Source organism: Mustela putorius, unplaced genomic scaffold (genome assembly GCF_011764305.1).
Source record: "Mustela putorius furo isolate JIRA1106 unplaced genomic scaffold, ASM1176430v1.1 tig00000743_pilon_pilon_pilon, whole genome shotgun sequence".
Classification (NCBI taxonomy): domain Eukaryota; kingdom Metazoa; phylum Chordata; class Mammalia; order Carnivora; family Mustelidae; genus Mustela; species Mustela putorius.
The window spans coordinates 3,590,137-3,712,032 of NW_025421464.1; the positions used below are offsets into that span (position 1 = coordinate 3,590,137).

Consider the following 121,896-nt stretch of genomic DNA (forward strand, 5'->3'; position numbering starts at 1 on the left):
TTGACCTTTCTTGCACCTTATAAATTCTTTTTTCTCTTTATTCCATTCGAATGTGCTATCTCTTTCCTAATGCAACCTTGAATTGAGAGCTAGCTAGGTTAAAAGCATTCATTTATAGTTGCCCCTTTAGGTGCCCAGACTCAGAAACCCGCACTTGTACCTGGAGAATTCCCCACCGTATGAGTCTTCGTGGGAAGCAGAACTCACTTTCCAGTATAGAGTGTGCAAATGCTAGCTCTTTCCTTTCCAGTCTCCCTTGCAACTAGGGTTTGGGCATGGAACCTAGGCTTGGGTAGTCAGAGGCGTACACATTAGATTTTGAATGAGAAGCCAGTGATTCAAAGACATGGGGACAGTGGAGAGGCCTAATGTGGTGACGGTGGCCATGGAATGCAACAATATTCTGTCTCTGGGGCAGCCCAGGCAGTAGGACCAGCAGCAGTCCACAGCGGCAGGTGTGGAGTTTGAGCAGAGTCTGATGGGCAAGCCGAAAGGTCTGGTACCCTGGTGGGGGCAGCAGGGTCCGCACCAGACTAGCCTGAGCCTCTCCCACGGTGGTAGCCAGGTCTGCTTCTCTCGCCTTCCCCAAGATGCTGAAAGCTTCCCAGTATCCTTTCCACTGATTCCTTTTCTGCCTAAATCCTCGAGAATCAGTTTCTGTGGCTTGCATTTATGAATCCCAACTGGTGGAAGTTTCCTCAGAACCCAAGTGTGGCGCTCCCTCCAGGCCTCATAAGGAGCCAGAAAGCAGCCAGGCACCTCTGCAGCCCCTCCTTGCCTCGGGAGATGGTGCTTCCGTTCTCACGGCGCGCTCTCTGTGCCCCTGCATTTTTCTGCAGCTGTGGCTTGGTCTTAATTCAAGAGAAGGCAGCATAGTCTGTAGATTAAGAAGCACCCACTCGGATGTCTGAATGCTTGGATTTGAATCCCAGATTATAACTACTGTGAGGCTTCTGTCTAGTTACGGTACCTCGTTCCTCATCTGTACAATAATCATGGTACGGTCTCTTGTTTTATTTTGTTTTAAGATTTCATTTATTATTTACTTGTCAGAGCGAGAGAGCAAGTGAGCACACAAGCAGGGGGAGCTCCAGGCAGAGGGAGAAGGAGGCTCCCTGCCCAGCAGAGAACCCGATGCAGGACTCTATTCAGGAGCTCTGGGATCAGGACCTGAGCCAAGGGCAGACGCTGAACCGACTGAGCCACCCAGGCGTGCCAGGTCTTCTTGTTTCGAGGACTAAATAAGATACTGTGTGTAAAGTCCTCACTGTGCTGCTTGGCTCAGAGTAACCGTCTTCAGCGGCCGCATTTCTTCATCATCAGGAATCAGGGCCTTAAGGAGTCTAATTAAATCTGACTTGTTCAACTCAAGTAGCCCAGCAGGCAACGGGAAGAAGTGAGGAGGCGCATGCGTAAGAACCTTGGGAGGAGGTGGGGCCTCTGGGGAATGAGAGAGGGCAGGGCTGCCTAGAGGGTGTGCCTGCTTCTCAGCATAGCCTTCATGGCCACATGGCCCAGTGATGCCAGACTTTCCATGATTTCAAGAGAAGCCAGAAATCTAGATTTTTATGGGGAGCTGGATGTTTTCTAATATCAATCATCTAAAAAAAATGCTGTACAGGCCAAACAAAGCCTCCGGTGGCCCTGATGGGCTGCAGATGCCAATATGTGTGTTCTGAATGCAAATCTCTGGGTCCAGTTGAAATTCTCAGGGAGAGAATCCAGTTGAGTCAGATTTATTCCACAGACTCAATTAGCTATGGCCATGGTCTGTTGCCCACCCAGCAGGAAACGTGGTGAGAACGCTCTGAGAAGTGAGCGTGGGCAGGAATGTGGTGAGGACCACACCTCAGGGAAGAAAGGCAGGGACTGAAGAGGTTCCCCAAGAGTTGCTTCTCTGTGGATGACAGGGGCCCTGAAGGCAAATACATCAGCCATATGATAAGCTCTAGTAACCACAAACCAAAGATGGGGGATTATTGGGGCACCTGGGTGGCTCAGTGGGTTAAGCCTCTGCCTTTGGTTCAGGTCATGATCTCAGGGTTCTGTGATCGAGTCCCGCATCGGGCTCTCTGCTTGGCAGGGAGCCTGCTTCCACCTCTCTCTCTCTGCCTGCCTCTCTGCCTACTTGTGATTTCTCTCTGTCAAATAAATAAATAAAATCTTTAAAAAAAAACAAAAAAGATGGGGGATTATTTGCCTTAGAGAAAAATGTGTCTGGAGGGATGCCTGGGTGACTCAGTTGGTAAAGCATCTGCCTTTGGTTGAGGTCATGATCCCAGCGTCCTAGGATTGAGTCCCACATCTGGGTTCCTGCTCATCAGGGAAGCTGCTTTTTTCTGCCCTTCCCCACCAGTCATTCTATCTCTCTCTAATAAACACATAAATAAATCTTTTTAAAATTAAAAAAAAAAAAAGAACGTGACTGGAAAAAAAAAAGTGTCTGGAGAAGACAAAATAGGGCTGGTACAAAGGCTCAGATATATCCACATGATTCCAGACTCCATCTTTTCACACCTCCACCTCAGTAAGCACGTAGACTTTTGCTTTTATGCTTGCAACCTCACAGTGCCAAGATGGCTGCAGCTGTAACCATCATGACTCTGTTCCCGGCAGGGAGGAAAAGAATCAAGAAGGGATGGTCCTTATGTAAGGATTTCTTGAGAATCCGCAGCATATTTCCCCTTCCATCTTAGTGGCTAGAACTGACTCACATACCATACTTAGCTACAAGAAAATTGGGAAGGTGAATGCTTTTAGCTTATTCCATTGCAGCACCAAACAGTATCAGGGTTCTATTCACTGGAAACAAGGAGAGAATAGATCTTTGGTAGGCAGTCAGCAGCCTCTGCCATCTCTTCTGAATATGTACTATGTAGCAGACTCTGGCTAAGCACTGGGGACCGAAAACCATAGCCAGAAGGGCTGAAAGATACGGAAGTGGTTGAGAAACCTGGTGCAGCCGGGCCTGGTTTCTAAGTGAGAAAATCAGGGCGCCTGGGTGGCTCAGTGGGTTAAGCCACTGCCTTCCGCTTGGGTCATGATCTCGGGGTCCTGGGATCGAGCCCCACATCGGGCTCTCTGCTCAGCAGGGAGACTGCTTCTCCCTCTTTCTCTGCCTGCCTCTCTGCCTACTTGTGATCTCTCTCTGTCAAATAAATAAATAAATACAATCTTAAAAAAAAATAAAAACAAAAAATAAAGTGAGAAAATCGGGTTCTGGTTCCCTCCAGTTCCGCCTGGCCTCCCATCCTTCCTGACCCCATCCTGGCCCTCCTGCCATCTGGGGACCCCGACAGGGCCCAATCATGGTGGCAAGAATGTGTGATTAACACCAGTAGCAGTTTCAGGAGGCACCCAAGAAATGTTCCAGAGAGAAATATGTAACTGGCACATCTGGTTTACAATGTATATTAATCCCTGACACGTAATTTGAGTAATATATGTAAAGCAAAAAGTCCAAGTGCTGATTTAGGAGCCTTATTATTACCCTGTCAGCAGAATTCATGTTGTATTTGCACAGCGCTCGGGGTCTAGCATCTCATCTAGGGCAGCAGGAAGGAGAAGGCTTTCTGACGGATGCCAGCCCATGGTGGAGACCCCTGCCGATGGAGATGGGGCATCAGTCAAGTGCTCAGAGCCCCTGGTAGGATTGGCAGGAGCTCATCTGGGCGAAGAGGACCGTGGAGCTAAAACAAGTTCCATCTGGGGCTAGGGGCGTATCTGTCCCCCCCCCTCAAAGGAGGAAGCCTAGAAAACTGTGGGCTTTGGGGTTCAAAGTCAGCTCTGCCAATCTCTCACCATGTGACATTGGACAAGTTCCTTCTGTCTTCTGAGCCTCAGTTTCACCATCTGTAAATGGGAATCATGATGGCGCCCACCTAAGAGGACTGCTGTGAGATTTAAAGAAAACATTTAAACATTTTCAGAACCAAACAAATCAGGAACTGAGCCTCTACTGTGGGCCAGGGTAGTGATTCCCAAGTGTTTTACTGTGTTAGCTCATGGAGCCCTCACAACAACCTACTATGAAGTAGATACTACTGTGATGCACTCCCAATTTATAGTTGAAGAAAATGAGGCACAGAGAGGTGAAGAAACTTGTTCAAGGTCACACAGCTAGTGACTGCAGAGCTGGCATTCAAACCCAGGCAGTCTGATCCCAGAGCCCACTCTCAGATGCTTTTGAAGACTGGTGCTTTATAGGAGACCCTCAGTAAACGTTAACTCTCTACATCTCAGTGATGTCCCATAAATAGATATGCCTGTGATGATGGAAATGGTTTATAATTCCATGTTGTCTCATACAGTAGCCACTAGCCACAGATAGCTAACATTTGAAATGTGCTAGCTTAACCAAGGACCTTAATTTATTTTTAAGATTTTACTTATTTGAGAGAGAGAGAGAGAGAGAGTGAGAACAGGAGAATGAGTGGGAGGAAGGGCAGAGGGAGCAGGGAGCCCACTGAGCAGGGAGCCCAATATGGGGCTCAATGCCCAGGACCCTGAGATCATGATCTGAGCCCAAGTCAGATACTCAACTAGCTGAGTCCCCCAGGTGTCCCCTAAGGACCTCAATTTTTAATTTAATTTTCACAAATTTAAGTCTATTTTTATTTTTTTAAAGATTAAAAAATATATATATTTTGTTTATTTGTCAGAGAGAGAGAGCACAGGCAGGGGGAGCGGAGGGCAGAAGGAGAAGCAGTCTCCCCATTGAGGAAGTAGCCCGACTGGGGGCTCGATCCTAGGATTCTGGGATCGGGATGGGGCTCGATCCTAGGATTCTGGGATCATGACCGGAGAAGAAGGCAGATGTTCAACCAACTGAGCCACCCAGGCGTCTCAACAAATTTAAATTTAAATAGTCATTTGTGGTTGGTAGCTACTGTGTTGGATATGCAGCTCTAGGCTCCCTGCCCCCAATCCCTGCTGGCAGGGTTTAACCCCTTTCTTCTGGTGGGCTGGAACCTCAGGGAGACTGGTGCCCTGCCAGGTAGGGCTCCAATAATAGAGTTGCATAAACTGAACAAGGAGAATCATAGTTCAGTCTCTTCAGTGCCAGTTAGTTCATGCTCCGGGCATGCTCCTTGAAGGTGAATGGGGGCTCAAGAGCCAAAACTTTTTAGAGAATCCCTTAGCAGTAAGCTCCAGGATCCTAGACACTGCGCTGGTCAATGAAATTCTATGACAGACATGACCCTTACCTTCCTGAAGTTGGCAGTCTACTGGGGGAAAAGGATATCAAATGGCCCCTCAATTAATTATTTAGTAACAATTAATTAAAGTCACTCCTGAGTGTATGCCAGTGTCATGAGTGATAAAATAGCAGTTAGAGAAAGTGCCTTGGGAACTCTCAACAGAGAGCAATTAATTGTGCATGGGGAGATGGATTGGTCAGAAAAGCATCCAGAAAAAAGGAGAACCTGGTGTTTGGTCTTAAGGAGTTGGAGATTGTAAGGGTGAAGTGTGCAGGAAGGGCATTCCAGGCAGAAGGAACAATATGGGCGAAGGCACAGAGGTGTGACAATACTTCAAGTGTTCTGATAAAAAAAAGAATATCGTGATTAAAGCGGTAGGGAGAGAGGATGAGCCTGGAAATAGTGGCGTTAAGACCACATTGTGAAAATGTCTTGAATGCCATGCTGAGTTGCTGGCCTTTATCCTAAGGGTAGAAAGGTTTCCTCAGCAGAGGAGAGCAGTTAATTTGTTTTCAAAGGTAGATTAGGGCCACCTGGCTGGCTCAGATGGTTAAGCAACTGCCTTCAGTTCAGGTCATGATCCTAAGGTCCTGGGATTGAGCCCCTGGTCAGGTTCCCCCTGCTGCACAGGGAGCATGCTTCTCCCTCTCCCTCTGCCCGAGGCTCCCCCTGCTAGTGCTCTCTTTCTCTCTGTCATAAATAAATAAAATCTTTAACAATAAATAAATAAAAGGTAGATAGGGCTGCATTGAAGAATGTGGAGCTCAATTATTCTCTAGCTGGGAAAAGTCTTTTTTCTGGGCTTTCCAGTTCCGCCTTTGGCCCCTCCAAGCCACTCTCTTTCCAGAAGCTACCAGGTTAGTTGATTAAGTATCTGCCTTTGGCTCAGGTCATGATCCTGGTACTAGGATTGAGTGGGGCTCCCCGCTGAGCGGGGAGTCTGCTTTTCCCTCTGACCCTCGCCCCTCTCATGCTCTCTCTCTCTCAAATAAATAAAATCTTTAAAAAATTAAAATTAGGGGCACTTGGGTGGCTCAGTGGGTTAAGCCTTTACCTTCGGCTCAGGTCATGATCCTGGGGTCCTGGGATCCAGCCCTGCATCGGGCTCTCTGCCAAGCAGGGAGCCTGCTTTCTCCTTTCTCTCTGCCTGCCTCTCTGCCTACTTGTGATCTCTGTCAAATATATAAATGATATCTTTTAAAAAAATTAAAATTAAAAAAAATTTTTTACAGATGTATTTATTTATGAGAGAGAGCATGGTGGGGAGGGGCAGAGGGAGAGAGCATGGAGCTCAGTCCCATAGCCCCAAGATCATGACCTTGCTGAAACTGTGTGGGCTCAACCAAATGGGCCACCCGGGACGCCCTTAACATAACACTTTTGTAGATTCACATGCAGTTGTAAGAAATAATACTAAGACATCCTGTGTACCAATTATTTATCTAGTTTCCCCCAACAGTGACATCTTGCAAAAGCTATGGCACAATACAACCAGCATATTGACATTATTACGTCAACGTACAGGATAGTTCCATTCCCACAAAGATCCTATGTATTGCCCTTTTATCGCCACACATAGCTTCCTCCCCATCACTTCCTCCTCATTTTTTCTAACCCCTGACGACCATTAATCTGTTCTGCATGTCTATAATTTTGTCATTTGAAGACTGTGACATGAATGAATCATACGTGTAGCCTTTTGGGATTGATTAAAAAAAAAAAGATTTTAATTATTTATTTAACAGAGAGAAAGAGAGAGCACACAAGCAGGGGGAGTGGCAGGCAAAAGGAGAGGGAGGAGCAGGCTCCCCACCAAGCAGGGAATCTGATGCAGGGATGAAAGGTCTCAATCCCAGGACCCTGGGATCATGATCTGAGCCAAATGTATATGCTTAACTGACTGAGCCACCAAGGTGCCTCATTGAATTAACTTTTTTTTAACTTAGCATAATTCCCTGGAAATTCTTCCAGGTATTACATGTTTCAATGGCCTGTTCCTTTTCACTGCTGACCAGTATGCCATGTATGGACATACCATAGCTTGCTTGACCATTCACCCACTGAAAGACATCTGGGCTGTTACCAGTTTGGGGCCATTACAAATAAAACTGCTCTGAACATTTGTGTACAGATTTTTATGTGAAGATAAATTTTCATCTCTCCAGGTTTACAGAGTGCAATTGCTGAGTTATTTCAAGTTTCTCTGCATCTTTACCAGCATTTGGCATTGTCACCATTTTTCATTTTAGCCATGTAGTGATACCTCATTATAACTTTGATTTATAGTTCCCTAATGGCTAATGATATTGAACATATTTTCATGGGCTTATTTGCCTTCTATCTATCTTCGTTGGTGAAATGTCTGTTCATGTCTCTTGTCCATTTTCTAATTGAATTATTTTTGAATTTTTTACTATTGAGTATTGAGAAAGTTATTTTATATTCTAGATACTAGTCCCTTATCAGATATGTGAATTGCAACAGTTTTCTCCCAGTCTATAGCTTGTCCTTTTATCTTAACAGAGTCTTTCCACAGAGGAAAAGTTTTTAATTTTAATGAAGTCTGTTTTATCAATTTTCCTTTTTATGGATCATGCTTTTAATGTCAAGTCTAAGAACTCATTGTCAAGCTCTAGACTGCTTTATTATTTTGTTAGGGCTGCCATAACTAAGTACCGCAGACTGGGTGGCCTAAACAACAGAAATTTATACTCTCACAATTCTGGAGGCTGGAAGTCTAAGATCAAAATGTCAGCAAGATTGGTTTCTTCTGAGGATTTTTTACTTGGCTTATAGGTGGCCAACTTCTCCTTCACATGATTTCTCCTATGTGTGAGTCTGTGTCCTAATTTCCTCTTCTTCTTCATCTTCTTTTTTAAAAAAGATTTTATTTATTTATTTGACAGGCAGAGGTCACAGGTAGGCAGAGAGGCAGGCAGAGAGAAAGGGGAGGAAGCAGGCTCCCTGACGAGCAGAGAGCCCGATATGGGGCTCGATCCCAAGACCCTGGGACCATGACCTGAGCTGAAGGCAGAGGCTTTAACCCACTGAGCCACCCAGGCGCCCCCTAATTTCCTCTTCTTCTAAGGACACCATTCATATTGGATTAAGACTGATGCTAATGACCCCATTTAACCTTAATATTTTTTTAAAGACCTATGTCCAAAACAGTCACACTGTGAGGTACTGAAGATTAGGATTTCAACGTGAATTTTGAGGAGGACACAAGCCCACAAAAATCCTAAAGATTTTTTCCATTTTTTTTCTGAAAGTTTCATAGTTTTACGTTTTACATATGAGTCCATAATCTATTTTAAGTTCATTTTCGTACAAGGTGTGAGGTTTAGGTCAAGGTTTTTTGGGGTTTTGTTTTGTTTTTTGTTTATGGATGTCCAATTGCTGCAGTCCCATTTGTGGAGAAGGTTATCTTCCTCCATTGAATTGTTTTGTTTTGGGCATATATGTATGGGTCTATTTATGGATTCTCTATTCAGTTCTATTGATCTATGTTTGCTATTAGTTTATAGGAATGTGATTGATACATCTTCCAATATTGAATATTGGAATATTCCTCTTCCAATATTGAATTGCTTTATTATTTTCATATAATAGGCTTTAATATCAGATGGAGTAATTCTTTTCACTTTTTTTCAAGATGACTTAACCAATCCTTTAAAAAAATATATGTATATATCTAAATAATCTCTACACCCAATATGGGGCTTGAACTCTCAACCCAAGATTGAGAGTTGAATGCTCCTCTGACTGAACCAGTCAGGCACCCAAGTTTAACCAATCTAAACTTGTTTATATCTATTTAAACAACAACAACAACAACACCTTGCTGGAATTTTGTTAGGAATTTCATAAAACTTATAGATCAATGTGAAGAGAATTGCCATCTTTACTCCATTGAGACTTTCAATCCACGGATATAAAACTTCCCTACAATTATTTAAATATTTGATTTATTTCCTCAGCATTTTGTAATTTTCATTGCGTATGTTTTAAGTTTTAACCTAATTCTTTAGTTTTATTTAGAATTATAGTAAATGGTATTTTGTTTTTAATTTCAGTTTCTACATGTTTGCTATTAGTTTATAGGAATGTGATTGATACATCGTATATCCTATGACCTTGTTTTTTTAAAGGTTTATTTATTCATAGGGGCAGAGGGAGAGGGAGCCCAATGCCTAGCACCCTGAGATTCTAACCTGAGCCAAAGACAGATGCTTAGCTGACTGAGCCCACCAGGTACCCCTCCTATAACCTTGCTGAACTTGCTTATTAGTTCTAGGAGGTTTTGTTGTATTGTTTTTTGTTCTGCTTTATATTTTTTAGATTTCTTGGAATAGTCTATGTACATAATCATGTCATCTGCAAATAGAGGCAATTTTTTCCCTATCTTTTATTTATTTTTTCTTGCTTTCTTGCACGGACTATAACTTCTAGTAGCAGGAACAGATATCCTTGACTTGTTCCTATCATAGAGAGAAATATTCAGTCTGTCATTGTTAGGTATGATGTTAGCTATAGGTTTTTTGATAGATGTTCTCTTTTTAAAGAAAAAGATTTTATTTATTCATTTAAGAGAGAGAGAAAGAGAGAGCACAAGCAGGAAAAGAAGCAGAGGGAGGGGGAGAAGCAGACTCCCTCCTAAGCTGGGAGCCCGATGTGGGGCTTGGTCCCAGGACCTGGAGATCATGACTTGAGCTGAGGGCAGATGCTTAACTATCTGAGCCACACAGGTGCCCCTTGATGGATATTCTTTATAAAGTTTAAGTAGTTTCCCTCTATTTGTAGTTTGCTGAGGTGTGTGCATGTGTATGTTTTAAAGATTTTATCATTTATTTGACAGAGAGAGAGCACAAGCAGGGGGAGAGCAGAGGGAGAAGCAGGCTTCCTGCTCAGCAGGGAGTCTGATGCGGGGCTCAGTTCCAGGACATGAGGATCATGACCTCACCCAAAGGCAGACACTTAACCAACTGAGCCATCCACGCATCCCATATGTATATTTAATTTTGGTAATTCCAAATTGCCCACCATAGCGGTTGCACCAATTTGTATTGTTCATTCTTTTCACCAGAGATAAGTAAGACCATTATGGGCTCCCTCACAGAGTGTAATGTTGGGGATTTTGCCAATCTGATGGTGAAAAACAGCAGATCAGTGTGTTTTAATTTGCATTTTTCTTATTCTAAATTAATTCGAATATCTCTTCATACATTTCCTTTTTTTGGTGAATTATCCATTTTTATCCTTACCCATTTAAATATTGCTTTGTTCTTCTTTTTCTTTTTAATAAAGATTTTATTTATTTATTTGACACAGAGAGAAAGCATAAGCCGGGGGAGCAGCTTTTATTGGGAAAAATTTTTTTCCCAATATATTGCTTATCTTTTAAATTTGATTCTGGTATTTTTGCCATGTAGACTGTCTTTCTTTCTTCTTTCCTTCCTTCCTTCTTTCTTTCTTTCTCTTTGCTTTTTAAGTCTCTCTCTGTGTCAAATTTATTTGGAATTTGAGTCACGATTAGACAGGCCTTTTCCATGCCAACAAGATAAAGGAATTTCCTCATGTTTTCTCCTAATATCTTTATTTTTTAACCTAAATCTTTCATTCTTGTAGAAATTATCTTGGTGAAGAGAGTGAGGAATTGATCTAACTTTTCCCCCCATATAGGCTACCCAGCTGTCTGAGCCACACTCTTCCATCAACTCTCTTGAAATAGTCTCTCTTTTCTCCTCTAGTGTGAGATGCCACTGTGATCATATACTGCATTCCTGTATTTTGGGTATATTCTGGACTTTCACTTCTGTGCAAGTAGTTATTCCCTGACTATTCATGTGATATGGCTGCATTGTTTTGTTCTGGTTATGCAATAAGTTTGAACAGCTGATGGAGCTGGTTTCTCTCATTCTTCTTTTTTTTTTTTTTAAGATTTTATTTATTTATTTGACAGAGAGAGATCACAAGTAGGCAGAGAGGCAGGCAGATAGAGAGAGGAGGAAGCAGGCTCCCTGCTGAGCAGAGAGCTCGATGCGGGACTCGATCCCAGGACCCTGAGATCATGACCTGAGCTGAAGGCAGCAGCTTAACCCATTGAGCCACCCAGGCGCCCTCCCTCATTCTTCTTTTCAGAGTTTTCTCAGGCATTCTTGTTTGTTTATTTTTCTTATGGAATTTAGAATCAGCTTGTTTATTTTCAAAAATAACTGTTGGCATTTATGTTGGCATTAGGATAAATGTATGTATAAACATAGTGAAAATGATATCTTTCGGTTATTAAGTCATTTTATCCAAGTACATGTTTTCCTATTTGTTCAAATCTTTGATGTTCTTTGGTAATATTCTAAAGTTTTCTGCATACAGTTATTGTACCTTTATTCCTAGGTGTTTTGTAAAGAAATCATTTCCTTACAACTTGAATCCTTTTGGTTGCTATTGTAAATGAGATATTTTCTTCCATTAAGTCTTCTATCAGGTTAATGTTTGCATATATGAAAGCAGTTGATGTTTATTAATTCTTTTTTAAAAGATTTATTTATTTATTTGACACACAGAGATCACAAGTAGGCAGAGAGGCAGGCAGAGAGAGACAGGGAAGCAGGCTCCCCTCTGAGCAGAGAGCCCGATGTGGGGCTCGATCCCAGGACCCTGAGATCATGACCTGAGCCTAAGGCAGAGGCTTAACTCACTGAACCACCCAGGTGCCCTTAATGTTTATTAATTCTTTACCCTATTATTCTACAGAATTCTTTCATTGTTTGCAATATTTTCTCTTTTGATTCTCTTGGTGTTTTCAGTTACATATACCTTTTCTCCAAATAATGATAGGTTTCTTTCCTCTTTTCCAAAATTATGCCTAATAGGATGACCTAATAAAAAGATACCTCAGTTCTCTACCCTTGTAATTCAGCTAGGAAAGAGGTGTCTCAAAAGTTTAACCGTAATAAAGCATACAAAATTCAGAGTCAAGATAAGGAACTCATGTTTAGATTCTCAGTCCAAGTTCATTTACAGTTTACTGTGCAGCCTCCCAAGTGAAGGCCCTGTCTGCCTCTATCTCACCATAACCACTGCTCCTCAAATAGCCAACTCAGAAATGCCTCTCAAAACCCAGCCAAAATTTGTACACATTGAACTGAACCAATTTAAGTAAAAATCTACCTTATTGGGGAGGGGAGGAGAGGAAGGGTTGAAATGCTGGCTTTTTTGGCTTTTGTATGGAGGCTTCTGCCTAAAGTCTTCACACTGGAACTTGCCCCACCTTTCCAGGGTCTCAAAATGGGGAGAGTGCAGTAGAAAGCTCTAGAACCTTTGGTGCAATGACTATACAGCCAAGGTATATTGCTAAATAAAACATTTCTGTTATACAACAATGTACCAAATGTGTCTGTTTTAATTTTTTTTAAGTATTGAAATATGCTCGTGTGTGCATTGAAAAAGAGATCTAGGGATGCCTGGGTGGCTCAGTTGGTTAAGCATCTGCCTTGGCTTAGGTCATGATCTCATGGTCCTGGGATCGAGTCCCACATTGGGCTCCTTGCTCAGGGGGAGTCTGCTTCTCCCTCTGTTTGCTGTTCCCCCTGCTGGTGCACTCCCCCTGCCTCTCTCTCTCTCTCTCTCTGACAGATAAATAAAATCTTAAAAAAGAAAAAGAAAAAAAAGATCTAAAGGAATAGCCACTAAGTATGTTAAGAGCAGTTATTTCTAGAAGTTGAGGCTATGAGGAATATTTATTTTCCTTTTTATTTGTGCATAATGTTGGGCTTCTTTATAACAACCAGGTATTGATTTTGTCATTTTTAAAGAAGATTATTTATTTATTTATTTGACAGACAGGAATCACAAGTAGGCAGAGAGGTAGGCAGGGTGGGGGGGGAAGCAGGCTCCCCCAACCTGGCTAAGCAGAGAAGTTTGATCCCAGGACTGTGAGATCATTACCTGAGCTGAAGGGCGATGACCCCCTTGATTTTGTCATGTAAAAAAAAGAATAGCTCGGGACACCTGGGTGGTTCAGTCGGTTAAGTGTCTGCGTTCTGTTTAGGTCATGATCCCAGGGTCTTGGGATCAAGTTCCACAGCTGGCTTTTTGCTCAGTGGGGAGCCTGCTTCTCCCTCTGCCTGCCACTCCCCCTGCTTGTGCTCTCTCTCTCTCTCTGACAAGTAAATAAACAAAATCTTAAAAAAAAAAAAAAAAAAAGAAGAAGAAGAAGAAGAAAGGAATAGTTCTCGGGTGCCTGAGTGGCTCAGTTGACTAAGCACCCAACTCTTGGTTTTGGCTCAGGTTATGATCTCCGGGTCATGAGATCGGCCCCACATCAGGCTCCACGCTCAGCAGGGAGTCTGCTTGAGATTCTCTCCCTCTTCCTCTGCCCCTCCCCCTGCTCTTCTCTCTCTCTCTCTCAAATGGTTAAATAATTCTTTTTTTTATTTTTTGAGGGATAACTCTAATACATAGTGAAGTGTTTGCTAACGGAATGATATGATGTCTTAGTTTCCTTCAAAATAATATGAGAGGAAAGGAGGTGGGTGTTGGCAGAAATGAAACTAAACTGTCCATAAGTTGATAATTATTGGATTTGGGTGATGGGCACATGGGATTTGTTATAAGATTGCTTCTACTTTTGTATATGTTTGAAATTTTCCACGACAGAAAGTTTTTCAAAAGAAATCATTTCATAGACACAGACATGAAACGATATCTACATTATAGTTTTTTAAACTTAGAGTATGTGTGTATACTGTTTTATTTGTGTGCCATGATACTTACATGTTTACATATATTGGTGTATGTGGGGAAAAATCTGAAAGAATCTAGTAATAATAAGTAAAATTACTGTAACACTTTAGAGTATGTCAGGTAGCATCTTAAGTATAGACATGTCCAAAAAAAAGAAAGAATAGACACCTCTAATTTCTTTAAAAAATAATATATTTAGGGGTGCCTGGATGGCTCAGTCAGTTAAGCTTCTGACTCTTCATTTCAGCTCAGGTCATAATCTCAGGGTTGTGAGATGGAGCCCTGCATCAGGCTCCACGATAAGCATGGAGTCTGCTTGAGATTCTCTTTCTCCCTCTGTGCGCCACCCCCTCACCCCGCTTGTGCTTTCTCTCTTGAAATAAATAATCTTTAACAAAAATAAAAAATAGGGGTACCTGTATGGCTCAGTCGGTTGAGCAACTGCTTTTGACTCTGGTCATGATCCCAGGATCCTAGGATCAAGGCCCACATTGGGCTCCCTGCTCCGGGGGGAGCCAGCTTCTCCCTCTCCATCTGCTGCTCCCCTAGCTTGTGTTCTCTCTCTCTCTCTCTCTGTTAAATGGATAAAATTAAAAAAAAAAAAAAGAACAAAAATAAAAAGTAAAATAAAAGTGATATATTTAAAGCCACCAGCTGCAGGTCTTTTGGAATTTAAATGTTTGCTAACTCTGTAAATTCTTTGACATACCCTCCATTAAGAGGTCATGTCTATGTCTTTCCCTTTCGAGTCTGATGGGCTTGTGACTATTTTAAGTGTACAGCAGAGGGGTGCCTGGGTGGCTCAGTCTGTTGGGCATCTGACTGTTGAATCAGTTCAGATCTTGGTCTCAGGGTCATGGGATCGAGCCCTGTGACAGGCTCTGTTGAGCTCGGGGTCTATTTAGGATTCTCTCTCTCCATCTGCCCCTTCCTCTGCTCTCTCTCTCTTTCTAAATAGGTAAATAAAATCTTAAAAAAAAAAAAAAAGGACAGCAGAAGTGACTCAATATGATTTCAGAGTCTAGATCACAAAGGACCATGTAGCTACTGCCTTGTTCCCTAGAACACTTGCTTTTGACACCCTGAGCCACTACCTGAGTCACTACCCTGAGTCAGCCATGCTGTAAGGAAGCCCAAGCCACACACAGGAGCCAGGTATAGATTCTGTGTTCAACAGCCCCTATTGGGCTGTTGAGTTCAGCCTTTGAGTCATGCCAGCCTAGGTTCCAAACATGTGAGGAGAAAAGTCTTCAGATCATTCCACCCTTTGCCAGGTGAGTCACCTCCAGCAGTTAGTCTTCCTTGATAAAGCCCTAAACATTGGGCTCACTCTTTCTCTCTGAAAGAAATATTATACCCTCTGTGACCTGCCTGGATTCCTGAGCCTCAGAATCTGTGAACACACGTCACTAGGTGGGAAGCTTTGTTCTATAGCAGTAGAAAACTGGAACATCCAGACTTTCCATTGTGTGAGATCATTAAATTTGGTTTTTAGGGTTTAAGTCATTATAAAGATTTTTTAAATGTATATATACATATATAATGTCTATACATATAAAATATGTGTATATATGTGTGTGTATATATTTAAGTTAGCCTATTCTTTTTCTTTAAATATGTCTTTAAAGAGGACTACCTTCTTTTTCTAACACATATTAGAAATAATTGCCACCAAAATTTAAAATCATGCCCATGTTCTAGGAATTACTGCACTAAGCTTCTGATCACAAGGGTTCCTTCTAATCTTTACATTTCAGAATTTATGAAGTTCCCTTTCCTAGGTTGGTGCCTCATGTTGCCCCTGGGAGCCCCTACTCTGGAGGAGTTCACAGATTTCAGTCCTGCGCAGTACATGGGACGGTTAACATTCATAGAAGGTGACCCATGGCAGGAGCTGGGAAGGGACAGAGACTTTCCCCTACTTACAAGCTGAGAAGCTCCGCTGCTTCATTGCTGCTGGCAGAAGTCCGGTTCCTGGGGCAGAGACAGGGACGAGGTGAAGCCAATAAAGGTCAAGCTTCTACTGATTCCCCATGGAGGTGATACAGGGGGGCCTGCACACACAGTGAATTGTGTTTATAGGACAACACTGAGCTTGGAGAATTTATGGCTTTTCCACCAAGCAGTAACAGGCCCCTTTATTGGACAGAAAACACTATTTCATCCTTCAAGGCTGTTTGTCTTAAACACAACCCTGAGAATGACCTGGATAAAGGGTAACCAGGGCCTATATTCTTGGCATATCCAGTAGGAACGTGCATGAGTGCTCAGGGTCATGGTGGAGATTGTCTCTTCCAACAAATCACACCTATGGATATCCCAATTACAAGCCTAGGAAGTATTGTGAGGTCCCAGAGCTGAAACCACACCATTCTTTCTCCAAGTTCTGAAACCACAGCATAAGGTCAGCAGGTAGTGGGGGCAGGGGAGGGTAATTATATTATAGTGTTCACCTTGACTCCTGATCAGTAATAATAAAATCAGTTATAATACAATGTGAACGATTCACTCACTTTAGGATTTTCTTTTATTAGTAAAATAACCCAAATGTTACCTGGATTCACCAGGTTGCATGGTCAATGGAAATCACACTAATGTCTGGTGGTAATGTCACACAATAGTCAACCTCCAGCACTCAGTGGCGTATGACCATTTTGTTAGTTTTGAGAGTCCTGGTCAGCCGAATGGCTCTCTTTCACTCAACAAGTCCTGTTTGGGTGACTCTACTCCCATGTGTCTCTCATCCTTCCCCTAAATCCCGGGGGCTAACCAGAACATATTTCCTTCCTTCTGAATTGTAAGAGAGCATGCCCAACGACACAAGTATATTTTAAGCCCATTGGCCAAACGAAGTCTAATAAGGAAGTGAGGAAGTACATACTGCACCCACGGATGTGGAGGTGAAGGGGCAGATATTCCCGACAACAATCTTATCTATCATCTATCAAAAGCCTATGGCTCCAGGGTGCCTGGGTGGCTTAGTGGGTTAAGCCTCTGCCTTCAGCTCAGGTCATGATCTCAGGGTCCTGGGATGGTGCCCCACATGGAGCCCCACATTGGGCTCTCTGCTCAGCAGGGAGCCTGCTTCCCACCCGCCCCCACCTGTCTCTCTGCCTACTTGTGATCTCACTCTCTGTCAAATAAATTATAAAAATCTTAAAAAAAACACATTTTAAAAAAAGCCTATGGTTCCTCTTGTAATATTTCACTCACGTAGGACCTAAGCCCCCTTTGCAAAGCCTTCCCCATTTTTTCCCTTTAATCCCAAAGCATCAACATACAATCAAGCCTCAGACAATAAACATTCACACAGTGGATTCCTCCCCCACCTTCCGGAATAGGGCTTTAAAAACACTACATTTGGGACGCCTGGGTGGCTCAGTTGGTTAAGCAGCTGCCTTGGGCTCGGGTCGTGATCCCAGCGTCCTGGGATCGAGTCCCACATCGGGCTCCGCAGGGAGCCTGCTTCTCCCTCTGACTCTGCCTTCCACTCTGTCTGCCTGTGCTCGCTCTCGCTCGCTCTCTCTGACAAATAAATAAAATCTTAAAGAAAAAAAACCCCACTACATTCACTTTTCTCAATTAACCAACATTTCTATCCAGTAAAAAAAATAATAATAATAAAAATAAATAAATAAAACATTGGTGTCAAGTTTATGCTTCTAAGCTCCCTTTCCTGACCATCAGGCTGGGGCCTGCGCTTTATGTTCGAGCTTTCACATGCACTCGAGGCCTTCTGTTTGAGAGGAGGTAACACACATATTGAGCAATTCTTCATAAAGAATGGATCTGTTCTCATTTTTATGGCTGTTTAAAGTTATAAAAGGTAATACATTAATTTAGAAATGATTCATAAAAGAAAGAGAGAATAAGAATCAGAACAATAGCTAATGTGTCTAGTTTTTCTGCTGCCTGATATAGTTAGAGCGTACCTAGGGGCTGGGCTTTACCAGGGGGTAAAATGAGCACCTGACTCAGAGTGTTCTGATCTGACAGTACCTGTTCCTTAAAGCTCTTTCCCCCCTTTATCCCTGGTGTGTGTGCGCATGTGTGTGAAAAGAATTATGTGTATTTCCTAGAATGTATTTCCTATATGCTTAAAGACTAGCTATTGGCAGTCATCTCTATATGGCCCCTCCTCTATTGTCCCAGCCCCTGACTGTGATCTTCTGTCGCCAGGGAGGCCACTTGAAGGCTCCTCATCTTTTCCATTGCTAGGATGTTTGTATTAGTCAAAGATTCTTCGCTGGAAGTGGTAGAAACCCAACTCTAACTGGTTTGAGCACAAAAGGGGATTTATTGGCTCACATAGCCAAACCGTGGATAGCACAGGACAGAACTGATCTAGTGGTGAGCGTATTCCAATATCCAAATGCTGTCAAGATCTTCTCTCCCTCACTTTTATCGACTGCTCTGTGCTTGTTGGAGCCATTCTTGCTTATCGCAGATGGCCTTTGCCCCTCGGGAGGGGAACGTGGCCTCTAGCAACTCTAGAATCATAGCCTTTTGGTTTCAGCAACTCTTGGAGGGTAGAGAAAGTCCCTTAGCTCCGGTGTAAGAAATTCCAGGAGACGTCTCTAATCGGCCTGGTGTGTGTGTGTGTGTGTGTGTGTGTTAAAGATTTATTTCTTTTACGGTGCCTGGGTGGCTCAGTGGGTTAAGCCGCTGCCTTCGGCTCAGGTCATGATCCCAGGGTCCTGGGATCGAGTCCCACATTGGGCTCTCTGCTCAGCAGGGAGCCTGCTTCCCTTCCTCTCTCTCTGCCTGCCTCTCTGCTTACTTGTGATCTCTCTCTGTGAAATAAATAAATAAAATCTTAAAAAAAAAGAGAGATTTATTTATTTTACAAAGAGAGAGGGGCACCTGGATGGCTCAGATCAAGCCCTGCATCGGGCTCGACGCTCAGCGGGGAGGCTGCTTCTTTCTTTCCCTCTGCCCCCTGCCTCTGCTGGTACTCTCTTCCTCTCTCTCTCAAATAAATAAATAAAAATCTTAAAAAAAAAAAAAAAGAAAGAAAGAATGAGAGAGAGAGAGTGTGTACTCATAAGCAGGAGGGGCAGGGAGAGGGAGAGAGAATCTCAAGCAGATTCTGTGCTAAGTGTGGGGCTCAACACAGGGCTTGATCTCAAGACCCTGAAATTACGGCCTCCGTGAAGCCAAGAGTCCAGGGCCCAATGGACAGCACCACCCAGGTGGCCCCTAATTGGCCTGCTCTGAGTCACATGCTCATGGCCTGGATTAACCACCAGGACTCAATTTCCAGAATAAAGGTGGGGAGCACTGGCATGGCCACTGGGGAAACCATTGGGAACCGTGAAACCACTTTATTTTATTTTAAAAAATTTTTAAAAAGATTTTTATTTATTTGAAGAGACAGACACAGTGAGAGAGGGAATACAAGCAAGGGGGGTGGGAGAGGGGGAAGCAGGCTTCCTGCTGAGCAGGGAGCTAGATTCGGGGGACTCATCCCAGGACCCTGGGATCATGACCTGAGCCGAAGGCAGATACTTAATGACTGAGCCACCCAGGCACCTCCCCCGCCCCTTTCCCCCACCCCCGCCCCGGGAAACCACTTTATTTTTATTTTTATATTTTATTTATTTATTTGACAGAGGGAGATCACAAGTAGGCAGAAAGGCAGGTGGAGAGAGAGGAGGAAGCAGGCTCCCTGCTGAGCAGAGAGCCCGATGTGGGGCTCGATCCCAGGACCCTGAGATCATGACCTGAGCCAAAGGCAGAGGCTTTAACCCACTGAGCCACCCAGGTGCCCCGGAAAACCACTTTAGTTTGCATGAACTATAGTGCTCCTTATGAGAGCTAAAAAGTTGGTAACAAGCTCTTTCCTTAATCTGTACCTTAGTAGTCCATCTATACACTGGCAAGGGTGGGGTGATCTGGAATACTTCCCATGTGGATGTCCTGTGACCCTGTTATAAAATAACACACCATTCTGGGACACAGTTCCCTCTCACACTCTCTTTGAGGGCCCTCTGTGTTTGGTTTCTGTGGGCTACTTGGCGGGGGAGGGGGGGACAGGTTAGATGCCACCGGGGTAGCTGTCCTGGGATGTGAAACTGGGCTTGACAGCAGTTACCCTTATCTTTGGGGCAGTGGTGTTGGGAAATATGGTTGCCCACTGTCCCTGGACTCCTGGGAGGGCTGGTTTCTGGCCAACTTCACTGTAATTGTGACTGCTTAAAGCTTGGAGGCATTTCGACCTTAACATGAGGGTTGGAACTCACAGCCTTGAGTTAGTTAATTCCCAGTTAATTCCCTTCTGTCATTCCTTTGCCTCTTCAAGTTCTCTCCAAGTATATCTCTGCTTATCTAAGAGCCTTTGTGAGTAATGTTGAATTTTCTGAAGATTGGTCCTCTGTCAGAAGATTGGCATCTGACTATACGTTGGTTTATTTTAGACTAAATGAAAATGTTTGAGGTGTATATATATATAATATGTTATAATTATTCCACATTTGGACTAATATTTTTGATGCACTGATCAAATATCTGTCTTGATAACATGAAATAAAGGGGCTTCTGTCTATTGGCTTATTGTCAGAAATCACCTAATATGACCTAAAGCTATTAAATGGTTGGTACCTTAGGGTTTGCTCATTGTAGACCTTGGGACAAGAATTTGAGACCAGGTGATTAATTTGGGGGATGATCTCAAGAAATACTGTTAGTAGGGTGGGGAGCAAGGCAGCGAAGGAAAGGCTATTAATGAATTACGTGTGATCATGTAATTTACCACTGTTGGCAACTGGAGCTGTTCCCACTGGGGAACTCTGGGAGTTAAGAACACCCTTCTGAGTTATCCCATATGATGGCTGAGGATGCTGGGTAGCCATCACTTCCCATCTGTAATTGGTCGAAGGCTATTTCTGTGGGCATGATCACCAGTAATGCTGAATTGTCTGGTACACGGGCCAAGCGTGCCCCTGTGGTTGAGTCTTTTGGGTCATAGCTGTAGTAATCATCTTGGAGCATGGAGGTGAGTGCTGAGGAGACATGGGAGGGCTCTGGCTTTTGGCTACAGATGGATCATCCTTCCCCTAAGCCATGGTATCCTGGGGTTTCCCACCCTCCCACTGAATCAGTGGGGAGGAAGGGGTGGTCCACATCTGGGTCCACATACTGTCTTCCGACCTCTTAGGTGACTGCCCCAGAGGATAACTAGCACAAGGATTCATGTGTGGACTGGCTGACACCCACCAACCACCTTGAGTTGAGGAAGTGGTAGAGATCCAAGAAAAATGAACCTTTAATTCAAAAGATACCAAATACCTACACGAGACCGTTTTCAACTGGCAGAGACTAAGGTACTGTTGATTATAAATTTCTATTTTTCTCTGTTAATGATATATAGAGGAAACATAAGAAAAAAAAGGTCATCTATAAAAAGTAACCTATACTTTTTTTTTTTTTTTGGTGCCTATGAGTTATAGAGGGTAGATTTCAATCCTCCTAGAGATATAATCTCCATGAAGGCAAGGCTTTTACCTGCTTTGGCCTTTGCCATATTTATAGTTCATGGCACTGTGACTGGCACATAAAAATGCTAATTAAATATTTGTTGAGTGAAAAGATACTCTGTGTTTCCCAGTGTCCCCTTGCCTTCTGAGATCTGAGCCATTTAATTTCAATTAGTTTGTTGCAGCTTTGCCCAGAGCTGGACAGGACTCCTGGTATTTTCTCTCGGACAATTAAGCTCTTTAGTAGAGAGCCAGTGTGAGGGGCAGCTCTCTGCACCCCACGTAAGCATGGTTGGACTTACAGAGAACAGTGAGGCTGTCAGAGCATTGGCTGGTAACTGAAGAGCTACATATGTCCCTTCAATTTAATGCCCTCTATTAATATAAATAATGGCTGGGTTGTCACTTGCGGCCACTACATTTCTGTCTTCGAGGCTCATTATAATCAGGGATGAACAGCCCTCCTCCAGCCTCTATGTCCTCTATGTCCAGCCTCTATGTCTATATTGGGCAAATCTCTTAACCTCTTTGCTCTCAGTTTCCTCATCTGTTAGGTGGGAATAATAATAGCATTTTCCTCCAGGGATGCTGTGAGGAGTAAGTGAGTTGATACTTGTGAAGCACTTAGAACTGTGCCAGGAACATAGCAAATGCTGATAAATGCTTGTTTTTCTTATGGCTACCCATTTCATTGAAACTTTATAATGCACTTTGGGGAGAGGTCTGGCTTTCTCCTTTCTAAATTGAGGGTAATAATACTCACAGCACAGGGGTAACTGGATGTGCTCAGTCAATTGAACATCCCGACTGCTGGTTTCGGCTCAGGTCCTGATCTCAGGGTCATGAGATTGAGCCCTGAATCTGGCTCTGTGCTCAGGGTGAGTCTGATTTCAATTCGCTGTCCCTCCCACTAGCTTTCTCTCTCTCAAGTAAATAAGGAAGTAAATTTTTAAAAAAGATTTTATTTATTTATTTGAGATATTTATTTGAGATTTTATTTATTTATTTGAGATGACAAGTAGACAGAGAGGCAGAGAGAGAGGGGGAAGCAGACTCCCCGCTGAGCAGAGAGCCCAATGTGGGGCTCGATCCCAGGACCCCGAGATCATGACCTGAGCTGAAGGCTGAGGCTTAACCCACTGAGCCACCCAGGTGCCTCAAATAAATAAAATCTTAAAAAACAGTACAGCATAGGTGTACTTATGAAAAGTGACATAGGCAAAATAACAAAGGTAGTATTTATTGAAAACTACAATGAACCAGATATTATTCTGTCTGAGTCAGAAACGTGCTTGGTGGCAAGGAGCAAAAATCAGAAGTAACAGTGGCATGAATCTATAGGGCTTCACTGATCTCATGTATGAAGTCTGGAGGAACCTAGGCTCTTTCTGTTTTTTCTGCTTTTATCATTCTTATAAGTTAATCTTTGTTCTCAAGATTTCAGGATGGCTGCTGTGCCTCTCTGTGCATCATATCTGTGTTCTACGCAGAGCACAGGGTAAGTGCGAGAGGCTGAACAGTTGCCAGTTGTCTGTCTCTAACATACACACACACACACACACCTTTTCTGGAAGTACACTTATTATGATCAGCACTGAGTAATGTATAGAACTGTTGAATCATATTGTACACCTGAAACTGATATAACACTGTATATTAATTACACTTAAGTTAAAAAAATACTTATCAGGTAAGTAACACCAAGCAACTTTCACTTATATATCACTAGCCTGAACTCTGTCACCTAGGTTGTAAGAGCAACCCTACCTGCTAGGGAACCTAGGAAATCAAGACAGCCTTTGTGGCAAGGGAAACTATAAAGGAGTTGGGGATAGCCAGCTCACAGCATCTGCTACATTTACATTTTTTAATTCTCACCAAAGCCTTGAGAGACTGGAAACATTAAGATTTCTGTTTTTTTTTTTTAAAGATTTTATTTATTTATTTGACAGAGAGAAATCACAAGTAGATGGAGAGGCAGGCAGAGAGAGAGAGAGGGAAGCAGGCTCCCTGCTGAGCAGAGAGCCCGATGCAGGACTCGATCCCAGGACTCCGAGATCATGACCTGAGCCGAAGGCAGCGGCTTAACCCACTGAGCCACCAGGCACCCAAGATTTCTGTTTTTTAAAAAATGAGTTAACTGAGGCCAGGAGAGGCATAGGACAAGCCAAAAGACACATAATTCACAAGTGGCAGAGTCAGGATTCAGACCCAGGTGTGTTAGGCTAGAAGGTCTGGTCTTGTCGCCACTATGCGATGCTGCCAAGAGTCTACTGTACGCCTGCCTGCACACAGTAAGTACTGGGGAGATGTCATTTCCCTTCTGCTCCTAGCCCTCTCGAAAGTTCTACCCACTTTAGGTGTTGGAGGCTAGGCCTTTGCATCTCTTTCTCTGTGGTAGAAGTGCTGGCCACACCCAAGGCTTTCTTGCTCTTCAGGCTCTATGACACAAGCAGGAGAGATGGAAATGTTATGTGTGTGCAGGGCAGAGGTAGGACAGGTAAGCATTTTTATTTGATGATAGTGTAAACTCTGGCAGGGCATTTTTTTTTAAAAGATGTTATTTATTTATTTGAGAGAGAGCTAGAGAGAGAAAGAGCGTATGAGTGGGGGAGAGGAGGAGAGGGAGAGGGAGAAAGACTCTCTGCTGAGCAGGGAGCCTGATGTGGGACTCATCCAAAGGCCCTGGGGGATAATGACCTGAGCTGAAGGCAGACCCTTAACCGACTGAGCTACCCAGGTGCCCCTGGCAGGGCATTTTGAAATAACATGATCAAAAATGTTTAAAAGAGCAGCCCAATGATTAAATGGATATAATTTTCTTTGGTCCCACATAGTATTTCTAAAATTCAAATGAATTTGTAATATTTTAACATTGGGAAGCTTCACATTATAACCTGTATTTCCTCTTTCTCCAAGGGAAAAAAAATTTGGCAATCGGGCCACACTGGGCCCAGATTGCACCTGGTAAGACTACTGGAGCTGGTTAACACCCCCTTAGATGGGTTTGAGCTCACCTGCCACCACAGCGTCCACCTGGCCTGTTTACCTTGTCTGTTATTTGCCTGGTTCCTGTGAGCTTCTGAGTGTTCCCCTTCACTGAAACACGTTGGAAAGACAGGACCTTGGAGAGGGAAGTGGTTTGAGTTGTCTAAGCTCACACGGCCAAGCAAGAGCCAACTTCAGACTAGGCCACTGTGACTCCCAGTCTAGTGCTCTTTCTTTATGACACCGTCTTCTTCTGCTGTTTATAAATTTATTCATCTGGATAGAAGTTATTGCAGTGGGAAATGCAGTGGAAGGAGCTAACTCAGAAGTGTATGAGTGGGGCAGCTCACTTTCTGCTTGGCTGGGGATATTATTTGGGCCTTTTTTAGGGCCTCAGTTTTCCCATCTGTAAAATGAGGTTATTAACAGTCCCACTCTCTTAGGTGTGGGAAGGCTTTGAGAATTTTGTGGAGCTAGGAAATGTTATTGAACATTATTGATGATTTGTCTATTGCTATGTTAAAAAATTCCCAACTTAATAGTTTAAAACAATAGTTTAAAACATTTTAGTTGTTCATGATTGTGCAGTTTGGGCTGGGCTCAGGTAGGTGGTTTTTCCACTGATCCTGCTGATGGTCACTCCGTGGTTGCATCCAGCGTGCAGGTTGGTTAATGGCTAGGATTCTGACTCTCCTCATTCGGTCTCTAGTCATTCTTACATGATTGTTCAAGGTGCAAAGGAATGGGCATTCCAAGTGGATAAGCCAGTGCGAAAGCATTTATTTATTATTCATTATTTATTTATTATTTATCTCTGCTTGCATCATGCTTACTAATGTCCCATTGGCTAAAGTCTGTTACATGGCCAAGCCCACTGTCAATGTGGGAAAAGACTATATATAAGAGTGACTATTGGGCCTGACGAGTCACAGACCTGTACCCCTGGGGCTAATAATACATCATATGTTAGTAAAAAAAAAAAAGCATCACTATTGGGAAGTGTGGTTCATTGCGGCCACCAAATTAATGGCCTAGGATAATTATTTCATGCTGGCTGACCCATGGCTAAATAGGGAGAGTGTGTTTTTACATATAGCATGAGATTTGATGGTCTATGAACTTCACATGGCCCCCACTCTGAATTCTTTCTCATGATAAATTGGCCTAGAGTTCTTTTGTTTTCTATTCTTAATAAATCTTTACTTTAAAAAGAAATATTCAAAACCAAAATCTTTTTGGTTGCCAACTTTAAAAAAAATTTATTTATTTATTTGACACAGAGAGAGAGATCACAAGTAGGCAGAGAGAGAGGGGGGGAAGCAGGATCCCTGCTGAGCAGAGAGCCCAATGCGGGGGCCGATCCCAGGACCCTGAGATCATGACCTGAGCTGAAGGCAGAGGCTTAACCCACTGAGCCACCCAGGCACCCTGATTACTGACTTTTTTACATTGTCTTAGAGCATGACTGGTTTTTTGTTTTGGGGATTTTTTAAATTTAAATTGAATTATTTGTTCCAGGGGTACAAGTCTGTGATTCATCAGTCTTATATAATACCCAGTGCTCATTACAACATATAGACTCCCCAATGTCTATAACCCATTTACCCTACCTTCTTACCCTCTCTGCTCCACCCCTCCCCCAGGTTGTTTCCTCAGATTAAGTCTCTTATGGTTTGTCTCCCTCTCTGGTTTCATCTTGTTTCATTTTTTCTTCTCTTCCCCTAGGATCCTCTGCCTTGTTTCTTAACTTCCATGTATTAGTGACATCATATGTTGATTGCCTTTTTCTGATTGATTTATTTTGCTTAGCAGAATACCCTCTAGTTCCAGCCATGTTGTTGCAAATGGGAAGATTTCATTTTTTTCTGATGGCTGAATAATATACCAGTGTGTGTGTGTGTGTGTGTGTGTGTGTACCACATCTTCTTTATCCATTAATCAGTTGATGGACATCTGGGCTCTTTCCATAATTTGGCTACTGTGGACATTGCTGCTATAAACATTGGGGTGCAGGTGCCCCTTTGGATCACTACATTTGTATCTTTGGGGTACATACCCAGTAGTACAATTGGTGGGTTGTGGGGTACCTCTCTTTCTTTGTTTCTCTCTCTCTCTCTCTCTTTTTTTTTTTTTTTTGGGTGGGCAGCAAAGTAAGGTTTATTGAGCAATAGTAAAGTGATAGTACAAAGCTGATGATGATGTGGGAGAGCAAGGTTCTCATCTCACAGTGTTGAAGAATGACTCCTGTGGGCAAAGGAGAGTGAATAAAGTGATAGAAGTTTATTAAGCAAGGCTATAGAAAAAGCTCTCGTGGGTGAGAGGGGTCCCGACAGGGTTGCCCAGGTAGCCCTATTTTCAACTTTTTGAGGAACTTCCATACTGTTTTCCAGAGTGGCTGCACCAGCTTACATCCCCACCAACAGTGTAGGAGGGTTCCACTTTCTCCATATCCTCACCAACATCTGTTGTTTCCTGACTTGTTAATTTTAGCCATTCTGATTGGTGTGAGGTAGTATCTCATTGTGGTTTTATTTATTTATTTATTTACTTATTTATTTGAGAGAGAATGAGTGAGAGAGAGCATGAGAGAGGAGAAGGTCAGAGGGAGAAGCAGACTCCCCAAGGAGCTGGGAGCCCGATGCAGGACTCGATCCTGGAAGTCCAGGTTCACGACCTGAGCCCAAAGCAGTTGCTCAACCAACTGAGCTACCCAGGCGCCCCCCTCATTGTGGTTTTAATTTGTATTTCCTTGTTACTGAGTGATGTTGAGCACTTTTTCATGTGCCTGTTGGCCATTTGGAGGTCTTCTTTGGAGAAATGTCTGTTCATATCTTCCACCCGTTTCTTGATTGGATTATTTTTTCTTTGGGTGTTGAGTTTGATAAATTTTTTGTAGATTTTGGATACTAGCCCTTTATCTGATGAGACATTTGCAAATATCTTCTCCCATTCTGTTGGCTTTTGGTTTTGTTGACTGTTTCCTTTGCTGTGCAAAAGATTTTTTATCTTGATGGAGGCCCAATAGTTCATTTTTGCCCTTGCTTCCCTGGCCTTTGGAGATGTGTCTAGACAGAAGTTGCTGCAGCTGAGGTCACAGAGGTTGCTGCCTGTGTTCTTCTCTAGGATTTTGATGGATTCCTGTCTTACATTTAGTTCTTTCATCCATTTTGAGACCATTTTTGTGTATGGTGTAAGAAAATGGTCCAGTTTCATTTTTCTGCATGTGACTGTCCAATGTTCCCAACACCATTTGTTGAAGAGACTGTCTTTTTTCCATTGGATATTCTTTCCTGCTTCATTGAAGATTAGTTGACCATTGAATTGAGGTTCCATCTCTGGGTTCTCTATTCTGTTCCATTGATCTATGTTTCTATTTTTGTGCCAGTATCATACTGCATAGATGATTACAGCTTTGTAGTAGAGCTTGAGGTCCAGAATTGTGATGCCAGCAGCTTTGCTTTTCTTTTTAAACATTCCTTTGGTGGTTCAGGGTCTTTTCTGGTTCCATACAAATTTTAGGATTATTTGTCCCAATTTATTTGAAAAAAGTTGATGGCATTTTGATAGGGATTGCATTAAATGTGTAGATTGCTTTAGGTAGCATAGACATTTTCACAATATTTGTTCTTCCAGTCCATGCGCATGGAATGTGTTTCCATTTCTTTGGGTCTTCTTCAACTTCTTTCATGAGTATTCTATAGTTTTCTGAGTACAGATTCTTTGCCTCTTTGATTAGGTTTATTCCTAGGTATTTTATGGTTTTGGGTGCAATTGTGAACAAGATCAACTCTTTATTTTCTCTTTCCTCTCTCTGTCTCATTGTTGGTGTATAGAAATGCAACTGATTTATGTGCATTGATTTTATATCTTGCCACTTTACTGAATTCCTGTATGAGTTCTAGCAATTTTGGGGTGGAGTCTTTTGGGTTTTCCGCATAGAGTATCATATCATCTTCAAAGAGTGAGAGATTGACTTCTTCTTTGCTGATTTGGATGCCTTTTATTTATTTTTGTTGTCTGATTGCTGAGGCTAGATCTTCTAGTACTATGTTGAACAGCAGTGGTAATAGTGGACATCCCTGCCATGTTCCTGACCTTAGGGGAAAAATTCTCAGTTTTTCCCCATTGAGAATGATAATCGCTGTGGGTTTTTCATAGATGGCTTTTATGATATTGAGGTATGTACCCTCTATCCTACACTGTTAAGAGTTTTAATCAAGGGACGCCTGGGTGGCTCAGTTGGTTGGACGACTGCCTTCGGCTCAGGTCATGATCCTGGAGTCCCGGGGTCGAGTCCCGCATCAGACTCCCAGCTCCATGGGGAGTCTGCTTCTCTCTCTGACCTTCTTCTCGTTCATGCTCTCTCTCAAGTGGATAAATAAAATCTTTAAAAAAAAAAAAGAGTTTTAATCAAGAGAGGATGTGCTGTATTTTGTCAAGTGCTTTTTCTGCATATATCGAGAGGATCATATAGTTCTTGTCCTTTCTTTTGTTTATGTAGAGTATCACACTGATTGATTTGTGGATGTTGAACCAACCTTGCAGCCCAGGAATAAATCCCACTTGGTTGTGGTGAATAATCCTTTTAATGTACTGTTGGATCCTATTGGCTAGTATTTTGGTGAGAATTTTTGCATTCATGTTAATCAGGGAAATTGGTCTGTAATTCTCTTTTTTGGTGAGGTTTTTGTCTGGTTTTGGGTTCAAGGTAATGCTGGCCTCATAAAAAGAGTTTGGAAGTTTTTATTCTATTTCTTTTTTTTTTTTAATAGCTTCAGAAGAATAGATATTAATTCTTCTTTAAATGTTTGGTAGAATTCCCCCTTGGAAGCCATCTGGCTGTAGGCTCTTGTTTGTTGGGAGATTTTCTTTTTTTTTAATTTTAAGATTATTTATTTATTTATTTGTCAGTGATAGAGGGAGAGAGAGTGAGCAAGCACAGGTAGACAGAGAGGCAGGCAGAGGCAGAGGGAGAAGCAGGCTCCCTGCTGAGCAAGGAGCCCGATGTGGGACTCGATCCCAGGATGCTGGGATCATGACCTGAGCCGAAGGCAGCCGCTTAACCAACTAAGCCACCCAGACATCCCTGTTGGGAGATTTTTGATTACTGCTTCAATTTCCTTGCTGATTACGGGTCTGTTCAGGTTTTCTATTTCTTCCTGGTTCAGTTTTGGTCATTTATATGTCTCTAGGAATTATCCATTTCTTCCAGATTGTCTAATTTCTTAGCATATAGTTGCTCATAATATGTTCTTATAATTGTTTCTGTTTCTTTGGTGTTGGATATTCATTCATGATTTTATTTATTTGGGTCCTTTCTCTTTTCTTTTTGATAGTCTGGCTAGGGGTTAATCTATCTTATCAATTCTTTCAAGGAACCATCTCCTAGTTTTGTTGATCGTGTTCTATTGTTCTTTTGGTTTCTATTTCATTGATTTCTGCTCTGATATTTATTATTTCTCTTCTCCTGTTGGGAGAAGGCTAACCTATTGGGTTTAGCCTTATTTGCTGTTCTTTCTCCAGCTCCTTTAGGTGTAGGGTTAAGTTGTGTATTTGAAAACTTTCTTGAGAAAGGCTTGTAGTCTATATACTTCCCTTTTAGGACTAAAATTGGCCTAGAATCTGATGTTACCTTTGCTTTGCAGCTTTGGCCTAGCAAGACTAGGCTTTCAGAAACCAAATTAGGTTTCAACCCATGGTACCAATTCAAATAATTGATAAGACTGCCCACATGTGGGGGAAGGATTCCATAGTGGACAGAATGTCCTGATTGTTCAGGCTGGGGTCAGTTGCCATCACCAAAGCCAGGGGAAGTGGGCTAGTCCATTCTGAAGTAATAATAGCAATATATATATATTTTTAAGATTTATTTATTTGACACACACAGGAGAGAGAGATCACAAGTAGGCAGAGAGGCAGGCAGAGAGAAGAGGGAAGCAGGCTCCCTGCTGAGCAGAGAGCCTGATGTGGGGCTCGATCCCAGGACCCTGAGATCATGACCTGAGCTGAAGGCAGAGGCATTAACCCACTGAGCTACCCAGGCGCCCCTAATAATAGCAATATTAATAAGAGATGACATTTAGTGAGTGTTTACTGTGCATTAAGTACTCTTCTAAATACTTTAACTCATAGAATCCTCCCAAGAACTCTGTGAAGTAGATGTTATTCTCTGTATTTCTTGTGTGAGGCACAGAGACATTAAGGAACTTGCCCAGGTTTCACATAGCTAGTAAAGGGCAGAGCCAGAATTCAAACCCAGGTGGTCAGACTTTAATATCCACAGTTTATGGCCTGGATCAATAATGAGAGTGGAGGTTCACAGGAAAGTCGGGTGCTGATATCAAGCAAAGGGGAAATGAGAGTGTGCAGGCAAAAACAGTATCTATGGGGTGCCTGGGTGGCTCAGTCATTGTCTTTGGCTCTGATCGTCATCCCAGGGTGCTGGGATCGAGCCCCACATTGGGTTCCTTGCTCAGTGAGGGGTCTGCTGTCCTCCCTGCTTGTGCACACTCTCTCTCAAAATAAATAAGTAAAATCGTAGAAAAAAATAGTAGCTATAACCTACAACCACCCATTAATACCCATAAAAAGACAATATACCACTTACAGCCCAATTTAAAGAATATTTTATGTTCTTTTTGTAGATATCTGAGTACTTGTGTATCTTCATATCTATTCCAGTTGTGAATCTTTAAGTCTCTGGGTCCCCTGGTTGGATCCAAGCTAAATTCTTGGGCCACCTGAGCAAGAATTCCTGAGGTATAACAGCAAATAAGAACATCTGATCACGGCATGCTTGGGTGGTTCAGTCATTAAGCGTCTGCCTTTGGCTCAGGTCTTGATCCCGGGGTCCTGGGATTGAGCCCTGTATCAGGCTCCCTACTTGGTGGGAAACCTGCTTCTCCCTCTCCCACTTCCCCTGCTTGTGTTCCTTTCTCGCTGTTCTCTCTCTGTCAAATAAATAAATAAAACCTTTAAAAATAAGAACATCTGATCATCAACTCATAAATGAATGTGGAAAAGTGGATTTGGAGAAGTAGATGGAGAACATTAAGGAGAATGTGGTGGACAGCTCTTATAGAAATCTACCTGGGAGGCAAGGACTGAAGCAAGGTTGCTGGGAAAGTCTCAGGAAGTTGAGCAACTCTTCTGAATATTGGAGGTGGGGAGGGTGTGGCGGGCCTCATCTATCTTTTATTTCCTGGGCACTCAATCTTTTGAATAAGATTCTCTAGTCATGGTTTTTCTCATTAGAACAAACTCCACAGACACAAAATCTTCCTTGTTTATATTTCTTCTAATGTGCTTCTGCTTTAGTAAGTGAACCCTTAATGTCAGTTTCGATTAATGTTGCTATATCTGATCTTGGTGTTGTGGCTCATGGATACAGTGGTGGGGAGTAGGGGGAGAAGGTCATGGGAAGTGGGAGGAAGTGTCCCCTCTTGTTAGGAGGCTGAAAGTCCCCAGTGAAGGAGGCTCTGGAAGGGAATGTATGGAATGATTTGTTCCCTAGTTAATGAAGATCATACTTTAAAGATGCCACCTGTCTACTGTTTGATAAATTTGGAGACCTCCTAGTAAGGCAGAGAGTAGAGATAGGCTCTAGGGCTGAGCCAGTGAGGAATGAGAGATGAACAACCTTCCATTAACCTATATTAGAGCTTCCCCCATAACCTTGAGCCACCAATATCAGGGGTGGGGACCATAAGCTCCAGTCTTGCTATCTGCTGTCATGGGTGGCCTTCTGATTTTGCCACATGCACTTCCTTCCTCCTAGCTAGGATGGCTCAAAGGTGGTCTCAGCACTGCAGTGGGATGGAGCAGACTTTGGGGTAGAGAAGGCACAGTAATGTTCAGGGGAGGGTAGAGACTGTCACAGCTTGCCCACTTTCCCTCCTTCTCTTCCTTTCCTTTGCTCAGGAAAGGTATGGATTTATGTTCTCTAAGAGAAGAGCTTCAGGAACAATTCTCTTTCCTTTGAGAAGTTAGAGCTCTTGTTTTTTCATCTTCTTTATCATCAACAACAATCATTAGAAGAGCTTACTATTTCTTGAGGAGCTTCTATGTGTCAGGGACACTATACACATTATTGCTAGTCTTCCCAACCTTCAAGGTAAATGTAATTTATGCACATTTTACAGAGAAAATTGGAGGCTTAGAGAGCCTGAGAAACCTGTTAGTAAGAGGCAATGTTGGGGTTGAAACCAAGGCCTGTTCATTTGATATCTGGCTCTGATGTCATCAATTGCTGAACACTAGGGAGGTTTGGGCTCCTGGCTAAAATTTGCCAATGGGTGCATCCAAAATGAGATATGTGTTCTATTTTTTTCAGATGTCCCTACTGGCAAGGATTAAACACAGAGTTTAATCTGCCCTGGTCTAGAGTCAAGATGAGAAGTCTCTAGCCCTGGTTCTGTAACTCTTCTGATGGACAGCCTTCAGTGTTCAAGACATGTGAGTTACCCTCTCTTGGTCTCATTTCTCTATTTGTAAAATGGGTGAGTTGGACTAAATACTTCCAAGGATTAGTTCAATACAATCCAGTCTGATACACTTAGGGGGCTTCTTATTTGACTGTGCTGGAAGGATAAAAAAATTGACAAATATGCCTCCATTCTCTAGGTAAGCTGGATGTGTGTTCTCTAATAGTCATAAATAAAGGGCGACAAAGCTTGGAGAGTAGAACCTTTCATTTAAACTTAGCTAGTGGCAGGTATGCATGGCAGGAGAGATGAAGTAAGCTCACTGAGGAGAGAAAGGCTCCTCTCCTTCTCTGACCATGTGGTTCCAATGGGGGCTGCCATCTTTTTCTCTGTTCCCACATCTGTATTGACAATGATTGATTATAGAGTGAGCACCTGGCTCAAGTTGAGTCAGTCACAGTACTTGACCCCACCAACAGTGGATAATTGGTCTCAGAATGAGCCCCTAGTCATGCTGGGCCAATCAAAGTCCTTACTTAAGATTCTGTCATTAAGACTGGAAGCAGAAGGCTTCAGGTTGTCTGGTGGAGCCTCTGAGAGTTGTGAGAGCTCAGAGTTGTGGTGGCTGTGTCCAGCCTTGAGCAGAAAAGCTTACATGCAGAGAGAAGGAAAGACAAGGACTGGAGAGGAGTTCTAGTAACATCTGTGTCTCTGGTCCCGGCACCTCAGCTCTCTGGGCTCCCAGTACCTTCCAGATAAATTCCTTTTCTACTTTTGTAAGCCTGAGTTCATTCCCCATCCAACTAGTTGGCTACCATGAACCTGGCTATATCCTGGGGCTTTGGGTCAGTGCTGGGGGGGCTACTCCTTACCCAATCAGGGAAGCACTGAGAAAGATTTTATTCTCAACCTAGTGGACAGGAAGGAGGGAGCGCCATTCCCAATCAAAAGTGCACTAGCATGGAAGGCAGGAATCCCTTCCTGTCACTGAAACTTAGGCAAATTTCTATGCCCTTCTGAGCCTCAGTTTCCATATTTGTAAAATGGGATCTGGAATATAATGGTGATTCTCAAACTGTGTTCTGCAACACCCTGGAATTTTGTGGAGGAACTACAGCTTAAGGAGGGTGGTTTGTAGCTGGGAGCGGTAGGAAGGCCTAGTAGGCCATAGTTTGGGTTCCCCTCCCCTATTCAAAGCCTCATCCCCCAACTGTTTTTGTTTTTGTTTTCACTGTCTCTCTGTGAAAGGTCTGGCTTAAAAGAGGGTTCTATAGCTTAACTGGTTTGAAACCCCTTGGATGAGATGTCTTTGAAGACCTTTCTATTTTTTCTAGTTCATGATTTCATGGGTTACAGAAAACAGAATAACCTTCACACTGATGATAAAACTATTTTGAGTGTTTGCTAGCTCTAGGTCAGGCACTGTGCTAAGTGATTTACATACATTTATTTCTAGAAATTCTTACAGCAACCCTCTAATGTGGGGAATTAATTATCCCCATTTTACAGATAAGAACCTGGGAATTCAGGGGGCACTGGGGTGATTCAGTTGGTCTGTCTTTGGCTCAGGTCATGATCCTGGGGTCCTAAGATTGAGCCCCATGTTGGGCTTCCTGCTCAGCAGAGAGTCTGCTTCTCCCTCTTCCTCTTCCCACCCTCCCCAAGCCCCTGGCTTGTGCATGCATGCTCTCTGTCTCAAATAAATAAATAAATAAAATCTCTCTGAAGATAAAAATAAAAAAGAACCTAGGACTTTGGAGGTATAGTAATTTGCTCAAGAGCACACAGCTGGTAAATAGTGCAGGGAGGTTTGGACCAAAATTGATTAGCAGGCACGAACTAGCAGCTCACAAGCCAAACTCAGCCCTAAGGTGTGAGTTTTTTGGCCAGGACGGTGCTCTTTTAATTTGAATTAGTTGCCAGCACTTAAAAACCAATTTAATTTAAAAACCTGGTCTTAGAGGTTGTTTTTGTTTCTTTTAAGACCTGGTAACTGGCAATAATACTGGGCATCTCTATCCCACATTAGTAGCTGCCTCTTCTAGAAGGAGCATGAACTCCCAGCTTACTACAGACTCCATTACTCTTTTTTATCTTACACGTAACCCACTTTGCTCATTTATGAGACCTGCCTGGCCCTGATTTTTAATTTATTATTATTGTGCTAACAACAACAACAACAACAACAACAACAAATTATTATATATTATTTTATATACAAAATATATTATAACATATAAAATTATATAAATATATAATTTATATATTTTACTTACATAAGTTTATATAAATAAAATATAATATATTACATATAATATAATAATATATTATTATCTGATTTTTCAAAGCCTGTTCTAATGGCAAGACTGGGTCTTCCTCAGTGACTCCTTATATCCTTCCATTTGCTTCTTCTCCAGGTCCGGCTGATTTGCCCTTACCACCTCTCCCTCACCTATCCCTTTCTCCTAATTCACCTGTCTTCCTCATCTGCCTTCATTCCTTGTCTCCAGTGAAGATACCCAGTGGGTCCTTCTACTCTCCCCTCTTTCACATCCATCTTCCTCATCCTAGCTCCGGTAGCTCTACAAACCTCATGGTCAAATGTTTGAAGAGAGATCCACCCATTCAGGGTGAGGTCACAGAGCAGAATTAGTGGCAGGGAGAGGAAGAGGTTGAATGTATGTCTTGGGGTTCAGCTGGCTCTGGGTTTAAATACTGGTTCCTTTACCTACCACCATCTGTGAGACATTGGCAGTGTCACATTTTTTCATCTGTGAAATGAAAACAAAAGAACTCACAGTTGAACCAGATTACTTCTAAAGTTAGTTCTGACCTTGACACATTATCATATTAAAGCAACCTCAGCTCAAAACTTTTCAGTGATTCCCGCTATGTACCAAGTTGAATGTAGAAACCAGAACTATCCTCTAGATACTAGTTCTAGCCTATCTTTTATATCTCATCTTTCCCAGCTCAGCTCATTCCTTGTGCTAGCTCTTACATTCCTGCCTTTATACTTACTATGCCCCTTATTTGGAATACCCTCCAGTATCCTGTAAACAAACTCCTTATAAAAACGTAAGGCATTGTACCCCCCCCTGTTGAACCCTACTCATCTGTTAGGAAATTTGTTTTCCCTGCAAGTTACAACAACCCCAACTAAAACTACTCAAACCATAAAGACATATTGGTTCATGGAAAAGTCCAAAGGGGGGTCAAGCTTCTGGTATGGTTATATCAGGTCTCTGGCTCATTTTTTCAACAATGTTTTCTTAGTGCTGCCCTCTTTCTTGTGATGGCTTTATTTCTCTGGCTGGCTTTTCCTCGTGGTGGTTGTGATGGTCAATTTTATGTGTCAACTTGATTGAGCTAAGGCCTGCCCAATAGGTGGTAAAACATTTCTGGGTGTGTCTGTGAGGGTGTTTTGGGGAGAGAAGAGCATTTGAACTGCTACACTATGATCACCCTCACCAATGGAGGTGGGTGTCATCCAATCTGTTGAAGACTGGATAGAATAAAAAGGCAAATTTGCTCTTTGCTTGAACTGACATCCATCTTCTCTTGCCCAGGACATTGGACATCCCTGCTCCTGCTTCTTGGGCTTTTGGACTTGGACTGAATTATACTACTGGCATTGCTGGAGCTCTAGCTTGCAGATGGCAGATGATGGGACTTCTTGGCCTCTATAACCATGTGAGACAATTCCTATCATCAGTCTATTCTTTTTTTTTTTTTTTTTTTTAAAGATTTTATTTATTTATTTGACAGACAGAGATCACAAGTAGGCAGAGAGGCAGGCAGAGAGAGAGGAAGGGAAGCAGGCTCCCTGCTGAGCAGAGAGCCCGACGCGGGGCTCGATCTCAGGACCCTGAGATCATGACCTGAGCCGAAGGCAGAGGCCTTAACCCTCTGAGCCACCCAGGCGCCCCTCATCAGTCTATTCTTTATTTTTTAAAAAACTTTTTAAATTTTTATTTATTTGAGAGAGAGAGAAAAAAAAAGGAGGTGGGGGAGAGAGAGAGAGAGAGAGAGAGACAATGTGCACACAAGTTAGAGGGGCAGGGAGAGGGAAAGAGAATCCCAAGCAGACTCCAACCTGAGCATGAAGCCTGATGTGGGGCTTGATCTCAAGACCTCAGGTCATTTCCCTTCATGCTCTAATCTTCACGGATTCTTCTGGACAGCAGAGTATTCCTAACACATCTCTATTTAATGCATAGTTATTCATTCAACAAATATTCATTCTAGAGACTGAGGAATGAGCAAAACAGATAAAACCCTGTCCTTGTAAAGATCACAAAAAAATGTAGTAGAAGGTGGGGACAGAAAAGAGACAACAAACAAATGAACACATATTTCAGGTGGTAGTAAGTTCTATGGAGAAAAATCCAGCAGGAAAGGGTACAGAGAAGTAGGGTGATGCTATTTTATTTTTTTAAGACTTATTTATTTCGGGGAGAGTGAGTGAGCTAGCAGCAGGGGGGCAGCAGAGGGAGAGGGAGAGAAAGAATCTCAAACAGACTCTGCCCTGCGCTTAGAGTGTGATATGGGGCTCAATCTCACGAACCTGAGATCACGACCTAAGCTAAAACCAAGAGTCAGATGCTCAACCAACTAAGCCACCCAGGCACTCCAGGGTGCTGCTAATTTATTTATTTATTTTTAATAAAAAATTATTTATTTATTTGGCAGACAGAAAGCATAAGCAGGAGGAGCAGTGGGCCAGGGGAGAGGGAGAAGCAGCCTCTCCGCTGAGCAAGGAGCTTAACACAGGGCTCAATCTCTAGATCATGACCTGAGCTGAAGGTAGAAGTTTAACCAACTTAGCCACCCAGGTGCACCATGCTGTCGCTATTTTAAATGTGGGCCATGGGAGGCCTCTCTGAGGAAGTGACATTTGAGTGGAAACCTGAAGGAGTGAGCCATGCCCATTCAAGGAGGAGAGCATTTGAGGCAGACACAAGTGCAAAGGCCCTGAAGTTAGCAGTATGCTTGGCATGTCAGAAGAATAGCAAGGCCAGTGTGGCTGGAGGAGAGTAAGAGGAGGCAAAAGCAATTAAGGAGGGGATAAGGTCAGAATGGTAGCAGAGGGCAGGTCAGGACCTATGAAGCTGTGAATATAATCCTCAGTGCCAGCAGGAAGAGGATTATCACCTGCACAGGCAAGTTTTATAATAGAGGCTATGAACAGGGAGGGGTAAACAGCTGGTGGTGGGGCTGATGGGAGGTCAGAGAAAGCCTTTCAGAGGAGGTGGTTCCGGCGCTGAGTTTTGTTTTTTAAAGATTTTATTTATTTATTTAATATAGAGAGAGAGATCACAAGTAGGCAGAGAGGCAGGCAGAGAGAGAGGAGGAAGCAGGCTCCTTGCTGAGCAAAGAACCTGATGCGGGGCTCCATCTCAGGCCCCTGAGATCATGACCTGAGCCGAAGGTAGAGACTTAATCCACTGAGCCACCCAGCACCCCCCACGTGCCCCCCCTGCACTGAGTTTTGAAGGATGAACAGGAGACATCTAGGCAGAAGGGTAAGAGCAGTCCAAGGAGAGAATTATGCTATAGCAGAGGCTGCTGAAAGACTGTGGTGTATTCAAGTACACATGGTAAGGCCTGTACAAAGGGAGGGATGCCAGTGGCTAGGAGTGGCCAGAAGCAGAGCAGAGGAGACTGGCAGGGACCAATTTCTTAATGGGTTGATTGATTCATTTACTGAAGTGTTTACTGAACATTAGGTCTATAGCAGCCATTGCACCAGGTCTGGTAACAGTGATGTACTCAACCAAAGATTTTTTGTCTTAAGGAATTTACCTTCTAGTGGGGAGATAGACAAAAACATACAAACACACCAATAAATGACAAGACTAAGAAATGCCATGAAGGAAATGAATGAGTCCAAATTAAGAGAACATCTTTAGGTCGGGTGTTCAGGAAAGTACTCTCTGAGGAGGTGATATTTAAATGGAGTTAGAAGGGGCAGGGGAAGAATGTTCTTGGCCTTGGTCTCAGGGTTACCATCTCTCTAATTTGATTTCTTCCTCTGAAGGGAGACTTGGAGGTCATCAAACAACATAGCAGAGTTGTAATTGTTGGTGTGGCAGGGCCAGGATTCCATTCAAACTCTGCTGTTTTTAGGACTTGGCAGGTTCTGGGGGTAGCAATGTGACAAATACGATCATGAAATCACAGGTGGGCCACATGGAGACTTTCGACAGCCTTCAAGAAGTCTATATAGCTGAAGACTGAAGGGCAATGGTCTTCGTGTGCACTAGGAAGACCCCTCCGATTGTTCCGTGGAGGCTGGAACACTGATTTGGGTCAGAGTTTCCGGCAGGAGAAATTTTCAGGAGAGAGGACCACGACCCAGATCGGGTTATAAAACATTTCCGGCACACTAGAAGGGTAAAGGTACTTGAAACCTCCTTTGTAGGTGGGAGTGGCACGTCCTCCCCAAACCCAACCCAATCGCGGCCTCTCCGCCCAGCCCTACAGTAAGCAGCGAGGCGCTACCCTCCTCTACTCCCACCCGGTTCCCTGAAAGTGAGAGGACCTGGAGCTCCTTCCTACTGCGTCCCTTACGCACTCCTCCCGCACCGCCCCCCGCCAACGTGTTTGGGTCCCATCTCCAGGCCCCGCCTACCTCCAGCTTCAGCCTCGCGACCCGCCTTTGGTCACGCCTCCTTCCGGCTCATCCCCATAGCGGCCACCTTTGGGCCCCCTCCTCCCTCTTCTCTTTCCGGGCCCGCCTTCTTCTGTCCCGCTTCAGTTTTTCCTCCCTTCTGGATCTCCCTTCCGCACCGTCTCCCGCCCCCTCTTCTAAGGGCTCCGCTTCCCCTCCAGCCTCGCCTCAGTCTCCCTCCACCCTTGACTCCTCCTATGGGCACGGCCTCCCTTTAGCCCCACCCGCAACCCCTCCTTCCAAGTGCAGCCCTGCTCCTGGCTCCGCGTGGCCTCCACCGTCTTCCATACCTGCTTTACGCTTCTCTCTTTTCCGGCATCACCACCCTCTCAACCCTGCCCCCCTTCGGCTCGCTTATTGGTGTAGGAGAGTTTCTGTCTCTCCCACCCCAACCCTTCCAGTCCTTAGCCCCGCCTCTCCAGGCTCCTTCCTCAGTCCCTCCTCCCCGGCAGGCCCCGCCCTGGCCCCGCCTTCCTCTTCTCCCCGCCGAAGCTCTGGACCTTTCCAAAGCGAGGCTGAGGGGGTGGGGAGAGCTCGTGCTCTCGGGAAGCCGGGCTGTGTCAGGGTGGGGCTGCGGACTCCTAGCGCTCGTGTCCTCGTGTCCTCCTCCGGAGACAGAGGCGGGGGTGGGGAGGGAGGGACCAGGACCAGGGCCGGAGCGGCGGGCGGGGCCAAGCTGAGGAAAGCCGTTCGGGGCGCCCCCACCCCCGCGCGCTTCAGTGGTGTCGGCCGAGGGAAGGACTCGCGGCTGCGGGGCTCGCGCCGCTGTCAGTGCGGCGGGGCGCGCGAGCGGCGCGGGTGTAAGGCGGGCGCAGCCGGGAGAAGCTGAGGGGGCGGCAGCGGGGGCGACTCCCGCGCGTGTGCTCAGCTCCTCACGCCGCGGCCGGAGCAGCCTTCTTCCTCCTCTCCCTCCCTTCCGCCCCCGAGTGCGGCGGCACCGCCTCCTTCCGCGCCGCGCGGCTTCCTCCAGACCTCTCGGCGCGGGTGAGTGGGGGCCACGGGCGCCTCCTTAGGGGTGCGGGGGACTGTTCCTTGTTCCTTTTCGGCCACCAGCCTCTTCGCGCGGGTTGCTGCCTATTTTTAGAAACTCTTTTTTTCGGCCATTCTGGGCGTCCCAAGAGCGGGAGTAACTCCCGTCCCCCTCCCCACCCCCGCACCTCCCCCAGCAAACCCCGTGTCGCTGGCCCGGCCCTTCAGCGCCTGCCCCCGGCCGCCTGGCGTTCCTTGGCCGCTTCCTCCTCGCGGGCCGGGCCTGGGCTAGGAGTTGGCGGGGTGGGCCCGCGCCCGCTCGGAAGTTGAAGTCTTTGTGCTCGCGCCCCGCCCCGCCCGGCGAGGGGAGGAGGGAGAGGAGCGGCGGCCGCGCAGGGGAGGCCTGGGCGGGCCGGGCCCGGGCTCTGGTCCCGGCCCGGGCTTCTTCCGGCTCCCCCTCCCGGGCTCGGTCTGCCGGCCCCCCTAGGCGCGCACAGCTGGCCCTGCCTCGCTCCCCACGGGCCTCAGCGCCGCCTTGGCCCCCACCGCTGCCGTTGCTGGGCTCGTTGCACACCTTGGGGCTCGGAGAGGAGCAACAACGCGCCCTCGAGCTGGGGCGGTGTTCCGCACTTCACGCAAGCCCCACCGTGCAGCCGAGCTTCAGTTTGCCCCTCCTTAAAATGGGGAAAAGAAAGTCGCTTCGCAGGATGTTTGTGGATTTAGGGAGCTAGTATGTGAGAGACGCGTTTAATACCAACAGGTAACATTTAATGGACTTGACTAGGAACTTAGTAAACCTTATTTCTCAGGACGGCCTTTGGGGTATTCCCCTTTACAAAAGCAGAAAGCAAGGCACAGAGAGGTAAAATAATTTGCTCCCAATCACAGTTAGTAGCTACAGAAGTGTAAAGCCGTGGTACTAGAAGTACCTGTTATTTATTTCTTAGTGTGAGCTTGTGTAATCCTTTAGTGCAGAGAGGATTTTGACTTACCCTTGGGTCACTCCGTTTTCCCTGACTCCTAGGGTAGTGTCCGTTGTACTACGGATGAAATCCCGTTCTGGGGATACGGGAGGTCCGAGGGGAAAGAAATTACTGTGAATTTCTTGCTAGTATTGCCCCGTAGAATTTGATGAATGTAGGGGACTCCAGATCTCAAGCTCAGCTGACTTTCTCTGGGTTTTTGGCTCAAGGAAGGCTTAAGTCCTAATAGTGAGGTCTATCCTTTATTTGTGGGATGTTCCTGCCCGCCACCGTCCCCCCCTCCCCCTTCCCAACAGCCAGACCTTTTGTGTTCTCTATAGTGTTTAGATTTCCAGCTCCTACTTGGGGAAGGAGAAGCAGGAAATGGCTAAAGTCAACTGCTTCATCTCCCTTCTTGAAATAGGGTTTTATTTTTCCTTTTTTCAGATGAGACCAAGAGTGGGTAAAAGTGAACTAAAATTAACTTTGGCAAGTTTCTAGTTTTCCAGTGTGTTTGATCTCTATTATGGGGAATGTTTTAAAATACGAGTTCCTGGGTGGCATCTTGAAGGAGTCTTCTAATGTTTTGTATTTGTTCTTTGCAGTCTGCAGGTCTGTTGTGCTCTCCTCTTTCCAAAATTCTGCATTTAGAGTTGCGGTATGTAGTACCTGGAAGGGTCTTTACCATCTAGTCTTTTTTAGCTGCCTTGTTCCTTCTACCCTGTTAACACTGGAAAGGGGAAGTAAGTTGTCTAAATTTACAGACTGCGTTAGTGACAGAATCAGATTTATAATTCCCAGTCTTTTGGTTTGCAGACCAGTAATGGTTTTATTTCTGCCATCCCTTGACACCTTTGGAAGGGGCACTAAATTACTTACTCAGGCCTTAACAGACCAGGAATCCTGAGTAAATTTAGATCTTGAGAAAGTTCGTTAGTTCCAACCTCTCTCCATGCCTCAGGTTTAGCATTAAAAGGAGTTCAGGTTCGGTGCACAGGTGTGCCAGTTCTCATTAGTCATTACTCTTATCATTTGGTACTTTGTTTATGGTGTATAGTACTCTTCTGGAATCATCCGATTTCTAACCCAGTTCTGTGAGAGGTCTTGAGAGTTTGCTTTAAGTCTCCTTTTTACAGCTGTAATTGAGAATTGAGACACAGCAAGATTGGGGCACTTGCCTTGGTAAGGTCACCAAATTAACAAGTGGTGAGGACAGGACACCTTTCATGGGCAGAGGATTTGATGAAGCATCATTAACTGAGCCACTCATTGTGGCTCTGTGACGCTGTTTGTGTGGAGACTGAGAAATGACTGTGAAAGTCTATTGTAGTAGTAGGAGGAGGAGAAATAATACCTAACATTTATTAAATACTTACCGGGTACCAGTTCCTGGACTAAGGTCTTGCTGTGGGGTATCTCGTTTATTCCTCAGAGTGGAGTGTTTGAATTAGGTATCATTATCCCTGTTTTACAGAGGTAGAAACAGGCTTAGAGAGGTTACATGACTTGCTCAGGATCATGTAATTGATAACCTGAAACAAAATAACTTTGAAGCCAGTGTGGGTTCTGTTCTGTTCTTTTTCTCTTTCTTTGGTAAAAACATATATGAGGTAAAATTTGCCATTGTAACCACTTTTAAATGGATAGTTGTCTGGCATTAAGTAATGCACCCATCACCACTAACTGTCGTTGTCTAGAACTTTTTTATCTTCCCCAACTGAAAATCTGTACCCATTAAACACCAACTCCCTTATTCCCCTCTTCCCGAAGCTCCTGACAACCACCATTATATTTTGTCTCTGAATTTCATTACTTTAAGAACCCCATATAAGTGGAATCCTACCTTTTTTTTTTTTTTCCTTGGTCCTTTAGTGACTGGCAAAGTTGGCACTTTTAATGCCTCCCTTTACCTCAGGGTGCTTTGTAAATGCAAAATGATTAGTCCTTATCTGCAGTAGGGTGTGGCATGCGGCCCCAGAGCTGGAACTGAGCCCTATTGTACCTCTGGCTAAGCTCTTTTCCCGCCTTTTTTTTGCTGTAGATTGGAGTTCTTTATCACAGAAGCCTTTTCTGGAAATCTCTGCCCCTTTTGTATCTTTCAAGGAGACCTCCTACCCTTGAAATAGAACACAGAGGACTCTCCACCCTGGCCTTGTTTGCACCTGCCTTTCCGACTATCCAGGGTTTGGGCATATCAGGCTGCAGTGATCAAGAATAGCAGTGCTGTGACAGCAGCTCAGATCAAAACTACTCAGAGGACGATTAAATGGATTACCTTTATGAAATGCACTCTCTCTGCTCTCCTCTTTCCATAAAGTCACACAAAAAGGATTAGCTTTGGGTTCCTAGAGGGTGTTCATGAATACTCACTGCTTGCAGGTGGTTAAGATGGAGTTAAATGCCTTACAAAAGTCCATTAGGTTTGACTGTTTCTCTGTGTTTGGGACATTGTGGAATATGGTGTTTTTGAAAGGTAGTTGGAATTTTGTGCTGATACCAATGGGGTGGGGTGGGAGGTTTTCCAGAGATGGATAATAGGGCAGCAAACAGATCTGAGCATGTTGCACTTTGCTTAAAGATCTGATGGCCTAACATTACCTATGTATTAAGTTCAAACCCCTGAGTGCGATAATGAGGTCTGAATGTGTTGAATTGTTTATTGGATAGGATCTTGTAGTTGAAGGGCTTTTAAAGTCCTGTCCACCAGCCAGCCATCTGGCCAACGTTTGAATTGGCTACTTGCTGGGATTCGGTTCCATTGGACACTTCATTATTAGAAAGTTTTTCATTTACAGAAAAATTATTAAGCATCTGCCATGCACAATCCTAAGCTTGGGATCTGAGTCTATACAGCCTTGTGGGGAAGGCAGGCAAGGAAACAGGCAATGTGAGAGGTGTTGTGAATAGGGATAAACACTATTAGACCATAGATGAGTGGTAACTAACCCAGCCTTGGAGGCTTCTTCAAAGAAGTTGGCTGAGCTCAGATCTCAAGAAAAATAGAGACATAAGGCAGGAGGAAAAGATACTTGGAGAGTTGAGGAGGAGACAAAGATAAGACTAGGCAGAAGGAATAGCAAGTCTCGAGATGGTGGTGGTAATAGTTGACACTTTTTTGGCTATTTCCGGTATCAGGTGCTACTCTAAGCATGTAACATGTGTTAATTTTTCCTATAACCACCCGAGTACATACTGTTACTCCTGTAGGTGAGGAACAGACCCAGAGGGGTTAAATACATCTCTCACGTTGCTCAAGATTCCTGGGTGGAGCATAAAGCAAAAGATGGGTGAATATGACAAGAGAGGAGATGAGACTGGTAAGGTAGGTAGAGCAGAAGCCAAGTCATGAAAGGGCCTTGTTGTCCCAGTTGAGGAATTTGGACTTCATTGCAGGGTGAGGGGGGGGCCATGCTCCTGTGGGCATTTTAGAAGGATATCTCTGGCTACCTGTTTGGGGAGTGGTTTGGAGGACTAGAGCACCATAGGCAAAAAGACCAGTTAGGAGGAGGCTGTTGTGGTAAAACAAGTAGGAGATGATGGTGTTTCAAATGAAGAATGTGTATATGTAGAAGGAATTGAGCACTGAGACAGAACAGTTATTGGTGTGGAGAGTCATCAGGGATGACTTCTTAGATTTCTACCTGGTGCAGTTCTGTAGATGGGGATGCTGTTTACTGAGGTGAAGGCATAAGAGAGGAGGTGTATTTCTCATGCAGGATCGTCTTATATCTGCTTTCCTTTACCTTCTAGTTGTTGATCTAGTTCTCCATATGGAGGGTTGGGGGTGGGGCATGCATGAGGGACAGTATTGCGCAACACATTTGGTAACTGTTCTGGCAAAACTAGATGATGTAAACACTAGTTTAGAAACGGAGGACATACTAGATTCCAGACATTTAGGCCATGCATAACCCTGAATACTGCTTACATTAAGCCAAGGAATGCTTACGTTTTTCCTAGACAATGCCCTTTGGTACTGAGATTCTTTCCATCTGCTAATATGGCCCTCTCTAAGTCATCTATGTTTACTACCTGCTAGGCACAGGGGGAAAACAAGGTAAATAAAATGTAGCTTCAGGAGCTTGTATTAAAAAAGGCAGCAGTTCTCAGTAGCTTAGATAACAGTGGTAGAGGTAGAGGGTAGGGTGGGGCAGATCAGGAAGGGACAGAATGGAGAAGGACCACAGGGGACTTTTGTTGGGGCAAGTCAGGAGACCCTGCTTTTTACTCTAGTCTTTTCATCAGGTGGCAAAGGTCCAGGTTTATTCATCTATGATATTCTATCAGTAATGATAGAAAATAATGATGAGATGACTACAGGGGTCCCTTCTAGCAATAACATTTTATGATTCTAGATGATGGTTTAGATAGTGTATCTCTTGGAGAGACATTTTCTTTCCTCCTTTCTCTCTCTCTCTCTCTTTTTTTTTTTTTTTTGCCCCAGGCAATGGTAGGGGAAGGCGTAGAGATAGGATTTTTCACATGAATGTCTATAGAAACCTAGTTTTTTTTCAGTTTTAGCTTCATGTATAAAATGTGTAACTGGAAGGGGGAGAAGATGACTAGTAATGTTAGCCTGCTGATCTACAACTACCCAATAGTTTCAGACCTGAGGTGTAGTACAGCTTTTTTTATTTTTAATTTTTATTTGTTTGTTTATTTTAAAGATTTTATTTATTCATTTGACAGATAGAGATCACAAGTAGGCATAGAGGCAGGCAGAGAGAGGAGGAAGCAGGCTCCCGGCCGAGCAGAGAGCTGGATGCCGGGCTTGATCCCAGGACCCTGGGATCATGACCTGAGCCGAAGGCAGAGGCTTTAACCCACCGAGCCACCCAGGCACCCCTGGAGTACAGCTTTTAGACTCAGAGAGAAGGGGGCAGTGGGATAAACTAGCAACGTAGTCGTGAGCCTGAGAACCATTCAGTCTGATTCCTGCTACTAACTCAGTTTGTATACTTGGCTAACTCCTTTCCTTCTTTGGCTGGCCTCATTTCATCATAAAATCATCTCAGACCTCCCTGAAGTTTTGTAAAAGACCAAAAGGGTCGGAGCCGGAGAAGTTTGGAGGTCCTTCTCTACTCAGTTTCATCTCCCTGCTTAAGTGAGTATCTAATAGAGATAGGCATCTACCCAAGTATCATCATTAGTTATCTTTTCTGTTTCTAAAACCCACTCTTTTTCCTTCGTTTTAGTGTATTTTACTTCATAATGTTCTTGGTGTGAATAAATGGGCTGTACCTCATGGAGGAGGGAGGAAGGGTGGAATATCACTGGATTCCAGTTTATATTCCTAAAAAGGCATTCAGGCTGTCCACTGTCCTTTGCTCTACATGAAGGGGTAAGGGGAGGGAGGTTGTGGTTGAATACTTAGATTTTTCTGAGACACTTGTATTTGGAGTGCTCCTCTGACTAAAGTGCAAGTCTGGCCATTCTCCCCAGCATGCTCAGTGTGGTTCCATTGGGGGAAATAGCAGGCATTTGATGCTTGGTAAAGACATATAAATTGTAATTACCTAATATTCTCTGGGATCTCAGTCTTACTGTCTAAAACAACAGGGATGGACTGGATAATTTTGAATGATTTTTTCCCCCCTTAATTGTATGAATTTCTAGTTTTACATAAGTGGCTTTGCTAGAGCATTGAGAGTATGTCAGAGGGCTAAATTCTGGGTTCACAGATAACTTTTTGTATATAAACAGATGGATATTGCTTTTTAGAGTGGACAGATTGCTGAAAAATTGCTTGTGGAGTGAATTTATCAAATTGTCTGCTGATTTCCATTATAAACTTGGAGCTGTGGTTCCATGGACAAACTTGGAGTATAAGACTATAAAAAAATTACATTTAAATATGTAGCAAACTGTTTAAAATCACAGAATAAAGAGAAAATTAAACACACACACACATATACACAGTATAATATGCCCAAACAGTACTAGGACTGGAAAAACACTAGACTAAAAATTTGCATTTCCTTAGAGCTTCAGGTTTATGAGATAGATACCTCTGCTGAGGTTACCTGGCCCTTGAAATGCCATCTGTGGAGAGTGAATAGTTCTGTTTATTTGTCAAGGTAAGAATCATTGCTTTATTCCAAGTAAATATTCTCTTTAGAAGGCCAGGCTTATAAGCTTAATATTATTGGCCAGGTTTTCTTCATTCTAGAGACATTTATCTGGTATTTAGCAGTTCTCCTTTTTGTTTTATTAAGGATTTTACTAAGCCTAGTTAAAGGTATTGTTTGCGTGGTGTCTGTTGATCTGTTTTTCTAGTTTCCTTTGTAATTTTTTGTGCCAGTGAAAGCAAGCTCAGCAGTAGACTTAAAAGAATCATTTTCATAACTCATTATTTCTCTAGGTCTGGGTTTCCTTTCTCGAAGTATGATCATGTTGCATTGAGACATCAAATGTTGTTCCGTGCTTACACAGACCACTTTAAGGCTTTGGGACTTTGTTCTTCCAGATAGCTGTAATCTGGCACTGAGTGACAGTGTTGTCAATATAGTAATGATAGCTATGCCTGAATCAGTTGAACATAAGAACATCTTTTCTTCAAACCTTAAAAGACTCACTCTAAATTGATTTTCACACCAATTAAAATCAGCTCTTACTAAAATTAGGGGCTTGGTAGAGTTACCATGCCAAATAGGTTACCTAGCTGCTGTAGTGTGATTATGCTTGTGTAGCTGCTTTCCATCTCAAAGTTCAGTTATTCATTTCTAGGAATTTGGAGTACCTGTTGTGTTCTCTCTATGGAGAACATAAATACCTAGCAGGACATAATTCCTGCCCTCAATTACTTTCAGTTTTGAGAGGGAGACAGAGAGGTACAATAGATCCTAGCTCTTTCTTACTCCTGAAATTTGGGGTGAGGGTTCAGACTGGAAATAGCAGAATTGATGGATGTATCACTAGGCAAGGAGACCTGTTTGAATATGACTTCCAGTGTTTAGAAAGATTTATTTTTTAGAGGGAGAGAGAAAGAGCTTGCACTCAAGCAGGTGGAGGGACAGAGGGAGAGAAAAAGTCTAGAAGCAGACTCCCCACTGAGCACAGCCCAACATGGGGCTCAATCTCAGGACCCTGAGATCATGATCTGAGCCAAAATCAAGAGCTGGCTGCTTAAACAACTGAGCCTCCCCACCTTTATTTTGCCTCTCTTTATCCTTTGTTGCTGAGGTGTCCCACATGCAGTGTATAGAGTGAAGAATATTAGGGTAGGAGACAAGACTGTCCTTCAGGTTTGGGTGTCTAGACATCTGCCTAGTGCTTTTCCCTTTTCTCCTCACATCAATTCTCTGGATGGCTTCCAGAAAGATTTGATATTGTCTAGGTTCTTATTTAGGAAGGAAGAAAATTAAGTTTCATATTGAATTATTTTAAGTTTTATTATACTCAGTTTTGAAGTAAAATAGTTTTCTATTTTGCGTGTAAGTAAATTATTTGAGGTGTGGCTTCTGGTATTTGCCCAATTTGTGACTTATGAGTTGTGATTAAATTGTGGTTCTTGAAGCCCACTGCCACTGTCTGTGTCAGCCAACTTTGACATTTTGCAGCACAGAGCCTTTGGGAAATGGAGGGACTGTTGAATTTACCCTGATCTTGAAGGGTAAGATCTTCCTCTTTCCTGGTCCCTATACTCAAAAAAGTTTGTTGGGATGCTGTGTTGTGTTCATAATTTCTCCCAACAATTTAGCATTGCCTATGAGGTCTAGAAGAGGAAATATGTCTGTGCCTGTTCTTGAAGTATTGCGGACAATACTGAGATCAGCCATCCAAATGGGAGCACACCTAGTGCCTTCTTGGGGCTGTGAGGGATGACATGTATAGCATATTCTTGCTTTCAGGGAACCTATGGTCTCTTTGGGGAGATAAGATTATCATGAATATGTATCTAACAGTAAGGCAGTTTGGTATAGATAGCTTGGTTTGGAAGACCAAGGTCTACCCTTATTTCTTGGTACTAATTTGGCCAGGTAAATGGAAATAAGTCATTTTTCCTCTTGGAACCTCCATTTTGTCATCTATAAAAATGGGGTTAATATTTCATATCTTAACTTCCTCACAATGTTACTGTGAGGAGCAAGTTAGATAATGTTACTAAACGTAAAAAAGAACATTATAAAACAAGATGATGCAATTTATATGTGAATACATGAGTCATTTGTCATAGTTAATGGGTAAATGGCAGAGTTTCCCATAGAAGGGGAGATCTCGGGGCACCTGGGTGGCTCAGTGGGTTAAAGCCTCTGCCTTCGGCTCGGGTCTGATCCCAGGATCCTGGGATCGAGTTCCACATCGGGCTCTCGGCTCAGCAGGGAGCCTGCTTCCTCCGCTCTCTCTGCCTGACTCTGCCTACTTGTGATCTCTGTCAAATAAATAAATAGAATCTTAAAAAAAAAAAAAAAAAAAAGAAGGGGAGATCTCTTTGGGTTGGAGTGATCAGGAAGAGTGGTCTGAATCAACCTTTAGGATTGGAGAAAAGAATGGTGGAAGCATTTAGACAGGAGTAGTGATGAGGCAAAAGGGTAGGAAAAATTTCAGGGGGAGCATTTAGTGTTTTGCAACCTGAAGTCACAGAGTGGGCATATGTTCAGCTTTCGTAGTTACTGCTGAACAGTTTTCAGAGGCATACCAGATTACACTCTCATCACTGGTATGTGAGAGAATTCCTGTTGCTCCATGTCCATGTCAGCACTTAGCATTGTCTGTATTTTTCATTTTAAGTCCTGCTGGTTGGTGCGTAGTTACAAAAATGAGTTTTAAGAACCATGTTAGGAATTCTCAGGTACCATAAAGAGTTAAAGGGATTGGGATTACAGAGGAGGGAGAGATTGCTTCATTTGTGGGGGTGTGATACCAGGGAATATTTATGGAGGTGTGAGCATTTTGCTGGGTTTTATAGGAAAAAGATAGTGACCATATGTTATCTGGGACCACTTAGATTCTAATATTCTGTCTGGTTATGTTTATAAATTGTGAACCATTATTTCTGTGTCTGGACTCTACTTCCAGATTATCCAGAAGCAGCATCCAGATATCCCTTCTCAGTTGCTGTGCCCTTCTCCTTTCTCCTCCCATTTTTTCCCCAGAAAGTTTGGTCACAGGAGATTTTAGGCTGTAGAGATGGAGAGAGGACATTCTGTATGACGGGAACATCTTGAATAGAAACACATGAATGACTAAATTGAGTGGCATCCCTATTCCTGCTTATGAGCTGGGGGTGGGGAGGATGTGTCTAATACTTTTAAGGGTGGGTGATGCCTTCTCATAGCCTTCTGGAGCAGGTGGAAAAGGTCTGCTGTTCCCAAGCCGATTTGTATTTAAGCTGGATAGAAGGTAAGAATGACTCTTTGCCCATAATTACATCATTTCAGGGAATAAATTAATCCAGTGAACAGTCATACTTGAATTATGTTGAGAGTTTGTCTTCTCTTAAAAGAAGGGGGAGGGGGCGAGAGGGGAATGCCAAAACCTCAAGAGCTTAGTCTCTCAGAGCTCATCTATTACTTGTATATTTGCTCAGGGAAAAATTGCCATTTCTTTGTCAGCTTTTATCTTGCCGGTTGGACCCTAGCTGGGTGTGTTTTTTCCGTACTTTTACCAAATCACTTTGAAGGCTGGCTTGAACATTGATCATTTCTTAGAGCCTTTCCTCTTTGTTCTGTCAGTAAATATTAGAAAATGGACCTTAAATTACCTGGTTGGTGGTAATAGGTGGCCCTGCCTGCTCCCAGAGAGCAGTACTTCTATGTTAAACATTAGTCTGGTCCCGATCCTATGTCACATCCTGGGGTATTTGTCTGGAGAGACTGGGGATGTTAGAGCTGCCACTGGGGACATTTACCAGAGGGTATTTTGGCTTTCTGTCAAGGAGACTAGTTGAGTACCTAAAAATCTGAACCTAGGTTCTACACCCAAGTCTGTGTTTCATATTAATAATTGCTGCCATGTGTTGGGTACCCACTGTGTTGAGAATACTATGCTTTGTACCATGTGTTCATACTAACAGGGCTGATGTTTATTGAAAGTTTCTATATGCTAAACTCTGTGTGTTTGTATATATACAGATGTTTATAAATGATGTATTATAAAACTGAAGTTTAAATTTCTGTCATTTACATGTTACATAAATTTTATATGTCATATATAAATCTGTCTATATACATATATATAAAAACATTTATTCTCACCTCATCCCTAAGAAGTGGGTTCTGTTGATCGTCATCATATAGTTGGGAAACTGAGACATTCTGAGGTTAAGACATATGCCTATAATCACACTACCAGTAAGTGGAGTTGCCAGGATTTAAACCTAACCAGTTCTTTTTAATATGGAAAATTTTAAACATACACAAAGTAGACAGAATAGGTTAATGTAGCATGATACATCCATTGCTCAGCTTCAGTTCACAATCATATTTTGTTTATACTCCTACCTGCTTCTCTTCCTGTGCTTTGAAGGAAATCTCAGCTATTCTATTTTGCCCTTAAATATTTCACAGTATATTTCTAAAGGATGACTTGTTTTTGTTTTTAAAGATTTTATTTATTTACTGGATGGAGGGAGACAGCGAGAGAGAGAACAGAAGCAGGGGAAGTGGGAAAGGGAGAAGCAGGCTCCCTGCTGAGCAGGGAACTCAATGCAGGGATTGATACCAGGACTCTGGGATCATGACCTGAACCGAAGACAGACACTTAGTGACTGAGCCACCCAGACACCCCTAAAGGATGACTTTAAAACAACCACAGGGGCATCTGGCTGGCACAGTCAGGAGAGCATGTGACTCTTGATCTCAGGGTCGTGAGTTCCAACCCCAGGTTGGGGGTAAAGTTTATTTACAAAACAGAAAACATGAAACACAACCACAATGCCATTTTCATACCTTATAAAATTAACAGTTCCTTAATACCATCAAAATCCAGATTGTGTTCAAATTTTCAATTATCTCATAAATGTCACAATCTTATTTTTAGTTTGACTTAGGGTTCATGTAAGATCCACATATTTTAAATGGTTGTTACATATCTTAAGTTTTTTAATTCATAATTTCACTTCTGTTTTTGTGGTTGTTACCTTTATCTGTTGAAGTAACTGGGTTTTTCTTGTAGAGTTTTCTGTGTTCTGAATTTCCTGTAAATTGATGGTTGTATCTAGGGGGCAGTATGTCTTAATCTTCATGGTAACCCTACAAAAAAATAGGTATTCTTATTTTGCAGATGAGAAAACAGACTGAGAAAGATTGAGTTGGGTGACTTGCCCATGGCCTCACAGCTACCTTGGATGTGAACACAGACCTTCTTGCCTCCAAAGCCTGTGTTCTTTGTTTCTTTACCACTCACCCAATCTTTGAGCTTGGGCAAATCACTTTAAGTTCTCTGGGCCTTAATTTCTTTGATATGTATACTGAGAGCTTCCACAGCACTGGTGGTTTATATATCTGTGACCATTTGAGTGCCTACCATGTGATGATGGCATGGTACTAGATGCTGAGGGTGATGCTCAGATGAATAAGACTGTCTTGAGTGAGCAGATAGCTAGGGACTGTAGGACCATACCCTGTTTCAGACATGGAGCCTGTTTTGGCCATGGTGAGGCTATAGGAGCTTCCTAACTAGCCTCCCCGCATCCTTTCTTGCCCTTTCCCATGCCATGCTCTCCTCCCTGCTGCCAGGTGCCTTTTTCTAAAAACCATTTTTGTTGTGTTCTCCCCTGTTCATAAATCAAGTTTGAGAAGTTGGTAAATAAGAAACAAAGTTTTTCCAGCAATAAACCTTCCCTCCTTGGATTGAGTTACTGTTTCAAGGGCAGCTAGTCTTTTTTTTTCTTTTCTGTTTGGCATAGGTGTTACTGCTTTTATGGGAATGCTGAGGAAATCTGGAGATGATAGAATAATGCTGGAGTAAAGCACGGGAATGCCGTCTTTCAGGGGAGAGCATACATTTAGATTTAGCATTGTACTCTTCACACCAAGGATGTTTGACCCTAATGGGGCAGTTGTGCTCTTTTCCAAAGAAAAGGAACTTGGAGTTGTGGAAATCAGGGACAAGAGTTTTTTTGTTTTGTTTTGTTTTTTGTTTTTTTTAAGATTTTATTTATGTATCAGAGAGAGAGAGGGAGAGAGAGTGAGCACAGGCAGACAGAATGGCAGGCAGAGGGAGAAGCAGGCTCCCTGCCGAGCAAGGAGCCTGATGTGGGACTCGATCCCAGAACGCTGGGATCATGACCTGAGCTGAAGGCAGCTGCTTAACCAACTGAGCCACCCAGGCGTCCCAGGGACAAGAGTTTTTAAAGATATTTCTTTGAGGGGAACTAAGCTGCTGAGCCTTCATTTTACTGGCTAGCCAAGCCATTGAAGTGAATGTAGTATATAGGAGTGAATGTGGTATAGAGCAGTGGTTTGAGTCTGTAGTAATTTGGGTGGCAGACAGTTGGCGCTGGGTCCAGACTGACATAACAGCTGTAAGTAGTAAAGTCAAAAGTCCAGAGAAGTAAGGTTCAGGGTGTTTGTATCCTTAGAGTGCCTTGCATGTAATAGGTACCTAATATCTTTAAATCTTTATTTTAAAAATAATTTTGGCAGTTGATTAAGCCAAAGGCTGTGGAATCATGGGTTCTAAAGCTCAGAAGCCAAGTGGTCTAGGACCCTGGATAGCTCCTTGGAAAAGCAGTGTTCCTCTGACAAATGTTAGGCATCCTTAGGGGACTCCTAAATCTTTCCTGTTCAGAACTAGTCAGAGGATCTTTTTTAAAAAACATTTTATTTATTTATTTAACCGAGATCACAGGCATAGAGGCAGGCAGAGAGAGAGGGGGAAGTAGGCTCCCCTCTGAGCAGAGAATCCAATGCAGGGTTCGATCCCAAGACCCTGAGATGACGACCCAAGCCAAAGGCAGAGACTTAACCCACTGAGCCACTGAGGTGCCCCTAGTCAGAGAATCTTATCCTCTAGATCAGGGTTGCAAACTGACAGCCCCTTGGGGTGTTTCTGGCCTGCATATATATTTTGTTTGACTTGACCAGTGTTTTTATGTTTTGTTTTGAATTGGACCCCAGCCTGGGGATATTCGGGCTGCCTTTCAGTAGAGATAACTTGTATGAGATCAGAGATCCTGGTGTGGGCTATGAGGGTGACTGATTCCTCCTGAAGAGGGAGGAGGATTTTTTGAGGAAGTATCGGGCTGGAACAGTTTTCCTATTCACAGAAGTGGGAATAGCACCCTGCTATTTTATGGAAGAGTTCACTCCTTGAGCCCAGAGCCCACTGCCAGGGACTCATTGTATTGTGACTCCTTGTGCACTGTCTTGTCCATATTTAAGAAGCTTGTAGCTTGGCTTTTTCTGTTTTTTTTTTGGCTCAAAGATGTGATTTCTCATCTTTGGGTAAGTCTGCATTACCAGCTTAGTTTGGCAAAAATGCTTTTGCTAAAGAGTTACATTCTTTCTGTTTATTTCACATTCTATCTTCTTATTGGCTGGCATATTATTTTTATTTAAAGATTTTATTTATTTATTTGACAAACAGAGATCACAGGTAGGCAGAGCAGCAAGCAGAGAGAGAGGGGGAAGCAGGCTCCCTGCTGAGCAGAGAGCCTGATGCAGGGCTCACCCCTAGGACCCTGAGATCATGACCTGAGTTGAAGGCAGAGGCTTAATCCACTGAGCCATCCAGGCGCCCCTTGGCTTGGCTTCTTTAGATAGGGCATATTTGTTCTCAAGTTTGTCAAAGCCCTCACCATTTCCTTTTGTTTCTGCGATACCCAAGTCCAGTGCCAATTGCCATTTACCACCAGACTAGAACTTTTTTCTTCAAAACTCTTGGGTTTTGCTACCTTCTTGGTCCTTTTGGGCCAACCCCACTCTAAATGGAACTCTGTAATATTGGAGGGACTTTGCCCAGTTACCATGCTTCTTAGTCCCCTGGGACTTAGATGAATTATCTTCATTTTATTAGAAACTTTGGTATCCCTACTGGCTAGTAAGTCTGTCTCTTGGCTTGGCTTAGGATTTCACAAGGACAACAAACTAGTCAAGGCTCAGTGAACCGTGTCCTTGTAAAATTAGCATTTTTTTTGCAGTCTCTAAAACTCACAAGTTTGTGTGGCAAGGGTGGCGGGGGTATGGAAGCTGGGTCCCAGTGCCTCATGAAAGAAACCATGACCTCTAATACAGAATTGGTTTTACTTAGGAATTAGCCCCTGGTCTTTTACCCACCTAGCTGTAATGAGCAGCAGCTCCTGTGTGTTGAAAGTAGGTGACTTTTTCTGAGTTACATCTCGTTGCCTGTTCCCTTTGGCTTCTTGCAATTACTGTAACATCATCTTGTATGTGGAGCACCATGGTAATTTCCATGACAACTGGTCATGATTTCCCAGATAAAGGGAGGAAGCTAATATGTGTTAGGGATTCAAAAAGGATATTGGGCTAAGTTCTTGTGATGCTAGTAGAATTTTGAGCTGGAAAGGACTTTTCAGCAGCAAAGTCTTAATTAAAACTTTTCCTTTTTATAGACAGGTCCCTGTTTGAGATCCTTAGCTTAGTGTTCCTTTGTGCTCCCTACTTTATGGCTTTTTTCCATTATATCCTACTGGACCATGAGCTCCACAAATACGAGAATCATACCTGTCTTGTTAATTACTGTTTTCCTGATCCCTACCATAGGACCTAAGTATGTTTTGAGTGAGTAGATAAACTATGTTGGAGTTTCTCAAAATGGGACACATGGGTGCATATTGGGTGATACATGAAATCATGGGATAAAACATATCTTCTTGAAGTATCAATGTACTCAAATTTTTTGAAGGTGAATTAGTATAAATATAATTGGTAATTGAAAAGTTTACTCATTAAATCATGTTGGTATGGATTTTTTTTTTTTAAGATGAGAAGGCCTTAGATAAATTATAGGATTACAGTAGGCTCTTTGACTTTTACCCCACGGGGTCTAGGGTTGCCACAACTCTGTTTTTTTTTTTAAATTTATTAATTTATTTTAGAGAAAGAGCACACACAACGTGGGGAGGGACGGACAGAGGACAAGAAATCTCCAGCAGACTCCTTGCTGATCGAGGAGCCTGATGCTGGGAGCCCAATATCACAACCTGAGCCGAGACCCAGAGTCAGATGCTCAACCGACTGAAACACCCAGGTGCCCTAAGAACTCTGATATTGTTGAGAAGCAAGAAAACTAACTTTTTAAAAACATGAGATCTGGGGTGCCTGGGTGGCTCAGTGGGTTAAAGCCTCTGCCTTTGGCTCAGGTCATGATCCCAGGGTCCTGGGATCAAGCCCCGCATCGGGCTCCTTGCTCAGCAGCAAGGCTGCTTCCCCCTTTTCTCTCTCTGCCTGCCTCTGCCTAGTTGTGATCTCTGTCTGTCATATAAATAAAATCTTAACAAAAAAAACCCCCAAAAACACGAGATCTGATTGGAATGTTAGCAATTAATTGAAAGGTTTTTTAAACAAATTTATGTGGGTCAGACAAAACACATCTTGGGCCTGAGCATCTGTTTGTGACCTAGAAGATAAACAGGTCTGAGCAAGGAACTAGACTTTGGACAGGGCCAAATGGATGATAGTGTCAGGGACAGCTGCCATTCTGAGTTTGACTTCTCCTTGGCTTCATACTCATCATAGCTCAGAGTGGAAAGAATGAAGTTATGACTTGGTAGGTTAGGAAAATCCCATATTGCATATCACCCTCTGTGGGAAACACATTCTGTAAATTCATAGGCTCTCTTAACCCCTAAGAGAGCTTCACCTTTTTACCCTTGTTTTTCGGATGAAATTGAGGTCCAGGGAAGGAAGCAGAACTTTCCTGAGGTCTTGGGCAGGCCCTGTGTCGAACTCTAGACCTTTATTTGGTGTTTCTGCCTCACACACTTTCAGGGCATGCAAGGTGTTTTGGCTACTTTTAGGGTGATTAGTAGAGCTGGGGCAAACTCTGTTTCTTGGCATAACTCTGTCATTTTGTGCAAAGGGAGGGTTGAGGTGGCGGTTAGTAATGTGCTCAGTCTTAGCGCAAAGGGTCTATTTCTGTCACTAGCATCGGATTGACCTTATTTTTTCTACCTAGAAAGATATACAGGACAGCTCAGCAACAAGAAACCTCAGTGCCAAGATCTTTCTCTCCTCGTGCTTTCCTGCTTCTTCTGTTTCCTCTCTTCCAGCTGCTTTCTCCTTGACCCTACTGCCCTACTTTGTGCATCACTTCCCCCCCACCCCAACTCCTAATCCCCACCCTTTTATTCCTTGTTTTTCTGACTGTTGCCTGCCCTTCTCCTCCATGGGAAATTCTTATAATGCCTCTGTAATAGGCAGAGCCTGGGATTGGACCTGTTTGCAGGGTTTTTGAGGGGACTTGCTCTAAAGTAGGGCAACTAAATAAAGGAGAGTAAACATTTTAAAACTGTCCCCATTCTCCACCTCACCCCAGGTTGGCAAGGATAAAATCTCAACTCTGGGTTTGGCTGCAAGGCTCATACAGTCTCATGCCACCTTACTTTGCTGCCTTTTGTCAGCAGCATGGTAACACCCACTGTTCCCCGTCTTCCTGCTCAGTTCAGAATGACTTTGTTGTTTGACTGTTCTCTGAGTAGAAAGCTCGCAGCTCCCTGCCCCCTTAACCAGACAAGCTGCTGTTCATCTTTTCAAAGCATTTCAAATGCCATCTTCTCAATGAAGCTTTCCATGGTCATTCCACTTTGCTTCTACTTTTGTAGTTGTACTCTGCTGTTGTATCACACCCAAATCTGCTCTCATTCATGAAATTAAGATATTATGGGCCAGGGAACAGTATACTACTTATCTTTTTCCTTTGTGTCTTTGTAATAGTCCTGGCATAAATAGTACTTGGAGAATGAATAACAGAAACGTATGTGTACTGATACCTTGGTGTAAAGTTGAACGTTAAATGCTTAGGTCAAATATGACAAAGTGCTGTGGAAGTTTATGGGACTTCTTGAGAGCTAACTTCTAACTGGGAGAAATCTTGGAAGCTTCTAAAAGCTGGTAGCCTTTGAAAATGTCCTTGAAGATTTAGAAGTTGAAAAGCTTGGCAAAGATGGTGGGAAGAACATTCCAGATGGAGGCAGTGGTTGGACTAAAAACAATGAGGAAGTGTAGAGATGAGGCCTCACCACCTACACCACCCATCCCTTTAGCCAGAATTCCTGCTAGAGTGTGTGCTGTTTCTTGGCCAGCCTATAGGAAATTGTCTTTTCCTGTCTTTTCTACCTTTTTTTCTTTCTTCTTTCCTTCTCTTCTTCCTATCTCTTACAACCTGCTTGGCTTTTAATTTTTTTTTCCCCCAACCTTTCCCCTTTCTTTCATCTTCTCATTTCTCCAGTACTTCTTCATTTAAAAAAATTTCTTTTTCTTTACTTTTTTACTTTTCTCTACCTACTTCATTCTTTCTTGCCTTCTTTCCCAAGTTACCCAGGAAATCCAGTCCTTTGGGTTGAGATGTGAATCAGCTATACAATATTTAACTTCAAATAAACACCTCCCCTTGTGAAGCTGAAAAATAATCGTGGCATAATTGTTTCTTATGTGTCTGTTGTGTTTTATTGGCATTGACTTTATTTAACCTCCCACGATGCTGGGGGTGTTGTTATCATTTTTCTTTTTTTTTTAGTAGCTGTCATAATGTCATTTTTAATGAGAAATTTCTGCAGACAGGCCTGCCCTTGAGTGGTATGAGCCTTCAGGCAAAGCTGGGGCTGGATGAGTCAGAGAGGCTCATGGATCTGTTTTCTCATGCATCAAGTGTCTAGGCCACACATACTCCCTCTCCTATCCTTCCAAGTTCATATGCTTTGCAATACATAGACACAAAATTGAGTCACAAAGGTGCAGACATTGCTTCTCTCCCTTACATTTTCAAGTTACCTACTCCCTCCTCTTGCCATGTACCCACACATTTATCCTCCAATACCCCCATCCCACTGTTTCCTAACTATTCAGAATCGTATGTGTTATGGAGGTATCTGCAAGCTTCACAGACACCACACTGTTTTCTTACATACCCACACAAGTCCTTCCCTATACACAGACACATCTCCCGATGCTCTGTGTCTCACACTCAATACCGCACCATCTCCTGCTATTCTTTACATAGCCCCTCCTTGGGTATTTCTAATCATCATAAGAGACATTTTAGTTTTGAAAGGAAATGTCTTTGCTGACAGCCACACTAGTGGACTGTTAGAAGTCTGAACCATTTATGACATAATTCTGAAGCCCTTAGAATAACCTTGTTATGTTTGGGGTGACGGAAGGCTGGGACAGACAATAGAGGGTTACTTCTAAATGGCACTATTATGACCCAAGGTAGATTTGAACCTAGGTGCAAACTGGTCCTGTGATTTCAGGGTTCACTTTTATTGGAACATGATCATATAACTTAGGAAAAGAGAGCCACTGCATATGTTCCATATCACATTCTCTGGGGCAGGACGCAGATAACTATATTTTTCACAAGTTCCCAGAGTCTTTTGTTGTGTAGCCAGGTTGGGAAGCAGTTATCAAGAAGAAAGAAATGAGTAACATGTGCATTATCTTTTTTGTACCGCTTTGGACAAATTATCTTTTCTGGACTTCTGCCTTCTCCCCTGTAATGTAACAAAGCTCATGCTCATAAAGGACTGACTCACTCTTCTTCCTTTCTTTCTTTAAGTAAATCCTAAATGTGGCTTTTTTTTTTTTTTTTTTTTTTTTAAGATTTATTTGACAGTACACAAGCAGGGGGAGAGGCAGATGGAGGGGAAGGGAGAAGCAGGCTCCCCACTGAGCGGGGAGCCTGATGTGGGGCTCAATCCCAGGACCCTGGGATCAGGACCTGAACTGAAGGCAATCACTTAGCCAACCGAGCCATCCACGTGTCCCAGTGACACTTTCATCTCTTAAAATTTTATGCTGCTTTTTGATGAATTCAGTCTGGTATCCTTTTCTACCAAAGAAGTGGTGGCTCTCTGGGTCTACCCTGGGCAGAGCATTTCAGGCTTTGGCCAGAGACCAGCAGAGACAGCCTAGGCCCTGACCTTCTGTCAGAAGTAGTGACACAGGTCCTGATTAGAAATGGATCAATAATGGGCCTGCAGCCAGGCCAGGGGAATCCTGGGAGGAGGTTAGAGTGCTCCTAGCTAGGGAGAATCTGATTACCATGAAGTGGCTTTGGTTACACTTGTCAGCACAATTCTGGTGTAGCCTTCTTCCCTGGGACCAGCAGGCAGGGCTGCCCCAGCAGAGAAATGGTTAACTTGTATCCCCCTTTGATATGTTTTCCCCACCTCTGTAAACTTAAACACAATATGCTACATAGTATAGCTGCCCTCTATTGAATACCTACTGAGTGTTAAATACTGGTTTAAAGCCCATTTGTATGTTTATTTCTCCTACTGTAACAACCTACAGGGATAGGTTTGAAAAGGAATCTGCAGCTCAGAGAAGTGAAATGACTTGGCTCTCCTATGTCACATAGCGTGTTCTGTATTGTACTACATTAGATTTCTGAGCATTTGCATCACTGATTCCAAGCTGATGAAGTGTTTTCTACTAGGACGATCCCTTACTTTTCTCCAGATTGAACTGGAGCTCAGGCTCTCTCCCTGGAGCCCTTCAAAGACTGGAGGAAATTCTTTAAAATCATTGATGAAGAGGGTGGGGGGAGATGCTCTGCTTGGTTTTGCTTTCTCATCTCCTTTCCAAGGTCCCTAAGGAATGAACAGGTTGTAATGGGAGAGATCAATCATCATTTGGGATCAATGGGAGGACTTCTCCTCCTGCATGGATTGTAGAGTCAGGTTTCTGAACTGGCCCTGTGCAAGGAGGGGGAAGGGACTCATGACTGGGTATTTATTTGTAGGGATTGTAGTACCTGAGGGCATAACATGCTCAGCTACCAGTTTTGGTCAGACCAAATTGCCCCTGTAGTTGGTCATTCAACAAGTATTTATTGAGAGGTACCTGAGTAGCTCAGTGGATTAAGCCTCTGCATTTGGCTCAGGTCATGATCCCAGGGTTCTGGGATCGAGTCCCGCATCAGGCTCTCTGCTCAGCAGGAAGCCTGCTCACCACCCCCCTTTTGCCTCTTGCCTACTTGTGATCTCTGTCTGTCAAATAAAATCTTCAAAACAAAATAAGTACTTATGGAGGCTCTCTGCTCAGCAGGAAGCCTGCTCACCCCCCCCCCTTCTGCTTCTCTTGCCTACTTGTGATCTCTGTCTGTCAAATAAATAAAATCTTCAAAACAAAATAAGTACTTATGGAGTATTTCAAATGTGTCAGGGCTTGTGCTAGTGCTAAGAATTCCCATATGAAGACCCAGTTCCTGCCATGAAAAGACCTTATGATCTAGCATCAGAGTCAAACAGGAAACAACCACAGTATTCTTTGTATGCCTTAATGGACGCATGTGCAAGGGATCCTGGGTATACAGGCGTGAAGGTGGGCTTTCCTGGGGAAGAGAAGTTTGATTTGTGCTTTGAAGGAAGAGGGAGAGTTGAGGCAGGCAAGGCAAGGAGGGTCACTCTAGACTAGGGAATTAGTACAGAGAAACCCATTAAAAATCTGACCAGGAGCTCCTGACACAGGGATTGTCATTAATGCCCTCCTTAACATGTAGCAAATCAGATTGTCAATCCTAAGCTCTTGCTCCTTGCCAGATTTGGGGCTGTAATAGGAGCTACTGAGTGGCAGTAATACAGGAACAGGAGGTGGGGAGAGGGAGGTAGATTTATTAGCAGATACTGACTGAGACTTAGTTTCAGGGAGAGAACTAAGGAAGAAGACTAAAGAGCAGCAGTCCTCTATCCTCTGGGCCAAGCATACAGAGGTGTGTGCTGGGGTTCTAGGCAGTGGTTTGAAAGCTCATCTGGCCCAGGCACATGGCTTTGCTTCTCCCATGGCAATATCCTTTGCTCCGCTCAGCCTGCCCCTCCTTTCTATGTTCTTTCAAAAAAGGAAATTAATGGAATCTGTTCAAAATACCCCTGAAATGAAATTACATTTTTAACTCTAATTACCCTAATTAAAATTTGACAGCCGTAATCCTGGAATGGCAGATATGCTAAGTACCCCATGCCTGTGACAAGCCCACTTACCCAGATGGAATGTTGTTGTGTTCTGGGCTTAGGAGAAAAATTCTTCTGTGTGTTTGTTTCATTTTTTTCCCCATCAGCAGTTTAGTGTTTGGCCTCATAGCTTTCCCGGGCTAGGATAGCCATATTCATGGGCTATAGGCTTGCCCAGGACCTTTAACACTCCATAGAGATCCCTTTGCAGAGGTGATGCTCCTGATGATTCTTAGCACATACTTTTGAGTTTCCTCTTCATTTGAGGTTGGACTGCATGCCCTGAGCCTTTCCCTGGGTGAAATCCACGCCTTCAGGGACCAGAGATCTGTGCTTGTTAGAAGGCTGTCTGCTGATCTAGGGCTAAATATGGGTCTGGGATCAGTTTATGGCTGATATTAAGAATACAGTTTGAAGTCAGGGATAGAGGTTTGAAAATAAGATCCCTCTTTCACATATTTCAGCAAAGGCTAGAACCACCTAGCAAAATGCTTGGTCTTAACCAATTACTTGGCCAGTCCCAAGGAACACAAAAGGAGCGGGGGCAGCTCTTGAAGGCTCTGTTGATGCTGTGAGTCATTTCATTTTGTTCTGTTAGAAACAAAGTTCCCCATGTTCTAGTGATCTCCTTTTAGCTTACAAGCCAAACCAGTTCAGTCAGTGGACACTGGTTGCTATGTTAGGTACTACAAGGAATACAGAGTTGAATAAGACACAGTGCTTGCCCCTGTGAAGCTGGTAGTTGTGGGGGAATGGAGAGGCAGTGGTGGGTGAGGGACAGCCATATACAGATGAGTAATTATGTAAGGCCAACAAGGACTTTTCACATGTGTTGCCATTTGAACCTGTCCCTGAATAGACATTATTGGGAGAGGAATGAAGGGCATTGCAGGTGTTAGGGAATAAAAAGTGAGAGGTAGGAAGTTGCCAGGTGATAGCCTGCTGTGATTGGAGAATAGTGTGCAGGGGAAGGATATGGTAGAGGGTGGGGGTAGAGTTTAAACTTTTATCTTGTTGACAAAGGGGATCCATGAGGGTATGGGGCTTCTCATTTGAGTGTGTATGATGGATTGGGAGATGGGGTGATTAGAGACAGTAGATTAGTTAGAGCAGGTGTCCGTCCGCAAACTGTGGCTGAGTCCGAACTGCTGCTTGTTTTCATAAAATTGTACTGGGGTTCAGTCATACATGTTTGTTCTCCTATGAGTGTTTTCATATTACAGTGGTAAAGTTGAATACTACAGAGACTGCTATAGCCCATAAAACCTAAAATATTTACTGTCTGGCCCTATACAGAAAAAGTTTGCTGGCCTCTGAGTTAGAAGGCAGTTATCGAAGTTCCGTTAAGAGACTGGACCTGAAATGAATCCGAAGTACCAAATGAGACTTTCCAGAAGCGACAGCATGATTTAGCAGAAGACACTAGCCCTGCCTACCTCTCAAAACTTTATAAAGGTCAAATTTGCTGAAAATTATCATGGTCACAAAAGGACACAGGATTCCAAGTCCGATTTACTTATTAGCTTATTGCTTATTTTTAGCTTATTACTTATTCCTTATTAGCTATGTAACCTTGGACAAATCACCTAACTTGTCGAAAGTTCCGGTGACTATGATAAATAGGACGAAGAAAAGACTCATTCAGATTCTTCCACTTGGTGCAGAGCTCTTACTCTGCCACTTCTCTGTGCTTCTCTTCCAGTTTATAAGTCTGAGTGCCCTCTGGTAGAAAAGACAAATATCCTCAAATCTGCAACATAGTTGAGTTGAGAAATTGGGGATGGGTGGGCAAGACGGTTTTGATCACCCAGAGTAGCTGATCTTGTGGCAGAGGGTCTCATGATCTTTGAGGACTCTGTGTACCCTTTTCCTTAACTGCTCACACTTACTCTGGCCACATTGAACTTATACCCTTCAGCTTCCAAAGCATACTAGGCCTCTGTAAAACCAAAGGCTGGATTTATTTCTCAATCACCTCTCCCAGCCAGAAGTATGTACCACTTGACATGCCTTATGAGTTGCTCCCTGTCACTACACTGAACCCCCTATGCCTTCCCTTTTCCTGGGACATTGTGCATCTGCCCTGTAGGATAGATAAAAAACACTAGATGGGGAGACTGTAGGGGTGGGTTCTGAATTTACTTCCCTTTAGCTTACTGTGTGACCTTAGCCCCTTTGTCTCTAGTCCTTCTGTAGGTTCCAGTACAAATGACTTTAGCCACTTCTTGGAATTTGGGATTTCTTCTCTGAACCCTGACTTCAGAGCAGAGGCTTCCCCCACGCCCCCATGTTTGCTCCTTCCTTTCAGTCTAATATAGTAGCATATTCCCACACTTCATCTACTTGAAATTCACTGCCTTTGACTGTGAGGAGAGTAGTCCTATCTCTAGCTGTTTTTACTGGCAGGTTCCAGGAACTGGCACCCAGTCTAATTACCAGAATGGAACAGACTCTGGAGTTCAGGTCCATGTGATCGTAGAAGTTCAGCAAGGCTGGGCAGTCTCCGTCAGTACAGATAAACATTTGGCTCTGGGCATCCTTATACAGTAGATCCAGGCAGTTTATGGATTTTTTCCTATTTATCTCACAATTCTGAGATAGGTGTTGTTATCTCTATCTTATAGACAGTGGGAACTTAGTTTTAGGGGATCATTCAGTAGACAGTGACTGACTCATTAAGTATATGGGGAAACAAATATTCCTTTTTCCCCAGTAGGGGAGAGTGATAGAGGACAGAGACAGGTAAATAGTGATGAGAGCTCTAAGAGGATACAGAAGTGCGTTTAAGGAACAGTGCCTGAGGATATGCAGTTTAGGTAACAGAGTCAGAGCTCAAACCCAGGCCTATCTGCATGCTGTTTTCTACTGTACCATGGTCCCTTCCCTGCTGAAGGGTGGGGAGGACAGCAGACTCAAGTGCAAGTTCACGTTCCTAGGTAATCTCTGGAGAATGACCACTGATGAGGAAATCTGGCCTTGGATTCCGAGCTAGGCTTTAGTCCTTGGAGGGCCCGAGTTGCTAGGCAGGTGACTAAGGCAGGGGTTATCACGTGGACTTAGGCACATTTATAGAATGGGCACATGACTTTGTGACCTCTAGAAGGTGAAGTCTGGTGGTCAGTACAGGCAGTATCCTGGAATACCACAGGGAGCCCACCTTTAACTCTGTGGTAGCAAATGAGGAGGAAGCGTTGATATCCAGGCCCTGTGGGTAGGGAATGGTGGCTGCAGCTAAGACTGATTTAAATATTTCCTGCTTAGAGTCAGAGTTAGTTCACGGACTGGATTGGAGTTGCTGATTCCTACCTGAAATCATAGAGCTAGGATAGACAGTGAGAGGGAAAGGAAAGAGGTTTTAGAGACTGACAGGAGCTGGTCTTCAGGCTAAAAAAATAACCCTTGTTAGTTTCTACACATTATTCCAGCTTAAAAACTTGATCCATTTTCCTCTCAGTGCAGCCGTTGTAAATGCTGGCTGCTTTTCCCAGAGACCCTGTCTTCTTTTATTCTGACTGTGGCTATCCAGGCAGGCTGTGGCTAGTGCTAGGCTGTAACATCCTTTACTCCTGCTGCTTCAACTAAGGTCCTCTTCTTTGAAGCTCCCAATAGTGCTAGGTTCAGTTTCTTCATCTGTGACATATGAGGATTGGTCTAGCAGACTGAGGTAGGTCCAAGTGTACTATCCTCAGGACCTCCTTTAGTCATCAGACCTGAAGTTCATTTTTAAGGCTGACTCTGGATCCCATCCTATAGTCTTCATGTAACTGAAATGAATCCCAGTCTTTTTTTTTTTTTTTTTGCCTGACCATCAACTTGTGATTTTAATTTTGAGGTAACATTGGCATTATCTCTCCATCCTGCCTTTCTATCCCAGAACTGAGATTCTTTGGGGCTGAGTCCATATCTACAGAACATTTTGTTGTTTTTTTAAGAACCTATTCAAAACCATCATGTGTGCCTCAGTTGGTTAGGCATCTGACTCTTGATTTCTGCTCAGGTCATCATGTCATGGTAGGAGATTGAGCCCTGTGTCTGGTTCCGCGCTGGGCCATGTCCCTACACTGGCTTTGGAGCCTGCTTAAGATTATTTCTCTTTCTCTCCCTGTGCTCCTCTCCACCCCCCATCCCCATTATTGTGTGCCCTCTTTCTGTAAAAACAAAACACAAAGCAAAACAAAACCAAACCAGTATGTGAACTTGAAACTTGCAGTTCCTGGCTCTACACCAAGGACACCTCTAAAGTCATTCTGTATTGTAGGAAGTCTGGATGATGTGGGAACTGTCCTCTTTGGGAGGTAGGAGTCTGGCCCTTAAATTGACTTCCTTCTGTGACTTTGGACAGATCCGTTTCCCACTCTGTTCTGTCCTTTATAAAATGGTAGGGCCACTTCCAGCCTAGCCGATGTCTATACAGTTAGGTTGCAGAGGACTGTCTGGCCCAAGCTTTGGTGTGTGGGTTACCAGTTTATAAAGCCATAGATTCTCCCTCCCAGCTAGGGAGGGGGAAGGGGAACCATCCAACTGTCTCATTAGTATGGAGAAAAGAAAACAATAATTACTGGTGCCTCCCTTGATGATTCCTGCAGGGTTGGTACTTCTACAAAAGGAGGAGGGGGAAACTGGAGACAGCTTCAGCTAAGGAAGGAGAAGTGCTATTAGCTGTTCTGAAAATTCAGAGGCAAGAATGATTGTCCTGCACATCTGTTGTATCCTTCTGGACATTCCTCCAGGCAGCCTAGGGACTGCCTGGATTGAGTTTCATCTATTTATGGCATAAATAATGTTCTCATACATGGACATGGATTAGGCTCAAGAGCCCTAACATCACCTGTCAATAAGAAACCAGCTGCCCTTGAGGGCCTCCTTTTGTGATATGTTGGGCATCCTGACACCTGTCTTTGTTGGGGAGTAGAGGAGGGTTTTACTGAGCTATTTTGTGACCTGGCTGCATTTTTATGATGTTGTGAGTCATCTTTTTAGCCCCCATGGCAAACCACAGCCAGTTGGTTTATTATGCCTAGGCATAGGCAGCCACACAATAGAGTCAGTCACAAGAGTCAAGGTCAGGTATCCTTGTGACTGGGAGGAGTCTGGTAGAACTGCCCAACTAACGGATTTGGTCAAGGCTGGGAAAAACAGGCCTCACAAGGATTGAGGCAGTTAGTTTTGAGGCTAAGAGGTTAGTTTTGAAACTAAGAGGTTAGGGTGCAGCTGGAAAAGAACTAACAAATAGATTGGCAAGCAGGGCTCCTAGGACAAGGGCTCTTTGCTTACTGGCCAGTCTTATATTCTCTGCTGGATGTGGGCAGTTGTACACCCTCAAGTGCTGATCGGAGCAGAAGTGGGTCTGAGACCACCTGCAGGTGAGCCCTTTCTGATTGTGCTTGGAGCTGTTAATGCTATGATTATTTTCTAGGGCTGCTCATTCTTGCCTTGGTTGCCACTTAAGAGGCCAAGAGAACCCAGCTTCTATTTTCCTTCCCCTCTCCAGAGGAAAATAACACTTCAGCAATACCTTTTTCAGTCAGTCTTCCTGTAGGCCCTGGAGATTCTTCTTCTCCAAACAGCAAGGGTTTGATAGGGACATGCTATTTAAAAAAAAAAAAAAATTGTTTTACAATTGTGGAAGATTATTTCTTCTATCAAAATCTTTCCTTAGTCCCCTGAAGCACTCCTTCTTCTTGTCCCTGGCCTTTTGCTTTGTTCCCGACCCTCCCAAAAGTCGTTGATGTCCAGGACTCTGTTCTTCCCAGAGCTTCTCTTAATTCACTTCCTGCTGCCTTTCCCTTACTTACCAGCTGTAGTTTCTGGATTCTCTCTCTCTCTCTCTATTTTTAAATTTCTGGTGGCATGCTCCAAAATAATGACCTGGCTCAAGGGAAAGAGTGCTTCTTTTCAGACTAACTTGTGGTCATCTGGACCATAATAAAGTGCTTCCCAGAATTAGAGACAATATGCCCATCCAGGACACAGTATATACTGAGTTTTGCAAAGGTATTCATAGCACTGTATTCCCCCCCAGTATTAGGTGTTTTGATCAGGTATTTGAGTTCAGCCTGGGCTTCTTGACTTTTTGATACAGTCTTAAAATACCTTACCTAGTTTGGGAATAGTCCCTCTCTCCTTCCTCTCTTACTGCAACAACCGGCTGAGAGCCCCTTGGGAAGGCCTGGTAAGTCCTATAAGTCTGGATCCTGGTGGTACACTTGGATTCCACCCTTGCCCATCTTTTCCCCAGGCATGCAAAACCAATAGTTGCTTCATTAAGTACAAAATGGGAGAATTTGGGGATGCTTGGGTGGCTCAGTTTGTTAAGCTTCTGCCTTCAGCTCAGGTCATGATCTCAGGGTCCTTGCTCAGCAGGGAGCCTGCTTCTCCCTCTGCCTGCTTCTCAGTCTGCTTATGCTCTTTCCCTCTGATAAACAAACAAACCAACAAACAAAATGGGAGAATTTCGTCCACTTCCTAAAACTTGATTATTGGTGCCTGTATGTAGTGGCGGGGGCTGCTTATTTTTGAGCATGAGAAAGTACAAGGTATATAGTAGAAAGAATAGTCTTTGAAGTCAGATCTTGGTTCCAGTAAGTTCTGTTTCCTAGCTGTGTGGTATTAGATAAGTTACTTCTCTGAGGCTCAGTTTCTTACTAAGATAGGGATTTTACAGACCTCAAAAGGTGATTAGGAATAAATATAATTAGGGCTTTGGGCATAGGACATGATACATAATAGGTAATGGCAAATGTGCATTTCTTTTCTTTTTCCTCTTAGGCCTTTTTATTGCTTTTGATTCATCCTTTTGTGGTACTTAAATGGAATAACAATACCTATCATTGAGCCAGACTCTGAGGTATGGGCTTTCCCATGCTGTCTCATTTATTTTTTCCAATAAAACATTTATGAAGCAGAAACCTTTTTTTAAAAAAGTTATTTTATTATTATTTTTTATTTTACAGAGAAAGAGCACAATCAGGGGGAGCAGCAGGGAGAGGGAGAGGGAGAAGCAGGCTCCCTGCTGAGCAGAGAGCCGATGTGGGTCTCAATCCCAGGACCCTGGGATCATGACCTGAGCTGAAGACAGACACTTAACCTGCTGAGCCACCCAGGCACCCCAAAGCAGGAACCATTTTTAATAAATGTAGGAAACAGAGGCACAGAAGTTCAGTACCTTCGGTAAGGTCACAAAATAGTTAAGAGACAGAGCTAGGATTCAGATCCAGGTGTCTGATTCTAGAGTTTGAGCTCTTCACTGAATTGATTATTACTATTACTTTTCGTGAGCAATATGTGACTTTTAGTGGTTCTTTTTCCTCTCCACTTGGACGTGTTGGGATTTGCATGCATGTGGTTCATGAGTTGTTTTATGTCTTGGCTGGTGCCTGTGTTTTGATGGAGGTACAGATAGTGACAGTCTGCCACAGTTCTTCCTAATCCTTTCACTCAGAGCAGGCCCTTCAGCTGAAAGGTGGTATAGCCCTTTTTCTTCCTTTCTTAAGAGACCATCCCCTCCTTCCTTCTTTACCATTCCTATAAAGCCAAGTAAATTTACTGTTCTTGCCAGTCTTTTTGATCCCTCAGAAGGTCCTTCAGAAGAGTAGATGCTGGCTCCCTCATTTTACAGATACAGCAACTAAGCTCCAGGAAGGTGAAAGGATTTGTCCAGAGTCACACAGTGATTTAGAGCTGGAACTAGCTGTTAGGTTTTCTGACTCTCAACCCAGTGCTTTCTCTACTCATTTAGGGAGAAGGAGAGGTATGTGTGTATAATTTGCAGATGAGACCAAAAAAGGTTAAGTTGTGTTAGGACCTTGGATATAGAGTTCTGAAGGGACCTTCATCCATGTCTTCACCTCCGTTCTTTCCATTTGAGGAACTCAGCAGAGAGGGAGTAATGCTTTCCCTTAGGGTTCAGCAAAGCTTTCATGACAGGGAGCTGTGGGGAAGCATCCAGAGGATGTCAGTTCTCCTCATTCACAAGGAAGATTGGGTTCTCAAGGCTTACTAGCCTGGAATAACTCTTGTGGAAGGAGCAGAAGAACCTGTATGTGTTCTCATCTCTGCAGGTTTTAGCCTAAAGCAGATGACAGTTGGGCTGGGGCAAGATGGTGGAAAAACTGTGGATGGAAACTCTGAGGAGTTTCATTGTACCTCCTGCTGCTAGATTTAGTCTGGGGTTTTGGATAAGAAAGTTCCCTTCATTTGATATTTAAAAAGAGGAATTCCTACAGCTGTGCTTTAAAAAAAAAAAAAAGGAGTCCTTGGTTCTGGTACCAGAAAATAAACGTTTCCCAAAGTCTGGGCCTCAGATAATTCCTTCCTTTTTGTCCCCTTCCTTACCTTCTCTGCTTTCACCCTTTCTCTCCCTCTCTTTTCTTTTAGTCACCCAGCTTTTCTTCTTACCGTTTTCTGTCCTCCCCTCTCCCTTAATTCCTGAAAACAAAAATGGGAAAAGGGAACCTTCAGACAACAGAATGGTAGGTAATTGGTATTAAAGGGCCTGAGAGTCATAACAAGGAGCTTGAGATTTTGGACCTTCTAGACCTTCTAGACCTTATAGACTTCAAAACAAAAGTTCATGGGGAAGGTGCTTATTCATTCATTTATTCACTCACAATGTCTCCTAAGTATAACCTGTCAGGCTCTGTGTCAGATACTTAAGGTATTCTAGTCAATAAGACCCTAAACCTGCCAATAAAATTACAGTCATATTGGGAGGACATCAGACAGACCTCCTCCCCTACTCCCCCATTCAAATCATTGAATTTTTTTTTTTTAAGCTGTATTTATTTAAGTATTCTCTATACCCAGCATGGGGCTTGAACTCAAGTCTCGCGCTCTTTTGTCTGGGCCAGCTGGGTGTCCCAAATCATTGGATTTTTTTTTCCAAGATTTTATTTATTTGACAGAGAGTGAGAGAGGGAACACAAGCAGGGGGAGTGGGAGAGGGAGAAGCAGTCTTCCGCTGAGCAGAGAGCCCGATGTGGGGCTCGATCCCAGGACCCTGGGATCTGAGCTGAAGGCAGACACTTAATGACTGAGCCACCCAGATCCCCATTGGATTTTTTTTTTCTTTTAAAGATTTATTTATTTATTTAACAGACAGAGATTACAAGTAGGCAGAGAGGCAGGCAGAGAGAGAGAGAGAGAGAGAGGAAGAAGCAGGCCCCCCGCTGAGCAGAGAGCCTGATGCGGGGCTCTATCCCAGGACCCTGGGATCATGACCTGAGCCAAAGGCAGAGGTTTTAACCCACTGAGCCACCCAGGCGCCTCCCCATTGGATTTTTTAAGGTAGAATGATGAAGTAAATAAGTAAACACATATAGGCTTTGGAATAAAGCAAAGCAGTCTTGGGTTCAAATCCTAGCTTTGCTACTTACTAGCTGTTTGACCTTAAATGGCACACTTAACCTTGCCCATTATCCAGTTACTTTTGATATACTACTCTGTGAAGAGTGATGGCATGCCCGTTTTATGAGGGTTATACTCATAATACCTAGTCCAGTGCTTGGTGCTAGTAGTGACCTGTGTCTTTCTGTCATCCAGCATCAAGGCCTAGCTTAAGTCCTTGTCCCTGTGAAACTTGGGAGGCCACCTCCAGTCAGCCTGAGTTCTTCATTTTTATAATACATGGAATACTCTTTGAACTATTGGATCCTGCCTAATAGTAGTGTCCTTTTGAAGGAAGGTCACATAGTTCCACCCTGGAATGCAAGGAATCCTAAGGATAAGAAGTGTTGTCATTCATTCCTGTGTCATCTGTAACCCCTGACTTAGAGCTATAACCATGACCAGCCAGGCCCAGGAAGTATATTTTGATTGATTGGCTAGAAGGCTTCTATAAATATGTTCAGTGTTTTTGCAGTGAAAGAGCTATTGTTTGTTTGTTTTTGTTTTTTTCCAAGATTTATTTATTTATTTGACAGAGAGAGCATAATTAGGCAGAACAACAGGGAGAGGGAGAGGCAGAAGCAAACTCTCTGCCAAGCAGGGAGCCTGATGCAGGACTTGATCCCAAGACGCTGGCATCATGACCTGAGCTGAAGGCAGATGCTTGACGATTGAGCCACCCAGATCCCCCAAAAGAAAGAGCTATTAAAGACCTGGCCTGGAATCTCTCTTCCTAACTATTCCCCACCTCCTCTTCTGTTACTGCAATGATTCTCATGAAATCTTTGTCCTCTAATCAGGATGGGGATTGTATCTCCATTTTTATAGAAATCTGAGGCTCAGATTAGAACCCAGGTCCCTTGTTAGGTGATAGATCCAGTGTAGCAGGAATGAGAACAGAAATCTTAACCAACTAGGTCTTCATTCTATGGAACCACCAAGAATCTTCACGAGGAAGAAGGAATAGAGGAACTGGTTTTGAGGCTTTAGCTGATGATGAGGCCAGAGCCAGGTATAGTCACAGTAAGTGATGATTCAAGAACATGACAGAGAGTGATGAGAAAAAGAGTTCAGGGTAACCATAGATTTGCTAGGCCTTGAAGATTAAGAAGTTTTTGAATATATACAAATGTAGACAGGCATTCTAAGTGAGAGAACAGCATGGACAAAAGGATGAGAGCTGAAAAGCCCATGATAGAGGTAAAGCATACTTGATGACCAGATGAAGTCATACTTAGCAAAGCTGAAGTGATTGGAAGCCACAGTTTTCCTTTTTCTTTCCTGAGCGTGGGATTTGGCATTGGGAATATTAGTCTGGCGGTGTGGACCCAGTGGTTAGAGAAGGAAGGGATAGGGGGAGACTACTGGAAGACCAGAGAAGAGGCTACAGTAACAGTCTGTCCTTATTATGTCAATAAATTCTAAAAAATATTCCAGCCTTGCAGGCAAGAGCTAATGGGATCCTGAACCAAGAGGAAGTTGTCACAGTAGAGAATAAAGAACGGTTTGGATATAGAGTTCTTAGAACAACAACAAAAAACCCATGAGGACTTCACAGTTGTGGGAGTGGGGCATGAGGAAAGGAGAGATTGGAGAGCATAAACATTTGGAGTCTCAGTACTTGGAAGAATGGTTATACCATTTGCTGAACTGTAGAGGAGAAGATGTGTTCAGTTTGTTGACATGTTGAGTTGGAGGTACTAATAGTCTATTCCCCTTACTGCCCACCTCCAAGTATCTCTTCCTTTGTCCTTTGACCCGGGCCTACAGAAATCCTTCAGTTCCCTGTATTTGCTGCTTTGCCTCCAGGCCTGGAGCCCCCCAGAGATCCCTTCACCCATGTCTTAGAACAACTGTCACTCTCTTGTCTGAAATACAATAGTGCATGTAAGATTCTTGGTACCTAGTCTATTTCAAAGGGTACGTTCAATGTTAGTGGCTATTAAATGGCTATTGTTGTGGTTATCACTTTCTGCTCATAGTAGCTAGAGATGAGAGAAGTGTCTGGAACCACCTGACAGAAGGACTCAAGAGTCCTTCATCTGGTACTCAGTAAGAAGCTGGGCTGCCAGTAAATGGAGAGGATTTCAGGCTGGGGGTAAATGAAGCTCTGAACCATATTGGTTAGGACTAGAGAATGTTTCCTTTTTTCTTTAGTTTTTCAGAAGTTGGTATTTCAGAAGTTGTTATAGTATGGTTGAGGGGATAGGGCAGGCCTCAGAGGTTGGATTCTGGGTTCAAATCTCAGCTCTACTTTCTGTTAGCTATGTGACTTGGGCAGATTTACTTACCTGTGCCTCAATTTCCCGAGTAGTGAAATTGGAAAATAAGAGCAACCTTACAAGATTTTGTGCGGATTAAATGAGTTAATACAAATAAAGGGTTTACAACAGTGCTTGGCTTGTGCTTCTGTTCTCCTTAACCCCGGAGTCTCCTCTATTCCACATTCCAGGTAAATATAACCATTTCTCTGTTTTTTAACCATCCTCACTCATCAGAGAAGGGGACAAAGAAAGAAACCTGAATCCAGTTTTAAAAGTGCTTTTAAGTTTGTCCCAACTGGGGTCTAGGTTATCTAAGCTGGAGGAACCTGGCCCAAGATTGAGAAACAGAGTTGTCTAGGTGACCTGAATTCCATTCCCATTCTTTTTTGTTAAGATTTTATTTTTAAATAATCTCTTTACCCAATATGGGGCTTGAACTCAGAACCCCAAGATCAAGAGTTGCATGTTCTACTAAGCCAGCCGGGTGCTTCTCCATTCCCAGTTCTGCCACTGGTTCACTTTGATCTTGGGCAAGTCATGTAACTTCTGAGCCTCAGTCTCATGTGTAAAATAGGGAGCATAATTATTTCCTCTTCATATATTTAGTATCTCATTCTTTCCAACACTGCATTCTAGTTCTATTGACTTTCTTGTTTCCTTTAAGCATAACAAGCTTATTCTTGCCTATTATTGCTGCAGCGTCTTTACACTTGGTATTCTCCCTCTCTGAAACAGTCTTTCTTCATAACTTTGCAGAGCTTACTCCCTCACTTCATTCAGGTCTCTTTCTGGTGGAGAAGGTTTCTCTGACCTTTTTTTTTGGTTTGTTTGTTTTTAATGATTTTATTTATTTATTAGAGAGAGAGCACGAATGGGGAGGAGGGGCAGAAGGAGAGGAAGAAGCAGACTCCCTGCTTAACAGGGAACCGCATGTGGGGCTTGATCCCAGAACCCTGAGAGCATAACCTGAGCCAAATAGATGCTTAACCGACTCAGCCACCCAGGTGCCCTGGGTTTCCCTGGCCATTTTATCTAAAGTAAGCCTCATTCTCCTCCTTGCCATTCTTTCCTCCCTTACTCTGGTTTATTTTTCTTCATAGCATTTAGCATAGCCTGAAATAATGTATTTAATTATCAGCCTGTCTTTTACAAAGATGCAAGATATGTGAGAGCAGGAACTTGGAATACCTGTGCTGACCTAAGTTCATGCCTGTTCTGAGCAGGACACTGACTGACTTCTCTTTCTGTTTTAGGTGATCCCTGTTCTCAGAGGCAGCTGGTGCTGACCCTGTGACACAAAAGAGAAAATTGTGGGCTGAGCTGAGTCTTGGTACTGGTGAGTGAGGGTCTTGGGCAGACTCTGGGCAAGTTTGGGCCAAGATACAGGGTAATTACCTAATAAGGTAAATAGAGCTTATTTTATCTTTAGTACAGGTAACTTCTAGGCAATTATTCTCCTACTCTATGTCTGAGAGATTGGCATAGGCATTCTTCTGTACTGGGAGGAGATTTTTTTTTTTTTTAAGATTTTATTTATTTATTTGACAGAGATCATAAGTAGGCAGAGCAGCAGGCAATGGGGTGGGGGGTGAAGCAGGCTCCCTGCTGAGCAGAGATTTCGCAGGACCCTGAGATCATGACCAGAGGCTTTAACCTACACTGAGCCACCCAGGTGCCCAGTGGGAGGAGGTTTGAAACTGACTTTGTGGAACTGCCATGAGATGGTTTGGGATCATTTGTGGTGAATAAGGCAAACCAGGCTCAATTCCTTCTGGCTTCTTCCAGCTGCTTTGTTTTGGAAGTTATCCTGGACCTGGGAGCTAAGCCTATTCTCCTATAAGCTCTCTTAACTTGACCTTATAGCTCTTAGAAACTTTCCTGATGGCAGTCTTGAATGTGACTTACCAAGCCCATAGGTCAGCGTCAGAAACTGGTTTTATCAGTCCTGGAAAATGTGATTATGAATGGTGGTGAAGATGGAGTTAAAGAATTGGGGTCATTTAAAGGGAAAGTCAGAGGAAACTTAGAGGGGAAAATCACAGATGGTGAGATGGGAAGGGGAATCCACACATTAAGAACCAATTTTGTTATGGGTCTCATTTAATCTAGACAAAATCCCATTTTATGGATGAGGGAATTGAGGCTCTGGAAGCTCATAATTTGCCGGGGGTTCACATCTGAGAATCTATAAAGCTGATGTTAGAATCGGTCAGTCTGATTGTAAATAACATTGCTCTCCCTGACTTGGCAGGCTTTCCTTGGACTGCTAATCTCCCCGGAATCCTGATTTTTCTTACAAAGTTCAAGAAGACAGACCTCCTTAGGGATTCAGGAAGAAGGTCTAGTTATTTGAGGGGCCCGGCAGGCAGGCAGGAGTTGGGGGTGTCTTCTGATGCAGTGGCATTTCAGTGAGGGAGCCTAGAGGCTAAAATAAAAGATAGAATCTAGCAGTTAGAGGCCCAGGCTCAATATAACTGGAAGGAGAAGAAAACACCTGTAACACATGAGTTACTGTAAACGCCGGCTCTGAGATAGGGAACTGGACAGCTGGATTGGGGTTGGGAAACATGGGTCTTTATCTTCTCTCTCAACATCTGCCCTTCCTTATTTGTAAAATTGAGGTGCTTCCCTGCACCCCCTTATGTCTATTGTGTGTATACCAGCCTGCAGGATGTTGTAGAGAATCAAATGAAAAATGCAAGTTGGAAGGCTCTGTGAATTGTAAAGCAGCATGACTGAAATGAGAGAAAGTGAGAAGAAAGCATTATAAGTATTCTTGGCACCTTACTCCCTGACCTATTTCTGCACCACTCCCCAAAGGGAAAAGGGAAGATTTTCCTTTGGAAATTTGTGCTGCTAATCTTCTGCCTTTTTCTTCCTCTTCTTACTCAGGTTTTATCTGAGGCTCAATCTTTCCACAAGGGAAGAGATTCCAAGGTACAGAGACAAAGCCAGGCAGCATCAGCAGCCTGGTTTGCAGCAGGTGGGCTGCAGAGTGCAGGTTTAAATGCACTCACACAGCCTGGCTCCAAGGCCACTCCTAGCACAGATGTTAAAGCACTTTTCAAGGGCCCATCCCCAGCGTGTGTCTGCACTCACTGACAATTCCACATAGATCTTGCCTTGTTTCCTACTGTCCTCTCAGAAGAGGAAGGCTGTTCCTATTTTGGCCTTAAGTACCCTGCCCATCCCCACCCCTCACCTTTCAACTACTAGTGGAAAAGGCACTTAGGCTATAGCCTCATAATCTTGTCAGAGGCCATGGTCATCTAGTTTTCCCACCATCTCTCTCTCGCCCTTGGGAGTGATACTAGGCCATTCTTTTTACATTCTGTAACAGTGGACATTTTGTTTTTGCTTCTCTCTGCCTGAAGGTGTACAGAGGGGTCTGTCCCCAGCCTGGTGCTCTTGGAATCCACATTAGTGAACCTTCCCTCCTTCTCTGAATCTCCAGGCTCTTGCTGCCGCCTCTTTTTGTCTGGTTAACCTAAGTTCTGTAGCTCCTGGCTTTCCATGGCCTGGGTCCCAAGCTTGGACCTTACTGTTTTTGTACTAGCTGCCCCCTGAAGAAGTTCTAGTATTGATTGTTTAAAAATATGAATGATTCCATGTAAAAAAAAGTATCTCGCTTATTTATCTGATACACTCAAGTTTCTACTAAAAACAAATTTCAACTAAAAAGAAGGAAACAAAGCATTGTCATCCTTAAGCCCTTGCACAGCAGTAATTTATTCCTATTTTTATATGTTGTTGTAACAGGTTTAGCAGTCTGGTTTCTAAACCCCCATAGGATTCAAAGCAGCATACCAGAAAAGGACGAGGAGCTGCTATATTAACAGCAGCGAGAGGTGAGAGCTGAGACCTAATAGTAAGGAAAGGATGAAAGAAGAATGATAAGAAGTTAAAACAAGTATGGAGGCCATTCAATTGAGGGGCAGCAGCTCTACAGACACCTGTGTGCTTCAGTGAAATGGAGTTGGTAATTTTTAAGGTAGTTTTAGATTCTTGTTGAGGCCAGCATTATCAGAAAATGCTAAATGATTTATAATGTCTACTATATTATCAGATGCTATACTGAATGCTCTACATAAGTTGATTTCATTTCCATAGCAGCTTGGGAGGTAGGTGGTGATATTCTCATTTTAGAAATTACTAAGACTCCGAGAGAGACAAACAGGCAGTGATTAGAAGAGCTAAGCTTAGAACCCAGAAGAATCCAGCTCTGGACAACCAGGTTTTTTCTATTAGCCTATATTGGCTCTTTCCCCGTTACCTGAAACCCTGGTCTTTCTCAGGTTCTTGAGCCACTGGTTTCCCCCTACCTTCTTTGTATTCATTCTCCTATATAAAACTTTATTTTTAAGACATTCATCAGTGAGTATTTATTGAGTGTCAACCATGTGCCAGGCACAGCTTTGAAATATAGCAGTGAAGAAAATAGTTTTCTCTTTTGTAGTTTACGTTCTAGTGGAGGAAAACAGATAAACAAATGAATATGTATGAAGAAAAAGTAGGGTAAGGGAACAGAGAGGGACTTTGTGATGAAAAAAGGCTTCTGTGAGAAAATAAATCTGTGTAGAAATATGCAGGAACTGAAATAGTGAGCTCTGGTGTATCTTGGGGAATAAAATTCCAGGCATAGAATTCAGCAAGTTCAGAAACCCTGAAACCATCACATGCTTATTGTGTTTGAGGAGCAAAAAGAAGCCAGGTGGTTGGAAATGGAGTGAGCAAGAGGGAGAGTAGAGTATGGAGAAGTCGTAGGGTAGACAGGGACCCAGATCATGCAGGGCTTTATTCTGAGTGAAACAAGAAGCCGTTGGTTTGTTTTCAGTAGAGGAATGATAAAATCTGACATCCAGTTTAAAAAAAAAAAAAAAGAAAAATCCCTGTGCCTGATAGTACAAGTTAAGACCTCTGTCGCCCAGCATAATGTTGAATAGAGTTGGTGAGAGCAGACGCTCTTACCTTGTTCTCGGTTTAAGGAAGAAAGTGTTGTCTTTTACTGTGAAGTATGGTATTAGCTGTATAGAGTTTTTTGTAGATGACTTTTATCAGGCTAAGGAAATTTCCTTCTATTCCTAATTAACTGAGGTTTTATTATGAATGATGTTGGATTTTGTAGATTATATGTTTTTTGGTCTTTATTCTACTAACATGGCATTACATTAATTGATTTTTGGATATCAAACCAACCTTGTATTCCAGAGTAGTTTCCCCTCCTCTGTTTCCTGGAAGAGTTTGTGATGGATAGGTATTATTTCCTTTTTGATTGTGTGATACAGTTTATCATGGAGGCCAGTGTGGGCTTGGGCTTTCTCTGTTGGAAGATTTTTAATTACTAGTTTAATTTTTGTTTTCTGTTAGGTCTGCTCAGATTTTGTTTCTTTTTGAGTCATGTTTGATAATTTGAGCCTTTCTTGACATGTTTTCATTTCATCTAAATTGACTAGTTTCTTGGTTTAAAGTTGTCCATGGGGTTGCCTAGGTGGCTCAGATGGTTAAAAGTGCCTGCCTTTGGCTCAGGTTGTGATTTCCAGATCCTGGGATTGAGCCCCACATCCAGCTCCTGGCAGGGAGTCTGCTTCTCCCCTCTCCCTCTTCCTAACCCCTGCTTGTGTTCTTTCTGTCTTGAAATGAGTAAATACAGTTGTCGTCTTTTTTTTTTTTTTTTTAAAGATTTTATTTATTTATTTGATAGGGAGATAGAGAGCACAAGTAGGCAGAGCGGCAGAGAGAGGGAAAAGCAGGCTCTCTTTGAGCAGGGAGCCTGATGTGGGACTCGATCCCAAGATCCTGGGATCGTGACCTGAGCCGAAGGCAGAGGCTTAACCCACTGAGCCACCCAGGCACCCAACTCTACTTTTAATTTTAGTTCCTAGTTTTGGCAGTTTGTATCTTCTCTGTTTTTCTTGGTCAGTCTTGCTAAATGTTTGCCAGTTTTGTTATCTTTTCCCAAAGAACGAACTTTTGGTTGCATTGTTTTTCTGTTCCCTAATTTCTTTCTATAATCTTGATTATTTTCTAACTTTGACTTTCTTGGTGGCTGGTTTGCTTTTCTTTTTCTAGTTTCTTAAGACTTAGGGTGTGTGTGTGTGTGTGTGTGTGTGTGTGTGTGTGCGCGTGCGCACGTGCGTTTTAAGGTGCTTTGCAGCCCAAACGAGTGGTTTTCAGTATGTGGAGCTTCCAAGAGGGCCTCACTCAGAAACAGTGGGGTGGGAAGCTTGTCTGCATTTTATGTGCCCACTGGGAGGAAAGGGGCTGGAGCTAGACCCATAGTGCTGGGCCCATAGTGCTAGGCAGCCTCAGCCCTACCTGTCCCAAGTCAGGATTTGGGTCAGGCCTGAACTTCATGTAGGAGATGGGGGTGGTACAGTAGGAGGGCAGGTGACAGACACATGGAAAGCCAGAGCTCCCCCAGGCTTCTGAGGAGATTTTGCATGATGCACAGAGCTGGTCAAGATAGTTGCATACCTCACCGACTTCAGAAGCTTCAGGATGGCTTTTGAGACCTTGCAGAATGCCTCCATTTCCAGTAATGACTGAGATTCTAAGCAGAAATTTAATTCTATTAAATAAGACTTAAATGCAGATCCCTTAGTCAACATTGAGGTGTTGATCTGAGCAACACCTGGGCTTGTTGGTTATTTATTTGTGATCTTTAGTTCCCTCATCTACAAACAACGAGTAACAGTTTATACCATTGAACTGTGTCGGGCATATGTCAACTAAGTGCTATATAAAACTGCTAGATACTGTACAAATGTAAGGGACTGTTCATGTTAGTAATTCTGGTGATAGGGACCAGGAACAAAGTCTGAGAAGGTCCAGGAGTAAAAGCAGTGCATTATTATTCTTCAAGTTGTGGGATGAATGTCTGACTAAAATGGTCTTTGTAGCTTAGTAAGGCAGAAGGTTCCTTGTCTGCCAGTGTAATAATCAGATGACAGCTAGAGAATTCTGTGGAGAAAATCTGAGGGAGGCCACCAGAACAACTCGTGTAAGAAGCAGCTGTTCCTGTTCTTTCCCCACCCAGGAATTTTGCCCATATTCATATTCTCTGGTTCCAGAAACAGCCGGCTTTCTTCAAGGTTTCTGTCATAGGAAAGCAGTAAGGTCCAGCTCACTTGGGAAGGAATACTATGTAAAGGGCTCTGAGCTATCTTGGGCTCTCTGTTTCCCTTCTTCCTTCCCCAGTTTTCATTAAAACTAAAGAAGATCTTTCTGTCCCACTGGAACAGCAGCCAGACAGAAGAGGGACTGACAGACCCTATAGGTCAGTCAGATCAGCTACAGGGCAGTTCTAAGGATGTGGCAGAGAAGCAGGGTCCTGAGCCTAAGAATAAGGAAAAGAGATCAAAAATCCAAACTGTGAAACTGGGAAACAATAGTTCAGGAATCCAAGGTCTATCACCAACCATGGTGTTCGAACCCTGAGATGAGTAGGGCATGAATTGAGGGGATTTATGATTTCATGGGGGCAGATAAAGAAAAATAATAAAACTATCCTACTGAAGACCCATGTTAACAACAAGCAGAAATTGCTTCTTTTGAATTATTTGTCCTTTTGTATTGTCTGAATCTCCACTGCTTCCCTTCCCTCATTGCCTCCCCCTGCCCCATCTTCCCAATTAAGATAGTGTGTCAGATTATGCACTAAATGCATAGGGCAGAAGACAAAACTTACCTACAGTATACATTTTTCCTGTGTACCCCTGAACTGTAGTTTCCTCATCTGCAAAATGGGGAACAAAAATGCTTGTATGGTTATTGGGATGCTATTAGGAAATATGAAAAACATGCATGGCCTGGAGTAGTGGTAAGGCGTTTGTGACTAAAATTCTGATACCCTGTGTTCAGGGTCCGATTACAATAGAAGGTGAAGATCCTGCCCCAGGCTCTTAACCCTGTTTTACTAACTCCATCTTGTGAAAGCATTTTATCTCTCTGGGCCTCAGTTTCTTCTGCTCTAAAAAGAAAGATTGAAAGTTGACCTTTTAATTGCTGATGTCCCTTCTAGTTCTATGCCTCTAGTTCTGTGCACATGGGCCTGTGGTTCAAAGGCATCAAAGAGTCAAGATGAAACAGAGAGTCAAGAGGGGGGTCAGAGAAGCCTCTGTTCAGTCATCCTCAAGGCTACAGCAAGGACAGTTACAGAGAAAGAGCTGTTATCTGTATTGAGCAGGTATTGGAAGTATCTGGGAGTCTGCTTCAGGGGCAGTGACTGCTTATTGCCCAATACACAGAAAAGAAATACCAGAGCAAATCAGAGTGGCCCAGGTTGGAGACCCAAGTACATACCTAGTATGAGACAGACTGTTAGGCATAGGACCCAGTTTGTGCTCTGTTACCTGTCTTTTGGTGTTCCCAGTCAAATTATTTTTCTTTCTGCAGCCTTCATATCCCCATCTATAAAACGAATTAGGTGATATATTCTCCAAGGGCTTCTTTAGGGCTCTCTAAAATTTCATTGTTTACTTTCTTCTGGCTCTCCTTGGTGTTGATTTCATTTATATGCAAAGGCTTTACAAGCCAAGCTTTGTCTAGCCCTAGAGTATTTAGAAGGCTCTTGAAACCATGATTTCAGGCCACTAAGAATCATAAATTTTCAAGCTGAGGAATGCCTTGGTCCACCTGGTCCAACTTGCCTCATTTAACATTGGGAGGTAATGCAGCAGAGTAGAAAGACTACAGGCTTTGACAGCAGACTTTGAATTCAAATTCCAATCAGTACTAGCTTAATCTCACAAGTCATGGTATCATCTTCTGAAAATGATGACAATAGAGTATGAGGCACAAGAGAATTACCATTATTTGGAGGAGGAAAGAAAAAACAAAGGAGCGAGAGGGAAAGTCACCTGCTCTGGGTTGAGCTGAGATCAGAACCTAGGTCTCTTGTGTCTCCGTCCAGAGTTTTCTCTAGAGCCAGGGTCACTTGTACTTGCGTGTATGTTGTAGCAGAGATTAGAACCAAAAGCATGTCAGCTTTCTTAACATATTCCCCAACAGCCTTCTCAGCTCCCCTGTGGCTTGTGTCAATAACACAGCCTGCACTTGTTTTAGAAACCAGCGCTCTATAAGCACTTCTCTTTGATTTGCTTTGGCTGGTACAGGATCCAGATGCTCTTAGAATAGCACATGAGACTCTCCAAATCAGCCCATTCCCATTCGGAACTTCCAGCTCTGATCTGCTGCTTACTCTGGGGTTTGTCCCCAAGTCCTCCCTACTTGTCATGTGAATCACATTCAGTTGTCTTGCTATTTGCCCTTTCCCTCTTGATGGAAGTAACATTTATTGAGGTGCCTACTATGTGCCAGATACTGTGATTATCTCCCTTAGTCTTTGTAATTCTTAAGTTACTAATAGCTCCAGAGGGAAAGGCTGAGGCTCAGAAGTACATGAATTTGCTCGAGGTCACATACCTAGTCTGTGAAAGAGCTGGGTTTGAACTCCGGTCCTCCTAACCCCATAGATCCCACTGTAAGCTTTTCCCTGAGTACCATACTGCCTCTCTGGCGTCAGCCCTCCCCGAGGGTAGATTATTCAGGACTATTCAGACTATTCAGGAGTGGCGTTAGCATAATGGGAATATCTTCCATGCCTTCAGTGCCATTTTCCCATGAGTTTCTTTGCCTGCCTCCAGGACCCAGGTGTGTGGCCCAGAGATCCAAGCACTAAGCAAGAGACCAAGTTTCTATCCTCAACATGGGACACTAAATCCCTCATAACGATGTACTTGTCATTTTCAGAATTGAATGAGGGCAATATTTCAAGCATTTGTAATAGCAGCTTGGACATGCAGGGAAGGAAGAAAGAGGGTCTGTACATCTCAAGTTTGATAGGCCTCCTTCAGGGGACCTGGCAGGAGAAGAGACATACACATGAGAGATTTAGGAATAAGATTGTTCTAATAAGTCCTCCAATCTCTACTGGCTTTTCAGTTACAAAGCACTTGATTTGTAGAGATCTTACTGTGAGGAAACTGAAGGCACCTGCCTTTATGTCACAGAGCCAGTAGCTAGAATCCAAATCCTTAGTCTTGATAAGGTCAATGAGTCTGAGCCCTTCCTGAAAGGGTTCTGTCCCTGGCCTTGGGTCCTACCCAGTCTTCAGTTGCTAAAGGTGCAGACCCTAAGTCTCTGCCCTTTTCTCAGCCCTTTGCTATTTATGCCCTTCCTCACCTGCTGCTACTCAGCTGTTAGGGCTTTTTAATGAGACTTCCTTCTAATGATATATTTTTTAGGAGTAGGGTAAGAGGATATATTTTTGGCTCTGCATTTTCCCCCGGATCATTTGCCATAAAATGATGGACTTTTAAGATGTCAGAGTGAGAAGAGTCCTTAACAGACATCAAGTTTACAGAGAAACCCTTTATAATTGTGAAATTGAGGCCCAGTAAGGGGCAGTAAGTAATATGCCCAGGGTCACACAGTGAATTAGCAGGTCTCCTGACTCTCAGCTTGGTGTCCTTTCTACTGAGCTTTATGTTATTTCATAAGTGACCACCTGTTCCACTTGACTAACAAGCTATACCTGGATGTCAGGCTTCTTGTGCCTCCTTCCATCTCTTGTGAGATAGGCAGACCTATGTGTGTTTGTACTTTGTCAGGGTATAATTTTCTTACATATGGTGAGCTTGTGTCAAGTTTTGTTTAACTTCATGAGTATGGAAACTAGAAGGAGAATAGCTGAGAAACGGGATTTCGTGTTGGTGGAAAAAAGGATTGCTGAAATTAGATTGCTAAATTAGATTCAAAATTGATTAATGTCCTAATGAAAAGGTAAAGTTCGGCATTACCTTCTCTGCTTAGAAGTGCACCTTCTCTGTTTTGTACATCTTAACCTCTAACTTTGCAGTTTCAAAACATTTGGGCTCTAACCATTTGTTGAATGTTAAGTCAAACAAAATTCTATTCTTCAAAAGTATCAGATGAGCATTAGATGACTCTGAGATGTATATTAAAAAATGTACTGGGGCGCCTGGGTGGCTCAGTGGGTTAAGCCTCTGTCTTCGGGTCAGGTCATGATCTCAGGTCCTGGGATCAAGCCCCTGCATCAGGCTCTCTGCTCAGCAGGGAGCCTGTTTCCTCCTCTCTCTCTCTCTGCCAGCCTCTCCGCTTACTTGTAATCTCTGCCTGTTGAATAAATAAATAAAATCTTTTAAAAATAAAAATAAAAAATGTTCTGACAGGACTTTAAAAGGTCACACAGTCATCTTTTTGCCTTGTTTCTAAGTTTTGGATAATTTTCCTTAACCTACCACCACTGAAAATTACCAGAGCCTCTTGTATTAAAGCTAGCTAGAGCTGTCCCAACCCAGGAAGGCACCTTTCTGCTCAGGGCACAGACCCTACTTCCTTGCTGAAGCTTCTGGTAGCAGCCATCAGCAAGATCTTGAACTCTCTCCTAAAATTCTACTCACTGGCTCGGAGCTTGGCCTTTGCTGATCCTAGATTTGCTTCTTCCTCTGGTCAAGGAGGCTCTTACCTTGCTTCTGGTTTCCCTCAGGGCCGTCTTGGATGCAAAGAGGTTATGTAGTCCATCTGGAGGAAGTTTTGAACACTGAGTTCTATTTGGGTAAAGTAAGTAACTGCTTTCATTATGTGGTTTTGTCTCTGAGCATGTTGCCCATCTTCTCATTGTTAACAACCAAGGCGAAATCTTAGTCCTCTTTCACTGGGACTATTTTAATTGTCAGTTAACTCCTCTCCCCACCTCCAGTCTTTGCCTCTGAAGTCTAACCTCATCCAATCTCCTTAGAATGTCATTCAAAGCTCTGCAAAGACTTTTTCTTTCTTTCTTTCCAGCCTCTTCTCTATCCCTCTCTTCCTCAGTTGTTCCAAAGGAGTTCATACTAGTGAGTAGAAATCTTAAGGAAACCAACTTTTGGACAGCGTGAAGGAAGCCTGATAGAGTCTACCGAAGAAGGTTTGAAAGTGTTTTTAGTTGTGGTGCCATGTAAACACCCAGTTTGATAAACATTTGTGGCAGGCACAAGCATACAGGTCCTCAGGAGAAGGCAGATGCATGGTCAGGGTCTTTGGAGCCCATAATTGATTAAAGAGGACAGGCAGGTAAGGTAAATAGACTATAGTGACAATCACTGTAATGGAAGCATATACTTGTGGAGCTCTTACTGTGCAGTAAGAGCTTTGGGCAGATGGAGAGGGAGGACGCTAACTGCCTGAGAGATCAATGGAAGTTTCTCAGAAGGACTTCAAAGATGAGGTCTTTGACAGTTGTGAAAGAAATATTGGTAATTGTGAAGGGGCGTCTGCAGCTTCTAAGCAATGAGACATTGAGGACAAAGACAGAAACTTAGGTGTATGTCTCAGAGAAGGGTAAGAGAGGGTAAATGGTCCAGTATAGCCAGATTAGAGGATTTCAGGAATGGAGTGTGGTTAGGGTTAAAGTTAACAGTAAATTGGCTAAACTGCGTGAAATCTGACATTCCATTTAAGGAAGTGTGTGTGTGTGTGTGTGTGTAGTGTTTCATACATAGCATGTGATAATTATCTTTGAATTAGGTGATAATGCATTTGTCTATTTGTGCATGTATATAATAACTGTGTATATAACTGTGTGTGTATTACATTTGGAGATAATTTGTGAAGATCCACTGAGGCAAAGTGAATGTTAAAAAAATGGACCCAGAAGGACAGATTAGACCTAAGCTTACTTGGGTTTGAACTTCTGAGATGTTCTCCAGTTCACAGGCCCATATGTTAATCATTGCATGCTAGAATTGGACTTTCAGGACCAGTGGTTCATCCATCCATTCAGTTCTCTATTCATCAGATGCCTGATGATACTCTTGGAGCTGGGATATATATAGTAGTGAACAAGTGAACAAAATGCATTGCCTTCATGGAACTTGTCGTAGTGGGGGAGACAGAAAATGAATAAATCATTAGTTAGTCTCTCATTATGAAGAAAGATAAGCAGGAGTAAAGGGTTAGAAAATGGCCAGGAACCTTTTTTTGAGGAAGATCATTTTTAGCTGATAGAAGAGCAAGTGAAAAGTCCCCAAGGTAAGAGCATGTTTGTAGAAAAACTGGAAGACACACAGTATGGCTGGAGCAGCACCCTGAAGGGGAAAGAAGCGGATCATCAGGCTGTAGAGGGAACACCTGAGGCCAGAACATACAGGGCCTGCATTTGTCCAATGAGAAAATGAGGCTGACTAATCAGTAGCCAAGGCCTTACAGCAAGTTATCTGCAAGGCCAGGGTTGCTCCCATCCTGGTTCAGCTTTCCTGCCTTTGCCTCCCTGCTTTCTTCTGGTTTTGACCCAAGATTAATTTGGATCTCATTTAATCCCTTCCTTCTCCCTTCCCTCACTCAGTTCTCTTTTCTCTCCTTTTATGCCTGAGGTTCTTGTCACACCATTGTGGTGTTTCATTTCAGGCTACTTTTCTTTATCACATAGTAAGCATTTCCCAGGCCCACCTTTGCACACGTGACATGGTAATAGCATGTTAATAGCATGATTCCTGGAAATCAAATAAAATGTCCTTGGACACTTTTTAAAAGATATTTATTTATTTGTTTGTTTGACAGCGATCACAAGTAGGCAGAGAGGTAGGCAGAAGGGAAAGCAGAGAGCCTGATGCGGGGCTCGATCCCAGGACCCTGAGAACATGACCTGAGCCGAAGGCAGAGGCTTAACCAACTGAGCCACCCTGGTGCCCCCACTTTTTTATTTCAACCCCCAGATATTAGAAACCCAGAGAAGACAGGTGATTTGCCTAAGACCACCTATCTGGTTAGTGGCAGAGCTTGATTTCCTTTGCCACTCAGTCCCTGGCTTTTTATTTTCTGCATGCTGCCTCCCTTTCTTAGTGTCGAGCAAAGGGGAATCAGGTTGTGACCCATATAGTTGGCAAGAGCAGCTAGCATTTAATGGCTTTCTGCTGTGTGCCCTTACCTTAGCTTTTTTATTTGGTCTTTGTCATGTGAATTTACTGTTCTGGCCAGTGTCTTTGAACTACCACACTTTGCAAAGACAGCATGTTGCTAAATTCTGCACCCATGTTCATGATATCCCCACGCTTGAATAAGCAAGCAGCCTGCTCTTATCCTTCAGTCTTTATCCAGGCTTGTCTTTGAAGTCCAGCCCTAGTCTTATCTCCAGAGAAGTAATGTGGAAAGAGCATAGGGTTTGGAGCTGGGTATATATGGATTTGAATCCCAGCACACACTGGGACAGAGTAATCTTGGATAAGTTACTTGACTTTTTTTTTTAAATTTTTTATTTTTTATAAACATATATTTTTATCCCCAGGGGTACAGGTCTGTGAATCACCAGGTTTACACACTTCACAGCACTCACCAAAGCACATACCCTCCCCAATGTCCATAATCTCACCCCCTTCTCCCAAACCCCCTCCCCCCAGCAACCCTCAGTTTGTTTTGTGAGATTAAGAGTCACTTATGGTTTGTCTAGTTACTTAACTCTTGAGAGCAATTTTCTTATCTATAAAATGGGGATGTTAATACCTGCTTAATGGAGTCATTAGAAAGATTATTTACGGTATTATATGTGTACCCCTCAAGGATCCTATAAAGAGAAACTTACTCTTCCTCTATGGTGCATCCTGTATGCTCTCCCTTTTTTCTGTTACCTAATAGCTAACACTCAGGGGTTTTCTGTGTGCCAGGCACTGTCCTAAGTACTTTTAAAAAATAATTATAGTACATGAATCTATAATTCTCTCAAAGTTAAAAAAAAAAAAAAGTAGAAAGCACTAATCTCATTTTTTTCTATTTGTATTCTTTTGTGTGTATTGATAGATGGTCAGGTTAAGATTCAGTGTATGCCTGTGTTTTGGTGTCGCTGTTTTCTATCTGTGTAAACTTGGATAAGACTCTTGACCTCACTCTTAAATGTTTCTTTCACAAGAGCTCTAAGATTTCCTCCGTGTAACCATTTGGAAACCTGACATGCTTACCTGCTCACCTTGGAAAATATGTTGATGATGGAGCAGTAGTAACTGGGCTGGCCCTATATGACTTGAAGAAGACCAGATGGAGAGGCAGAGAACTGGGTGCCTGGGAGCCATTAGATCAAGGATTGGCAGCTCCTCTCAAATCAAATAAATCAAAAGATTTCTAGAGTAGGAGCCTTGGTGGTGGTGACTCTGCTTGGATTATGTTCTGAGGATAAGGGGATTGCCAGTTTCATTGAGAGGACTGGCAATGCCTAGCCACCGTTGCTTGTGCCTAGGCAAAAGACAGTGTATTGGTGGCAAGTATCCTAGCATGGCTGTGGGTGCCCACAGACTCATTTCTGCCATGACATCAGCCCCTGACTTTTCCCCCTGGAAAAGGTTGCTGTGGTTTGATAGAAAGAGCCCAGTCTCTGGAGTCACATAGATATGAGTTCAGATCCCTGTCTGCCAATTGCTAATTGTGTTTTTTACTCTAATTCTTACTTTACCTTCAGAGTCTCAGTTTTCCTGTCTGTAAAATAGTGCAATTGATAACAGTTTTGGTGGTGTGAGGACTCAGAATACTTAGGTAGATAGGTGTCACATCACACAATACCCGATACTGAGCAAATAGGTGTCACATCACACAATACCCGATACTGTTGCAATTAGCTCTGTGAAGACCAGTGTCTTTAGGCGGTGGCATTAAAGTCTAGGGTGGCTCTGATTCTCTGACCACCTCCCCATCCCCACGTGCCCCCCAGAAATGCCCTGTATCCCTCCTTTCCTTCCTTAGATTCTGGCCCCAGAAATGTCGGGCAAGAAGGAGCCTCTTAGGCTAGTCTCTGACTCGCCAGGCGGTATAGCTGAGTGAGCAGGATTGTTACAGAGCAGAGAGAGGACCAGGGCAGGTAGCTCAGGTGGCAGCTGATGAACAAAAAGGCTTCTCTCTGTTCCCAATAAATTGGTCCTTGGGGATCCTAGCTTTGAAATTCTAATTGACACAGGAAGGAAAAGATTCATTAGACTTTGGACTCATTAAAATGCTCTGCTGCTTACCTACGATTTATTCTTGGCACTTCATCAGGAGGAATTAAGTAAACCAACGGGCTGGAGGCTGCTGACAGTGAAGTCTGCTTGTGGAGTGGGGATGTTGGGCTTCCCATATTATGGAGCACACAGTTGGCCTCCAAATTTCCTCACACCTAGGATTTAGCATGAGTCTAAGGCTGGTATGCTGTCGGTGTTGAAAGGACCTTTCGAGATGATTAATAGATAATAATAGCTTACTTATGGATCATCAAAAGAAGGACTGGGGCTTGAACACAGTAGTGGTAGAGCTAGAATTAAGAGTCAGTTAGGTTTCCTGACTTCCAGGCCAGGAAGCTTTCCCTGCATCACCTTTGAATTTCTAGAGCCAGTATTAGATTCATTCCGGTATTTACTTTGAGGAGATATTTTTGACACATCTGTGTGCCAGGATTCTGTGATAAACAAAAGAATCACAGGAGGAAAACCTGACCCAGAATTAGATTAGAAAGGCCTCCAAATCTGAGGGGTGACTGGGAATTAGCTCAGCAAAGAAGCAGATGAAGAGTATTTTAAAGCTGGGAGACCAGCACATACAAAGGCCCAAAGACTCTCCAGGAATGGAAAGTTGAGTCTTGCTAGAATGGGAGAATTGAAGACGAGAGGAGTTGTTGAGTCAAATCTGTGAGGTTTAGGCCACTTTCTCTTTGGCTATAAGATCCCTAGATTAGGCATCCTGTGTTCTGGACGTGTTTCTGCTACCAGTGTTGGTCGTCTTTAAGGCAACATTTAACATCTTTTACGTGTGCCATGCTGACCATTGAAATACGAAAGTGCATAAGATGGTTGTAGTCCCCTGTCTCAGAGATATGTCAGTTTAATGAGGCAGACAGACTAATAAACAACTCCTTTAATAAATCAAATACAATATTATTATAATAAATGAAAAGAATTTATTCCTCTGCTGCCGGAAGCTGGAGTAGAGCTGAATGTGTTACTGTCAGTATTTCTCTGGGCTTTGATTATCTCACCTCTCAAGCGGTGATAACCACTGTTCTGTGTGGCTCATGAGCTGATGGGAAGACAGCCTTGTAATAACTGGCATTTGTGTGGCAGTTTGTGGGTTACAAAATACTTTTCCACCTTTAATTAATTAATCTTAACTATAATCATCACTTTGGAAACTTCACCCTGATTTACAGATGAGGAAACTAAAACAGATATTAAGGCCTGTTCATGGTTTCACAGCTTTTAACAAAATCTAGGATTATGAATTATGAATTATGAATATTAATAATTATTACAGTAAATCTGAATAAACTTTGGAAAGTAGAAAGATGGCAACCTTTCCATCCCCTATTTGTGCAGCACATTTCCCTTTTCCATCACAAGAAATGCAAAGAACATCTCTGAGAAAGGCAGGCTAAGTTGGTTGGGGAGAAAGAAAGGGAGCTTATTTCAAGTCTTTCCCAGATTGGGCTCTGAATTTTTAAGACCTTATTTCCCAGTGTCGGTTTCTGCTGTTCCGTGTCATGTCATTTACAGACCTTGTCCCAACTATTATCTAATTAGCTACACATACCATCTTAGGGGGTAGATAGAGCCTGTTGTATGGATGGGTAAACTGAAGGCCACAGAAGTTAAGAGTTTACTGAATTATTCACAAGGACTGGAATCCAGGGTTCCTGACACCAAACAGATACTCTTAAATTATAAAAGGTAAGCTCCTTTGATTGATTTCATACAGTTATTTTCTTTTCTTTTTTTTAAAGGTTTTTATTTACTTGTTTGACAGAGACAGCAAGAGTGGGAACACAAGCAGGGAAAGTGGGAGAGGGAGAAGCAGGCTTCCCGCCTAGCAGGGAGCCCGATGTGGGGCTTGATCCTAGAACCCCGGATCATGACCTGAATTGAAGGCAGATGCTTAACAACTGGGCCACCCAGGTGCCCCATTAATTTCATGTAATTCTTGAATATACCCCATGAGCCAGAGACTTTACTATATAGGGGAGCCTCTGGTTAGGCTCAAAACATCTTGGTCCAGTGCTTTCCTTAAGAGCAGGGACGTCTATTATTTATTTCTCTGTCCCCAGCCAGGGCCCAGTGCCAAGAATGCTTTGCTATTGGTTTTGGCCTTGGTCCACCAGAAGCTGGAGGGAGCAGATGGTCATAGCAATGTGGATCATGAGGGTGTGATCCCAGGCAGGACTAGAGGATGCGTTGAGAGCCATACATCCGTATACAGCTGCATGTGTCCCTAGGCCCCTGCCCAAGGTAGTTTTCTATCCCAGAACAAAGTGAAGCAGGCCAGCGCAAAGTGAAGCTCCCATCTTCCTTCACCCCACCACCTCCCTCTCCCATACACACACATACTTGGTCTCCTGGATATATTTCATACAAAGGCTTCTAGGACCTGCTGTTCCAAATGACCCTTTGGACCTATTTTTCCCCCAGAATGTTCTAAAATGAGGTAGAGGAGTCTTGTCCCACAGCTATTCTGGCATCTCCTCTGTCCATAGGCCTCCTACCAGGCTCCTACCTACGCTGCTGCCTTTACTACTGACTCCTTAAGCAGATGTGCTGCTTGATGTGACTTTGACAAACACTAAATCGTAGTCATTACTGAGAAATAACATGTTTCTTATTTATCTGAAGTCTTGATTTATTTTTTATTTTTAAATTTTATTATCATTATTATTTCATTATCCAAAATCTTAACTGGAAAATTCTAAGGAGCACTGTGGGGTGGTGAGCGACTGGGATTAGGACAGTTGACTTCCATGATGGAAAGCATAGAATAACCTAAGGTACCTTACAAATCACAGAGGGAAATACCAACATTTATTCACAGTGTTTCAAGTGCCCCTCAGATTCATGTCTTTATACATTACAGAGCTCTTTCATGCATGTTACTGCCTTTGAGGCTTAGAGAAGCTCTGTGAGGGAAGCAGTGCAAGGATTACCATTCCCACTTGATAGTTGAGACCAGGGAAGGTTTGTGACTGATAGTCACTAAACAGAATGAAGACTTGAGAGACCAGTAGTGCTGGGTTTGAAATCTGGTGCTCACCATTTGCTAGCTGCATAACCAGGCAGGTTACTTAGCCTCTCCAGTCTTCCATTTCCTTCTCTGTAATAGGATAACAGTATTTATGTCTTACGGTTATCTAAGGATTAAATGGTGTAATGAAAAAATGCCAAGAGTGTATAGAACAAGTATTAGAACCTCAGTAACTGCAGGTTTTCCATCTCAGTGTTTTAAGTTCTTGTATTCTGAGTTTTTGAAAATTAGTACTCTCTTTATAGCAAAATGAGCTATATGTCATACATTTCTATTAACCAAGGTTTTATTTAAGTGCCTTACTGGGTTAAGAAAGAGAACTGAATTAGTGGGAAGCAGGGGTGCTGGGGCATACTGGCTAAGTACCTCTGATACAAACCATAGTGGGTTAGAGTGGATAGAGATACCAGAGGTCTGTCCTTGTGTGTCTGTCTTAGAGGAGATGTTAATAAGCTGGGAGAAGTCAGACCAAAAAAGGCAAAAGCACATTTCTTTACTGCTGACTTCTTAGAGCCCTAGTGTGCATAGGACTCGGCAGAGCAGTGTGTTGGGGGGAGATGGAGTACACCAGCTTTCCTATTTGTATTTGACCTCAGAGCCCCTTTTGTGAGGAACTGTCATTAACATCTTGAGGAACACTGCTCTTCCATGGAAGAGTTCATGTATCACTGAGCTGATCTAATTCCTCTGTTTTCTGGCTGAGGTAATTGAGGTCTATCACCAAGTTTCCAGAGCCACTCCGCAGTGGAATCAAGTTCAGGATGCCTGACTCCCTCTTGGGCCACACTACTATTTGTAGTCCACCATTCTTCCTCTTCTGGCCAACAAATCATAAAAATTATGGAGGATTCTGCAGACCAGTAATCAGAGTCTTGTCAGAGCGGAAAGCTTTCGGTTTTGATGTGTTTATCCCACTAAACAGAAAGATTAGGAAACAACAGGCTTAATAGCCAACAAATGTTTCCAAACAGTTGAAGGACCAGGGGCTGGGACACTAGCTCAATGTCTGGAAAGGTTCGTCTAATCCAAAACATTTTATTTAATTTATTTTAAAAAGATTTTTAATTTTTATTTATTTGACAGACAGAGATGACAAGTAGGCAGAGAGGCAGGCAGAGAGAGAAGGAAGCAAGCTCCCCACTGAGCAGAGAGCCCGACATGGGGCTTGATCCTAGGACCCTGGGATAATGACCTGAGCCAAAGGCAGAGGCTTTAATCCACTGAGCCACCCAGGTGCCCCAAATCCAAAACGTTTTAAAGTCTGTTCTTTCCTTTTTTTTTTTTTAAGTATTTATTTATTTATTTGAGGAAGAGAGAGAGCCTGTGAGGGGAGAAGGTCAGGAAGAAGCAGACTCCCCGTAGATCTGGGAGCCTGATGCGGGACTTGATCCTGGCTCTCCGGAATAATGACCTGAGTTGAAGACGGTCGCTTAACCAACTTAGCCACCGAGGTGCCCCTTAAAGTCTATTCTTTAAGAAGTTTCCATTGCATTCAAGGGCTCATTTTAGAGGTTCACATTTGAGTTCTCAGTGATGAGCCCACTCACAGCAGTAACTATGGTGAAGATTTCGAGACGGCTTTGGAGAGAATGTGCCAAATTTCTGTTCCTCCGTCGCAATCTCCACCACAGAATTTAGCGGTAGAAATCTGCTGGGTTTCTGTCTAGACCGTGGCAGAGGGAGTTGTCCTTGACATTTAGTGGACACTATCCTTGCATTTTGCTAAGCTTTGTAGTTAAGATCTAGTTAAAAACATCGCCTTTGCATTTGCAAAGTTGTGCAGTAGACTTTTCAGACCACATCTAATACTCAAAACAATTCTGTGACGGAGGTTATCTTCTACCTGTGTATAAGTATGCTAAGACTCAGAAGGGATAATGACTTGTCTAATGTTTGACAGCGAATTAGTGATATATTCATGGTTGTATTATAGGTCCCTAGTGCAAGTCTGACATAGTAGATACTCAAGAAGTATTTATTAGATGAAAAAGTAGTATATTCTCAGGAATGGACTTCCCATCTTCAAACTCTTTGATCAGTGTTCTTTCCAGCAAGCCAGCATGGTAGGACTCAGTAGTTGGGCTTACTCAGTGTTGCCAGATAATTCAGAGCGGGGGGGGTGGGGGGTGGGGGGCTGGGTGTCCCTTGCTGTGTTGATTGGTGACAAGGATGGAGGTTTCTAGCCTTTGCTACTCTTCACTTGATGAGGAACTTCTACATATTTCCCCACGGAAAGCCCAGATTCAGCAGGCTCTGGGCTGCAGCTTCAACCTCCCTACCCCCACCCCTTTTTAAAATTAATCTCTGCACCTATTGGTGGGGCTCAAACTCATGACCCTGAGATTAAGAGCTGGATGCTCTACTGACTGAGCCAGCCAGGTGCCCGTCACCCTCTCTTTAGAGCCTCTGCTACCTGTAGTCTGCTGAACATAGTGGTCCCCAGTTTCTTGCTCTGTTTTTGCTCCCATCCCTGTCTTACCTGTTTTTCTGCCATCCTGGTGGGTGAGGAACTTGGGCTCATCTCGTGAACACCAGCTCTACAGTTTACTTTTATTTTTTAGTTTTTAAGATTTTACTTATTTATTCATGAGAGCCAGAGAGAGCCAGAGGTGAGATGTGAGACTCAATCCCAGGACCCTGGGATTATGGTCTGAGCCAAAGACAGCCGCTTCATCAGCTGAACCACTCAGGCGCCCTGTACAGTTTACTTTTGCCTTGTCGGGAGCACTGAGAAACCATTTACTGAAACAGCATTCACCTAGGATTCTTTTACCTCTTTATTAGCAGAATTTCACTGAGCATCTACTGGCTGCCAGGGCAGTGCCAGAGGCTCGGATTGCAAAGATTAATGGAAGAGTCTCTGTCTTCAGGGAATTCAGAGTCTCCTGGAGAGAGACAGGTGTGTGAATACAAAAGTGCAGCAAATGTTGCTGCAGCAGAGATCTGTAGAGGATATTGGGTTCCAGAAGAGGAAATGACTGGATCTGCTTGGGGGGTAGGAAACAAAGGCTTTTCTGAAGAGTTTTCATCAGGGGCATCACATCAGTGGATTTGTGCTCAGAGAACTACTCGTTGCCCTAGCCTCTGTCACCACATCAGAAATTGGCTCTGGTCCTGCTTTACTGATGAAGCAATCTCTTTCTTACTTAACCTTACTCAACAAGAAGAGTATGATATTTGGAACAGTGGGGTCAATAGTACTTTAATTTAGGAAATTCCTGAATGCTGAACTCGATGGTACATGATCTCATTGAATTCTCATAACAACCTTTTGGGGAAGATACTGTAATATTATTTCCATTTATAAATGAGAAAATTAAGACCCAGAGAGGTTAAGGTTAAGGATCATATGGCAAAGCTAGGATGTGAGCCCAGGTTGTCTAACTCCACAAAGTCATTCTTCTGAAGGGCCTCAGAAAGAGTTCTTGAGACCTTCCTATAATTCTTACCTCAAAGACTTGTACAAATGAGAAGTAAAATACTTAGCAGTGCATCTGTTACATAATTAATTAATATATCATAATATTTATTACATTATATAATAGACTTTTCTAAAGGTTGGGGTGGATTAGGCCCTTAGAGAAAGGCTACCTTTCTCTTTCTCTGGACTCTTTTGGCTATGTTCTCTGTACTGCCTGCTTCTTTAAAAGAGGCATGGACGATGGGGGTGGCAGGGGCAGTGGTACATGAAGTTCACTTCAGCAAGTACTCCCTGAGCTCCCACTCTGGGCCAGAGCCTATCCTGAAAGGCAGAGGGCATGCAGAAATGAAAGAGTGTGGTCCTTGCCATCAGTAATTCACAGTCAGTGTAGGAGAGGAGATAACACAGAAACAGACCATTTGAATACAGCTGTGTAAGGTGGATGTTAGCCGGCACATCAGATCCCACTGCCCATGGCTCATACCACAACTAGCAGGGTAAGAATGACTATTACATTAATTGTTGAAATAATCATCCTATTAATATCCTTGTCTTCATTAAAGCAGCTGTTATTAATGTAGAAAGTAGGTAATACCTTAGAGAAAGGTCAGCAGCTGCTCAAAGGAGACTTTTAACATGCTCAATTGGAAAAACCTGTTTTATTTTTTATGGTGAGCGGAGGAAGGGGCGGCGGGGGGCGGGGGGGGGGGAGATGGTGTTCCAAAACTGCCAGCAGAGCTGAGGGAGTCCTTGGCTTGAGGAATGTACAATGGGGAAGGATTTATGTCCCTCAGGCCTCCCCTCCAGCCACCCTGTGTGCTCCTTAGTTATCACAGACTTTATAGCTTCTTATACCCGGGCTCATTTTTTTTGTTTGGCAGAATGAGCAAGAAGGGGGAGGTAGCTTTCTGAGGCAGGACATCTGCCAAGAGAGGCAGTGACCGAGCTTCTGCTGAGGTTGGCAGGGGCTGTGCCAGGGCAGCAAGGGCACTATGAGTTGTGTGTATTATTGCATGAAGTACCTCTACTTAATCGATCCATGAGCATTATTGGAGTTCCTGCCATGTATCTAATAATATACTAGGTGATGTGAAAAGTACCCCAAAAGTTTTATGGTGCTTGGTGAGAGAAGAGAGATACATGAGACAAAAAGGAGTCAACACTGATGGGATGTTCAGGGGATTGACTTATGTGGCTCAGACTGTCAAGAGCTGTAGGGACTTAGGAATGCCTCCTTACTGAACACTGTCCTGCATGTGACATAGGAGTGGGTGATGGCTTCCCGAAGGCTAGGTTCTGCGGGGGCCTGCAAGGCTGTTTCTGACCCGGCTCTGCCGGCCTCTCTGCTTTCCTTGCATTCCAGCCAAACCACAGTACATTTTATTGTTCCCTGAATGTGGACACTCAGTTTAGCTACCAGCTTTGCTCATGTTCCTCTTTCCTAAATGTTCTCTCTCTCATTTTTGTATGGGCTGACTTTAGCTCATCCCTCTGGACAGGATCAGAACTAAATTTTTTTTAAAGATTTTATTTATTTATTTATGTATTTGACAGACGGAGATCACAAGTAGGCAGAGAGGGAGGAAGGGAAGCAGGCTCCCTGCTGAGCAGAGAGCCCGATGCGGGGCTCGATCCTGAGATCATGACCTGAGCAGAAGGCAGAGGCTTAACCCACTGAGCCACCCAGGTGCCCCCAGAGCTTCCTTTTTTTTAAAAGATTTTTTATTTATGTGTTTGACAGAGAGAGCCTGAGAGAGGGAACACAAACAGGGAGTGGGAGAGAGAGAAGCAGGCTTCCCGCTGAGCAGGGATCCTGATGTGAGGCTGGATCCCAGGACCCTAGGATCGTGACCTGAGCCAAAGGCAGATGCTTAACAACTGAGTCACCCAGGTGCCTCAGGATCAGAACTGATGAGTCCTTTCGACGACTTCTCTCACTTTCTCCTGTCCTTTGAGTTCCTAAGTCTTCTTGTCATAGCCCTTACCAAGATGAAATTTAAGTTCTGGTTTTTCTGAGATCTCTACCACTGGATTGTGAATTCTCTGTACTTTGTTCATCTATACTTTGTATAGTGTCTGGCAGTAATATGTGCAAAATAAATGGTTTTCTGATAGATGAGCAGATAAATAACTTTCAGCATATTATACCTCTGCCTAGGAATCTATATAACTTCTTTTTGGCGTTTAAAACCCTATAGACTCGGGGCGCCTGGGTGGCTCAGTGGGTTAAGCCGCTGCCTTCGGCTCAGGTCATGATCTCAGGGTCCTGGGATCGAGTCCCGCATTGGGCTCTCTGCTCAGCAGGGAGCCTGCTTCCTCCCCCCTCTCTCTCTCTGCCTGCCTCTCCATCTACTTGTGATTTCTCTCTGTCAAATAAATAAATAAAATCTTAAAAACAAATAAATAAATAAATAAAACCCTATAGACTCAAAAACTAATAAACACAGGACATTGTTATCTTCACATATACATGAAAACAACAATGAGGATTTGCCTTTTTCTTCCTTTTTCTGCCCCTACATTGTAAAACACAGTTCTGGTAAGGTTGCCCTGAAAGTGGCATTCACACAGTGCCTGGGTGGCTCAGTCAGTAAAGCATCTGCCTTCAGGTCGGGTCCTGATCTTAGGGTCCTGGGTTCTGCTCAGTGGGAGATCTGCCTCTTCCTCTGACCCTCATCCCGCTTATGCTGTCTTGCGCGCTCTCTCTCTTTCTCTAATCTTAAGGAAAAAGAGAAAGTGGCATTCATTGGCGATAGCAGTATAAATTGGTACAGCATTTTTGGAAAGCAATTAGGCAGTGTATCTCAAGAGCCTTAAAAGTGTTCATACATTTTGACACAGTAATTCTGCTTCTGGGAATCTGTCCTAAGGAAATAATCAAATATATAGAATAAACTTTACCTTTGATGATGTTATTTTTATAATGATGAGAAATTGGGAGAAGCATAAATGATCACCTGACTACAACCAGTCTAAACTATAATAAGTTCACTCAGGAGAAAACTATGAGTTACTAAAAACAGTAGTCCTAAAAAATGGGGCTTATTGAAAACTATGCAGCAATGAAGACAAATATGTTATAACCTGTATATGTTATAATGTTAATTGAAAAATTAGGCTACAAAATTGGATAAACGATTTAACTCTGAATTCCAAATATAATGCAAAAGGAAAAACACTGGAAGAAACTATACCAAGATGCTGATAGGAGTTCCATCCTAGAGAGGAATAGGGGTTTAGGTGATTCCTTATGGTAATTTCAAAAAATAAACACACTAAATAGTACAAATATCCAAATTATTGGTTAAGAATTTTAAAATAATAAAACAAAACTTTAATTTCAGTTTTAAGCAAAGGAGTGATGTGGTAATATTACTCCAGTGACTGTGTGGAGGATGAATTCAGGGAGTGGTAATAAGAGTGGAAGCAGGGCTACATTCTAAAAATCTTGAGCAGGCCAAATTAGCATACCTTGGTTTACTATGTGAATGAGGGGATGGATGATTCAGTATGTGGGTGCAGTATATGCCTAGTAGAGAATATTGGCTTGGGGAGTTTCATGACTTGTCCAAGGTTACAGGGCTAATAAGTAGGTTATAATATACATGCACTACCTGAATTTAAATCCTGGTTTTTCTGTTCAATTGCCCATGATTTTACTCCACAGCTGAGACCTCTATTAAGGTTTTGGGTAAACTTGTTGTTTTTTTTGTTTGTTTGTTTGTTTTTTTATCCAACTATTGGAGTGTAGAAACTTGCTTAGTGTAGTATCTCTTTTTTGAGGAGAAAGGGACCAGAAAGGGTTTGTTAACTCTTTCTAAGGCAATGACAGGGGAAAAGACCATAGGTATCACAGTTGTTTCTGTCATCATGAGTTGAACTGACTAGTTTAGAAGTTCGTTAGGTATTGGCATGCTATGCTTGCTGTCTTGGTGGCTTCCCCTCCCACCCCAAGTTCTTGTGGTTCCTTTGTTGGCTTATAGTTGATGTGCGTGGCATCAGTGCCTCTTGAGCTTAGGTATGCTATTACATGCAAACAGACACTGTGATCATTATGCCAAGTTTATTAATGATGGTGCTGCTGTGAGGGTGTAAGTGGTCAGATTGACAGCCTCCAGCAGGGGACACCATCTAAGCAGCTCCCTGAAAGGAAGGGTTTGTCTGAGCTAAATGATGCCCTGTCCCCATACTTGTCCCATATAGCCTTGTCCAAGAAAAGGTGGTTTTAGACTTTCGGTACTTTGAAGTCTGATACCCAGCCCTTCAGAAGTACCCAGTTCATGTCGACTTGTTCACTGTATGACTGTGGGCAATTGACTTGGCCTTTCTGAAGTGGGGTTTACTCATTTGTAAAGTGAGTGTGTGACCTACAACCCCTTAGAGTATTGTGTTTGAATTTGAAAACCTTAACTCATGAAGGGGCTTCTAAGCCACATTAAAGGAGTTGAATCTTGGTGGTGGGAAGGCTCTGAAGAGTTTTAAACAGGAGGTGGCAGGAATACACTTGCTTTATCACTCAAGAGCCAGATGCTTAGATGTTTATGGAGTTAATTTGTTAGCAGAGGGACAAAGGCAGAGTGGCTATGACTGTGATATCACTCTCAGTGGTCCCCTTTGGTCCAAACATATGGAACTGTGGGGTCATGCTTAGAGTGAGCTCTAAGATGCATTTAGATTGGCATCTTGTAGAGAGGTCAGGTATCTTCCCTTCTGTCTGAATGTAGGAAATAGGAAAAACATATTTATGTCAGTTCATGTGCTGTCTTCAGGATCAAGCTTTCTTGGGGCCATGAGGGGTAGAATTCAGTATTTCGAGGAAAGATTGTTGTAATGAGCAAAATACTGATTCCACATGAAAGGATTTAATCAACTCTCCTTAGACCTGAGGGGCACAGTGCTTGGCTGAAGTGCCAGGTTGTGCACCATTTACACCTTGCCTCCAGCCGCCTGGCTTCCTGCCCAGATCCCTCTGTCTAGGAAGACCTGCAGCAGCAGTCCATCCACGCTGTACTCCGGTCCATAGTTATGAAGCACATCTCATGTAAAAGAGTACACTTATGTTATCTCTGTTATCTCTGTTGACCCTCACAACAGCCTGCATTGCAAGTGTGTAAAGCAGGGATTTTTATCCCATTTTGCATATGGGGAACCTCAGAGAGGAGAAGTGCCTTCCCGAGTTCACACAGCTAGTGGAGGTGGAATTCAGGACCCAGAGCTCCACAGGCAAGCAGAAATCCAAAGCTGGTAATCCCCTATTGCTGTTTTAACTTATTACAGGCCCTATCTTGAGAGGTGTTAGCCCTCCTCCCTCTCTGTGTTCCTCATATCCCTTACTACTTCTGAGGTAGGCTGGAAAATGGGGATAATATACATGCACTACCATGGCACAGCCTTCTGCAGCCTCATTCAGAATAGAGTAGCCACAGGATGTGGAGGCTACATTAGAGACACAAACAATGAGCAGCAAGTAGAGGTTTCTTATACTGTCATGCCCTGGGGCCCTGTTGCCCAGAAGAGAAGCTTAACCTGCCTTCTGGGTCCTTAAGGTACAGAGAGGCCTTTTGAAATCTTTACTTAGGGAGGGGCCTCTTCCTGACCCACTTCTCAAGTTGTATTCTCTTGCAGGGGGTGGGGGTGGGAGGGATGCTGCTTTACTCATTTATTCATTTATTCATACACCACCTTTTTTTTTTTTTTTAAAGATTTATTTGAGAGAGAGAGAGTGCACATGAATGGGAGGGAGAGAGAATCTCAAGCAGACCACACTGAGCACCAAGCCTGACTTGGGACTTGATCCCAAGACCCCAAGATCATGACCTTAGCCAGTATGAGTCTCTGATGCTTAATCAGCTGTGCCACTCAAGTGCCCCTCATTCAGCACTTAATGAGTGTCTACTTATATAATTCCTTTTAAGTTCAAGACACGTTTCTAAATAGTAGTGTTTTGGTGACACACCTGAAGAGATTATTGTATCTATAGTGCTAGTGTTCTTCATCACAGTTCTGTTCTGGGTGACATTATCACAGCAGAGTCCACCACCTTGCCTTTAATACTCACAAGGAGGAGTTCTTGCAGGTTCCAGCGATAGCAACAGTGGCAGCAATAGCTAATATTTGCATACTTTGTAATGTGCCAGACACTGTTCTTGGCACATTTAATTTTACTCTCCAGCAACCCCAGAGATACTTTTTGCTGCCCCCGTTTTACAGTGAGATAACTGAAGCATTAAGAACTTAAGACACTACCCAAAGGTCATGTCACATAGCTAATTCAATGACAGAATGAAGGTGTTTTGGCCTCAGAGGCTGCTCTCTTGACCAGCTCACATGGCTTCTTATGTGGGAATAAACATGCAGTTTTGGGCTCCTACTTGGTGACAAGCCCCTCCTCACAGCAGCAGGTTAATACTCCTCTCTACACCATATCCTGTGAGCTACTCTATTTTGGTTTATGCTGAAAGATAGCGTGACATAGGCTCAGAACAGAAAGTTTTGTATGGTGATGAGAGTTGGGCCATACTCCTGGAAAATTTCAAGGTATACTGTGGTGTCTTGGCTGCTTACCTTCTTCAGCCAGTCATACTCTTGGGTATATGGCAGCATTGGGAGAATGAATCTTTCCATCTTATTTTTAAGAAACTCCCTAGGGTAGGGAAGACTGCTCTGTAGCTGCCATGATAATAAGACTGTGAAAGGTACAACATGCCTCCCCTTCCTGGCTAGTTTCCTAATGTCATCTAGTATCAGGGAGAGAAGCTCCAGAAGTACCAGCCTCTTCAGGAATATACTCTCCTCTCAGATCCCAGGCCTCAGGAAGGTTGTGGCATTCTCAGACAGCCTAGATCATCTTCCCTTGCAGGATATAGCATGACCTAGAGTAGATGACCAAGATAAATCACCTCCTTGAACTTACTATCCTTGGCCTGCTTACCCTGTTCTCTCTTTCTTGAGAGAAGCAAAAAGGAAAAAGATTAGGATCGTTTTGTAGATCAGTCTAACACCAAAGTCTAAAAGAATTGGGCTAAAAGGATTGGAAAGAAATGAAATAAAATAACCCATTCTTTCTTTGATTTTCATAGAGGTTGATGGGGGTAGGTAATAAGAGTTGCTTAGAGCTGTCCTTCTAGAGTATAGCCCACTGAATGGATGCGAGTCCGCAACTGTTGGGGGTCGTGGTAAGTCTAGAAATTGAAAGTGCCCAGAAACCAATAATTTGACATTTTTATTGTATTTTACAAATGTGTTTGTCTGTAATGGATTGGAAGTCTAAAAAGCAAAACAAACAAAGTGGTTCTTCACCACATGTAGTTCAGAGAAGCACTGGCTTATTTAGTGTGACAAAGTGAAAAAGGGCTTCAGTCTTCTTATCCATAAAATGAGATGAATAATGTCTACCTCAAAGAGTTGTTTCAGGAATTACCTGATGATAAAGAACAATTTGGGATACTTAATATGTGCCTGCCATTGTAATGTGCATTATCCTGTTTAATCCTCACCACTACTCTAAATCCCCATTTTTCTGAGACTCGGGGGCTTGCCAGAAGTCAAACCTTTAGGAAGTGTGTAGGTGGGACTGGGATAGGAGCTGGCACTCTTTCTTAAGTGTTTTTTTTTTATTTAAGTAATCTCTACACCCCACAGGGGGCTGAAACAACCCCAGGATCGGGAGTCACATGCTCCTCTGACCAAGCCGGCCACGTGCCCCAGGAGCTGACACTCTGAACTATTGTGTCATGTTCTTCATGAAGAGCCTGGCACATAAGAAGATTCCCCGTCTCCACGCCAGACACGCTGTCACCACTTTCTCTATTTCACAAGAAGTCTGGAGACTACTTTCTCATTCCATCCCTGACCCTAACTTATTTTTATGACCTTGGGCAAGTCACTTCTTTAGACCTGAATTATCTCATCCACCTTCAGTAGCAGGGATTATGTTTCATTCATCTTTGGTCCCTCAGCATTTGCTGGATGGAGCTTGGCATATAACGAGTATTGAGAACTGAGGTAGTTGATCACATTACATGATCTGAAAGGGCCCCTTCAGTCACTCCTTTCTTTGAATACCCTACATACCTTCTCTTCTGTCCCTCCTGAGCATCCTTGTATTCCCCACCTTCTCTACCTGGCAGCATGACCTTATTTCCTCGTGTCTGTTTGTCCGGGTATTCTTGATCCTAGGTACTTTGAGACCACCCACATGGTACCCATGTTTTTACTTGTTTGTGAAATATGTCTAGGATAAACCCACCGGGGATAACACAAGTGAGGGATAGTAAGGGTTGGCTCACAAAATCAGAAACATGCTCTTCTCCATTCTTACTAGTGGGGCCTGGGCCGAGGGTAACCCTGCTGGCAGCGCTGCCAGACCTGAATAATGGCCGCAGCTTGGAACAGGGTTTTCCATGAGCTCCACTGGGATCTCCAGTAATTGGAACATGGCACCTTCCGACTCATAATGGATGGCAGAACGAGAGGGGCATTTGTCACTGCCTGACTTCCCTGCGGGAAAGAGGCTCATAAGTCACAGCTGACAGACCCTTTGATGACTTTTAAACTTCATTTACAGAAAAGAATAGCTATAATCAACCAACAGCAAGCAGTGACTAATCTTGCCACATTATCACTGTGAGGAGCCGGCCCCTTAAGCAGTAGGAAGGGGGCGGGGGACCATTCTCCAAGCTCACAGCAAGTGCTTACTGGCTCTTGGACGTGAGAGTATGCCCTCAGCAAGAACCCCATGCATTTATGCCCAAAGGATCAGAAGATTTCTGGCAGTACAGGGTGTGCTTAGCATGGAAGCCATTTTGGGCCAAGGTTAGAGCATCAGCTCTGGTCTCAAATAGACTGATCTGCATCTCTGCCATTTCCTGGCTTGTGTAAGACAAAGCTCTGACCCTTAGGTTCCTAATCCGTGAAATGAGCACAATACACACCATCACCTACCCCACAGCAGAAGAAAAGTGCTAAGCAAGTGTTGGTAATGATTGTCACAGTCACATGGTTAGCCCTGAAAGGGCCTTTTGTGGTCAAGTGCTCCAGAGCCTGAGTCATGTAGCCCAGCGGCAGTAAAGCCAGTTCAGTCTTCCTGTGGGAAGAGGGCAGGTCAGTGGGAGCAATCTAAATGGAGTAGGAAGAGCACAGTCTTTAGCAGCAGATAAGCTTTAGGGTCTTTTCATTCCTAATCATGCCACTTAACTGTGGACAAATTATTTAAGCTCTCTCTGAGCTTCAGTTTCTTCATCTGAAGAATGACTGGGTTTTGGTCATATAAAACTTCCAACACAGTGCCTAGTATAAGGCTACTGCATATTGAATTGTGTATTCCCTTTTTGTTCTTCCTCAAGACAGGAATTAGTATGTAGCTATCAAGGAAGAGGAGGCAGCACTGAAGAAATTCTCTTACTTCAAACATTTATTTCCAGCCCTACCCCGCATATACTTGCAGAAGCGAGGGTAGAGCAGGGAGCAGAAAGGAGAAAGGGGGGGCATGTTTTATACTTTGTTACCACACACAGTTCCTCCTGTCAGGCATAGCCTCTCCCCATATCACCACCCAGTTGGAATTCACCTTAAACATAGTCCCTTTTTGTCAAGCCTTCTATAGTGCTCCTTCCCATTCTCTGATATCCTGGACTGGTGGCTTCTGGGGCAGTGGATTCCAGAGCCCAGGGCACATGTGCTTTGTGGTCCTGGTGGATGTCCCTTTGATGTACTGGGAGTTCTTGAGATCAGGTACCCGACCAGGTGTTGGATGACTGAGTTGGCCCAGTGAGTATTTGGATAGCTATAATTATGATTGAATGGGTAGGTAGTGTTTGGATGACTTCCTTTGACAAAAAGAGGTTGACAGTTGTTTTTGGGTCCCATGAAGGCCCAGGGTTGTACTTACCCAGTCCTTGCTGCCTGTTTCTCCATAGCTAGAAGGGCTGCTTGTCACTAGTGTTAACTAAGCCTCAGCCTGAGGCTACAGTCTGGTAGAGTTAAGATGCAAGATAGAGGGAAGATAGGATATATACTCAGGTACTCTGTGGGGAAAGGTGACTGAGGCCCCAGTCCTGCCTCTGCTTTGGGGTCTCCCCTCAGTGCCTATCAGATGCTGATACCAATAATACAGTATAGGAATAGAAATCTCATGGTACAGCTGATGAATGGGTCACTGAATGAGTCACTGGCTGAGAAGGCCTGACACCCAGTCCAGCTCCTTAGAGTAGTGCCTGTCAAATCTGGCATGGGTTGGGGGGGGGCACCTTTATGAAATTTCTAGATTTGGTTCCAGACACTAGGACAAGGGAGAGAGTGTTTGTAGGCCCTCTACCCCCGACTCCCCTATTCTCAGGCAGAGTATGGAGCACTGGAAGATGATTAGGATAAAGAACATAGGGCTGGAATGCGAATGATCTAGAGTTTTCATTGGGCCCAGGGCATTTGAGTTTCTTACGTAAATACCTACTGGTCCCAGCCATCGTATCAGGCACTTTATAGCTGTTATCTCTAATCCTAATCGTGGGCATTGGTATAATTCCCATTTTGCAATTGAAGAATGAGACTTAGTTTAAGGGACATGTCCCAAGTTTACATCTCCTATTTTCTACTGTTTTAGGTGCATTTCCCCCTTTGTTGTTAAGAAACAGGTTCCTGAAAAGTGGGCTTTGTTGAAAAGGAAGCAGAAGACAAGGCCTGTGAGTACTCTTCCCCAGCATCTCCTCAGTGCCAGCACAGAGGGGAATATTTAGGAAATGTTTGTTGACTGAGTGAAGGGGATAGTTTAATAATAACTACATTCCTTTATCCTTTTAGAGTATGTTACAGATGTAACAGAGCACTTTCACATTGATTAGCCTATTTGATTTTATATCCAATCTGAAAGGTAATCAGGACAAAGGTTATTCCTGTTTTCAGAAGAAGCATGATAAGGCTCAGAGAAATGGTGTGACTTGCTGCAGGTCACACATCAGAGCTCAGGCCAGGCCTGCTGAAACTGTAGCCTAGACCTCTCACCCCTACACCCCTCCCCGCCACTATTCACATATTGGGGGCTAGGGTTTCTCAGGGAAGTGGGAATTGTCAGGAACTAAAGAGCATTCCTTGGGAAATTAGTCCTGTCTGGCCAGTAATGATCATTTGGGCAATGCTAATGAGCTGGGGCCTGGTGAGTTTAATGAGATTAATAGATGTTCTGTCATCCTTGGCCGCCTGTTAACCAGGAGCCTCTGGACCAAGGAGGCCCTGGGCACTGATCAGTCTAATTGCTTGGCTTTCTCCAGAAATAGCCTCACCATCACTGGTATTTATTTTCCTTCAAAACCACCCAATATCTCTAGAGTTAACTAAGGGCAGAGGTCTGGCCACAAGCTCGTGTGATCCTTATCTGCACGTTAGAGAATAAGGCCAGAGCTTTTGAGCAGGACTGGCCTAGACAGAGGCTTTATATAGTCGCTGGGGGGCATCAGAACCAAGAGCAGCTGCTCTTCTTTTGAAATTGGTGTTTTTAAGAAGAAGAGATCCAGTGTCAGGGAGGAACTACAGAGTTGGGGCAGTGGGCGTTCTGATGGCTAAGTGCCTCAGAGGTCATGCTGAAGACTAGACTTGAACCTGATAGCCAGAACTGGGAGGGTGAAAGGATTGACATGGCAGAGCCAGAGGCCTGGGACAGTTGCTGAAATGGTGTGTAGAAGTCTGGATTCAAGTCCCTTAGCTACTCCCTTTACTAGGTTGGATAGCCTTCTGAAGTAAGTCACTTACCTTGCTGATACCTCAGCTTTTCATCTATTAGATGAGACTGACAGTGTCTGGATCAAGAGTATAAACTGGTTTTGTTTACGAAAATCCTGTTCAGGGGCACCTGGGTGGCTCAGTGGGTTAAGCCTCTTCCTTCAGCTCAGGTCATGATCTCAGGGTCCTGGGATTGAGCCCCACATTGGGCTCTCTGCTCAGCAGGGGTCCTGCTTCCTCCTCTCTCTCCCCCTGCCTCTGCCTACTTGTGATCTCTCTGTCAAATAAACAAATAAAATCTTTAAAAATAAAATAAAACCCTGTGCAGACATGAGATGTTGTAGTAGAAAGGGAAAGGGATGAGGACCAAGGAGAGAGGCTGTCATTTAATCAGGGTGACGTCTTCTCTCACCTTGGCGATCAGTACCCAAGGCATCTCTATGAATAGGCGCTATGGTCAAAAGTCAAACAGACCTGGGTTCCGTTTCTGGCTTTGCTGTATTAACCCATTATTTGGCCTCTCTGAGTCTTCCTTCCCGTATTTAAAATACCTCCTCACAGGGCTGTTGTATTAGATAAGGTTGGATATGTAAAGTCTGACACTGAGTAATTTGGCTCTTCTTAACCTTGATGGTTCTCTGAGGGGTCTCATTTACCCAGAGTTCAGGGGCGGTCATACCTTTTCAGGGTTTTTCTACCTTTAGAAAGCCTTATCACTTTACCGTGTGTTCAGGCTGGCTCTTGGTTTCTAAAACATAGCTTCCATCTAAAATGTTTCAGCTGAGAAAAACGATTTGTTTTTGCCAGATTTCCTCTGTTTCTTATTAGCTTGGAGAAGTGAGCCCATCCCTTCTAGCTGTAAATTGCATTTCAAAGCGTGTGTCTCTGGTGGGTTTTAATTAGCTTAAGGGCCCAGCTTTTATGCAGCAATTGTTTCTCCAGCAGGTAAAGGTAAAGACACATACTTGGGAGCCAGTCCCTGGTTTTCCTTAAAAATAGCATATCTGGGGGCGCCTGGGTGGCTCAGTGGGCTAAGCATCTAGATGCCTTCGGCTTGGGTCATGGTCTCGGGGTCCTGGGATCGAGCCCCCGCATCAGGCTCTCTTCATCAGGCCTGCTTCCCCCTCTCTCTCTGCCTGCCCCTCTGCCTTCTTGTGACCTCGCTCGCTTTCTGTCAAATAAATAAGTAAAATCTTCAAAAAAAAAAAAAAAAAAAGCGCATATCTGGATTGCTCCCTCCCAGCCCCTCACTGTTCTGAGGGTTGTCTCTCGCCCTCCCAAAAGAAGAAAGGGAATATAAGAACCCTAGACTTAAAGGAACAGTGGGATTCTTGGCCCTGCTACTCATGGTCTGGGGCATTGTGGCCAAGTCCATTCCCCTCCGTTCCTCAGAGCGAGGGCCTATAAACTCCTTGTTCACTGAAATCCCTGCTAATCTGACATTGCAGAAGTCTCTGGAGATTAGTCTGGTTCTTTCTTCCTCTCTCTCCCACCATCAAGAACAGTCTCTCTACCCACCTTTTCTTGGCTCAGTGCTAAGATGGGGCCTCTAGGGGCTGTAGACACCTTGCTCTCAATTACACAGCTAATCTGTGAGGCAGAGCTTGGCCCACGGGGAAATAGCTTATCAAATCAAGCTGCTGCTGCTGAATAGGACGTCAATATTTTCTAGGATTCCTACTCTTAAGCTAGGGGGAAGCCTGCGAAAACCAACAAAGAATAGCGTGGGGAAGATTGAATTGGGGGTGGTTGGTCTTTTGGGGGTAAGGGGTGTTTGGGTCAGACTCTTGTCTTTTAATGAGATGCCTGGGACCTCCGACCTCAGTGGTCTGTGCACCACCCCCCTTTTAGGTAGGGCTATGCTCCTGGGACACTATTGTTACTGCTTTCTTCCTAATATTTTTTGGGCACTTACTGTGTGTGTCCCAGGCTTCATCAGGCTTGCCTCTAACAGTTGCAAGGCAGAACAGAGTACAGATGGAGACTTAAATACTATATGTCTAAATAGTTGAAGGTTGTAAGTGAAACTAACAGATTTTAAGGTTCATAACAACCTGGAAGACCATGTCTGAATTTAGAATTCTTGACTCTTTGGTTTAGAATTCTTGACTCTTTGGGATTCTGTACTTGAACCTAGCAGTTCCAGAAGAGCTGATCTGGGCATGCTCTTCATTTCCTACCTCCAAGTTGATCCCTCACTTGCAGGAATCTCATAAACATGTTTAAACACAGAAGGTTTCTCATATCCCCACAGACAGCTGTCCCTTTGGGCTTAGGAAGTATGCATAATAGCAGCACACACAGCCCTTGGAGACTGCCTTTGAAAGCAGATAGAGGGCTGATTAGATAGGGAGGGGTTGGTTCCTAGAGCATGCTTTGGGAAAGCATTTCTTCATGGTCCTGCAGATGCCTCACTCAGAATGGCCACAGGCATACTCTCTTGTAGCCTTTGTGTGACATGGCTTCTGGCTGCCTTTTCTTGGCATTGTTCAGAATGCTCCAGTCTGATTTTGACCCTCATTTAGAATCCACCTTACTGTGGCAGTGTTACTAGAACAGAGAAGTTCAGCTAGTCAGTTATTAGATCCTATAAAGAGCTTTAACCATTGGCAAAGTCCTTTTCTGTACATGGTCCCAAACCCCAGGTGACAAGAGAAAAAACGGAGTATGGCCAAACCTGAACTTTACTCACCAGCCAAGGAGTGAGTGCTGATCCTGTTGTATCACTAAACACAGGTGTTTAACAAATGCTTACAGCTTGGTGGTATTAGAGGCTGCTGATAGAGGTCTTGGGGAACGTAGCACCTGTCCTGTCCCTGCCAGGTCAGTGCTGAGGTAGTAGTCACCAACAGGTCTAAACCATCATCCCCTCTCTTTCTATCTTGGTCTACACCCCAGGCCAGTGGTTGGTTCCTTCCAGCCAAAGTAGGTGACACCTCCCCTCATGCCTCTGAGCTGAATCAGCCAGGAGAGTTATCTGATGGCCATGGAGGAGCCCCACAAATTTCTGTGTATATCCATGGATGGACAAGGAATTAACATTGGAATGCCTTGTCATCCAAGTAGGAGAGGGATTATTAGGACTGAGCAATGGGGTCCCCAGGGGAACCCACATACATGGAGCATTTTCTACTGCACATGGACAATAAGTATAAGTGTTTTCATAGGTGAGGTCTTTTGTGTTCTTCACTGCTTAAAAAATGGTGATTGGATGCAGAAGTATACTGAGTAACAAAAAAAGAGTCTGTCCCTTCCAGGCCCTTTCCAAAGCTGGCACCAACCCTTTCATCAATAGCAGTGCCCTCTCAGCCCCTGTCTTTTACTTAGGATGGTGCACATGTGACCCTAGTATATCCGTGGAGCTACTGCAAGCCCACCATAGGAATAGGTTTCTTCACAGTTCTTCTCAGGGCCAGCCTGTGGTTTCCTTGCAGTCATTGCCATCTGCTGGTCAGAACATGCCAGCTTCCAGGCAGGAAGGATGGAAGAAAAGGGTCTCTTATCCTAGTGGAGCAATAAATATGGCTTTCCCAGCTTGTATTATGCTCTGATTCTCTGAAAAGAAACTCCCTCTACCCAAAAAGATTAGGTTAGTAGGCAGGTGTTTACGGTTAGCTTGGGCTGGTGCTAAAGACCCCTACTGCTTGGGGTCTTTAGCACCTTCTGTAGTAGCTCAGCAGCAGGAGTATTTAAATAGGAGTGTTCCAAAAGGGAGTTGTCCTGTGCCAGTGAGCGGAAGGCTGGTCCAGGAAGTATAAATACCAGTACTTAATGTTAGGCTTTTCCTACTATCATCAAGCCTCTTTTTCCCTTCTGGAGCTTGTCCTCTGATGTAACCTGTCTGTGTCATGGGTAGGAGAGATTTGTATGGTCCTTTGGGGAAAAGACATTGCCAGGTTGTAGAGAGCAAAGAGTAAGTGCGATACGATACCTAAGCAAACAACAAAATTTGAATGAGTCAGTGTAAAAATGGGTAACTTTAAAAAATTAATTTATTAAAAACAGTTCTCTGGTAAATATTATAGTATTTAAATTGGCTTTAGCTCTGGGACGGAAAGGGATAGAGCTGGGAAAAAAAAAAAAATGGGCTGTAGGGACCAACTGACCTGGGTTTGAGTGCTCATTCCTGGCAAGTTTAAGAACTTACTGTGGTCTGTTTCTGATAAAATACAACAATCGTAATAGTAATACTGTTTATAAGGTTTTCTTATTACTCAATATTGCGTGTCACCCTTAGCCTGCAGTGAGTGCTCAGGGAGGCTTGTTTAGCTCACCTTTTAAAAAATGACTGGTGACAATAAAGACAGCCAAAGCTAGGTCAGTGTCTGGATCAGACTGAGCGATTTTCATAATGTAGAACTGTTCTGGAACAGGTTTTACTTGCAATTTCCCCATGACTTCTTTGCCATGGTTCTACATTAACAGAAGAAAAATGATGGAAGGTCTTCAAATTTAGATCCTGCAAGGGGTAACATTTCCCAATAAGCGTTAAAGAAGGAATGGGTTTAAAAGAATTAGACTCGGGAGACCAGGGTTCAAATCCTGGCCCTGTCGCTCACTGACATTGTACTCTCTGAATGTACATTTTCTCCCTTGTGAATTGGTCTGGTTCTGCTTCTGCCAGTACCAAATGAGGGACCGTGACGTCAGCAGTCTAGTAAGTTACAATAAGGGGAGGCTGGGTGCTATAGGGGTATATGTGTAGCAGGGCACAAAGCCTTCCAGTTTAGCCAGGATGTGGGCTATGGGTGGCCCTTGAGCCCAACTGGGGGACCCAGCTTCACAGTGGCTCTCTCTCTTCAGGTGGCCATCATGTCCTTGAAGATCCAGACAAGCAACGTAACTAACAAGAATGACCCCAAGTCTATCAACTCTCGGGTCTTCATCGGAAACCTCAACACAGCTGTGGTGAAGAAGTCAGATGTGGAGACCATTTTCTCCAAGTATGGCCGTGTGGCCGGCTGTTCTGTGCACAAAGGCTATGCCTTTGTCCAGTATGCCAACGAGCGTCATGCCCGGGCAGCTGTGCTGGGAGAGAATGGGCGGGTGCTGGCCGGGCAGACCCTGGGTAAGCGTCTCTCCTTGGCCTTGCTCCTGGTGTTCTCCTGAGCGGGTTCCACCGATGACTTTCTACCTTCTCTCTTACGTTCTTTTCTGTTTCCCTTGCTACTACCCACTGCCTTTATCTGAAATGTTATAACTTTTAAATAGTTGTAAATTACATGTAAGTTATAAATTAGGTAGTCATAAAATCTGCCTAGAGGGCAGTATTTCGGAGCTTCTCAGAATTGCTTCTGTGTTATCTCTTGTGGTTCCAGTTAAATTGCAGATTCCTAAGAAAAAAGGAACAGAGTGGACTAGCATAACTATAATGTTGGGCTATAGATAGCATAGGTTAGAACTTTTTATGAGAGGTGGGAGGAGGGGCTGGGAGCACAAGGTGAAGTATGTGCCTTTGGCCTTGGTGATATATATGTATATGTGATACCCATACAGATATAGATATACATACCTATATATATATACATATCTATATCTATATCTATATAGATGTTGGAGTCATGTCTCCGCGCACTTGGGAGTATAGTTGTTATTTTTGTGTGTGACTTGATTACCTGGATACATGAACATGTGAAGATATACATGAAGATACATATTTGAAGTCCTTATGTGCACAAGTGTACCTGAGAGTGCATATGATGTCCATGGCATGCGTGTGAGTGATATGCTTGTGAGCATGCATGCAGGTGTCTGAATGTATATTGATTTGTAAATAGGCCTGTCTCTCTGATGTGTGGGTGTGAATAATGTGTGAAGACCTCTGTTGGTCGTTTAGTTGGGACAGTCCACGTGTACCTCACATAAGCACATAGAAATCGCTGCTCATGTGCTGCCAGCATCTGACTGTGCCTCCTCCCTCCACACAGATATCAACATGGCTGGAGAGCCCAAGCCCAACAGACCTAAGGGGCTAAAGAGAGCAGCATCTGCCATATACAGGTGGGGCGCTCTGTCTTGTCTGTCTCCATCTGGGTGGGATTGGTCCCTCTTTGCACAGAGGGAGAAAACACTGGTTGGTGACAGTGTGCTGAGCCTAGAATTTGGGGAGGCGTTTGGAGATGAGGGCCTGTGGAGAGTGGGCTGAATGGCTGTCCCTAAGCCCTGGCCCTCTCCCCTTTGTTTCCCCAGTGGCTACAGCTTTGACTATGATTACTACCGGGACGACTTCTACGACAGGTGAGCAGGGGAGGGGCGTGCCCAGGCATGAAACAGCCAAGCTGGAAGGGTCCTGAGAGATTGCTGGTGCAGCCCATTCAGTCCTCCAAATGGGAACCAGAGCCCAAAGGTGTGGACAGGCATCTGCCCAAGGCTGCTTCACAAATGGGTGGCAGAGCTGGGACTAGGGTCTAGTTCTGCAGGTACCCAGGTCAGAGCTTTCCCCCACCCCACGCTATTTCCCGCTTTCTGGCTGCCCTTCTTCCTCCTAATCCTAGGGTGGGACTCGATGGGACTGGATAGCATGGGACATGTAAACCTAGCACGCTGGATTACAGAAGAGGTTACAGGAGTAGGTGCAGGGAGTTTGAGCCCTCACGCTCCTGCTATTTAGTCTCCTTACCTCCTGGAGGTGCTCAGCCAGGTGGAAGGGACCTCAAAGCTCAGTGTAAGCCCCTGGCCTTTCATTTATAGCCAAGAGGCCAGCGGTCCTTTGGAGGTCTGAATTAGTCCCCAGTAGCCTATGTCCCATCCTTCATCAGACCCCAGCCTTGAGCTGTGGGCTCCATTCCATGGCACCAGCCACATTCTTGAGGCTGATCTTAAATCATGATGAGGCTGTTCCAAACTTCTTCCTCCCTCCCTCTCTTCCTCTCTCCTGCTTGGGCCATGGGAAGGAAGAACAGAACCTCTCAGAGCCTTGGTTTTCTCACCTCTGAATGGTTTCAGGAGATAGTACGGTGTAGTGGAACATGCCCTAGCCTGGGAGTCAGAAGACCTGGGTGCTAATCTCAGCTCTGCCACTGAATGGATTGTGTGACTTTGGGCAGATGCCCTCCCAGTCTTGAAATGGGCTTTTGCACCAAGTGATCCCTCAGGGCTCCTCCAGCTCTGGGATTCTGTGGTTCAGTGATTCTGACCAAGGCCAGAGCCGCCCCCTCCCCTTAGGGGCAGAAATGCAGGGTCCGGGACTGGATCCATTCCCAGAGACTCTTCATCTCCAGCCATCACCACCCCAGGGCAGGGACTCTCTCAGTAAATGAGTGCCAAGCCATGGGACATTGAATTGCCTAGTGATGGCATGTTTTCTGACTGTCTCAAAAGTGAGCCCATAGTGTACCCCTAAGGCTGCTTGTTCCCTGCAGAAAGGTAATAGTAGCAGATGTGGTGCAAGAGACACCCCCCGCCCCCGCCTCAGCCTACAAGCTTCTGCCTGATGGGCAGGATTAAGAACCCTCTTGGAGAGGGCTATGTGTTGCCAGTCTATAGTCTTGGAGCTCAGGGGTCTGATTTGAGCTGCCGAACCTTGATATTCTGCCGATCTCTTCCCCTCCATCTCTGAAGTAGACTAGAAGAATGGGGTGAGTAAGGGGGCCCAACTCCATTCTCATGCCCCTGAGATCATAGGCTCCTGGTTGGAGTCTCAGCACCCTGGCCTTCCACCTATCACACCTTTTAACATGTGTTTTTAACCAAGTGTTCTCATTCTCTGCCCTCACAGCAGCCTTTGGGAGGGATGGGGTCTTGGCACAGAATTTGGAGCCGTCCTCATGAAGCAGATGGGAAAACTGAGGCTCTGGCAGACTTAGGGATACCCTATTCCCACATCTTTCTGTTCCCAGCTGGCAATTTGCGTTGCTTTAGGGACATTTGCAAACTCTGACCAGAGGTTGAGGTGGCAGTTGAGTGAGCAGAAGCCAGGTCAGGTAATACAGGAGATCTAGGGAAGGCTTCTTTCTGGGGGGGTCATCTCAGTTGGCTCCTTTCTTGAACTGGGGCTATAACCATTACCACCCACATGCCCTTGACCCTACCTGACCGGCAGGAAGGGTGGATGGAATGAGACTCCCAACAGCTTTTAAGGTCCGAAAAGCCTTTCCTTTTAACACCTACCCCCCCGTCCCCCCAGGGACTTGTTGGGAGCAGGCAGAAGTGTGTAGCACAGGTTGCCCACCGGCCCCTTGTTGGTCTAGAGTCGCAGTGCCCTCTGGTGGCCACAGGCCATGCTGCAGCCTCTGGCCCATTTGCCCCTACAGGCTCTTCGACTATCGGGGCCGCCTGTCACCTGTGCCAGTGCCCAGGGCCGTCCCTGTGAAGCGACCCCGGGTCACAGTCCCCTTGGTCCGGCGCGTCAAAACCACCATACCTGTCAAGCTCTTTGCCCGCTCCACAGCCATTACTGCCAGCTCAGCCAAGATCAAGTGTGAGTGACTAGATCTTCCTAGATCTTTTTTGTTTTTCTTATTAGTAAAATAACAGAATCACATATTTTTACATTGGAAAATAGATGAAGGAACAAATCTCCCACAGCTCTGCAGCTCTGACACAACAAAGTGAGTATTTTTATGCATTTCTAAGAGGAAAAGGCTGACTTTTGAGGAGGAGGGGCTTGGGTTGGACACAGAAATGTCCAGTGCTGTGACATGGAACCCAGTGAGGAGAAGCTGTCATCTTTCCTCTAGTAAGGACAAGTTTTCAGAGGCCTGCTACTCCACATTCATTCTGGTGTACACATGGCTGTAGTCAGGCACCCAGAAAATCTGATGGTAAAAGACCTGCATTTATACACCTGAAATCTGGGCATCATCCTATAACACGAAGACAAACACATATGCTTGCTCAGATGCACACTACACCTGCATTCTTATCCATCTCCAGTCCCTTTCAGGAGTTGAGAGGTCAGGGGAAAGTTCACAGTTTCAGAAAGGCCAGCTGGTTACTGTAGGCATGGCCTCAGACGGCTTCTAGCCTTTTCCCTGGCCAAAGAAATGCAGGTGAAGACAGTTCCTGCCACTGGCCTGCCTTCCTAGTTGATTGAATGGGGTTGGGGTCTTATGTTATTGTCAAGCTCCCAGCCCCTGGGTGACAGCCCTTTACTCCCTTCACTCCCAGTAAAGAGCAGTGAGCTGCAGACCATCAAGACAGAGCTGACACAGATCAAGTCCAACATCGACGCTCTGCTGGGCCGCTTGGAGCAGATTGCTGAGGAGCAGAAGGCCAACCCAGGTCAGCTTCCAAGGGTCTTTGCCCAGCTCAGTGAGCATAGGGCAGAGTGTGGGGAGGACAGTGCGTAGGGCAGAGAGAGGGGCTGTGGCTGTCAGTGCCACCTGGGTCCACTGTGATGAGGCCTAGTTTCTAGTAAGATACTGCCCTGGGAAGCTGCCCCGGGCTGAGTTTTATTCCCTTCTTCCCACCCTTTTCCCCTCAAGATGGCAAGAAGAAGGGCGACAGCAGCAGTGGCAGTGGTGGGGGTAGTAGTGGTGGCAGCAGCCGGCCACCAGCCCCCCAAGAGGACACGGCTTCTGAGGCAGGCACGCCCCAGGGAGAAGCACAGACTCGAGACGACGGCGATGAGGAGGGACTGCTGACACACAGTGAGGAAGAACTGGTGAGGGCACGGAGAGGAGGGGCTTGCAGGAGGGCAGCGGGTGGGGGGAATGGAGAGCAGAGCCTCGGAGCTGGTTGGTGGTCCTGTGAGCTCCCGCCTTCCTCTTTCCCTGGGGTTCTAGCCCTGTGAAGAAGAGCAGGGGAATGCCTATTTCAACTGCCAGTCCAAAATCCCCCTGAGGCCTGAGGTAGACCTCTCTTTAGTCCAGGGCCCCCAGTCTGGATTCGGTTTCCAAACAGGTTGGATGAGGGAGGAATCGGGCTCAAGGGAGTGCACACGGTCTGCAGAGCTCCAGAGGGCAGGACTGGGGTTGCCTAGAGAAGCCACTGGAAGGTTGGGTATCCACCCTACCTGAGGATTTTCTAAAAGCCATTACTGCCCAAGTATGAAAGAAGGGCAGAGAGGCATGGAGTCATGGAGGGAGCTCTCTGTTACTGGAACTTTTCAGAGAGAGACTGGGAAGCCATTGGCAAGGAGCTTTATTATTATGTAAAGTAGCAAGGTAGACCAGACTCTGAGTGTGTAAGTTAGTTGTTGTGTGCTTAGTGGCCATTTACCTAAAGGCACTCAAATGAGCACCAGGCCCTGTAGTTTCTGACTTCATTTAACTTGGACAACAGCCTTTCGCTGTTCAAAGTATTACTCTTCCCAGCTTTTACCCAGTGAGGAAACTTGAGACTCAGAGGAGTAGAGTAACTTGCTCAGGGCCTTCTAAATAATAAGGGCTGAGCCAGAATTAAAGCCCGGACTTCTTCACCAGGTGTGGAACTTTATCCTTTTCATCAATGCTGGGTCCTGGCAGGAGGACAGAGGCCACCATACTTAGGAGGTCCTCCTCCTCATGCCCCTACCTCATCTCTCCTTTTTTGACCCAGTTACTCTCTAGGCATAGCAGTCTCCGTAAAGACCCTAACAAAGGCTTAGGTGCCCCAAAGATGGGGAGCTCACCAGTCTACTAGGCTTTCAGCCTGCTGCAGTCTGAGAAGGTCTTTCTATGCAGAAATGTGTCCCCTGCTGCAGCTAGAACATCCCTTGACTGGTCCCTTCTCTCTTCTGGGGGGTCCCCAGACCATCTTGTTGGAATTCCAAGCCAGCTATGTTGAGACTGTTCATAATCATTCCCCTTGGCTTTCTATCCCTCTTTGGAGTTTGGCCTCCAGATGTGCTCTGGGCTCCAGGGACGACTCAAAGTTGGGAATAAGTGATGAATGGTTTCTTGTTGCCTCCTCCCTATCAGGAGCACAGCCAGGACACAGACGCAGAGGATGGGGCCTTGCAGTAAGCAGGTACGGGGGTCCAGGTGGACGGGGGTGAAGTGAAACAGACCTGTCAGGGTGGTGCTATGCCCATTGAGGAAGGCTTCCCCATCCTCAGCCATTCTACTGTGCTCCTTTGTGGTGGGAGCTTGGTAAGCTGTGGGAGTAGCAGCCCTGGATGGGCTAGCCGGTCCAGCCCTGCAGGGGTTTCCTCGGCGCACTCCGGGCATGTTGTCCATCTCCTCTGCCCTTGAAGAGCTCTGAGTCTGATGGAAGACACAAACTGTTTCTAGTGTGAGCCTCATGAGGGTCTGGAGAGCCAGGAGGTCAGAGAGGATGTGGTGGAAGAGCTGATAATATGTAGTTGAGCCTGTTTAGGGTTGAGGGAGAGGCATCTGAGGGAATAGCTTTAGCCAAGCTCAGGGGCTCTGGTGGTCCTCAGTATGTGGGAGTCAGTCAGGAGCCTCCTGCAGCGGTAGTCTTGGCTCTGCATGGTCAGGGTGAGTTCCTAATCAGCTGTTCGTCATCAGAGAGGGTTGGTTGTGCTGGGCTTAGGGGCTGGGACTTAATCCTGCCCGGAGGAAACTGTCCCAGCCCTGCAAGGTTGTGATGGGGCCGGCATACCAGATGTGGGGTCTGAGGCACTGAGAGGGGCAGCCCGGTAACGTGTCTCACCAGTCCCAAGGTGGTAATCAGTGGAGCCTAGATTTGAGTCCAGTGGTGTGTGGCCTTGAAGCCTGCTCTCAGGCCGTGTCCACCACCTTGCTCTGCCCCATTCCTTTGGGGACCATGTTCACGCTAACACAGGTTTAGGTGGAGGAAGGTCTCAAAGTAGCGTAGGTGTCTTTGCATAAGACACATCCATGCTGTAAGATGCTCCACCAGCAGACAGTTTAGGAAATTCTGTATCTGTAGTGTGTCCTCTGGGAGCTTCCTGGTTTGTTTTGCCAAAGAGGCTAAGTTGGACTTCGTGAAGCCAGTTCACAGATGAGATGCAGGGCTCAGGTCAGGAAATGGAGGCTCAGGGAACAGGGAGGGACTCACCCAAAGTTGCATGTCCAGAAAATTAGAAGACCAGAGCCAGAGTGCAGGCATGTGTCTGTCTGCTAACAGCAAACACCATTATCCCCTTTGTCTTCCCAACCCTAGTTATCAAGAGTACTGGGGGCTCTTCCTCTTAGCCTCAGTCTCTCCTTTGTCTCTCTCTTTCTCAGCCTGGCAGGAGTGATGGCCACCGGCAGGAGAAGGGCATGCACTGTACCAGGCCTAAAGCTGGGCACCCACCCCTGGAGACTACCCCCAGCGGGTCCCAGGAGAGCTGGCAGCAGGCACCTCCTCCTCCACACATCCCAGCCAGTGCCACATCCTCTGCAGGTGGAGTTATTGGCCTTCCCTTCCCAAGTGCCCTCCCTTTTGGCACTGCCCAGGCCAGAGGGCAGAGCACAGAAGTTTCCCTACACTCTACCTCCCCTCCCAGGACACTCCCAGGCTTGGGGTTTTTCTATAGGTTGGAGAGGGGAGGGTCACAGGGAGGGTACCCTGACAATAAAGAGATTGGATCCCAACTTGCTCTGAGGTGGGATGGTTTGTGTTTTCTTACGGTACCTGGGCCCTCCTGCCCAGCCATAGTCTGGTCTAGTCTGTTTCACCCTATTCTTTTCCCTCCCTCAATCCCCCTGGCTAGGGAGCTTTGTCGAGGGTGCCTAATACTTGTCTGTCTGGGCCTTAGTTTCCACAGCTAAAATGGGGATAAAAATGGCCAATAGGGTTGTTGGGGAGGGTCAGATGTCCCTGTCCCCAAGAGAATACTTCAGTGGCTTAAGTATCAGGCAGTTGTGACCCACTTTGGTTAGGCAGCGGTAGGTCCAGGTTTCAGCTTCTCACTCAAGTCTGTTTCTCCTAGCTCTGAGGTGGTTCTAGAGTCCACCTCTTCTTCTCCTTCCCTGTCCTAGTTTAGGACAGTACTTTTTTTCACTCGGGCTTTGTCCTCTCACCGGCCTCCCAGTCCCTAGCTTCTCCTTGCCCCATTTCCCAGTGCTTTATCTAAGTCATGTATCTTCCCTGTAAAGCCTGACTACTCACCATCAGGACAAAACCCCAACTCCCGTACATGATCTATATGCCCTGGCCTCTCCTCTCCCTTGTTACCACCTCTCTTTTCTGGCCCACTGAGAACAGGCCCCTCACTCTCCTAGGCAGCAAGGAATGGAGCCCCAGTCCAGTTGACCATCAGAAGAGCTCTACCTGTCTTGGGTCACCTGTCTAGGTATTTGCTCTGTTCTCTGACTACTGGTGATGTTCCTTCAGATTTCCATTTCTGTCCTAACTTCACCCCCACAGGTTGAGCGAATTCCCTTTGTTCAGATTTCCAGGAGAGATCACCTGCCACGGTGGATCTTTCTGAGTCACTCCTAGGTTATGAGTACCTTCCCCTCTGAACTGGGTCATAAAGGTGTGGCCACTTGGACTGGTGTCTCTGGTCTGGAGCTTTGTTCCAAAGTCTGGCATGTACTCTTCTTGTTTTCTACTTTGTCCACCTGAGAAATACCCACTCCTCCTCAAACTGCTCTTCTAGTGCTGGCACCTTTGAGAAGTATTTCTGATTGGCTTACTGTTCTTCAGAAATTGTTCATTTCTCTTCCAGGCAGTTACCCAAAACAGGAAATTTGGTCCCTTTATCACAAATTTGGGGTTTGGACTCTCCCTCATCTTTACATGTTCCT

The 121,896-nt window shown here is 44.1% G+C and overlaps 2 protein-coding genes across 10 annotated transcripts; one reads left to right on the forward strand and one right to left on the reverse strand.

Annotated features, from left to right (window-relative positions):
• Positions 1 to 39,226: 39,226 nt before the first annotated feature.
• LOC123393135 (translation initiation factor IF-2-like) lies at positions 39,227 to 78,497 on the reverse strand. The gene is made up of 3 exons (XM_045084217.1): positions 78,434 to 78,497; positions 75,421 to 75,520; positions 39,227 to 40,494 (listed from the first exon to the last, which is right to left on the reverse strand). Exons 1-3 carry the CDS (start codon positions 78,495 to 78,497, stop codon positions 39,801 to 39,803), a joined length of 858 nt encoding a protein of 285 aa, XP_044940152.1. The 3' UTR covers positions 39,227 to 39,800.
• Positions 40,357 to 120,738, forward strand: RALY (RALY heterogeneous nuclear ribonucleoprotein). Of its 9 annotated transcripts, none has more exons than XM_045084092.1 (11): positions 40,357 to 40,489; positions 75,414 to 75,496; positions 85,670 to 85,743; positions 113,117 to 113,381; positions 114,241 to 114,313; positions 114,503 to 114,550; positions 116,566 to 116,732; positions 117,422 to 117,535; positions 117,739 to 117,917; positions 119,155 to 119,203; positions 120,388 to 120,738. In XM_045084092.1, exons 3-10 carry the CDS (start codon positions 85,681 to 85,683, stop codon positions 119,197 to 119,199), a joined length of 954 nt encoding a protein of 317 aa, XP_044940027.1. In that variant the 5' UTR covers positions 40,357 to 40,489; positions 75,414 to 75,496; positions 85,670 to 85,680; the 3' UTR covers positions 119,200 to 119,203; positions 120,388 to 120,738. The 9 variants fall into 9 exon arrangements, with proteins under 9 accessions (XP_044940027.1, XP_044940030.1, XP_044940028.1 ...); XM_045084095.1 differs by lacking the exon at positions 85,670 to 85,743 and adding an exon at positions 107,202 to 107,280; XM_004746608.3 differs by lacking the exon at positions 40,357 to 40,489 and adding an exon at positions 40,863 to 41,234.
• The last annotated feature ends 1,158 nt before the right edge of the window (positions 120,739 to 121,896 follow it).

Coding starts and splice junctions, on each gene's coding strand:
- LOC123393135 (XM_045084217.1), bottom strand. CDS start 78,497: ATGAATACAAAGAAGGTAGGGGGAAACCAGTGGCTCAAGAACCTGAGA. Junction 75,521..78,433: donor GAGAAAGACCAGGGTTTCAG/GTAACGGGGAAA, acceptor AAACTTGCCCAG/AGTCTGCCCAAGACCCTCAC. Junction 40,495..75,420: donor CCAGCTGCCTCTGAGAACAG/GGATCACCTAAA, acceptor CCGTGGCCCCCA/CTCACCCGCGCCGAGAGGTC.
- RALY (XM_045084092.1), top strand. CDS start 85,681: ATGCAAAGAGGTTATGTAGTCCATCTGGAGGAAGTTTTGAACACTGAG. Junction 114,551..116,565: donor CGGGACGACTTCTACGACAG/GTGAGCAGGGGA, acceptor TTGCCCCTACAG/GCTCTTCGACTATCGGGGCC. Junction 116,733..117,421: donor CAGCTCAGCCAAGATCAAGT/GTGAGTGACTAG, acceptor CTTCACTCCCAG/TAAAGAGCAGTGAGCTGCAG.